Below are 144,179 nucleotides of genomic sequence, written 5' to 3'. Positions count from 1 at the left end.
TGGTGAGAGTGGGCATCCCTGTCATGTTCCTGACCTTAGGGGAAAAGCTCTCAGTTTTTCCCCCATTGAGAATGATATTCGCTGTGGGCTTTTCATAAATGGCTTTTATGATGTTGAGGGTCCCTCTATCCGTACACTGTGGAGAATTTTAATCAAGAAAGGATGCTGTATTTTGTCAAATGCTTTTCTGCATCAGTTGAGAGGATCACATGATTCTTGTCCTTTCTTTTGTTAATGTCCTTTCTTTTGATTGATTTGCAGATGTTGAACCACCCTTGCAGCCCAGGAATAAATCCCACTTGGTCATGGTGAATATCCTTTTAATGTACTGTTGGATCCTATTGGCTAGTATCTTGGTAAGAATTTTGGCATCCATGTTCATCAGGGATATTGGTCTGTAATTCTCCTTTTTGGTGGGGTCTTTATCTGGTTTTTGGATCAAGGTAATGCTGGCCTCATAGAATGAGTTTGGAAGTTTTCCTTCCATTTCTATTTTTTGAAACAGCTTCAGAAGAATAGGTATTAGTTCTTCTTTAAATATTTGTAGAATTCCCTTGGGAAGCTACCTGGCCCTAGACTCTTGTTTGTTGGGAGATTTTTGATTACTGCTTCAATTTCTTTGCTGGTTATGGGTCTATTCAGGTTTTCTATTTCTTCCTGTTTCAGTTTGGTGTTTATAAGTTTCTAGGAATGCATATTGCTTAATTTGTTGGCATATAGTTGCTCATAATATGTTCTTAAAATTGCTTGTATTTCCTTGGTATTGATCATAATCTCTCCTTTTTCATTCATGATTTTATTAATTTGGGTCCATTCTCTTTTCTTTTTGATAAGTCTGGCTAGGGGGTTATCAATCTTAATTCTTTCAAAGAACCAGCTTCTAGTTTCATTGATCTGATCTACTGTTCTTTTGGTTTCTATTTCATTGATTTCTGCTCTAATCTTTATTATTTCTCATCTCCTGCTTGCTTTAGGCTCTATTTGCTGTTCTTTCTCCAGCTCCTTTAGGCGTAAGTTTAGCTTGTATATTTGAGATTTTTCTAGTTTCTTGAGAAAGTCTTGTATTCCTATGTACCTCCCTCTTAGGACGGCCTTTGCTTCATCCTAAAGGTTCTGAACAGTTACGTTTTCATTTTCATTTGTTTCCTTGAATTTTTTAAATTCTTCTTTAATTTCCTCGTTGACCCATTCATTCTTTAGTAGGATGCTCTTTAGCCTCCAAATATTTGAGTTCCTTCCAAATTTCCTCTTGTGATTGAGTTCCAGTTTCAAAGCACTGTGGTCTGAAAATATGCAGGGAATAATCCGTCTTTTGGTACCAGTTGAGATCTGATTTGTGACCCAGTATGTTTTCTATTCTGGAGAATGTTCCATGTGTACTTGAGAAGAATGTGTATTCCGTTGCTTTAGGATGGAATGTTCTGAATATATCTGTGAAGTCCATCTGGTCCAGTGTGTCATTCAAAGCCTTTATTTCCTTGTTGATCTTCTGCTTAGATGATCTGTCCTTTGCAGTGAGGGGAATGTTAAAGTCCCCTACTATTATTGTGTTATTATCAATCTGTTCCTTTAATTTTGTTATTAATTGTTTATAGAATTGGCTGCTCCCAAGTTAGGAACATAAATATGTACAATTGTTAGATATTCTTGGTGTATAGACCCTTTAAGTATGACATAGTGTCCCTCTTCATCTCTTATTACAGTCTTTGGTTTAAAATCTAATTTGTCTGATATAAGGATTGCTACCCCAGCTTTCTTTTGATGTCCATTAGCATGATACATTGTTCTCCATCCCCTCACTTTCAATTTGGAGGTGTCTTTGGGTCTAAAATGAGTCTCTTGTAGACAGCATATGGATGGGTCTTGCTTTTTTTTTTTAAAGATTTTATTTATTTATTTGAGAGAGTGAGAATGAGAGAGAGAGAGAGCACATGAGAGGGGGTGGGTCAGAGGGAGAAGCAGACTCCCTGCTTAGCAGGGAGCCCGATGTGGGACTCAATCCCGGGACTCCAGGATCATGACCTGAGCCGAAGGCAGTCGCTTAACCAACTGAGCCACCCAGGCGCCCTTGCTTTTTTTTTTTTTTATCCAATCTGATACTCTGTGTCTTTTGATTGGGGCATTTAGCCCATTTACATTCAGAATAACTATTGAAAGATATGAATTTAATGCCATTGTATTACCTGCAAAGTCACTGTTTCTGTATATTGTCCCTGTTTGTTTCTGGTCTATGTTACTGTGGGGCTCTCTCTTTGCTTACAGGATCCCCTTTAATATTTCTTGCAGGCCTGGTTTAGTGATCACAAATTCCTTAAGTTTCTGTTTGTCCTGAAAACTCTATCTCTCCTTCCATTTTGAATGACAGCCTTGCAGGGTAAAGGATTCTTGGCTGCATGTTTTTCTCATTTAGTACCCTGAATATATATATCATGCCAGTCCTTTCTGGCCTGCCAGGTCTCTGTGGATAGGTCTGCTGCCAGTCTAATGTTTTTACCCTTGTAGTTAAGGCCTTGTCTCAAGCTGTGTTCAGGATTTTCTCTTTATCTCCAAAATTTGCAAGCTTCACTATTATGTTGGGGTGTTGATCTATTTTTATTGATTTTGAGGGGGGTTCTCTATTCCTCCTGGACTTGAATGCCTGTTTCCTTCCACAGATTAGGGAAGTTCTCAGCTATGATTTGTTCAAATATACTGTCTATCCCTCTCTCTCTTTCCTCTTCCTCTGGGACCCCAATCAATTTAATATTGTTTTGCTTTATGGTATTGCTGATTTCTCAAAGCCTCCTCTCATGATCCCTTAGTTGTTTTTCTCTCTTTTCCTCAGCTTCCTTACATTCCAACATTCTGTATTCTGTGTCACTGACTTTCTGTTCTGCCTCATTTACCCTAGCCACTAGAGCATCCAGTTTAGACTGCATCTCAGTTAAAGCATTTTTAATTTCGGCCTGACTAGATTTTAGTTCTTTTATTTCTTCACTAAGGGATTCTATAGTGTCTTTTATGGTTTTTTCAAGCCCAGCTAGTAGTATCTTTATAATCATTATTCTGAATTCCATGTCCAACATTTTACTTATATCCATATATCCATATAAATCTATGGCAGAGGGTATTACTTCTGGTTCTTCCTTTTGTGGTGAATTCCTCCATCTAGTCATTCTTCTAGCTAGTCCAGAGAAGAACAGATAAACGAGAGAACAAAAGAGAAATGAAAAGTTAAAAATTTAAAAAAAGTAGCAACCACAACCCCAGCAAAATATACACTAGACAAATTAGAAGAGATCAGAAACCAAAAAAGTGGGGGAAAAGAATATAATCAAACAGGTTGACAGAACAGGGTGATACACTTGGTCCTGGGTGTATTTTGGTCTGTTTGTTAGAAGACACTTGATCCCACATTGTAAAGATAGAAAGACTTATATATATATACACAAAAATAAAATTGAATACAGTGAAAGGAAGCCAAAAATGAGACTATATCTATAAAATGTGAATGTAAAAATTAAAGTTAAAAAAAAACCTTAAAAACAAATAGTTGAAAAATAAGAAACTAGTTGAAAAGGAAAAAAAGCAAAGGAAAACTTAAAACTGAAAGATAAAAGAATCATGACAAAAATCTTGAATTCTATATATTATTTTCCCGTAGCACTGGAGTTTGGCAGTTCTTTGTGCTCCGTAAACTTGGTATTGGCCTGGTGTTCCAGCTGGTCTTCTGGGGGAGAGGCCTGTTGCACTGATTCTCAGGTATCTTTAGCTGTGTGGGATTGCATCACCCCTTGCTCGGGGGGCCGGGCTCAGTATAAGCTACTTGGGGTTGTTCTATGTGGCTTTTGTTTCCTGAAGTCTTTCTGCGCAGCTTTAGAGGATGAAAATAAAAATCGCCCAGCCCTGATCTTCAGCCCCAGAGCTGAGAGATCCCGGCCCCCTCTCTTCAGTAAACCCTCAGGGAAAAGCAGTCTTCACTTTTGTGTGAGTCAAACTCTTCAGACTCCTGCGGTGTGTGCCAGTGCCAATCCTCCCAGGGAAGGGAGGGGGTCACCTTGGGGCTGCCGCATGCAGGGCCCCTGCCTGGAGAGGGGTCACCTGATCCATGGGTCACCGGACCCATGCCGCCCCTCCCAGGGGAAGGAAGGAGGGTTAACGCAGTTTCTGCCCTTTGCAGGGTCCCTGTACAGAGTGGTCGCCCTATCATGCCGCAGTTTGCGGTTTATGGCAATCAGAGCTGAGAGCCCACTCCTGGGCTGGCTATTTGTAGCTGGTTTCCCGCTCCAGTGCTTGGGAACTCTGCTGGCTCAGGCACCCCTATTCTTTCTGTGACCCCAGGGATCTGAGACCACACTGTCCAACCTAGGATTCTGCCCTGCTGTGCCACCTGAGCACCTTTCAGGCAGGGATGTCTCTCACTGGAGCAGACTTCTAAAAGTTCGGATTTTGTGCTCTAGGGCTATATCACGTTCCGATGGCCAGTTTACAGAGGCTTCCTCCCCCCACCATTTATCTTCAGATATATCCCCTCAGATTCACTTCTCTGCACCTCCTACCTTGCAAAAAGTGGTCGGTTTTCTATTTGTAGGATTCCAGCAATTCTTTTCTTACATCTCAGGTTGAATTCACTGGTGTTCAGAATGATGATAATTATCTAGCTAAATTCAAGGGACCAGGATGAAACGAGGCTCCTATTCTTCTACCATCTTGCCTCCTTCCTAGCATTCCAGATTTTAATGTTTATGAAGCAGTTTTAAAATTTCCATTGACTTATACTTTCAAAGATTTTATGCTTACTTTTTTAAAAGATTTTATTTTAGGGACGCCTGGGTGGCTCAGTAGTTGGGCATCTGCCTTCGAATCAGGTCATGATCCCAGGGTCCTGGGTTCGAGCCCTGCATCAGGCTCCCTGCTCGGCGGGAAGCCTGCTTCTCCCCCTCCCACTCCCCCTGCTTGTGTTCCCTCTCTCACGGTCTCTCTCTCTGTAAATAAATAAATGAAATCTTCAAAAAAATAAATAAGAGATTTATTTTAGAGAGGGAGAGTGTGAGTAGGGGGAAGGGCAGAGGGAAAGCATCTCAAACTGAGAGCGGAGCCCCCACATGGGTGGGGCTCAATCCCAGGACCCGAAGATCATGACCTAAGCCAAAATCAGGAGTCGGTCACTCAACCAACTGAGCCCCCCAGGTGCCCCTAATGCTTACTTTTAAACACCCTCAGGTTTGTTCATATTATAACAAAAAGATTTTAAAAATAATTGGAAGCATTTCAAACACCATCAATCAACCTCCCAAGAGAAGCTGTAACCTTTGTGTGTAATTACATTTTTGTAACTAAATTTATTTTTCTTTTTAGTTACATTGCAAGATATATATGGTACCAATTAATTATCAGCTTCAGACTGTACCTAAATTTTGTCACAAGTTGTTAATGAGCGTGATATTCTGTAAAAACCAACGCTTAAACAAATAATTATTGTACTGGTAGGTCTTTCATCCTGAAATAATCACTAACTTGCTATCACATCTTTTTCTTTTTTTTTTTTTCTTATTTCACAGCTATAGTATTAATTGGCAGATACCAGCTGCATGGTTAAATCTGCATCTCACTGTCCTTTAATTCCTTCTCCAACCCACATACCATTCTCAGCACTCACTGCCTTACCTCCATGTCCCTTTGTTCCATTCTGTTATATCCACCCTCATATTTCCAAACTGGATTAACTGCTGTTGATTTTAGAATTGTCGGCATATTGTGATGGTGAGAATAAAAATGTGTTCTGGGATATCTGAACATGTAGGTTAAGTAGAAACCAAAGGATATTTTCCCACCCCAACTGCATCTTATAATCTCAGTAATTTCTCACTCACCCCTCATACCTTGACTAGCCCGTGGGACAGCGCTTGGTCAAAAAGAATCAGATGATATGAGTACAATGGTGTGCAGTTCCAATCAGCTGTAAGTGTTTAGTGAGCCCTACCCTCTGTGCAGCTTGTCTCAGCATTATGGGCAATGAGATGCCAGGTTCTCTTTTAAGATCAAGCATAGACTCAACCCCTCTCTTTGGTTAAGACTCGAAAGAATTTTAGGAGAGTCTCCAGCTGAGAAGGAATTGATATACAAGTAACACTTACCTTTGCAACAACATGAATGAATCTAGAGGACATTAGGCTAAGTGAAATTAGCCAGACAAAGACAAATGCTACATGACTTCACTTAAATGTGGAATCTTAAAGAAAGGTTGAACTCATAGAAACAGAACAGGGAAAGAATGGGGGAGATGGGGAGGTGCTGGTCAAAGGTACAAGCATTCATTTAGAAGATGAATAAGTTCTAGTGGTCTAATGTACAGCATGGTGATTATAGTTTATAGTACTGTGTTGCGTGCTTGAACTTTGCTAGGAAAATAGACCCTAAGCATTCTCACACGTACAGAAAGTAGCTTGATATAAGTTGATAGATGTGTTAACCTAATTGGGGTAATCATCTCATGAAGTATACATTTGTCAGATATTCAGATGATATTGTACACTTTACAGATTTGTCAATTTGTCAATTATGCCAAATAAGGCTGAAAAAACCAGTGATGCAGACTTTTCTGGTCGGGGTGAGATTTTCATAGATCCACAGAGCTAAAGATGGCATAAATATTAACATGCGTATCATCCTTCTAGAGTTTACAAAATATCTTTATTTTTTCTCCATTTGAGAGGCTTACAGAAGTTAAATAATTGACTCTGGTTACTCAGTGTGATAGGCTGAATAAAGGTGCCCTAAAAATATCCACACCCTAATCCCTGACACCTGTGAATGTTACCTTACATGGTAATAGAGACTTCATAGAGATAAAGGTAAAGGTAAATATCTTGAGATGGGGAGATGATCCTGGATCATCTGGGTGGGTCCAAAGGAATCACTAGGGTCCTTATGAGAGAGAGCAGTAGAAGATTCCATGAGGGAAGGAAAAGATTGGAGTGATGGGAGGAAATGGTTATGAGCCAAGGAATGTGGGAGCCTCCAGAAGCTGGAAGGGGCAAGGAATGAACTGTCTCCTGGAGGGTCCAGAAGGGGGACCGTCACTGTAGCCCTGTAAGGCTCATTTTGGGCTTTTGAACTGCAGAACTGTGAGAGAACAAATGTGTGTTTTAAGACACTAAATTTGTGGTAATGTGTTACAGCAGCAACAAGATTACTAATGAAGCCAGGAAACACTGGTGTTTGCAGTACCAGGTAGAACTGATATGCTCGTTATTCAGCACTCATAGTGCTTGTGCTGTCTATATCTCTCTGAAATTTTTCAAAATTCCACATCATCAGGTAAGTGTTGTATCAAGTCCAAGTCTTTTCCAAAGAGGAAGCAAGACGTCTTTGTAAATTGTATGGTTTAGAAATTTTCTTTACAAATTATAGCTGTGAAGGGAAATTTCTACCTTTTTCAGTTGCCCACATAGGCAGTCTCTTTGGGCTTGGACAAATTTTTAATTACTCCTTGAGTAATTAGCATTCTTATATTAAGGATGACTAGAATTTCATAAAAATTTTTTTTAAAAGTTCTCTAATGGGAAGGACTCGGTAGATCTTAAAATTATCCTGCTACTCTAAAATCTTATTTACACATTGTTTTGTTTTACACAGTTTCACTGAAAGCTTAAATACCAAAATATAGTCTATATTGTAGTTTCTAAATAATGGTCCCATTTTTGCCTCCGATAAATCCTAATGTGATAATGATAGATTTGCCTTTTTGCAAAAATCCCTTCAGCCAATTTGGTGAGACTAAAAGAAAATTGAATTTTTCTCAGCAAGAAAGATTGTAAAGCTAATTTCTCTAATGCTTTATGATTCACATAAGCCAAGGTTAAAAGATTATATATATTCACATTTCAGAATTCTAGTGATTACTTGGGTTTCCCAAAAGAGTTTCAGAAAGAGAAAAAAGAGCAGTCAATCTTATTTCAGGGCAGACAAGTGGTATTATAGTTTAAAGAAGGTGATTTTTTTCCCCCAACAAGACTTCACCCATGGGCATTGTTTTGGATGGATGTGGGAAATTGTGTCAGGAGTCAGGGAAACCATCTAAGAAAGAGAAGGAGGACCGTTTGGGCTGAGAATAGGAGGAGGGTTCCCATTGTGTCTGGCCTTGTTGGCCGGCCTCAACTTCCAGAACATTCAAGTTTTAGGAGTGCCTGGGACCAAGAATATTTTATATGTAAACTCCAAGAATAGAAGGTAAAGAAAGAGAACCTTGGACTCACCCTCATGCCACTATAATCATAGTTCCTAGGACAGTGCTTGACACACGGCAGACACTCAACAGGATTTGTGGAATCCATGCGTAAGTACATGAATGAATAAATATAAAAGCAGTTGCTTCCCTGAATATTTTTTTAGTAACGAATGACATGTCTAAATGGCACTAAGCTTATTTACTCCTAGTGGAACCACCACCACTCTCAACAAGTATTTGAGATGGCAGGGTGTATCAAGTCAAACATACTTTCATTATCAAAAGATTTTCCTCTGAAAGCAGTGCCTTCTCCAACTGAGCATATAACAATCTATTGTTCTCAAGTAATGAAGAATCCTATTATGGTTTGATATGTTTCATAACAACTAGTTGTTTGGGAGGCTACTTTGCAGACTCGGTGGTCTAAGAGGGGAGAGAGCAGGACACTTGGATCCAGGAAGTTCTATCCCTGAAACAGAGAGATGTCACCAGGAGGAGAATGTAGTTATTTCCAACCAATATGTATCATGTAATGTTCTTCATCATAAGTGAGCTGAGATTTTTGATTAGCATTTGATATAGATGAATGTGGTCAATACATAACTTCCTCACAAATCATAAGTATCAATTTTTCCACAAAAGTCTGAATCTATGAAAAAGAAGAGAATGCGGGGCGCCTGGGTGGCTCAGTCGGTTAAGTGTCTGCCTTCTACTCAGGTCATGATCCAGGGGTCCTGGAATCGAGCCCCGGGGGGCCGGACTCCCTGCTCAGCGGGGAGCCTGCTTTTCCCTCCCTCTGCCCCTGCCTGTGCTCTCTCTTGCTCTCACGTTTGCTCTCGCTCTCGAGTAAATAAATCTTAAAAAAAGAAGAAGAAGAGAATGCTGTTTCAAGCAGTGCCTCCAGCCTGCCTTCACAGACGTAACACATGTGTACTGGGATCTGGGGACAGTAATAAGGCAGAGGAAGTATGTGGCACATACATCTGTTCTGTCAGCCCTCAGACAAGCAGAGCAGCAAAGTTGAGCCCCTCCAGGAAAGAATCTAAGCTAGAGGGAGAGAGTAAAGCATGATATACAATCTCCCAGTCACAGGCGGAGGGACAGTTAAGGGCATAAATGGAATGTGCAAATCTCAGGCAAGGTGACATTCCAGGGAGCTGGGTAAAGCCAGTTGAAGAGGTCAGGCAGCAATGGGCTCAAGTGTGATTCTGGCACAAGCAGGGTCCGGGTGGCTGTGTAGAGTTCAAGACAGAGGCAAGGGCATTGGTTAGGAACAAATATCAGGAAGGGCATTTTAGGTTTTAAGTGGCAAGCCGATCTATAGGAAGACACAAAGTTGATCTTAGTTTTGTGGGGTTTTTTTCCTTTTATTGTGATAAAACAGGCAAACCATAAAGTTTACCATCTTAATTATTTTTAAGTGTATACTTCAGGGGCATTCAGAGCATTCACAATTATTTGACACCAAAAGCAAAGGCAACAAAAGCAAAAATAAACATGTGGGACTACATCAAACTAAAAAGCTTCTGTACAGCAAAGGAAACCATCGATAAGATGAAAAAGCAACCTATCAAATGGGAGAAAATATCTTTAAATCATATATGAGGAGTTAATATCCAAAATATATAAAGAACTCCTGCAACTCAATAGCAAAATATATATATATATATATATATATATATATATATATATATATATATGATTAAAAATCAGCAGAAGGGGGGTGCCTGGGTGGCTCAGTCAATTAAGTGTCTGCCTTCGGCTCAGGTCATGATCCCAGGGTCCTGGGATCGAGCCCCTCATCGGACTCCCTGCTCAGCAGAGAGCCTGCTTCTCCCTCTGCTGCTCACCCTGCTTGTACTCGCTCGCTCTCTCTGTCAAATAAATAAATAAAATCTTTTAAAAAAATCAGAAGATCTGAATAGATATTTTTACTAAGAAGACATACAAATGGCCAACAGGTATGTGAAAAGGTGCTCAACATCCCGTCATCAGGAAAATGCTAATCAAAACCACAGTGAGAGATGACCTCACACCTGTTAGAATGGCTCTCATCAAAAAGACAAGAAATAAGTGTTGGCGAGGATGTGGAGAAAAGGGATCTCGTGCACTGTTGGTGGGAATAGAAATTGGTGCAGCCACTGTGGAAAACAGTATGGAGGTTCCTCAAAAGATTAAAAATAGAACTATCATGTGATGCAGCAATTCCACTTCTGAGTATTAGTCTGAAGAAAACAAAAACACCAATTCAAAAAGATATATGCACCCTTATGTTCCTTGCAGCATTTTTTTTTTACAATAGTCAAGATATGGAAGCAGCCTAAGCTCTACGGCTGGATGAATCACATGTCAGCAACCACAAGCTCTTGCCCAGACACAGAATGCCTTACCTTCTGGGAACTCAAGAGTCTGAGCATTTGGAGCAAAGTGAGGCCTCCTATGTTGAACCATAAAAGAAAACAACTCAATTTAAAATAAACCTGCCAAAGAGAATGGTAGAATTGTTGAATCCTGACCTTTCACGCCATTTGTCTAGTAAGAGAGAATCCACACGCACCTCTAGAATAAAGAGGTACTTCTTTAGAGAGCATGCCTGAATTGACCTGTGAGCACAGCAGGACTATTTTATATGCTCTGGTCAGTCTCTTTTTCAAACTCCGCTCTTCCATGAAAGTGATAATCACCAGAATGATTATTTAAAAGAAAAAAAATAGATTATTTCCCTGTGAGGATCCAGGCCCTCAGAAAGGCAGCCTTCCCACCAGCAGAAAGGCAACTTTGAGCTGCCGAGAGAGCCTGGCTTCAAATCTATCTTCCTTTGGAGAATTGGAACTGCCAAATTCCCCTCCGCGTAGGGTCTACAATTCCCTTAGGAGCAAGGCTTCGAGAGTTGACGCACAAAATCTCCCCAAGTCACACTTCATATGCAGCAGCTCTTTGATCCTTGGACGACTAGCCAAGTGGTCTGGGGGAGCAGGGAAAGGGAGAATAGAGAACATTCAGTGCTGGGTATTAGAGGAACAGTCCTGACTGTAGGCTGAGCAGTTAAGCTAAACTGCCCTGTTGACCACTTGGCCTGGGCGGGTGGCTGCCGGTCTTCCATTTAGACAGGCCCACAGTGCCCCCTGCAGGGAGGAGAGCAGAGGTTTGGCTGGCTTTGTTCTAGGTTATTTCACTATTTGGGTAGAAACAGGATAGGTAAGAAGCTGAAAAAATATGAAATGTCTCGATCTACCAGATATGGGAGATTAGCTTTCCCAGCTTGACTCTGAGCTCGTTAAGTCTGTAGTCAACAGAATCAGGACATCAGGAATGACAATCTTCCAAAGGACGAGAAGAAGTCATTTGAAGTTTAATCTTAGAGAAACACATGACCGCTTTCCCTTCACCTTAATAGACATATCTTGCAATCTTCATGACTTTTATGATTTTTAATTCTGTATGCTTAATTTTAAATGATTATGATCATTTATGTATACCAAACTTTTTATCAATCTATTGTATAATGTTTCAGTAGCCACACAAGTCTATTAATATTAAGTTGCTGGATAATAATTTACCTAATCATATTTTTGTGCCTTCACACTTTGGCCCATATCTAATCTAAATGTTGTGTACAAATGACTTGTTTCCCTTGAATTAATTATTTAGGATAACAGCATAGTGACAGATGTGGCAGATGTGTAGATGCTGGAGGAATAAAGATTTGAATTCAGAACTGGACTTTTCCACTTTTAGACAACATGCCCGTGGGAATATTAATAATCCTCTCTGAAGCTCAAATGGCTCTCTCTCTCTCAAATAAATAAAAAATCTTAAAAAAAAAAAAAAGAGCAAGAAAGAAGAAGAAGAGTTCAGTGTAAAACAGACGGAGCCTGGAGGGACAGTGTTAGAGCATTGATACAGGCAGGAGAGAGGCCAGAGCATACAGGAAAATCGGAGAGTGGAGGAAGGGGCTTTTAAAAGGTGTTGCCCCAGATTATGAATCATATCTCTTTAATGTTCTTCAGTGAATAAAAACAAAGAATGTAAACACTTTATAATAAATTTGTGGCTGCTGATTCTGTCTCTGGAACGTAACTTTGCTCTGCAAACAATGTGGATCCCTAGATGCATAGGAATTAGCCATCATCATCATCTTTATTAATATTATCACATACTTATTCATAGACTTGAGATGACAGTATGAGGGGTGAAGTCATTTTCATGACTAATAGCATTTTTCTATTCAGAAAGTATGTTCTGGTTTATACTGATCTGACTGCCTTTCAAAAGGGCGTACCAAGCTCTTCCCCTGGTTGCCTGCTGTGCCAGGGTCTCCCGCTGGTTGAATTAGGTCAGTCACCGAGTAGCCTCTCTCTAGAAACCTGAGCATGTCTGCGCTTACTGGTGGTGGGACTCACTTAATCTTGGGGGGAAGGAGTGCTTCTGGAGAATGCTGTTGTCTTCATGAGAAGCAAAGTCAAGGCAAGGACTTGACAGATTTTCTCTCCCCAGGCACTTCCCCGGGCCCCTCTGGCAGGCATATCATGGGGGGGTCTCTCCCCAGGCCACTTCCCTGGGCCCCCATGGGGGGGGGCAGCAATCATTAACCTTTATTGTCTCAGCAACTCCACAGTAAGTATATACAACTATATCACAAATCACAAAAAGTCTAATCTAGATTTACCAAGCTGATGAGAACAGCAATTTCAGCCTTGAAAGGATCCAATCCTTAAAGGCTTCTCAAGGACTTCTGCTTTCAGAGTTCAAGCCGGAGATCTGTTATCTTCCTGATCTGAATACCTAGTGAAAAGCTAAAAACAAAAATATCTGTATTAGCTTAAGGTTACAATGAAATGGAAAGCAAAATTTAGAACAAGAGCAAAACCATGGATGTAGACCAGTTCACAAGAGTCGTAAAACATTACCAGCTCTATAAGTAAATAATGCCCCTGGCCAGAGTAAATAATTAGCAAGTATCCATCTTTGCATCATGAATAGCAGTAGAACTGACAATATTCACTTACAAAACCAATGGCCACTCCAGTACCTCAGTCTAATTAAAGACGAAAAAAATATAAGTCATCTAGAAAAAGGAAGTGTTTAAGTCACCGCCAATGTATACTGATAAAAATCATGGAGTAATACAATACCTTCTGCCCACAGTAATAATTCATGACACAGCCACGGGAGTCAAGGCATTGTGTTGATAAGTTTTGTGTGACATTGGGATCTCTTTAGTAAAATATGATAGGTGTTTCTGGAAATAGGAAGTAGTCAAAGATGTCATTGAGTGAGTAGCTTTCAAAAAAAATTATTTCATATATTGAAGCCATTTTAAAGGGAAGCTTGAAGTTCTATTGAATAGATTAAATTTAGCAGAACGTTCTAATTCAGAAGCATTAGATGAAAAGAAGTTTGGAATTCTTGAGATGGAGGGCAATGGCTAGAATAGTGAAGCCTGAAGCATAGTAAGCCTTATTCTCACCCTTACACACACACACACACACACACATACAGCACATACTAAAAACATACATGTAATTTTTAAAATTAGTCATAATGGCCATGAATGGAAAAGAGATGCCTTAGTACCTGGGAGGGCCATTGGTTGGCTGAACTGGGAAAGGCTGGGATGAGTGGCTGGCTTCAGCAAGCTTGTCTACAAGAGCAACTTGGATCTTTTTAGTACTGGGGCGAAATCTCTCCCTCCATGCAATCACCACCAGCAGCAGCCCCTCTGCTTCATCTGTTCCCACTGGCCTCCCCCTGACTCATTCCTCTTCCTGCCAAGTGCCAAGACTCTCTGTCTGAGCAGGAAGGGAAGTGGGAAGGAGGGACAGGTAACAGAAGAGTGGAACTTGCTTTATCAGCTTGAAAGAGGGCCACTAGTGGAGCGCCTGGCTGGCTCAGCTAATAAGACAGGTGACCCTGGGGCACCTGGGTGGCTCAGTTTGTAAGCAACTGCCTTCAGCTCAGGTCATGGTCCCAGGGTCCTGGGATCGAGCCCCACATCGGACTCCCTGCTCTGAGGGAAGCCTGCTTCTCCCTCTCCCACTCCCCCTGCTTGTGTTCCCTCTCTCACTGTCTCTCACTCTGTCAGATAAAATCTTTAAAAAAAATACAGGTCTCATCTTTAAAAAAAAAAAAAAGGCATGTGACCCTTGATCTCAGGGTTATGAGTTTGAGCCCCACGTTGAGGGTAGAGTTTACTTTAAAAAAAAAAGAGGGCTGCTAAATAAGCCTCTATGATTGTTTTGTTTTGTTGAAATGCTGGATATCAGGCTCTAACAAGAGATGAGGCTTGATTCCTCCTATTGGCAGATAAAAAGAGAACAGGGTATGTAACTATACCTCTAGCATAAGGTATCAGCCTTTTAAGAAATTAAGTCATATAAGTACCTTAAGAAATTATGGTTTTTATTTCATACAAATAAACACCCCTTCTTCCTCTTTATTGCTATACCATAGACTTCCAGCATCATTTATTCTCGAGACCCTTCTTTGGAGATAGGGACCTGAGAACACACTGATTATAAAGAAGGATTAATTGAAAAGTATTTCCTGTGATTAGGGGTATAAAGCTGTTTCTCTGTTACTAAAGACTATCTACTAAATACCACAAAATAAAAATTTTAAACGGAAGAATCCTTCCTTCCACAATCTTAGGATCACATCCTGCAAAGATGAGAACTTGGTACAACAGACTCCATACTGCCCCTCTATGCATGTTAGCTGAACGCACTGCCAACTTTCGGCCTCAATACCCTGACTTGACTGGCCTCGCATTCTTCCATTTATTTTGTGTTCTGGGCAAAATGGAACTTTTGGCAGAGTTTTGGACCACAGTGGCCGAGGGATTAAAAGGGGATATGCTCGAGAGATACTTCTTAATCTGCTGCCAAAATAAAACCAAACAAAAGGAAAAGGTCATGCTAGGTATTAAAATGCAAGCTTTACCGGGGCTTGAAATCCCGTCAAGGGAACAGAGAAATCGGTGGGCAATCGGTTAGGAATAGGTGGGAAGTGCTTTGACATGAAGAAAAACGCCATTATCATCAGGACTTGCTGACAGTCGACAAACAGCAGAGGGGAGAAGCCATTGCCTGAGGCCCATTCTGACTTGAAGGGATTTGAAGAGAATCAAAGCTGGGGATATTGCTGGAGTGGTGGGGGGTGGGAGGGATGGGGTGGTTGGGTGATAGACATTGGGTAGGGTATGTGCTATGGTGAGAGCTGTGAATTGTGCAAGACTGTTGAATCACAGATCTGTACTTCTGAAACAAATAATGCAACATATGTTAAGACAAAAGGAAAAGAAGAAGATAGCAGGAGGGGAAGAATGAAGGGGAGTAAGTCGGAGGGGGAGACGAACCATGAGAGACGATGGACTCTGAAAAACAAACTGAGGGTTCTAGAGGGGAGGCGGGTGGGGGGATGGGTTAGCCTGGTGATGGGTATTAAAGAGGGCACGTTCTGCGTGGAGCACTGGGTGTTATGCACAAACAATGAATCATGGAACACTACATCAAGAACTAATGATGTAATGTATGGTGATTAACATAACAATAAAAAATTAAAAAAAAAAAGCTGGGGATAGGTCTCCAAGGGAATTCTGCTAAAAAGCAGTGGTTTTTTTCAAAGTGTGGTCCTGGACCAACAGCGTCAGTCTTACTTAGAACTTCTTAAAACCATTAACTCTTGGGCTCGTTTTCCCTACCATATTAGCAAGGCGATTCTAATGCCGGCTGGTTTGGGAACCACGGAGTTGCGTTTCAGCTGGGCTCTCATTTCCATGCTGCATCCCGGGCATGTGCGCACGTCTATGTTTAGAATTTTGGATTGTAATAGAAACCTTTACATTTTTGCTTGTTTTAAGCCAGAGATGTTAGTGGAGGAATAGTAAACACAAAGTGGAGTCGCTAAGTTACAATAAGTAATCTAAAATGATAGAAAAAGGCGAAAATAGGCAAATACTTTTTTGTTTTTATATTCTTTTCCTTAACAGTCAAGTGCGAGTCACCTGAAATTCTCTTGACTTAAACATCATATTTGTTTTGATTTGGGAGGAACCTTAGGAACATCTGTTACCACCTTCTGGTTTTACAGATGAGGAAGCCAATGGGGTAAGGACACAACAACGTGCCCACGTTAATCAGAAATTCACCATCCTAATTCTAAGGCAGAGGGATTACAGGTAAAAGTTTAAATTCAGTGGCTATTCTTGATTGGGAGGGAAAAATAAAACGTTTACACACGTTTTGTAAAATTAAATGGGTCGTTTAACTGTCCTCCCCATCTCTGGGCTGCTACCCGCGGCTGGTGGCTAAGACTTGGATCCCGAGAGGAACACATCTATCTCTCAGGAGGCCGAGGCTTAGTGGAGCAGACCGTGGCCCCAGCTGCAAGGCTGCCTTTGCCAGAGGAATGAAAGAGTCTTTTCACTCCCTGCTTCTTCCTGCCCTCATGCCAGGCCCAGCACCAGCAGTGGCCCCACCTTCTTTCTGCGAATGCATGCTTCAATTCTAGAAGGAAATTGTAGGCGACTTGCCCAGGGAGGATTACTTGTGAGTAAAGGCATAAACTTTATGATAATTATTAATCACTATTATTTTACTTATGCACTATATCCCTCCTTTGAAAAAGCATTTAAGGGACCACTTTGTTGTTTAAGGGCTGGATGTCTGTCCCATCCTCTTACCAGGCCTTCAACATCCTCAGAAGGCAAGGGGATGGAGTCAGCCCTGGCTCCATGTCTCAGTGCTTCCTGCAGTGCTGGGTTGTCTGCCTTGCACACACTAAGGGCTCCGTGGATATCTGGTGAATTACTGAGTGAGTGTGAGAGAGGAATATGGGAAACCGGTAATAGAAAGGAGAGGGAAAATTTCCCGTTTGCCAGACGAGAGGGACAATTCCTGAGAACTGAATCCTCTGATTTTTGCTTTACTTTTAGGAGTAAAGATAGTAAGAGGACACAAAGTCGTGTTAGGGTCACCCTGAAGTCGAGCATGGCAACCCAGATCCTTATGTATTTCCAAGTCTGGGAAAAGAGTATTTTCTAAGAGGGTAATGCCTGGGATGGGAAACATTCCAAACCAGAGTCCAGGCAGTCTTCACAGCTGGGATAAGTTATGGTTCTAAATGCAAATGAAAACCCAGAGTTAACCCAAAAAAAGCAATGGTGAAATCATACCGAGATTTGGAGACAAATTGGTATTTGTCATTTAACTCAGGTGTCTGCTAATACTGTGATACCAGTTATCCTGAGGAGTATCAAACTAGAATGTCAGATAAACTCTCCATTGCAATACTCCTAATAATTCTGTTTTTTTCCTACTACAGTTTCTGCACTAGATTTTAAGTGACTAAATGAATTAATATTTTTTTTAATTCTGTCTGAGCCTTTTGCTATTTAAAGTCTTAATAAACAGTGACATGAACAAGATGTTGACACTTGGAAGAAAAAAGGATGGGACGATGACCTTGGTGGCAAATCAATAGCTGATTTAGTTTAGAGAAAAATGGAAGTATTTGGAGAAAAAACCCTGCAATTTATTTTTTTGAAACATTATATTTATGCTCAAGAAACTTATGGTTTGATACATTAGGATTTTAAATTTTCACTTTAGTAAAAATCTATTGGAAAACATAAAACACACATCTAAATATATAGATAGCTTGACTTCTCTAAATATTGAATTTGACACACACAGTAACCAACTGATTAAGTTGACAAGATGTTTTAGGTTCTAACACCTTAGCTTGCAACTCTATTAGGAAAGGCATAGAAATGACATATTAGAAATAACTTCCTTATTGGCAATTTTTTTAAAGTTAGGAGGAATAAAAATGTCTTGGCTGGGAATCATGGAGATTGTGGGGAAGTCATATTCTATTTCAGTGATTGATAAACATGACCTGAATGCTGAAATTCTCTCTGTTTTGTTTTGGATGACCCTTCTTCCTCAAAAGCTTTCTGGATTGGTTTTTGTTTATTTGGAAGCTCATGTGAGCCCAGTGGGGGAGAGCACATGCCTGTGTGGTTAATTCCTGCATCCCCAGCAGCTAATGAAGTTCCTGACTTATGTGGGTAAAATGGAAGGGAGATAGGAAGCAACCAAAGAAACACGATTTTTTTGTTGACATGTTTAAAATATCTTAAACTGATCATTTCCTTGAAAGAAAAACAATGAGCTTTAAAATTTTGTAGCCATGATCATTTTAGAGTTTATGAATAGTCATATACATGCCTTGAATCCTTTTCTTGTTTGTAATATTTAGACTTCAAGCATGTTGCAGCAAGAACAGGGAATACACAAAGAAGTTATGGACTGTAAATTTGCTGAGGTAAATGCTTATTCATACTTATTCAGAGAATGTATTATTTTTTTCAAGCTTAATAAAAGTAATTTTAATGAATGTGTCTATTGTTATGTTTGAACCAAAAATTCTTTAGGTTGAGCCTATACCATCACACTGGTGAGTGAGAAGGTGTCACCAGGCAAGCAGAAATTCTGTCTCTCCTTTGCCTGTGTAACTAACAAGGCTGACAAAACACAGACATCTACCTCCGCATTTGTTCTCAGACGCCCTGCTCTAAGAGGAGCTCAAATTACACTATTTTAAAACCACAAAAAAAGTGCACATAGGCTTCCAGCCTTTTACAATTAATATATTTTCAGAACTCAGCTGTGCTTGGGGCGCCTGGGTGGCTCAGTCGGTTAAGCAACTGCCTTCGGCTCAGGTCATGATCCTGGAGTCCCGGGATCGAGTCCCGCATCGGGCTCCCTGCTCAGGGGGGGAGTCTGCTTCTCCCTCTGACCCTCCCCCCTCTCATGTGCTCTCTCTCTGTCTCTCATTGTTGCTCTCTCAAATAAATAAATAAATAAAATCTTAAAAAAAAAAAGAACTCAGCTGTGCTCAAAATTTCAGCTGGAAACTGAGAATCAGAAATGGTGTCAGTGCTTCGTACATAATAGGTACTCAGATATTTGACTGTTTCTTTGAAATTGCTGAACCAGAATTCCTATCCTGGCAGGAAGATGGAATGGGGAGAGAAATATAAGATTCGCTTCAAAATAATGAGGAAGTCCAGAGACTTCAAGGGAGGTGCCCAAGGCAAGGGTGGTCGTGGTGGCCCCGGTGGGGCTGATGGTGGGGAGAGGAGTGCAATCATTTTGGTGGAGGGAGAGGACAAGTTTCCTCTTGAGGGCAGTTACGGCATTTGAGATAGATCTAGAAAGCAGAGAGTGTAGAAAGCATAGTTTGTTCTGGAACTTGACCCTGGTCAAGTTAAGTATGCAAACTTTCTGTGCCTCAGTTGTCTCATAGTAAGACAGAAGTAAGAATAGTACCTGCCTTGAGGGCGGATGTGTCCTGAGACTAATGAAGGTCAATTTTCAGGACCCATCACTTGTGCCCATCCAAGTATTTATTTTTGTAAGTACTAATTTTGATATTTGTAATTTTATTTTATTTTATTTTATTTTACTTAATTTTCTTGTGATAAGAACACTTAACATGAGATCTATCCTCAAAAAAATGTAAGTTTGCAATACAGTGTTCTTAACTATTGCACTATGTTGCAAAGCAGATCTCTAGAACTTACTCATCTTGTGTAATTCAAACTTTTTATCCATTGATTAGCAACTCCCCATCTCCCTCTGCTGCCAGCCCCTGGTAACCACCACTCTAGCCTCTCAGTCTAGGAGTTTAACTATTTCAAGTATCTCAAAAATGTGGAATCATGCAGTATTTGTCCTTTTGTGACTGGCTTCGTTCACTTAGCACAATGTCTTTCTTCAAGGTTCATCCATGTTGTAACATACTGCAAGATTTCCTGACATTTGTATTTTTTCTGTTCTTCTTCGTCAAAAGGGATCCTAAAACTGTTTAAGTTTTAGGCTTCCGGGAACTTGGAGCCATTTCAGACAATGCTTAGGATTGCTCTCAGGATGAAATGAGCTAATTTACACTGAGTGTGTGGTGCACGGTACCTGCCAGAGGAGTGTCAGCTGTTTTTATTCTGTGGAGGTGAGATATGGCTGATGGATACATCTAGGATGATCCCTGGGCATTCTGGCTGGGGCTACGGGGTGCCACACCCCCATAGACAGACTTGTTTAAAAATGAAGGAATACTGGTGCAATTCTGAATATGCTGAAGTGAGAAGTGCAGATAAAATATTCAGTGGGTATCCAGAAATGGGGAGTGAAATGGTTAGGAACAGAGCTCAAGAGAGAGATTAGAGTTATCAGTTTGGGAATTATCCAAATACAAAAGATAGTTAATGTCACAATTATGGATGAGAAGGTTTGGGGCCAGTGTGAAGAATGAGAACTGAATAAGGCTCAGGGCTGAATCCTGAGGGACACCAGACTTTAACAATCAGATTGTGGTGGTGGTTACATGAATCTATATAATTTCATGGTCCTGTATACTCCCCTGCCCTCCAAAAAAGAGCACATGTAAAAACTGGTGAAATCCGAGTAAGTCTTGTAGTTAACTGTATTGTGCTGGTATAGATTTCCTGTTTTTAATACTGTATGATGGTTTTGTAAGATGTTATCCTTGGGGAAAGCTGGCTGATGGGTACGTGAGACCACTATTCTTACATCTTTTTCTGAGTTAAAGTTAAAAATAAGTTAAAAGTTAAAAATAAAAACAAGGCTGTAGCATTTGGATTGGGCTGACCCAAAGCAGCCAAATAATTTAGAGTAAGATATTGTGTGCTGATATTATTTTTATGGCTCTCTTGAGCAGTGATCTAATTTCAGGCTAATTTCAAAAGAATGCAACCAACTGCACAAGCTAAAACAACTGTGACATTCCTGCTATAATCTGTCTCCGGTCCATAAGAACCCTAAATCTTTAGAGGGGAAAAAATCAGGCAGAGGCAGAGAAGACTAGACAGGAAAATTCTGAGAAGGGGGTGAACCAACAGGGAGCAGCTCAGCATTTCTCTGTGGCACCAGGGATCGAAGAGAGGGAGAAATGCCTACTCAACCCAACACCTGACTTATTCCCAAGACACTAGGAAAACAGATTCTGTTTCATTCACATACTTCCACAGAAAAATTAATAAAGGAAAAATAAAATCAGCTAGATTTTTTTGGTTGTTGCTTTGAGGAAAAATAATAATCTTTAGATTTTCCTCTTCTCACAGATCCTGGGGGATGGAAGGACTGTTTGAAGTGATTTGGTTCCATGCTACTCCAAATTTGGTCTGCAGATGCCGGCAACATTGGCATCCTATGGAGGCTTGCCAGAAATAGGGAATCTCAGGCCCCACCCCAGACCTACTGAAGATGAATCTGTATTTTTCAAAGTATTCAGAGGATGTGTGTGCACATTAAAGAACGCAAAGCCCTGGTCTTGCCAATCCTGCGTTTCCACCACATTCATTATCACCAACAGAAATTTAATAAAGAGGACAGTTACTGCCAGAAGTTGGAAAAATAACTTCATATCATCAAAAAGATCCATGGAGTAAGATACTAATTTTTAAATTCTCTATGAACAAAATCTCATTTTTTAAAAAAAATTATTTATTTATTTGTCAGAGAGAGAGTGCCCAAGCAGGAGTGAGGGGCAGAGGGAGAAGTAGACTCCCCGCTGAGCAGGGAGCCCAACTCGGGACTCGATCCCAGGACTGTGGGATCACGACCTAAGCCAGAGGCAGCCATTTAACCAACTGAGCCACCCAGAAGTCCCACAAAGATCTCATTTAAAAAAAAAATCTTCCTATTGCACGTGATGCTCTGCTTTCTTCTACTGGTTTTGGGTTAGCAGCTGAGAGGCAGCAGGCTGGGGGGTCCTTCGCAGGTGCCAAGCAACCCCTGTGATGGGTGAGCTTGGTAGAGGGAAGGGCCCACACTCGTGGCCCCTACGGCTTCCACCTGGCCAAGGCTGGGAGCTTTCTCTTCCCTGTAGTGTGGAGGCTGCCTGAGAGGGGCTGGAGCTCAGAACGAGCCAGAGAGGAGAGAGGCAGTAGGGATTCTACATCCTGAGGTATGTCCCTATCCAACAGCAGTGCTTCGTTCTGAGTGTGATATTGGAATGCCTGTTTTGTTCCATGATGGACTCACTACTGGACAGGTTGTTTAACAGAGATACAATGAATACATTGCACTCGGTTATGACCCAGGAGATCTGAGGTTAGCCAAGCCCCTCCAGGACAGGTCACCTCACTGAACCTCTGTTTCTTCTTCCATAATACATGAGTCATATTTGCCCACGTTTGGTGTGAAGGTTGGAGTGATAATAAATGCCCACCTAAAATGAAGGGTCATAGGGATTGCACAACATAGTATCTGCCCAAGCCTGCTGACAACTGTGTAGCATCACACAAGCATAAAATATTTTTATCATTGATATTCATGATGACAAGAGTTGATCTTAAAACCAAAGAGCAAAAATATCAACTGTAAATATATCTGCTGTAATTAGTATAGCTTGATTATAGGAATGTTGTAATATGAAAAGTAAGTAATAACCATAAATAGTAAAGTTTAGTAAGTTTTGTTTTGGCTTTCCATTAGAATAAAGAGAGGGCTTTTAAAGAATGCAGGAATTTTAAAAATAACTATGGTAGTTAATGTTCCTTGAGATTTATGAACTATGCTCTTGATAATCTATTAGGTGGAACCACATGAAAGTGCTTGTATCCACATTTTAATATTGTTCCCTCCAATATTTGCATTATGGTAAATTTGAAAAACATGGGAAATTTGCTTTGGTGGTGGTTTTGGTTGAAAACTTCATGGATTCTATGATTCAGAACTTTTTTGTTGTTAGAGAGTTCAGAAATACCACCCTTAAAAAGACAAATTCTTTTAACCATTTGAGGTTCTGCTTAATGCATTTTGTTCCCCAAGTTTGAGGTAATACAGATGGCATGCATTATTCAGAAGATTGGAATAGAAACGTATATACTTTGATTTGCTTCCAGTTGGAACCAATTACCTTATATCAGTGGTGAAATCGATAGAGACAACATTACTAGGTTAATGGGCAATATTGTTATACTGAATTTTAGCTCTATGATAGTATGTCTGTGCCTAATGTAAGTATTGGAGAAAGACAACAACTCCCATGACATTTCTGGGCAGAGTAATCTATCTATTACAGATTTCCAAGTTATAACTGAACTTTCAGAGCCTCCCTGGCATCTCAAAAGATTCTTTGTCCATGGAGGTATTAAAGGACTACAGGGAATAGGAAAGTGTCACTTTGGGTTGAAAGTGGTGGCTGTGTTAACACACCAATATGAACATTCAGAACTTAAGGGTAGGGGAGGGAGAGGTGCCTGGGTGGCTCAGTCGTTAAGCGTCTGCCTTCGGCTCAGGTCATGATCCCAGGGTCCTGGGATCGAGCCCCACATCGGGCTCCCTGCTCAGCGGGAAACCTGCTTCTCCCTCTCCCACTTCCCCTGCTTGTGTTCCGTATCTCGCTGTGTCTCTGTCAAATAAATAAATAAAATCTTTTAAAAAAAAGAAAAAAGGGTAGGGGAGGGAGCAGGAACTAAAACAAATTCTTACCACCTTATGCAAAAAACTTTTATTTGACAAGTTGAACTCGCTTGCCTCTCTGGAGTAACACACATCTTCAGAGATTTTCACAGATCTGTGAAACAGAGAGAGTAATACCCATAGGGTGTTTCTGAGAGTAAAATGAGGTAATATGGACACAAAGTGCCCCAGTATAATGCTCGTACCTGGGAGATACTAAACAATTGTTAGTTCTCTTTCTCCCTGCTTTTCCCATATGTACAATCACCTCCAGTGTCTCCATCTCAGTAAATAGCATCTAGAGGCATGTCCAGTTGCTTAACCCCAAATCTGAAAGACACCCTAACATCCTCCTCTCGCTCCACCTCCCCTCCCCGCTCCCAAACTTCAGGGAACCTATTAGGATAGCTCTAGGACTAACCATTCTGGGCTGCAGATTCAGTTTTACATGTTATTTTAATGGCAATGGAGGAATTTTCTCCAAAGATAAAAAATTTAAACACCAGTAGAAATATATATAAATATATCATTTTAAAATCACCCAAGTGATTGCAAAGTAAAATAGCTACCATTTATTCAGCATCTGCTATGTTCAAAGTGTATTTTTGAAATTTAACAACCTCTTAAGTAGTACTTACAATGTGCCAGGCACATTTGATTTAATGGAAACAATTTTTATCCTAAGCATTTTACACAGACTGACTCATGAAGTAGTTATTATCATTACCTTGTTTTACCGTGAGGAAACGGTGGCGCAGATAGGTAAAGCAAATTTGCCCAAGATCACAGAGGCGATCAGTGGCAGATTGAGAATATGAACACAGGCAGCTGGTTTTAAGGTCTGTGCTCTTGACTACTCCAATCGGCTGCCTTTTGTGAGGTACAGAGCACTGCATACATTATCTTATTTGATCCCCAGTGTCATCTTATGAAGTAGCTCTTGTTACCTGAATTATACAAAAGAGAGAACTGAAGCACTGAGAGGAAATTGCCCAAATTTATGTAGGCAGTAGGTAAGACTGCTAGGATTCAAACACAAATTCATTTGATAGTCCATGATTCTAGTATATATTTATTTTTAGAGCCAAATCAAAGAAACCAGCAAATTTGTAGTCTTGGCAAAATTTTCTCTGTCCTAGGATGTTTCAGATTCTTCCAAAGTATGTTACCTTTTGGGAACTGGATAACCAACCTTAAGATACTGTGTTCCAGTAGAAAAACGCTAAGGTTTTAAAGCCAAAAACTCCATTTTAAATTATAGTTCTACCACTTACCAGTTATGAGATTTTGATCATGTTACTTAGTGTTAACAAACTTCATTCTGTATGGTTTGGAGAGAAGGGGAATTCAAAGATTATATATGGAAACTATTCATACTGAGCATACAGTAATAGTTATTCAACAAAACATTAATTTTGACAAAATAGTAATTCTGAAAACGATCTTTGGGAATCTTGGCTTTGTTAGGTGTTTGCTGTGTTGTTTGGAATATATTAAACTTCCTGAGCTTCCATTTCTTCATCTGACGATAGCCTCCTTATTGGTTTATTGGGGGGTGAAATAAAATGAGGGAGGTAAAATGATCAGCCAAGGACCTTCCACACAGTTGGGCTTCAAAAAATTGATACTACTATGACCCCAAATTTGACTTTTTGGAAAATTTAATGGAAACTGTTTTCATCTGAAAGAGTTAAATTCCAAAGTCCTTAGTTAATATATCCTGATGGAGTAATTTATAGACTCGAGAGTAGGCTTAATACATATGTAGTTTCTGTGGGCTGCTGAAAACTGGGTATTGTTAGCATTTTAATTTCTTTCACTTCGGTAGTGCATAGGGAGCACCCCACTGTTACAAGCAAGGCTTGCAACTAAATACAGTTCAGTGATGCTTAGCTATGCTGTGATCTGACACCATAGGAACTTGTCTATATGTAAATTAAAGAATTTTTTTGGATGACAGAACTGATTCTTTTAAAAAGAAACAAGTATTTTCAAGTTCCACTTCTGTCCTGAATGTGATTTTTTAAAGCCAATAACTTCTTTGTTGGTAATAACAATACCAGTTGTTCCAAACAGACTGATCCTATAGAAAAAATAAATTCAAATTTATTTGATTTCTCATCTTCATATGGCACCAAGTCTTTACAGCTATATTAGGTGGACGAGTGTTTTTTAAAGTTTGTGTTGCTATAGGAAAAGAGACTTTATTTTTAAAGAAACAGCTTCAATTAGAAATCCAAACTGACAAAAAAAAAGACTAAGAAACAAACTGTTCAGAAAATAAATATGATTGAATGATGATGAAGAAAGAATTTCTGGAAAGAATTGCTTGAAAAGTTTTAACTATAAAAATGTAACCGTTGGTATATTTTTATAAAGTGTTACAAAATTAGCAGGCTTCTGTTTTTCTTTCTTTTTTAATTTCATGAACAACATCTTTGTTTATGAACTCTATATGAACTTATGCATTCAAATCTGTGTTTTGTTGAGTATTGTGTTCCTGGTTATTTGCTATAACATCAGTTTATTTGGGCAGTCAGGCTGGGATGGGCCAACTCCAAGAACTGAGAGTGCTGAAGAAGGGATTTCTAGACCTAGATCTTTCCACTGAAATTGCCTGGATATTGCCAGAAAGTGTTAGCTGTTCTGCAGTGGGAATCCCTCCAACACAATCAGGATATCCAATAATGAATTCCTAGTGTTCGGTGGATTTTACCAGCAAGTCATCACACATTTTTCTTCTTAGCTTCCCTAATAAGTGACATACTCAAGAGGGGAAGGGGCTAGTGTCTAACTAGTATCACAGCCAACCAGCCCTAAAGATACCTTCTTAAGAGTCTTTATTCTTATAACCCCCAATTACATGGAACTTGAAAAACCTTTATAAGTCTACATGGGATACTTAAATATAACCACCATTTTAATAATGTTGAAAATATAACCACTTTGGTGTTTTATCAAGGGGTTCTTTCACATTCCACTTACAGGTTTCTTCTATAAAAAGACAAGCAGAGTTCAAACAGAAGTTCAAACTTCGGGTGTATTCTTGGTGATCTCTGACTGAAGGGCATTTATATTTTCTTTGAGCTCCATCTTTACCTCTTAGAGAAAATCTGATGCTGTCTTCGAGATGTCCAAAAATTCCCAAGGGTTTTACAGTCTCAAGGACACCTCTCAGTCTAGGCTTTTACTTTCCCTAATTCAGTTCATGGATTCTCTCAGCATTATTCATATATTTGTCTTGTTCTGGACCATGTACACAAGATGGGTATGGAGCCTCTTTTCTAAATTTCTCACCAAAACAAAACAAAAACAGAACACAAAGAATTTTTTGAAAACTACACTGAAGGATTCAGGGAACTTAGGCTTCTTACATCACAATAGCAAAAACAACTTCAAATGCAGAATCAGGCAGCTTTTTTCTTCTGAGTCCTCTGTCAATCTACCATGTTGTTTTTCCTACCTTCTCAGTTTTCACTGCCCCACATCCCCCACTCCACCTGCTGCCAGTCTGCTCATTTCTAATGTACTATTACAAAATGCTGTAAGTGTTCATTTATTTTCTCTTATTTGCCTGTGTCCTTGGGGACTCACCCTGACTCTAAGTGGCTTACCAAGATTTCCTTAAAGCAATGCAGTTGCTATAAGAAGAATTTTGGTGTTTGGTTTTAAACTCTACCCCACCCCCTTATTATGCATTTTAATTGTATAGAAGATGAGGTATTTTACTAAACCAGCCATTAGCCTCTGTATAACATAATATAAAAAATATCAACTTGGCTAGAACAAAGCCAAATCAGGCTAGTAAGAAATATTAAAGGAATTGTTTTCCATACTTTAATAGATTGGTTTTTTTTAAGGGTATATATATATATATATATATATATATATATATATATATATATATATGCTAAGGAAGAGACTCAATATTTCATATGGAAATATAAACTTACAAAGCCTACATAAGTATCTCCAACTCTATGAGTAAGAAATTACTTTTATCTATTTATTACTCAGTTTCTAAAATGCTGCATTTGTCCAGGATCCACTATTTGCTCTGTGAGGGGAAAATTATACCATACTAAGAACATCACAGTTATTGATCTTTGGTCAAATTCATGCTTTCCATATGCAAAAAGTTTAAGGAAGAAAAGTGTAATGATATCATACATTGAAGACCTAGCCTCATGTGGAACTCTTAGAATATTATCATCACATTAGTCTTCAACATATTGTACTTACCAGGAGTTTTATTTTACACCGAGTCATTCTATTGAGCTTAACATGAGCTGGGAGCAAAGGTAATATCACGATTGATAACCTAAATCAGTTCATTTTATGTGGACAGAATTTCTCTGCCTTTACATTTATAAATATTAAAATTAGAATAGAATTGAAGCTGAATTCTGTCCCATTCTAGAAATAAATGATAATCATCTAGAAATATATGAATTGGAAAAAGTCCCTGTCACCTCTTCAAGATATATTTCCAATAAATATGTACTTCTTGTTCAATAAATATTTATCCAAACATAAAATACATATAAATATAAATAATTATAATAATCACTCTACCCAGGAGGTATTTTTCAAACTGCTTTAAATATAATACATATACCATGAAGTTCACTCATTTTAAATGTACAATTCAATGAATTTTATGTTTACAGAATTATAAAACCATCATCACAATCTAATATTAGAACATTTCTATCACCCTAAAAAAAACAAACCCATGCCCATTTACAGTCAATTCCAATTACCAACCACAGCCACAGGCAACTACCACTCCACTTTCTATTTGCCATTAAAAAAATTTACAAAAATAGAATCATATATGTTCATGTCTGGATTCTTTCACTGAGGTTTATCCATGTTGCAGTATTTTGGGGACAAAATAATACCAACTATATGGATTTATCACATTTTCAGAAATCCATTCATCAGTTGATTGATCCTTGTTGTTTGGGTTATTTTTACTTCTTGGCCTTTTAAAATGCTATGAACATTTCTGTCAAGTATACCTGGACACTTTGTATATGTGTACCAGTATTTGTACTGTTTGTATTATATGTATTATAGGTGTTCTATTTCCAGAATAAGGCAGGATTCAGCACCAATTCTATCTCAATTTTAACATTTATCGATGAGAAAGCTGAGAAACTCTATTCACCTAAACTAAATAAAGAGAAGTGGAAGGAATTTTCTAACAGCAGCATCACTTGATTTTTTTGAACCAAGAGATGAAAACATGTACACAACTTCACCTCTGATGGGAATGGCAGGTCATAAAGTAAGTCTACATATAACTTTTTAAGGAACAAATTGATTACCAAAATATGGCTGCATCATTTTACATTGTACCAGTAATACATGAGGGTTTGAATTTCTCCACATCCTTGTCAACACTTGTTAGTATCTATCTTTTTTTATTACAGATACTCTAGTGGACAAATTATGACATATTGTGTTTATTTCCATTTTTCTAAAGACTAATTACATTGAACATATTTTCATATGCTTTCTGGCCATTTGTACATCTTTGGAGAAATGTCTATTCAAATCCTTTGCCCATTTTTAAATTATATTACATACCTTTTTAGTTACTAAGTTATAATAGTTCTTTATATATTCTAAATACAAGTCAGATATAATAATTTGCAAATTATTTCTCATAGTCTGTGGGTTTTATTTTCAATTTCTTTTTTTAAAAGATTTTATTTATTTATTTGACAGAGAGAGAGAGAGAATGAGAGCAGGAATACAAGCAGGGGGAGTGGGAGAGGGAGAAGCAGGCTTCCTGCGGAGCATGGAGCCCGATGTGGGGCTCAATCCCAGGACCCTGGGATCATGACCTGAGCCGAAGGCAGATGCTTAATGACTGAGCCACCCAGGTGCCCTTTATTTTCAATTTCTTGATGGTGTCTTTTGAAGAGCAAAAGGTTTTAATTTTGATGATGTACAACTTACCAATTTTTCTTTTATTGCCTATATTTTGGGGGTGGTAACTAAGAAATCATTGCTTCACCCAAGTTTATGAAGATTTACTCATGTTTTCTTCTAAGGGTTTTATAGTTTTAGTTCTTACAGTTAAGTCTTTGATCCATTTTGTGTTCATTTTTTAGTATGGTATGAGATAAGGGTCCAAATTCACTTTTTGAATGAATTTCCAATTGTTCCATTTGTTGAAAAGAATATTTCTTTCCCATCAGATTTTCTTGGCACTTTTGTTGAAAACTAGTTCACTATAAATGGGCTTATTTATGGGTTCTTAATTCTGTTCCATTGTTCAATTCTATCCTACACATGTTTGTCCTTATGCTAGTACCAAACTGAACTGATTACTGAAGCTCTGTAGTAAATTTTGATATCATAAAGTGTGGGGGGAGCTAAGATGGTGGTGGGAAGACCCTAGGCTTACCTCGTCCCTCAAACACAGCTAGATAACTATCAAATCATTCTGAATACCCAAGAAATTGACCTGCAGATTGACAAACTGCACAATTAGAGGGAAAGAAGAGGCCACATTGAGGAAGGTAGGAAGTGTGGAGATGGGCTTTAGGGGAGAAAAGGATCATGGGTGCTGCAGAAGGGAGGGAGCCCTGGTTGCGGAAACAGGCAAGACAGAGTGGAGCACACAGGGATATACACAAGGGGAACACTTCCTCAAAGCCATTGGCTGGGTAAACAAGAGGGATTGATTTTCGTGAGTTTTTGCAACCAGTGGGGCTCAAAAACTGGAGTTTTAGAGGTCCACAGGCTTGGCTGGGATAGAGTCCTGATGGGACTCCCCTACTCCAGGAGAGAAGGCATGCAAGCAATCCTGGGGTGGATGGCACAACCTGAGCATCACCAAAGGCTCATGGGGAGAGACTGTTCACTCTTCTTAGAGTGCACCTGTGAGAAGAGACATTTGCAGAGTTGCCCCTCAGGTGACAAAAGATCCAGTGGACACCATTTCCCTCCCCCACCCCTCAGCATAGGCACAGAGATACCTGCTGAGGGTGGCTAACCCAAATACTGGAGCTTTAGCCTGCTTTGCTCCAAATTCCACACCCCTGTGTTCTAGTGTGATTGCCCTTCTCAGTCAGACTTGCATCAGTCCCAGCATGGTGAGATCTTCCCCTGGAAGACCAGTGCAGGTTCCCACCTCACCAGGTCCTTAAAGTTTGGAGTTTTTAAAAGTCAGCAGATTTGGCTGGGATAGAGCCCAAAGTGCAATGCACTGCTCCAGGCAGGCAAGCACCCTGGAGACAGCATGAAAACAACGATCTGAAAAATGCCTGGGATGCACTAGGAGAAATTATTCGCTCTTCTGGGAGTGCTCTCTAAGAGCAGCAAGCATTGAGTCCTCTCTCTGGGGACAAAGAAACTGGCTGGTGTCATTTCCCTTCCCCACCCCTCAGCAGAAACCAACTTCACTAAACAGCACAGTGCCAACGCTGGCTGCCTAACCTGCTTACACCAAGTTCCACCTCCTTGCTCTCCGCTGGTGCTGCTTTTCTTGGGCAGGTATGCCTAAGGACCAGCACAGCAGGCCCTTTTCCCAGAAGACCAGCACAAGATCCTGAATGCACCATGTCTACCAACCACAAAGTTCTACAGGCTTCAGTTCTAGAAGTAGCATCAGGTTTCATTTAACAAGCAGACCAGAGCACACCTGGTTAAAACTCACCTCACTCTGGCCAAGGTCCACAGACTGCCCACTGCAGGCAAGGAGAACCTTTGCAGATGACTGACCTGAGGGAAAGAGAGACCAAAACATAGCAGCAGAGTATAAACAGCACATACCAGAGACACTCCTTGGAGCACCAGGCCCTGGACACTATATGGCCTCCCCTTTTTAAGGCCATTACTCTCAGGAACAGGAGACATAACAGGCTTTTCTAATGCACAGAGGAAGACAGAGACCTAGACAAAATGCCAAGACAGAGGAATTCATTCCAAAAGAAAGAACAAGGTCACAGCCAGAGATCTAATGGAAACAGATATAAGTAATATGCCTAATGGAGAATTTAAAGCAACAATCATAAGGATATTCACTGGACCTGAGAAAAGCTGGAAAGACCCTTAGCACAAAGATAAAGTAGCTAAAAAACAATGGACAGAAATTAAAAATGCAATAACTGAAATTTGAAACCAACTGGCTAAAATGACCTAAAGGATGGAAGCAGCAGAGGAACAAATAAGTGATATAGAAGATAGAGTTATGGAAAATAATGAAGCTGAACAAAAGAGAGAAAGAAAAACTATGGATCACAAAAGCAGACTTAGAGAACTCAGTGACCATATCAAATGTAGTAACATTTGTATCACAGAAGTCCCAGAAGAATAGGAGAGACAAAAGTGAGCTGAAGGTTTATTTGAGGAAGTAATAGCTGAAAACTTACCTAATCAGGGGAAAGAAATAGAGATCCAAATTCACAAGGCACAGAGAACTCCCATCAATATCAACAAAAGCAGGCCAACATTAAGACACTGTAGTTAAATTTGCAAAATATAGTGATAAAGAAAAAAAATCCTAAAAGCAGCAAGACATTTCCCTAACTTGCAAGGGAAAACCCATAATCTATTGGCAGATCTCTCAACAGAAACCTGGCAAGCCAGAAGAGAGTGACATGATATATTTAACCTGCTGAATGGGAAAAATCTGCAGCCAAGAATACCCTATCCAGCAAGGCTATCATTCAGAACAGAAGAAGAAATAAAGAGTTTCCCAGACAAACCAAAACTAAAGCAGTTTGTGACCACTAAACCAACCCTGCAAAAAAATATTAAAAGGGACACTTTGAGTGGGAAGGAAAGACCAAAAGTGACAAAGATAGAAAGGAACAGAGAAAATCTCCAGAAACAATGACAAAACAAGTAATAAAATGGCACTAAATATTTATCAATCAATAATTACTCTAAATGTAAATGGCTAAATGCTCCAATCAAAAGACATAGGGTGTCAGAATGGATAAAAAACAAGACCCACCTATATGCTGCCTGTAAGACTCATTTTAGACCTAAAGACATATGCAGATTGAAAGTGAGGGGATGGAGAAACATTTATCATAAAAACGGACATCAAAAGAGAGCCAGAGTAGTAATACTTATATCAGACAAACTAGATTTTAAACCAAAGACTATAACAAGAGATGAAGAAGGGCACTTGTGTCATAATAAAGGGGACTATCCAACATAGTCCCCTTTACATATCCAACATAGATATGTAAATATCTATGGGGAGCACCCAAATATATATATGAAACAATTAATAACAAACATAAAGGAATTCATTGATAAAAACACAATAATAGTAGGGGACTTTAACGCCCCATTTCCAACAAGGGACAGATCATCTAAGCAGAAAATCAACAAGGAAATAATGGCTTTGAATGACAAACTGGACCATATGGACTTAACGTATATATTCAGAACATTCCATCCTAAAGCAGCAGAATACACATTCTTTTCAAGTGCACATGGGACATTCTCCAGAATAGATCACATACTAGGTCACAAATCAGTGCTCAACAAGTACAAAAAGATTGAAATCATACCATGCATATTTTCTGACCAAAATGCTATAAAACTTGAAGTCAACCACAAGAAAAAATTTGGAAAGATGACAAATACCTGGAGGTTAAACAACATGCTACTAAAGAATGAATGGGTCAATCAGGAAACTAAAGAAGAAATTAAAAAAATACATGGAAACAAATGAAAATGAAAACACAATGGTTCAAAACCTTTGGGATGCATCAAAAGCAGTCATAAGAGGAAGTATATTGTAATATAGGCCTACCTCAAGAAGCAAGAAAAATCTCAAATAACCTAACCTTAAACCTAAAGGAGCTAGAAAAAGAATAACAAACAAAGCCTAAAGCCAGCAGAAGAAGGGAAATAATACAGATTAGAGCAGAAATAAATTATATTCAAGCTTAAAAAAAAAAAACAGAACAGATTAATGAAACTAGGAGCTGGTTCTTTGGAAAAAATTAATAAAATTGATAAACCCCTAGCCAGACTTACCAAAAAGAAAAGAGAAAGGACCCAAATAAATAAAATCACAAGTGAGAGGGGAGAAATAACAACACCACAGAAGTACAAAGAGAATATTATGAAAAATTATATGCCAACAAATTGGACAATCTGAAAGAAATGGATAAATTCCTAGAAATACATAAATTACCAAAACTGAAACAAGAATAGAAAAATTGAACAGACCAATAGCCAGCAAAGAAATGGAATCAGTAATCAAAAATCTCCCAACAAATAAAAGTCCAGTCCAGGTGATTTCACAGGGGAATTCTACCAAACAGTTAAAGAAGAGTTAATACCTATTCCTCTCAAACTGTTCCAAAAAAAACAGAAATGGAAAGAAAACTTCTAAACTCATTCTGCGAGGCCAGCATTACCCTGATGCCAAAACCAGACAAAAACTCCATTAAAAAAAGAGAACTACAGGTCAATATCCCTGATGAACATAGATGCAAACATAGATGCAAAAATTCTCAACAAAATACTAGCACATCAAATCCAACAGTACATTAAAAGAATCATTCACCACCATCAAGTGGGATTTATTCCTGGGCTGCAAGTGTGGTTTAATATTTGCAAATCAATCAACGTAATATACCACATTAATAAAAGAACAGATAAGAGCCATATGATCCTCTCAATAGATGCAGAAAAAGCATTTGACAAAGTACAACATTCATTCATGATAAAAACCCTCAACAAAGTAGGGATAAAGGGAACATACCTCAACATCCTGAAGGCCATATATGAAAAACCCACAGCTAATATCATCTTCAATGGGGAAACACTGAGAGCTTTTCCTCTACAGTCAGGAACAAGACATGGATGTCCACTCTCACCACTGTTATTTAACATAGTACTGAAGTCCTAGCCTCAGCAATCAGACAACAACAACAACAAAAATAAAAGGCATCCAAACTGGCAAGGAAAAAGTCAAACTTTCACTATTTGCAGGTGACATGATACTTTATCTAGAAAACCTAAAGACTCCACCAAACAATTGCTAGAACTGATACATGAATTCAGTAAGGTCACAGGATACAAAATCAATGTACAGAAATCCATGGCATTTCTATACAACAATAATGAAGTAGCAAAAAGAGAAATTAAGGAATCAATCCCATTTACAATTGCACCAAAAACCATAAGATACTTAGGAATAAACCTAACCAAAAAGGTAAAAGATGTATACTCTGAAAACTATAGGATGCTGATGAAAGAAACTGAAGATGACACAAAGAAATGGAAAAACATTCCATGCTCATGGATTGGAAAAACAATATTGTAAAAATGTCTACACTGCCCAAGACAATCTACACCTTTAATGTAATCCCTATCAAAATACTACCAGCATTTTTCACAGAGCTAGACCAAACAATCCTAAAATTTGTACGGAACCACAAAAGACCCTGAACAGCCAAAACCGATCTTGAAAAAGAAAAGCAAAGCTGGAAGCATCACAATTCTGGAGTTCAAGTTTATATAACAAAGGTGTAGTGATTAAAACAGTATGGTACTGGCACAAAAAGAGACACATAGATCAATGAAACAGAATACAAAACCCAGAAATGGACCCACAATTATAATGTCAAGTAATCTTCAACAAAGCAGGAAAGAATATCCAATGGGAAAGAGTGTCTTCCAAACCATAAGAGACTCTTAATCTCAGGAAACAAACTGAGGGTTGCTGGAGTGGAGGGGGGTGGGAGGGATGGGGTGGCTGGGTGATGGACATTGGGGAGGGTATGTGCTATGGTGAGTGCTGTGAATTGTGTAAGACTGATGAATCACAGACCTGTACCCCTGAAACAAGTAATACATTATATGTTAATTAAAAAAAAGTTTTCAACAAATGGTGTTGGGAAAAATGGACAGCAACATTCAAAAGAATGAAACTGGACCACTTTCTTACACACCATACACAAAAATAAATTCAAAATGGATGAAAGACCTAAATGTGAGATAGGAAACCATCAAAATCCTAGAGGAGAACACAGGGAATAACCTAACCTGGCCATAGAAAATTCTTACAAGATATGTCTCCCGAGGCAAAGGAAACAAAAGCAAAAATAAACTATTGGAATTTCATCAAAATAAAAAGTTTCTGCACAGCAAAGGAAGCAATCAACAAAACTAAAAGGTAATCTATGGAATGGGAGAAGATATTTGCAAGTGACATATCTGATAAAGGGTTAGTATCCAAAATATATAAAGAACTTATAAAACTGAGCACCCAAAAAACAAATAATCCAGTTAAAAAATGGGCAGATGACATAGACATTTTTCCAAAGACGACATATAGATAGCTAACAGACACATGAAAAAATGCTCAACATCACTCATCATCAGGGAAATACAAATCAAAACCACAATGAGATACTACCTCACACCAGTCAGAATGGCTAAAATTAACAACTCAGGAAACAATGGACATTGGCCAGGATGCAGAAAAAGGGGAACCCTCTTGGACTGTTGGTGGGAATGCAAACGGGTGCAGCCGCTCTGGAAAACAGTATGGAGGTTTCCCAAAAAGTTAAAAATGGAACTACCCTACAATCCAGCAATTGCACTACTAGGTATTTACCCAAAAGATTTTTAAAAAATACTGATTCAAAGGGATAGATGCACCCTGATATTTATAGCAGCATTATCAACAATAGCCAAATTACAGAAAGAGCCCAGATGTACATCAACTGATGGATAAAGAATAGATAGATGATAGATAGATAGATAGATAGATAGATAGATAGATAGATAGATAGATTGATTTATATAATGGAATATTACACAGCCACCAGAAAGAATGAAATTTTGCCATTTGCAATGCTGTGGATAGAGCCAGAGAGCATTATGCTAAGCAAAATAGGTCAGGCAGAGAAAGACAAATACTGTATGACTTCATATGTGGAATTTAAGAAACAAAACAGATGAACCTATAGGAAAAAAAAGAGAGAGAGCGGCAAACCAGGAAACAGACTCAACTATAAGGAACAAACCGAGGGTTCCTGGAGCAGAAGTGGGCAGGGGGATGGGTAAAATGGGTGATGGTTATGGAGGGCACTTGTAGTGATGAGCCCTGGGTGTTGTATGAAAGTGATGAATCACTGTATGTTAACCAATGGAAATTCAAATAAAAACTCAAAAAATAAAAGAAATAAAACAAAACAAAAAAATGTCCTTCACCTTTGTTCTTTTTCAAGATTGTTTTGGCTATTCTGGCTCCTTTGCATTTCCATGTGAGTTTAGGATTAGCTTGCCAATTCCTGCAAAATAGTTGTCTGGGATTTTCTTAGGGATTATGTTCCATCTGTAGATCAATTTGGGGAATATTGCCATTATAACAATATTAAATCTGTCTGCAAATATGGAATGTCTTTCCATTCATTTAGGTCTTCTATAAACACTCAGCAATGTTTTGTAGTTTTTGGTGTACAAGTCTTGCACTTATTTGGTTAAATTTATTCCCAAGTATTTTGTCCTTGATAGTATTCTCATGACATTCTTAATTTCATTTTTGGAGCGTTCATTGCTAGTGTTTAGCAATACTATTGACTTTTGTACATTGATCCTTTATCCTGCAACTTTGATGCACTTAGTAGCTTTGTAGTAAATTTTACGGTTTTCTATATATAATGACCTTGTATTTAGAAATTTCAAGTTTTTAAACACTTTTTTATGGCTATTGCAAAATTTTAAAATTAGATTTAAATTTATGTACCTATGATGCAAAGAAGTTTGATAGGTGATCAAGAAAAGACTTTCCAGAATAAAGAAATATTATATTGGGATAAATTTTCATGAAGAACTATGGAAATACAGGTTCAGGAAGAAGAGGAATGATGCAAAATTTTGTATTAAAGAAAAGCTTGTTCATGTAGTTATAAAAATTGATGAAGAATATCAAATTGCCTGGTATTAAGGTTCCACTGGCTACATTTAGAAGGGTTATGTAGCAGTTTTATTTTAAAAATGTCAATTTACTATAGAACAATTTGCATCTTTTGCAACTATTTAAATCAGATCAAAATTTTTATGTATGGTCTATCTAAAAATGAGGGAAAAGGTACAGTCACATTTTTCCAGAATTCTTCTAGGGAGTATAAGAGCAAAATCATTTAAACCCTTGTATTAACGCATACCTTCCTAACAGGTTTTTCTCTTTGGGATGACTGCTACCTTTCTTCGATTTGGGGAAATTCCCAAATGGCCCCTAACTTAAAAGCCTCATCCAGGCATCACACAACAGTCCTCATCATTAATTAATTTTGATTGAGGTAAATAATTCATCTAGAATTAAGTCACTGCCATCCCTCAACAAGTCACTTAGCTAGGCGTAAATGCTCAGGGCACTACATGTATAATTTTTTAAAGGCAAGTCTATTGAAGAATATAAAATGTCATCTATAGCATTTTAGTAATTTTAAAGAAGTTTTGGAGAAAGGTAAGGTATGTTCACTTTGATTTTCCCTTTTTAGCCTCACAATCATAAATGGTAATTAGCACAGTTGCTCTTCATCCTGAGGAGTCAGGAATTTAACATTGACCATACTGCTATACACACACACACACACGCACCTCGAGACTTTTACCATTGCAGGTAACCGTCTTAGAATACATTAGTAACAAAGATTAGGTTCCAGAAGAGTTGGGAGAATCAGCCTTTGTTCTCCCACGTGCACTGTGTCCAGGGCTGCTCCCTCTAGCCGCGACCGCTCTCACTGCCCACCACTCTTTCCTAGCCCCTCCACCAGCCTTGGTTCGCCTGGGGAGAAAGATATCGCGCAAGCGCGGGGGCTGACGACGTGCCGGCGAAGACCAGGGTTGGGGGTCCGGGTTGAGCGCCTGGTTCACGTGATTCTCTGGGAGCCTTCCGCCCTCGTCCTTTTCTCCTCACAGAGTTTCACCTTGACTCCACGATTCGAAGCTGGCTGACGTCTCCTCACACAGCATTTAGAAGGTCAGCGTGGGAAGGACTTAGGCTGGGCCGGCGGAGGGTAAGCCACCCGAGTGGGCGTCACGCGAAAGCCGATCTGCGGGTTCCTGCCGCGAGAGCGAGGGTTGACGGGCGGGGCGGCGCGGCCGCGCGACGTGGCGCGCTCTGGAGCGCGCGACTTGGAATGCTTTGTGAGTCCCAGCGTCAGGTCGCGCGTGCGTGCGAGGCGCTAAGAACCTCGGGACCGGTCTCGGCCCAGCGCTTCGTAGCGGTGCGGCGTCTGAGGGAGCGGGTCGCTGGGCTGCGGCAGCCGGCAGCCAGGCGGGGAACTCTTCAAGTGGCGCCGAAGCGCCCGAGGTCTGGAAGGCACAGGTGGGGCGGTGGCCGGCGGGGAAGGATTTGTCCTTGGCGCGGGCTGCCCACCCGCCCCCAGCCCGAGGCGGGCGGGTCGCGTGAGCGCCTGGCGGGGCGGGGGGAGGGGCAGGGCAGAGAAGGCCCGGAGCCCTCATCCAAGTATCAGACATGAAACTTTCTCGTTGATGGAAGCAATTTCGAGAGAATAGTTTGACAAGTTGTTCTTTTAGCCCCCATTTTATATTTATGGAACCTAACCTTCGAGCTCCGCGCTCCCTACGCCCTTCACTCCCATTTACTGGCTGACGCTGCCTCGCACTCCCACCCCTTTGATCGTGCAGTTGGAACATTCCTGTCGACCATTCTTGCTGCCTCATACGCGCTGTTTACTTGGTTTCGAAAAATGCCTGTGGTTTTGCGCCCTTACAGCTTCGTGAAAGTTCCGTAGTCTTTACAAAATGTCGGCAACCAATAGCAATTGTATTGGGAATGGATAGCGCACGGATTTTGCTCTTTCGAATACATTTGTTCATGTTCATTAGGGATCGAGCATCGCAGAGGCTCTCTCCGACCTAATTTCTATGTCTGAAAAAAGTTTCTCTTGGAATGTGCACTGTTTCGTGACACGGCATTATTGCGTTACGGTAGGGTTGGCCCATTTTCCCACTAATGAATTGTTTTACTCTTTCACTTAAGGATCCTCGAAATTTACTTTATTGCATTGTAATTTAATGGATTTGCGTTCAAGATTGTTGCTGCTTCTGAAATACTGGTTTAAATAAGAATTCAACAAGTTTTCTTTGAAATTTCCAAAGGCAAAACCAAGAAAAAAGGAACGTAAGACTGTCCCCAGTTACGAACGGAGCTATTTTTTTATTGCTTTTCTGTGCTATAACAGACCCCATTTGGTGACTTTCTAGGAAACCGGTTTGAAACAGGAAGGTTTTATGTTGGTTCTTTCTCACCCGTGGGCTTTCTGAAACGTCGTTTGTGTAGTTCCCTTGACAAGAATGGGTGGGATGCTATTGCAGGGAGTTGCATACAGGTATTTGAAAAAGCTCCGTCTTCTTTTTTTGTAAAGGGCCAGGTAGGCAGGCATTAGAGCACCTTTTGTATTAGAGACTACTTGTGATGTTGACCTTAGCTTGATGTTACTGCTTTTAGTGTTTATGGGATTGAACTAAATTGTCAGGTGTTTGATTCAGAATTTTACCTTTTCTCCTGAGATTTTTTTTTAAAGCTTACACGTTGCACATCCGCTCATAGTTATGTCTGAAACAAACACGTTTTACTTCTTTTATTAGAACGTGTCAAAAAATAAATACGCTATTTGTGTCTGGAACCAGGATTTGGGTTGGGATTTAAGAGGATTATACTGGTGTGGGTACTGTTTTATTTAATACTATAGATTGACATTCCAAAACTTGCTGTTCTCAACTTTAAAAATGAAAGTATGTGAGGGGCGCCTGAGTGGCACAGTTGGTTAAGCTGCCGACTCTTGGTTTCTGCTCAGGTGGTGAGATAGATCCCGGCCTCCCGCTCCATGCCCAGCTGGAGTCTGCTTAAGACTCTGTCTCCATCTCCCTGTGCCCCTCCCCACTTTAAATAAATAAAATCAGTCTTTATTTTTTTCTTTTTTAAAGACTTGGAGAGAAAGAGAGAGAGAGGGCAGAAGTTGGGAGAGAGGGGAGAGGGAGAAGCAAGCTCCCCGCTGAGCAGAGAGCCTGATGCTGCTCCATCCCAGGACCCCAGGATCATGACCTGAGCTGAAGGCAGACGCTTAACTGAGCGACTCAGGTGCCTCTTGATCTTTAAAAGAAATTTTAAAAATAAAAATTAAAGTATGTGGAATCAAGTAATAATGGTTTTTGTCTTTTCAAGCCACTTGATAAGGTCTTAACTGTGATTAGGGATATGACAGGTATTATTTATATTTTTGTTTTGTTTTTTAAAGTACTATTTTGCAGTTCTTACCCCTGTGAAATGCATTTTCTCAGTGACTGCTGAGAATATATCAAATCCTGGAATAAATCCCAAATTAAAAATACAGTATTTTAGTACAGACTTTTACTTTCTGTGCAGAAATTCCCAACTACATTTCACCTGATTTCCAGGTTTTTTCTCCTGCTAAACTTTTTCTTTCTCCCAAGATGGAGATGCCAGCAAGAAATGCTATTCAGCAGCTGACCCATGGAATTACACCACCATCACCACTTCCCCCCACCGCCCCACACACACTTTTCTTTTCAGTAGGCAGCCCATTTCCTCCAGTGACACATTATTTCAGGAAATCTTTCAGCACACATGTAACATAAGCTTTGAAATGTAGGTATAGACAAGATCAGATGTTGAACACCTTTTCACGTGCCATTTAAAGATCATCTTTTGTGAAGTACCTGTTCATGTTTTTTTCTCATTAACAGGAATAAGAGGTTATGCCTTTTTAATCTTGCTAGAGTTATTTTAATGGAGTTTTGGGAGGGAACAGGGCTAACTGTATGTGAGTAACCTGCCACCTTTAAGTGGAATTGGGTAACTTTAAAGCTTCATCCAGATAATTTTTTCTCATTTCTGTCCTCTCCAATGATTCAACCTCTTTTTTTTTTTTTTTTAAAGATTTGTTTATTTATTTGAGAGAAAGTTGTGGGCATGAGCAGGAGGGCCAGAGGGAGAGGAAGAGAGAATCCAAAGCAGATTCCTTGCTCAGCACAGAGCCTGACTCAGGGCTCAATCTCACGACCCTGAGATCATGACCTGAGCTGAAATCAAGAGTCGGATGGTTAAGTGAGAGAGCCACCCAGGCACCCTTCAACCTCATTTATAATTAGCTGGATATAATCTGGATTTATATTATAATGAATTTTAGAATGAGGCTCTTTGGTTCCAACATTAGCTACATGGTGGGAAACATTTATTTATTATAAGAAACTGTAACAAGAAAATTATTCAATAGATATATTCTGACTTGTTCTCTTCTGTTTTTAATTAAAATGGTATTTAGGAACAAGAGCATTATTTATCTATTCAGCAAATACAAATTGAGTGCATTCTCTATGTCAGATCTAATAATAGGGTTAGAAAATACAATAGTGAACAGGACAGACCAGCAAGGCTCCTGTCTTGTTGAAATATATTTAGGTAGGGGAAATTGATAATAATTCAGTAAACAAATAGTTAAATTAGATAATTAAAGATAATATTTTCTGTTTGGCAGAAATGGAGCAAGAACCACAAGATGGAGAGCCTGCTGAAATTAAGATCATCAAGGAAGCATACAAGAAGGCCTTTTTATTTGTTAATAAGGGACTGAATACAGATGAATTAGGTCAGAAGGAAGAAGCAAAGAACTACTATAAGCAAGGAATAGGACACTTGCTCAGAGGAATCAGCATATCATCGACAGAGCCTGAACACATAGGTGCTGGGTGGGAATCTGCTAGGCAGATGCAACAGAAAATGAAAGAAACACTACAGAATGTACGTACCAGGTTGGAAATTCTGGAGAAGGGTCTTGCCACTTCTCTACGGAATGATCTTCAGGAAGTACCCAAGTTATATCCAGAATTTCCACCTAAAGACATGCCTGAAAAGTCACCAGAGCCTCAGTCCTTTAGTTCACCTCCTCAGCACACTGAAGTAAATGGAAACACTTCAACGACAAGTACAGGGTTGGTTCCTGCACCTAGTTCTTTATCCTTACCATCTCAGAGTCATCCAGCAGAAGCACCTCCTGCTTATACTCCTCAGGCTGCTGAGGGTCATTACACTGTATCCTATGGAACAGAATCTGGGGAATTTTCATCAGTTGGAGAAGACTTTTATAGGAATCATTCTCAGCCACCTCCTCTTGAGACCTTAGGGCTAGATGCAGATGAGTTGATTTTGATACCAAACGGAGTACAGATTTTTTTTGTAAATCCTGCAGGGGAGGTTAGTGCACCTTCATATCCAGGGTACCTTCGAATTGTGAGGTTCTTGGATAATTCTCTTGATACTGTTCTAAACCGTCCTCCTGGGTTTCTTCAGGTAAGCCAAAGAAAAATGTAAACATAATTTGAAATATATATTGAATACATCATTTTTGTTTGTCAGTATTTATTATGTGTCTAGGACAATAAGTGCAAAAAGATTATTCTAGTTCCTTATTAATCTGTGAAATTTATGAGCCTTAAATATGTGTTTAATAGATTCTTTTTTTAAAGATACAAAATATTTTTATTTTTTTCAAAATTGTGTTTTAGTATTAAAATTGTGATGACAAGATCTGAGGGGCATCGGAGAATTCATCCTTAAAATTTTAATTCTTTATTGAAGAAGAAACCTAATAACTTCAATTTCAAAAGGGATTTATGTAACTCATGTGGATGTGTTAACTGTAGATTTCCACAAATGTTGTCAAGCCCCATCTGAGGGGTTGATCTGGGCTAGACCCAGCCCAGTATATCGAACAGTGGTTCTCAACCAGGGATGATTCCCGCCCCCAACTCTTCAACCCAAGGACATTTTGACAATGTCTGGAGACATTTTGGTTGTCACAACCGGGGGGTGGGTTGTGCTACTGCTACTGGCATATAGTAGGTAGAGGCCAGGTGGGACTGCTAAACTTCTAAACAGGATCAGTTCATCAATCAATATTATCTAACCCAAAATGTTAATCATGCAGAGGTTAAGAAACTTTGGTATAGAAGTAGAAATTGTGATGATAATTTAAGATGCATTTCTAACATTCCAAGCAGATAAATTTATCGGAAATGCCCTTGGTCCAAGAGTAAAGACTGGTGCTAAATAACAACTGGTTTTGTTAGGGAACTGCTGTGGAATTAATGAAATATTCTAAAGGCAATATTTTGAAGGTGATGTTGTAATAATCTGTTTTTAAATGATTGGACGTCAGTATAAGGAGTTGGGTTCTAGAAATGAGAACTCCATTTACACTGGGTATAACAGAAGTTTGCATGCATGTCAGGAAGATGACTATTTGAACAAAGCAGGTCTTTTTGTCCAGAGTCCAGATGATGCTGTTGGTTTAGTTATAGCACTAGTTACCTAGATTGATTTTGTTTTTTGGTATATTCCACTTTTAATTCTTATGCAGCTTTTACATGGAATCAACTTGAAAGATGTTTAAAGGTAGTTGGAGACTTACTAAGTGTGTATGAAGGAGATATTTGGGGGCATTGCTAAAAAAAAAAAAAGACTTCATTATTGGATAGGAAGAATATTTTGTATCCCGTAGGTTATTTTAGGAAAGAATCCTTGAGGTAGAAAGAGTAGGCATGTTGATTGGGATTGTGAAGAGGCTGATAAAAGCTGTAATATTTTCTGCCGAACTGGTAATAGAGCTGTGTTGTAACAGTGGAATTTAAAACCTTTGGGGAAAGGGCAGTGCCTGGATGGCTCAGTTAAGTGTCAGACTCTTGATTTCAGCGCAGGTCACCATCTCAGGGTTGTGATATCAAGCAAGGCTCCATGTTGGGCATGGAGCCTGCTTAAGATTCTCTCTCTCCTTCCCCCTCTGTCCCCCCCTAAAAAAAACTATAAATAAATAAATACATACATACAGTAAAATACAATAAAAAATAAACCTTTGGGGCCCAGGCTACTTGAGATATGGGAAATGAATATCAGAAACACTCTACTTGGTTACAGAGCTCAACCAATAAAGTGACTTGTTCTGTAGTAAAAATTTATCCTGTTTGAGTGCTTTAAATAAAGTGTTTTTAATCTTTCTAGTATCTCCTATTTTTGGTTGTAAATAATAAGTAAAATTTCACCCAAAGTTTAATTTGAGTCTCTTGAAGGGGCTCTCATTTGCATGTATTCAGATATTTGTAACAGTGACCTAAAAGGCAGTTAACTTGTGTTTACTGAATGTCTCTGTTCTGAAAAACAAACACTAAATCAGCTGAGTATTAGAAGTTAAATACACTTTTTTAAAAATATAACTTTTTATATTGCAAACATCTATTCATGAAATTAGAAATTTATTTGGTCTTAAGTAGGCAGGCATAGAATTCTAGGGTTTCTAAAAACTATTTTTCTCTAGGTTTTAGTTTAATAACCTTTTTAAACCTATTAAATTTGTAGTCAGTTCATTAGAACTTAGACATAAGGTTTCTCTCTGAAAGTGAATCTGGGAGAAATCAGCCTGTGGTGGATAAGCCTTCCAATCTGTAATGATCTACCCTGAGAAAGGTCTATAAAGTTTCATTTCAGAAGATTTGGAGATACTCCAGTTCAATCAGGGTGTCCAGAATGTAGTTAGTCTTAGAGAAATCATGACAATAAAAGAAAACTTTCCCAAATTTTATTTAAGTACAACCTTTGCAACTTTTTTTTTGTCAGTTTCATACTTCTGCTATTATTACTTTCTTAATATTTCAATTTAAATGTCTCATTTGTTGGGTTCCTGGATGGCTCAGTTGGCTAAGTGTCCAATTTTGATTTCAGCCCAGGTCATGATCTCAGGGTCAAGATTCTCCCTCTCCCTCTGGCTTCTCTTAAATAAATAGGTAGGTAGATAGGTAGGTAGATAAATAAATGTCTCATTTGTTAATTTTATCATCCCAACCAGTAACAACTGCGAAATTGAGGAACAGATGTATTTTTTCCTAATACATTGAGATACATTACTACTCAAATTTAAATAATCTGGTATATTACTTAAGGTCATTTCATATACCACTCATGGTAATATATCATACTTTGGAAGACACAATCAGTTTTATTATGACTTCTCTAAAGTTTGACTTATAAAAGATGGAGAGTGGCATTTGAGATGACTCAAAAAGAGAATCTATAAAAGAAGAATTTGAAAAGGTTTATAAGGATTTTCCAAGAAAGAATCAGACTTAGATACTCTGATCCTTTAGGTTTATATTCTGTTGGTCAGAGATGATGGCAGTGTACCAGACTTTTCCATTTTTTATATGAAATTCTTTCATGCTCTTTGACTCATTTGCACAATATTTTGATAATAGATTGTTCTCCCAAGTTTCTTAATAATTAGGAAAACAGTGTGTCCTGGATGAGCAGCACAATTAGAATATTCTTCTTGGGCGCCTGGGTGGCTCATTCGTTACGCGTCTGCCTTCGGCTCAGGTCATGATCCCAGGGTCCTGGGATCGAGCCCCGCATCGGGGCTCCCTGCTTTGCGGGAAGCCTGCTTCTCCCTCTCCCACTCCCCTTGCTTGTGTTCCCTCTCTTGCTGTGTCTTTCTCTGTCAAATAAATAAATCTTTAAAAAAAAAGTATTCTTCTTGCTCAAAGAATGTAATCTCAATGGAAATGAATATATTTGGATATTATGATTTAAACTTAGTCTCTTCTGAATTTATATCTCCAGAAAGTGAGCTTAAGTCTTAGTGTATGGACAATCTGATGATATTGCAGGGCAGCTTTGTGTTGTTTTGATTGAAGTTAATAGTAGATGGTAAATCTATAAACATAATGATCTATTCTAGCTATGTCATGTCAGGTTTTCAGACTTAGTAAAAAAAAATGAAGCAGCATTGTGAATGCTGGGTTTATTATTTTTTTTATAAGATTTTATTATTAAGAGAGCATACTGTGGGGAGAGGGGCAGAGGGAGAGGAGAGAGAGAACCTCAAAGCGGACTCCGTTTTATCTCACAACCCTGAGATCATAACCTGAGCCAAAATCAAGTCAGATGTTTAGCCAACTCAGCCACCCAAATGCCCCTGTGAATGCTGCGTTTCTAGTTAAAGGAATTGTTTGGCTTCTCTGGTGCCAGATTGCTTGTGTCTAAATCCTAGCTCCCCTTTTTTCACAGACTCTGAGCAACTTAACCTCTCTGTGCCTCTTTCTTGTATGTAAAATGACAATATCTAACTTCATGGAATTGTGAGGATTAAATCAGTAAATACATGTACTTGAAAACGGTTTATTTCCACAAAAGCATGTCTAATTTGAATTATAAAGAAAGTCTTAATTTACTTTGTTATTTATTTAAAACTAACTCGTTATTGGTTATTTGTGGGCTATTTAAGGCCACTAATTTGAAGACTGTATAGTTAGTGGAGCAATAACATTTTCAGGACAGTTCTTGTGGGTGATATATATACAAAGATCAGACTAACAAATGGCTTATTTTAAGTGGGGATTTGTTGATGCCAATGATTTTGTAAAGCCACGTAAAATGCGTTTAGAATTTTGAAATGTTTATTTTCGGGTATAACAATTCTAAAACCAGTGAAAACCTAGTTCTATTCATTGATTTTTTTTTTTTCCTAACTAATCCTTTCAGGTTTGTGACTGGTTGTATCCTCTAGTTCCTGATAGATCTCCAGTTCTTAAATGTACTGTGGGAGCCTACATGTTTCCTGATACCATGTTACAAGCATCAGGATGCTTTGTGGGGGTTGTCTTGTCTTCTGAATTACCAGAAGATGATAGAGAACTCTTTGAGGATTTATTAAGACAGATGTCTGACCTTCGGCTTCAGGTAACTTGTGTGATCATCTTTAGGATGAAATCTACTTTAATGTAAGCACTTAACACTTTTAAAGAAATTGTAGTAGGGTCTAATATGATCAAAGTTAGAAAACAGAATATATAATTTGCTTGTGTGTTCACAAATACTAGCTGGAAATTGGCCGTAAATAGTCATTAGGATTGTGGGCTCTGGGATCAAATTACTTGGATTTGAATTTGAACTCTTGCACTTAATAGCTGTTTTGCTCAAGTTATTGATCTTTTTAGTTTCTTTATCATAAAATGGGAATAATATCTACTTCATTGGGCTGTGGTGAAATTAAAGGTTAATACATTAACTATCTTATATCAGTGCTGGCAAGTAGTAATGTTCTTTGAATTGTTATCACCACAGCCTTCCTGCTCAGTTGGAAAATAGCCCAGTGGGACTAAATGGTGAAGTGAAGGCAATTTTGGCATTAGTGAATGGGTTATGTAGGACAATTTAGGGGCATGATTGTTAGCATTTTGAGGAAGAAACATGTTTTAGTTGAGGGAATTGTCTTTTTTTCTCATGATAAATAAAGCTAAATAAAGAAAAAATAAAGTGCAATTTAAAATATGGTCTGTCATCCTGTGAACTTGCCTTACTAATAAGCCTGTTTTTTTTCTGCCCACGTGTTGATCTGTCATAAGGAATTAAAATATAGAGTATTAAAGAGTGGTGTTCTTCAGGTGTTCTTGCCCATCCTGATGTAGGACAAGGGGGGAAATATTTTTGATTGTGAATATTGACAGTTTTCTGAAGTTGAAGGAGATTGACAGCATGATAGTTTACTCTCTTATTCTCTACTTCAGTGTATATTTAGAATCCATTATTTAACTAAGTGTGTTAAATGATGTGTGGGAAGACAGAACAAGAGACTAACCATAAAGATACTATTTAACAGCTCCTATTCTCAGGCACAGGATGATGATAAGTGATGAAATAAAAGTATACACACAGTTCAGGAAGGTTATCAGGGAATATTTTACAAAATAGTTTCCTTTTAGTTCAGTCTTAAAAGCTCTGTTCCTGTTTTCTCAGGAAGTAGAATACCGTTTCATTCCATACCTATATCGAAAAGATCACAGGTGACAGGAGCAGACTAGCTAAGCAAAAGGTCAGAGTCCTCTATAGCATTAGGTTGTATGAACCATATATGAGAATGACCTGGTGATCAACATATACTTTAGCATGGCCAATGCTAAACGTTTAAGCTATGGTAACAAAACGTGGTACCCTTACAGAAGCGTGTGTAGCCTCAGTGTGCTCATGGAGAGTAGTTGACAAAGGCAGAAACATGGTCAAATGGATAAGAGTTCAAGTCTTTACTGTTAACTAGCTGAATGAAGTGACATTCTTAATTATTTCAGACCTATCATGGAGCAGTTTCTCCCTTCACTCCTACATTCATTGGACCTATATTACTGGGCTTTAGGAAAGAAAGTAAACCAACTTTTATATGTTTACTTTTTGGTTGTGCATCGTTTTTAGTTTGCTCTGTTGTCCCAGAACTCCCAACTGTAAACAAAAGTTAGTTACTAGCTATAATTTTGACTTGTCTTTACTCTTAAGTATTCATTCAGCAAAGTATATGTGAGCAGAATACCTTCAGTATTAAGTGCAAAAACAAAACAAAATCAGTCTTCCAGCAACGCAGAGTGGTTAAGCTGGACATGAGTTTTGTTCATTGCCTTTAAACTCATTTAGTTTTACACATGTTTCCTAAAACTTACCATTTGTTATTTAATTAAATTGAAATGTAGCTACATCTGACTTAATGATAACTTACACTAACAACTTCTGTAAGTTTATCTTTTATGCTTTGTCTTTAGAAATTTGGTTTAGTATGCTGTGAACTAAAGAACTCAAGAGGTTGAGGTTTGGTGATGAGATAAAAGTATAGAGGAAAGACAAGCAAAAGTGGTTGTATTTATAGACTCTCAAACACATCAGTGTTTGAACAAGCACATTAGTAGAGCATAGCTTAGAGAAAATTCAAATTTGATCTAAGGTTTGGTCTACCCCCTAGGCCAACTGGAACCGGGCAGAAGGAGAAAATGAATTCCAAATCCCTGGAAGAGCTAGATGCTCCTCTGACCAACTGAAGGAAGCCAGTGGCACTGATGTGAGACAGTTGGGTCCTTCATTGGACCAAGACAATAAGGACGTGCGTCATAAAGGAAAAAGGGGGAAAAAAGTAAGTAAAATAAGTAAAAAAGCAATAAGGTATATGTATGTGTCCTATTCTAATGGTACTTTTAACCAGTTTCAATTATTTATAAGATCTTATCCCTGTTTACTAAAGCAGAGCAACTTTCAGAGTCACAAATTGATCACTGGCAAAAATAATTAGAATCAGCTTTAATATTTTCCTTTCCAGTGTTTGTTACTTAAACTGTTTTAAAACATACTCTATGTTTTGGGGGATAGCTTTTTTTGAAGTATTGGAAAGATTTTTGTACTTGCATTAATGCGTATCTTTTTGTTTTGTGTTGTGTTGTTCTCTACCTTCCTTTATACACCAGAATCTTAGGGCTAGGTATGCTTTTCTTTACACTACCATTTTTATTCAGTCTCTTGTTTCTTTATGGATGGTCATCAGGAAAGAGAGTTTTTTAAAAATATGTTTAGTAGTGGGGTGCCTTGGTGGCACAGTCAGTTGAACATCTGACTTTTGGTTTCAGCTCAGGTCTAGATCTTGGGGTGCTAGGATTGAGCTCCACGTCCAGCTTCGCGCTCAGCATAGAGTCTGCTTGGGACTCTCTCTCCCTCTCCAACAACCCTTCCTCCCTGCACTTGAGCACTCACTCTCTAATAAATAAATCTTTAAAAAAATAGATGTTTAGGGCGCCTGGGTGGCTCAGATGGTTAAGCGTCTGCCTTCAGCTCAGGTCATGATCCCAGAGTCCTGGGATCGAGTCCTGCATCGGGCTCCCTGCTCCTTGGGAGCCTGCTTCTCCCTCTGCTTCTCTCTCTCCCCCCCCCCCCACCGTCTCTCATGAATAAATAAAAAAAATAAATGGATGTTTAGTAGTTTTTTATTTTTTAGATCCTGAGTATATGATATGCTCCAAGTGATAGTAAGTTCAGTAAGTATTTAGTGCAAGAATGCTGAGCATAGTGGAAAAGTTAAATTTCTTATCTCAAGAAACTTATTGTCTAGTGGGGAGGACAGATTAGCAAAGAGCATTTCTAGCCAGTGTGATCATTAGATAAAGGTACATAGGTTATATAGTAAGCTAGATTGCACCATCTAATGTACAACCTAGCCTCATCAGTATGGGCCTATGGTGGTGTGGGAAGCAGTAAGGAAGGCTTCTGAGAGGGCATTATGGCTAAAATGAGTCCTGAAGGTGAAACAAAAGTTGGCCATACATATAGCAGATTGAAGGGGATTCTAGGCAGAAGTAGTAATATAAGCAAATATATGAAGAAAGAAAATAGCATTGTGTTAGTATTGAATTACAGTATTGTTTGTTGTTGTATACTATATTGTAAGTGCTCAATAATTATCTTAGAATAGATTCATACACTTGAATATTCTACATTTAAAATTTTTTTTAAAGATTCTATTCATTTGAGAGAGCACACAAGCAGGGTGGGGGCAGAGGGAGGAGGAGAAGCAGATTCCTGCCAAGCAGGGAGCCCGACATGCGGCTAGACCCCAGGACCCTGGGATCATGACCTGAGCTGAAGGCAGACACTTAACCAGCTAAGCCACCCAAGTACCCCTTGAATATTCCACATTTATTTGTGGATTATGTTGAACATCTTAGACCAGCTTTATGGAGGACATTAGGAGTCCAAGATGGTTCCAAGAAATATATTTATTAAAAAATTTTTAAGTTAATATACAAAAAGCAAATCTAAAACAAAAGATACTTAGTGAGAAGTAGGTCTACCTCCCATTCCTATCCCTCAGCCACCTAGCTCCCTGCTCCAGATAGATTATTGCTAGCTTCTTATCCTTGCAGATATATTTAAACATATACATACACATTTATTTTGTGTGTGAATATACACATATATGCACACATTCACATAATAATACAAATGGAACCATGGGAGACATACTGTTTTGCTCCTTTCTTTTTTACTTAATATATTTGGAAATTTTTCACATCATTTAAAACTTCCATTTTTAAAAAATTTAATTTGTTAACTGTAAAAATCAAATTATATAAGCAGGTAGATACATTGATAAACTTTATTCCCACCTTTGTCCATACCATTTTCCCTGCCACAGTAGGTAATCACTTTTTATCAAGATCTTACGTTTCTTCCCTAGGTTCCTTGAGGCAGGTAAAAGCAAATAAAAACAGATTTCTCTCCCTTTCTTATACAAAAGTTAACATCATAGAGTGTCCTGTATTTTTTTTATTTGATAATAAATTCTAGGGATCTTTCAATGTTAATAAATGGAGAACCCTCTCAATTCTTTTTATAGCTACCTCGTATTTCATTGTATTCTAAGCTTTTGCTATTAGAAACCAGTGCTTCGGTGAGTAGCTTTGTAGCTCCATTTGGATGGATTTGTAGATCCATTGATTCATACATTTGCAGGTAATTCATCAGATAAACTCTTAGAAGTGGGGTTACTGAATCAGTAAATAAATGCTTTTTTGTAATTTTGATAGATTTTGTTAAGTTGCCCTCCCTAAGGACTATACTGTTTAACATTCCCACCAGCAGTGTAGACCTATTTTTTCATAGCTTAGTCTACAAAGTGGGTGAACAGCCTTTCTGTATTTTGGCAGTCTGATAGATGAGAAATGATGTATTGGAATATCTTAATTTGCATTGATTTTATTATGAGTGCTGTTGTGTATCTGCTTTTAAGGGTTCCTTGAATTTTGTTTCCTGTGTGATGTCTATTCTTGTCCTTTGTCCATTTTTTATTACCGGGTCGCTAGTCTTTTTCTTCTAAATTTCCAGGGGCTCCTTATATATTAGGACATTGGCTCATTATTAAAGATAGAAGTTCCTAATATTATGTTCAGTTTGTCTTTGGGTTTTATTTATAATGGCTTCCCCTCCCCCCATAGAAGTTTTTACGTTTTTAATGTTGTTTTTTATTTTAAGTGAAGTTCTCTTCGTGTTTCTATTGGGAAGTTTGATTTTCAAGTAACTTTATAGTATTATGAGTTCTGAGTTAGCCTGCTAAGTTCTTAGAATGAATAAATTTAGCTTTGACATTTTAAGTGTTGGCCCTAGTTCTTATAACAGCTGTTTAATTAGCGAAATACAGGTATATCTGTGTCCTCATTTCCATTTGGATGGAATAGCAGATTCTTCCGTGCTCATATATTTTTACTTGCTTTTACTTGATTTCTATCAAAGGCAGTTTATTTGGATACATCCCTCCTTAATGATTGAGTCATTTAACAAATCTTTTAAATCTTACTGAGTATCCTGCACATACTATCATCAAGGGGTTGATAGGTTTATGAAAGAACTCATAGTCTCATCAGTTTAAATATGATTTGATAAATGCTGTATTGGAGGTATGTTGGTATTTAAACCTTACTTACCAGGGGGACCTTATATAAGACCAGTACAGTTGTAAACTTTATGGCAGTTGTAGTATTTTGCTTTATATTATAAAATGTACTGGTAACTATGTTGGCTGCAGATATTTTTATTAATTATATCTAGTATTTGTTGACTTAATATTTTATTACATAATGCTTATAATTTTTCCCCATCTAAGTTTTTTATTGTTTTACATTTTGAAACATTTTTACTAGGTTAAAGACACTTCAAGTGAAGAAGTTAATCTGAGTCACATTGTACCCTATGAGCCAGTTTCAGAAGAAAAAGCAAAGGAATTACCTGAATGGAGTGAGAAAGTGGCTCAAAATATTTTGTCAGGTATTACAGTAATGTTAATCTTTTCCCTATAATGTGAAACCTTTGGAATCCATAAGAGAATACGTAGTATTTTGTATTTTGGTTTTAAGCGACCATTTTATAAATACTTAAAAACAGAAGGAACTAGTCTTTTAGAACATTACATATTATCGTATAGGTATAAGTTCTTCATGCCTATTTTCTGTTTCACTCTGAAAAGCTTTGGGAATCCCAAAACTTTCAGGATAGTTCTCTGAACATAAAATTATTTTCCTTTCCCCTTTGTAATTCCCCTTTAACCCTTTTTTCTCCCCTTCTCCCCCTTCTTCTTCCTCTAAAAAAATGGTAAGATACTCATCCCATCTTTGGAAGCAAAGTAGCACTCCCTAACCACACTGCAATGGAGGTATGAAGAGACCTGAGGATTATAGCTAAGCTGTTTGGGATGTAGGGCATACTATTTAATTCTGTTTAGAAAGGGCATCAGATCAGTTATTTTAAAACCAGAATGATCATTACTGACACATGTCTTTCCACTTTTCATTGGTTAACATTTTAGCTTTTCAACTGTTACAGTTCTCAGATTTAGACCTTCTATTTTGTTTTTAGAAAACATTGCCAGTCACTCTTTACTAAGCCAATTCATGACCCTGTAAAGGGATCTTGACCAGTCAGTTAAAAGACTGTCAGTACAGATTTCCATCACTGTACTAAAAACCCATTAAAATAATAAAGATGTCTAAAGCAGAGGAAACCTTCAACATGAAAAACCAGCAAGCTAAAATAAGTGGAAATTAATTAACTAGGAACTAACATATTTTGCCCATGTCAGAAAGTTGCTAGAGATAAGAAAAGACAAAGCCAAATTTTTCAGTTACAATTTTAACAGTTAAAATTGAGCCTTGAAAAAGATTTTCAAAGATGTTCTAAAGAAAAATCTTCACTCTTACTACCCTGCCCCATAACTTCACAAATTGCTAGGCCATTACATCAGCACTCAGAAAACTTGCCTATATTCACAAATATGTAGATAACTAATTTCAAAGGTTATTTTCTTAAGTTTTTTTTAATTCATACTGCTCAAGATTGTTCTATTTACTATTGCTGTGTAACAAACCATCCCAAACTTACTGGTATAAAACAACACATTTGTTTATACTTAGGAGTACCATGGGCCAGGTATTCCAGAAGGTTACAACAGGGATGGCTTGTATCTGCTTCATGATGGCAGGACCTCAGCTAGGAAGACTCAAAGGCTGACTAGTGTGACTCAGTAGCTGGGGGCTGGAATCATCTGAAGTCTCCTTCATTCACAAATCTGGCGTCTGGGTTGGAAGAGCTCAAAATCCAGGACTGCCAAATAGAGTGCCTAGACATGGTCTCCATGTGTTTGACAGCTTAGCAACCTTAAGCTAGTCGGTCTTCTACATGGTGACTCAGGGTTCCAAGCATGAATAATAGAGCAAACAGGCAGAAGCTCCATACCCTTTCTAACATATTCTTGGAAATTTCTAGTATCACTCATTACAAGAAAGTAACAAACCTCAGACTTAAGGGGATGTGACAGACCTACCCACATCTCAGTGGGAGGAATGTCAAGGTCATATTGAAAGAACATGTGGAACAGGTGATACTGTTTGGCTGCCTTTGGAAAGTATTGTATGCCACTAAATCTTAGGCCTCCTAGGTACCACACAGATTCCACATACTGGTTCTATTCAGAGAGGTAGAGCATCCTTAGAATCAGCTAATCCTGGGGACAGATCTCTTTAGAGGTTTCAGAAAAACTCTCAGCAATGCATTATTTGAAAATGAGCAAAAACTACACTATGATAACACTTAGGGTCCTGCTTTACTACTTGACTTTAGTAACTCTTTTCTTCTCATCTTATCTCCTCAGTTCTAGCAATAGCCCTAATAGTTGGTTATGTTAAAATTATTTAACTGCCAATCAGAGTACATATCTCTTTACATGCTTTTTATTTTTTTTTTACTTTTTTAAAAGATTTTATTTATTTGACAGAGAAAGACACAGCGAGAGAGGGAATGTAGGCAGCGAGAGTGGGAGAGGGAGAAGCAGGCCTCCCGCTGAGCAGGGAGTCTGACGTGGGGCTCGATCCCAGGACCCTGGGATCATGACCTGAGCCGAAGGCAGACACTCAACGACTGAGCCACCCAGGCGCCCCCTTTACGTGCTTTTTAATAGGTAGAATGAAAACCAACTAGCTCACCAAATACTTAAGGTACAAGTAACAAAGAAAGTGGCAGAAAATATCCAAGATTTACTCCAGGGAAAATGATCTGATCTGTCAAGAGACTGTTTGTACCTGACTCATGCAGGCTCTATACAAAGATAAGTAATCAGGGATCTAAATTGAGCTTATTCACTTTAACCTGTGATTGGTTCCTGTCCAGTGTCTGAAGATCAGTAAAGATCAGTAAAAGCTACAGTATTGTGCTTCATGGATATAAAAGGTGAAAAAACGTGAAGTAACTGCTTAAAATTTGCCAGGGATGAATATTGGCTTGGCATATTGGCTTGGAAGGCTAGAATTACACTTTTAAGAAGGCAGCTGCCAAATATTTTAGATGGAGAGTTTAGTAAGCTAATTTGGGAAGAGAGAGAGGATCTGTGACAATAGACTGATTAGAGCGCCCCCCATTGGGTTAGATTTGAGTGAGATCATTTTAAGTCATCTGGCAACTTCTCATTTATTCAGGAAACATTCATTGTCTGCTCTATTTCAGCATTAAATGGATGCATATAATACGAATATGGATAGAATAAATCTATATCTGGCACTAAACATGCCATTTAAAAGATCTTAATAGCTACCAATAAAATATTACATTTCCTGATCTTCTTTTGTAATATCTTAGGTTTTAATGTGTTATCTCTATTATACAGTCTTTCATGGTGATAGCTTCTTTATAATTTGCATCTAGTATTTCTCTTTATCAGTCCTATGACTTTTCATTTATCTAATTTCCATTTATTCTAAGTCATCAGTGGACTCTCTCCCTCTTGTTTGTTTCATTGCAGGAGTATAGTCTGTTTAAGCTTTCCTTTGTTTCATTGTCTTTTATGATTTCTCAGTCTTCCTTCAAGTTCAGCCTGTTTACTTCTTAGATCTTTTCAACCTGTAAGTTAACTCTAAACCCCATATGTATATTTTTAATAGAGGTCTTCAATCCCTTTATTGTTATGGGAACTTCTGGCTGGAAGATATTTGTCTGGGTTTGATACCTGGTGCTCCCCCAGGGGTCAGACAGTGGGGGTAGTGTTTGAGCTAGAGGTGGACATGTTGACTAAAACAGGAAGAGAAACACAACAGTTTTTCTTTTTTTTTTTTCCACAACAGTTTTTCTAATCAGTTACCACTTGGCACTTTGTTTTTCATTGTTAGCGTTTTTATTTATTTATTTATTTTTAAAGATCTTATTTATGGGGCGCCTGGGTGGCTCAGTGGGTTAGGCGACTGCCTTCGGCTCAGGTCATGATCCTGGAGTCCCAGGATCGAGTCCCTCATCGGGCTCCCCGCTCAGCAGGGAGTCTGCTTCTCCCTCTGACCCTCTTCCCTCTCGTGCTGTCTCTTTCTCTCTCTCTCAAATAAATAAATAAAATCTTTAAAAAAAAAAAAAGATTTTGTTTATTTATTTGACAAAGAGAGGCAGCAGGAGAGGGAACACAAGCAGGGAGAATAGGAGAGGGAGAAGCAGGCTTCTCGCTGAGCAGGGAGCCCGATTTGGGGCTCAATCCCAGGACCCTGGATCATGACCTGAGCCGAAGGCAGACTCCTAACAACTGAGCCACCCAGGCACCCCAATTGTTAGCATTTTTAAATAAACAGGATTTTCACATGATCATTGGATGCCTAGTCACTCATAGACCAAGGTAATTACATAAAAACCGTGCCACAGACCTTTGGAGAATATACTAAGGTATTTTATATGTCTAGCTTTAAAAGCTTGTTTTTTCAGGGTGTAGCCAAAAAGGAAATATTTATTTATTTATTTATTTAAAGATTTTATTTATTTATTTGACAGAGACATAGCGAGAGCAGGAACACAAGCAGGGGGAGTGGGAGAGGGAGAAGCAGGCTTCCCACGGAGCAGGGAGCCCGATGCGGGACTCGATCCCAGGACCCTGGGATCATGACCTGAGCCGAAGGCAGACACGTAACGACTGAGCCACCCAGGTGCCGCAAAAAGGAAATACTTAAAATTATAAGCTTTCCAAAGCAGGGTAACACTTTCTTCTTCCTCTTAAGGGAAACTATTCTCCTTGGTATTTTTTCTTTTCCCATCTCCTTCCCACTTCTCCTTTCGTCACGTGGGCACAGGGCCTTTTCACTAGAGAAGTCTATGCTATCCTGCTTCCTCTCTTGACAGTTTCATTTTTCATGCATGCTGTAAGAAGCATTGAGCAAAGCAAAGGGCTGGGAACTACTCTCATGAGAAATGGCTAAACCATCTAGGCTTCCCAGTTTTCTTCTTAGATCTTTTCTTCTCATGTATTTTTTGAGTATTCTTCTGTCTTTGTCATTCAGGTTTATGTTACAAACTAAAAGATGCTGAGATCATGGGATTTGGGTTTGGGATTGAGGGAGGAACAGGACCCCCTGCCTTACACCTTTTGTTTAAAGCAAGCAAGCAAGAGTTCTGCCTTGGTGTTTGAGATCTAGACTTACTGGATTCCAATTCGCATTATTTGTGTCTAAACCTCTCAGTACTTTATAGAGTAAAAGTGGTACCTGGACTAAGGTGAGAACAAGGATACCTGAGTCCTTAAGCCAAATACTGTGTTATTGGAACCAAAACCCAAAATTAGTCCCTAACAATAGTGATATGTGGTAAGTAACATGTAGAAGATACCTACAAGTTGTAGTAGCAGCATAGGGTAATACAGAACTATGTTACTGAGTGATCTGTGACCTAAGTACTGAAAGATGAATTTACTTAGAAAAAGTGTATTCTAGGCAGAATATTGTAATTGTAAAGTTGGCTTGAAAGTTTATGGTATGTTTGGGATCTGAACATTAAATTCCTTGTTTTTTTCCTTTTGATTTATTAAAAGGTTTATAGGTATAATCAGCTCTAATATTGTGCACTTTTAAATTTTCCTCTAAAAAGGTGCTTCCTGGGTGAGCTGGGGTTTGGTCAAAGGTGCTGAATTTACCGGCAAAGCAATCCAGAAAGGTGCTTCTAAACTCCGTGAACGGATTCAACCAGAAGAAAAACCAGTGGAAGTTAGTCCAGCTGTGACCAGGGGACTTTATATAGCGAAGCAGGCTACAGGAGGAGCAGCGAAAGTCAGTCAATTCCTGGGTAAAGTAACTTTGGAGGACTTTACTTCTTTCAGTTAAATTAAAAATGATCTCTCAATTCAGGTTAATCTAAATGTTCATTTAGATGGTTTAACCTTAAGAGTAAAGGATTAGGACAAAGCAGGGTCACCTTGCTACTCATAGTGGGATCTGTAGCAACATCAGCCTATCTGAGAGCCTTAGAAATATATCAGGTACTTGGTACACATTACTGATTCAGAAACAAGATCCCTAGGTGATTGTTATTTGCATATTAGTTTGAGAAACATTGGTTAAAAGGTTATTTTGATGTGTCAGGGGAGTGTCTGTGCCTTTGAAAAGGAATGGCTCTGAATGTATTTGCTATCCTTGAATATGACACATTCTTCTAAGGACAGCTCACTGCTTAGTAGTTGGGATCAAGTGGGAGGGATGTATTGTTTGAATTAAGCTGATTCAGTGATTCTGGTGTCAGCCTTCCCAAGTAATATGCTTCTAATTCCTTCTCCTTTGAGAATCATAGATCTAAAGTTTGGTATTTTAAGATGGCCAGATCACTCCTTAATGAATTATCATTAGATTTAGTAAGATTATCTTTTGGTATTCATTATTCTTTGAATCAGATTTTGGTTTGTTTACTTTTATATAGACTTAAATACTTTATTACTCTGTCAGTGAAATATTTGTCAGTATGGAGAAAACGTAGAAATACACATAGCTGGAAAACATGAAAGATGGACCTACAAGTCTTGCATTGCAGCAGTCTTGGTTTTCTTTTAAGCAAATTGCCAAAAAGAACATTATATTTAAGAGGCAAGATTTTAATCATTAGGTTCTGCAAACATACCTTTAAACCAAATAGTAGCCTTTGTTTAAAAACTAGCCAGCCGTCGTTCTCATCCTTATGTAGAAATGCTAAATTATGCAATAAAACAACTTTAGATGCTCATGTAAGAATTTTGCTAAGTGTAAGAGTAGTACAATCAAGGGAAGAATACATTTTTTCTAAGTGTTTCCCTTTTTTATGGTTATATTAGTTGACGGAGTTTGCACTGTAGCAAATTGTGTTGGAAAGGAACTAGCTCCACATGTCAAAAAGCATGGAAGCAAACTTGTTCCAGAATCTCTTAAAAAAGACAGAAATGGGAAGTCTCCCTTGGATGGTGCTATGGTCGTAGCAGCAAGTAGTGTTCAAGGTAACAGACCCATAAATTTAACTAGGAAGGTCCATTTGTTTAGCTGTAGTTTTACTTACTTTTAAATATATTTGCAGGATTTTCAACTGTCTGGCAGGGATTGGAATGTGCAGCCAAATGTATTGTTAACAATGTTTCAGCAGAAACTGTACAAACTGTCAGATACAAGTAAGTTGAGTTTTATCATTTTAATGACTAAATCTCTTACAGCATTTGCAAAAATTCAGGACAGTTAAAATGATTGTGTCATTATTGAGTATCTGATGAAACAATTTTTTTTTACTCTGTTTTTCTTAATAATATTTTAAGCAAATTAATAGAATTACTGTGACTTTGCCTTATATTACTAATGGTTATATTTGTTCATCATTAATACAAAGAATAAGTTTAATGAAAAAAAAGCCTGTAGTTTCTGAATACCTTATTAACTGCATGTTCTTGATGGGTGATGTTTGCTGGTAGTTTTGATGGGAAAAACTTGTATTATAATTATTTTACTTTGTTAACATTAGCCCTTTCTGTATACAAAGAATGTTAAATATTGTCACATCTTATTTGACTCTGCCATTGTTCATTCTTATGGAATGGACAGATGGTATGTCATCTATTTCATATATTAAGAAGTGGGGAAACATAGAAATGAGTGATCTGCCCAAGCTAATCTGATGACTATTAAAGGTGAGACTTAGGATCATCTGATTTTAGCTCTTTATTCTTTATAAGTCCTAGAGGAATCTAGATCTAAAAATTAAATCTAGTATGAAGGACCCGAGTTTGAATTAGTTTAAAGCCTAATATTAAATTTTTATTTAGAAACCAAAAAGTAATATTAATGGTATTCTCAACTCTCAGTTATTTGTATTAATTATCTACTCACAACATTTGAGTTCATACTTATGTATCAGACATTGTGTTCAGTGCTTTTCAATATATGTATTTAATCTTTAACACTATTTCTTTTTTTGAAGTGGGGGGGAGAGAGAGAGAGAGAGAATCTTCAGCAGGCTTCATGCCCAGCACAGAGCCCAGTGTGGGGCTCCATCTTACAACCCTGAGATCATGACCCCAGCCAAAATCAAGAGTCAGATGCTTAACTGACTGAGCCACCCACTTTGGTGGATCAGTCGTAATTAGAAAAATAGTTTTTTCTTTTGTTGCAGGAGCCCAAGAAAGTCAGAAGTGCCTGTTAGGCCAAAAGTGAATTATTTTTAGATTATCAGTATCATTTGTTAGCAGAAATCTTTAACACTATTATCTCCATTTTACAAATGAAGCCCAAACATAGAGCTGTTAAATACCTTGTTAAAGATTATAGCCCTGTTAAGTGGTGGAGCTGGGATGTAAGCCAGGTCTTTTTGTGTCATGCAGTGTGAAAGCACAGTTACTGAACCAACCCTGTCCTTGATGAGACATCTGTGCAAGTTTAGTATCTAGAGTTAGAAACCACTATCTATCATGCATTTACATTCCCTGCCACTATAGTAAATTGCCTGTGGCTTGGGAAAAACTAACTTAATTTCCAGTCTGAGTTGATTTGATCTCCATCTGGGGCATGCATACCTTTTGAGTCAAAGCAACATAACATCTTGGAGTGTCAGTTTGACCAAAAGATTTGGCAAAGAAGATACAGAATAGATCTGAAATTCTTTTGGTGGAAATATAAAAACCAAGTCTTCCAGCTTACTACCTCTTGGTACCTAAAGCCTTGATCTGTAATACTCTTTGTGTTGTGGCTGTGAGGTTACTTTGGTGGATTAGGCGTAATTAGAAAAATAGTTTTTTCTTTTGTTGCAGGAGCCCAAAAAAGTCAGAAGTGCCTTTTAGGCCAAAAGTGAATTATTTTTAGATTATCAGTATCATTTGTTAGCAGAAATAAGTAGGCAGTCATGTTAGAAAGTAGTAAATGCTTCCAGTGGCTTTGTCCATTTCCTACTTTGGTGAAAAAACATGCGTATCTAAGTACAATTAAGTAGAGCTTTATTAAAGATTTGGGATTCACATAACTAGCAAGGTTTTGGTGTAGATTTTATATTTTTGGTCCTTAGTGAGGAGATCTTAATATGGTAAAAAGGACATTTTAACAGTGGTTCTGAGCTAATTTATTTTAATTATGGTATGTATTGCTGTTCTCTTTATCCTTTACTCCAAAGATTCATGGAGTGAAAAAACGGGTGAGAATTTAGTTAAGTAGGTTTGTATTTCTAACTATAAAGCTACTTTGGTCTTAGCAGTAATTTAATTAGAACCTTGGAAAGATGTGAGGGCAGTGGGGATGTTAAAGGGTTTTGTAATATTGTTTCCTCACTTATGAATAATCTGGCCCAGAAGTAGAAATTGTCTTTTAAAAGAAGAAACTGTAAGTATTAAAACCAGTAATAACTTAATGATATTGTCACTGAAGAAATGGAAGAGCTAGTTATTTCATTTTAGTTCTTATTTACATAAATTTACAATTATGAATGTAAATGTAATAAATTTATATTTTTATATTTATGAATTTACATTTGTTTACACTTTGAAAAAGTATTTGATAGCGTAAGCATTTGTGTTTTTCTCCTCAAATCCAACTGATGATAGTATAATAAAATTTGTATTCTTATTGCCTATGATATTTTCCCAAGTTGTTTTGAATCTGCCTAATTTTATGCATTATGCCTAGGAGAAAAACAAATGTATTATATATACTTCCTTATCTGATTTCTGGTGTTACAAGCCAATGCAGAAGATTATCTTTTCACGTAGGCATATTTAAATGCAGATTGTGTTAGAGAAGTATATTGTTTATACCTTTCATGGTTTTGATTATGATTCCAGATATGTTCCTTGATTATTAATGGTTTATCTAAGGATCTATATAATTCTTAAAATATTTAGGTAAATGTGTAGGAACTATTCATTAAGACTGTTTTTGTCAGTTACATTAATGCTTTTGTCTTATTCTAAGTTTAGGAACATGAGACCTACAGGAACAATAAAAATCAATAATAACTTCTAATCTGCTATATGGTATCTACTAAATAATTCATCATTATCTACATAGCTTCAATTTCACCTTTAAGCTCCTCTTTTTTTTCCCATTTGAAATTGTTTAGAGGATGGGATGCCTGGCTGGCTCAGTCAGAAGAGGGTATGACCCTTGATCTTGTGGTCCTATATTTGAGTCCCACACTGGGTATAGAGATTACTAAAAAAAATAAATAAATTGCTTAGAGGAAAATCATATAAATTTAGTAAGTTAGATCCTTTTTTGTTGTCCCCTCATTAAAATTTTATCTTGTTCTAAGATACAATGTGTTCTACATTTTTCTGAAGAATAAACTTAGTACAATTGTTTTTCTATAAGGAATTTACCTTTTTAAGGTACAGTATTTTATTGGTTTGTTTAGTGAATTTTAATTAAAATTCGCCCTTAAATTTGCACCAGGTGAAGGGGCAAATTCAAATTCACTGAAGGTCATTCTTTTGGCAGATGTCATATTACCCAAAACCAGTTCTATATAGCATCTATTCAGGAGCTATATAAGATCAGTTTTCTCTTTTCCATATGGTAACGATACAAGTATTTAAACATTATCCTCATGTCCTTCACTTACTTTTTCTTACCTTCTAAATACTCCCAGTTCCTTTAACAATTCCATCTATAGTGTGGCTTCCAGATCCTTCACACAGACCTGGAAAAGAAAAGCCCTAAGAGAAACCTGCTCAACCAAGACTTATGCTCACTCTTCCAGTGCTGAAACTGCTACCACCTCTTTCTTCTCATTTAACCTTAGCCATTGCCACCTGATGATAGTATTTGTGGGGGCTTGATTGACAGAAGCTTCCATGTCTTCTGCAAAATCAGCAAATGCTATGGAATGCTGAGGGGTTGCAAAGCAACAGGGACTGGCAGACAGCAGTTAAGGAAGATTTGATGTTTGGTAACTGGTGAGAAAGCCCCAATCAAGAGTGGTATAGGGGTGCCTGGGTGGCTCAGTTGGTTAAGCGTCTGACCCTTGATTTTGGCTCAGGTCATGATCTTAGGGTCCTGGAATTGAGCCCTGTGTCTGGCTCTGCACTCAGTGAGGAGTCTGCTTCAGGATTCTCTCTCTCCCTTTCTGTCTGCCCCTTCCCCAAATCACACATGCTTTCTCTCTCTCAAATAAATAATCTTTTTTTAAAGAGTGGTATAGATGTACGGTTTGACAAATTGTAGGTTCTGTCATCCTCTGGTTCTAATTATTAACATTAGGCACAGAACAGAATGGAATCCTCATTCAGGAACGTAAGATTCACACTTCTAGCACTGAGATTGGAAAAACAAAAAACAAGCATGAATAAGCTAGTTAGGATCACAGTCCACTGTTCCTGGCCAGACTAATGGTGATAGAGGACTTGTGAATTCAAAGAACAGATCCAGTATTAGTATAAAATGTCCAGATACAGGTCACAAAGCACCTAGGAAATTTCAGTGTGGCCTGGAGAAATTGTAAAATGTTGCCTTTTTGTTGTTTGTTGTTTAAGTTTATGCTTGCTAAGCAAGAAAAAACCTGGTGCTTTTAAAAGGGTGGTAAAGAGAAAAAGCAGTGAAATAATTTTTAGTATCTTTGTATAGGCCTTTAACTTGTATTTTCTTATAGAAATGGTATTAAACACAGATATTGGTAATTGTCAATAACTACTTTTGTATAGCGCTTTTATAATTTCCCACTTTGCTACACGTTTGATGCTATAGAAACTGGTGGATTAGGGCAGGAATTAATCATTTTATTCATTGAACAAATATGAAATGTTAGGCAGTGTTCTCAGTGCATAGGATACATTAATGAACATGGCAGAGTCCTTTTTCTAATAGGGTTTATATTCTAGCAAGACAATAAGCAAAGCAAAAACAATGGGAGTTAATAAGTTCTATAGTATGTAGCAGGTGATAAGTTATAGAATAAGAGCAGCAAGGCAGTTGAAATAGGTGAAATAGTAAGAAGATAATAATTAGCTGATTTGAAGAAGGTGAGGCAGTGAGACATGTGAATACCTGGGGTGAGAATAGTTTAGGTGGATACCATCCAGTACAAATGTCTTAAGGTGGCACATGTGTGTTTGATGGGTTCAAAGAACATAAGAAGGCCAGTGAGTCTGTGGCAGAGTGGAGTGAGGGAGAAAGTGTTGTAGAATCTTTCTTAAAGACAACCCCAGATTCTGATACTTTAAAAGGCCTAGCCTAGGTGGCTTAGTTGGCTAAGCATCTGACTCTTGATTTCGGGTCAGATCATGATCTCAGGGTCGTGAGATCAAGCCCCCTGTTGGGCTCTGCCCTGGGCATGGAGCCTGCTTAAGATTCTCTCTCTCCCTCTCCTTCTGCTCCTCGCCTCTTTTATCCCACCCCTGTTCCCTCTTTAAAAAATAAAGACCTAACCAAAGTCTAGTTAAGGTAGAACTCAAAACCATTTATAGTTACTATAGATTCTTTGTGTCCTATGGTTGCTTCATTGAAAATTCTCTATTTCCAGAAGGGGCGGGTTAAAAAAAGGAAATAATGACTGATGAACAATCTTTATTATAATTTACATTTTATTCTTCAACATAAACAGTCTTTATTACATTAATCTCAGCTAGCCTGAGTTTATTTTCACAGTTTTTGCTAAAGGAGAGATACAGCCTTGGCACAGTTTGATTTTATTCTTTACTGTGTTTTATTAATTAAATTGAAACATAACCTTTTATTTTGCTTTCAGGAATAACATACTAAACATGGGACTTATTTAATACTACATCAGAAGATCTTAATTTGTATTTATAATTTCATTACACTTTTTTCTAATCTTTTAAAGGTATGGGCATACTGCAGGAGAAGCTACACATGATGCAGTAGATTCTGCCATCAATGTTGGTGTAACTGCCTATAATATCGACAACATTGGTATCAAAGCAATGGTGAAGAAAACTGCAAAAGAAACGGGACAAACACTCCTTGAAGACTATAAAATAATTGATAATTCTAAGGGGAGAAATAAAGAAGGAAGAGCAAATGTAAACATGAAAAGGGAGAAGGGTGAGCAGACAAAGGAACTAGAGAAGAGTGAGGCAAAGAAGAAAGAGAAATGATGGAAGTGCTGTGAATCACCTATACCAAAGCCTTACAAGGTGGATGTATTTTTGTTAAATAGGCAAATGTGGAATTCCCCACAGATTAACCAGTGTTTTAAAAATGTATTCATTCCTATGAAGTGACTGTTTCATAAGCTTTATGGCATGTATTCTACTTACAAGGAAAAGAATCAGTATTCTTGCATCTGGCCTTTCGAAATATAGGGTTATATTCTCATTAAGTTTATTTTTTCTAAATGTGGCTAAAATATTTTTGCAGTTAAAATAAGACTAATAATACATGTGCTATAAACCTCATTAAACCTAATGTTAAACTATTTTTGTATTTGCTGTCTTTCAAAAAGCAAGGTAGGAAATTAAAATTTGGCATTTAGTAACCTTAGCCCTGGTACTTGGAAGAATGACTTAAAATATTGTCTGCTGGCTTTGCACTAATTGTGGATTTTTTTTTTCTAGGTGCTTGTCAATTTCAGTGTGTAAGCTAAAAACAACTGTACTCCTAAACTAAAAGAATTCTCAGATAACATTTAAAAGACTTTCAATACAGGAAATAAGCTAATCATGAAAAATAAGATGAGGTTCTATAAAATTACTTGGTAGCTTATCTCTTTGTTAGGAAGGGGGATGGTCTTTCTGATTTAGAATGAATACAAAGAGATTTTTAAGTCTTCTGGATTTAGACTGGTATTGATCTACTAGGAGCCTAGGAAATTTTGGTGTATGATTGATATTGTGTTAAAATTTGAAGTGATTATCATCACCTTAATTGACAGAAAAGTACTTTAAGAAATCATTTTACCATATCTACTTCTTTAAGTTATTCCGGGAGGCTAAATTTTTGTAAAAAAAAAGAAACAGAATTTTTTGGATGGTAAATATATTTTTATTTTGGGATTTAGTCATTGGAATTGTATATGTTAAAGCCAATGAATTATTAGAAAGAAAAGCTTCTATTTATAATCATGGTAAAGAATGTGAAGGCTTTAGGCTTAATCCATGGTGGGTGAGGTATAATAGTTTCCACTCTGGCAGAAGATAGGACATTCACAGACCTATAAGGTACAAATACATAAGTAAATAATGGCATTTTATTTTTGTTTACTGATTATAAATGATATTCTGAACCTTTAATAGCTAGTTTATTAGACTTTATTTGAAACTGTCTTAAAAATACCCTTTATGAATAAACTATTTCTGAATTACTTGGCCTCAAATGTATACACAGGATTGTATTTTGGGAACACCTAGAATTAATGGCTCCTTTCCCTAAGGCTAAGGATAATGTGAAGATAAAATTGAATTGGTAAATAGCTTCCAGTTAATCTCTGCCTTAAGTTTGAGAAGTGGAATCACAAGTAGTGGACCCTAAAGTTTACAAAGTTAAGTTAGAGCAGAGTCCACAAAATTGGATTTGTCAAAATTGGATTTGTATTTAGTTGTCCATTTCACTTCCTTCTGCTCTGCTCACTTGGTTATGGGTTGCTTTTTTAGATTAATAGACACAATCTTTATAAGTATAACTTCTATATTAGAGTGTTCCAGAGAAACAGAACCATTAGGGGAGATAAATATACATGTGTGCACGTATGTGTGTATAAAGAGATTTAGTACAAGGAATTGACTCACGAAATTATGGAGGCTGAGAATTCCCAAGATAACCATTCAGTGAGCTGGAGACCCAGGAGAGCTGATGTGTTATTGTTCTAGTCCAGTCTGAAGGTCCGAGAACCAGGTGAGCAGATGGTGTTAAGTTCCAGTCTGAAAACCTGCAAGCTCCAGACCCAAGAAGAGCCCATTTCAGTCTGAGTATAAAGGCTAGAAAAGACCAATATACCAACTAAAACAGATAGGAGGAGTTCCATCTTACAGTTTTTGTGTACACAGATCTTCAGTTGATTGGATGAAGTCCACTGCCTTTGGGAGGGCAATCAGCTTTACTAGGTGTACTGATTAAAATGTTAATATCATCTGGAAACACCTCACGGACACGTCCAAAATAATAGTTGGCCAAGGGTGTTTATACCTTGTAGCCCAGTCAAACTAAAAAAATTAACCGTCACAGCTGCTTGGTCCAGTTTTCATTGTATAGAGGCCTTTTACCAAGCTCTGCTTGGCTCTTTGATACTCAATAGATACAGTGTATAAAACAGTTCTCAATATTTACTGCTACCAGGGTTTTGCCTCATTTTGCCTCTACAGACTGTTCCTCCCTCATGCTGTATGGGATAGTTTCCTGGGAGTACTTCCAGGCACCAGCTGTCTAGAAATAATGATAGCTAATGTTTATGTAGTGCTCTCTGTGAAGCATTAGTGTTCTGAGTGCTCTTATGTAGATTAATTCATTTTAACCTCGTAACATTCTATGAGTTACATACTATTATAACCTTCATTTTACAGAATAGGAAACAGTTACAGAGACGTTAAAGAGAGGTTATTGTTCCCTTGGATCTTTCCTAACATCAAAGAGGACAGTGTGAAAGAAGTCATATACTAGCCTCAAAAAAGGAGGGACCTACACAGTAGAGTGATTGTTAGGCCAGACATTTTTCTTAAACAGAGGTAAAGAAGGACAAATGGCGTTTATAGATATCCTCTGCTTCCAGCTGCTTAACGCTAGTTTTGTTTTATTACCATTCCACTGGCTTGATAGTTGGTAGAAAATTGCCCAAGATGTGGCAAATAGGTCATCAGTCCTAGATTTTGGTGATAGTGTGAGCTTTTGTCTTTTTCTCCAATAACTGTGAAAGGTATTTGAGCACAAGCAAAGAAAAGCGAAGCTTAGGGCTTGTTAGCCAGAAATCATTTTATGTTTCACTTTTTAGGTAAGCCTCAATAAAGCTCTGCTCAAACAGAAACTAGTTCTCTGATCTATTCTGGCCAAACTCAAGTTTAAGCAAACTTCCTAAAGGATTTTGCCATTTTGTATTTAGTTTAGCAACAGAAGTACTTAAAACATTGTGTTGTTTCTGAATAGCTTTTCTTCAGATTTTTTCTATTCATCCTTAAAGATATAGAAGATGAATTTAAAAAAAAATTTTAAGAACATAGATTAGGTGGGGGGAAAAAAGGCCCCAAATAATATCTTCAGATGTATTGTATGCAAAAAGTTGTCACATGTGAAGAAATAGTTTGATCACCCTGGAAGCTATTCACTGGAGGAAACCATGACTAATGCCAAGTGTCCTCTACACAGGTATACACACACACACACACACACACCCAATCCATTTTGTCCAAATTTGGAAGCCAGCTGAGGAGCAAATTGCTAGAGTGTTCTATCAAGGAAGCAAGATCTCTGTGATACGGGATAGGGTCCAAGGGGAGGAGGAGCAAGATGGAGGAGGAGTATGAGACCTAAATTTCATCTGGTCCCAGGAATTCAGCTAGATAGTTAAACCATTCTGAACACCTACAAACTTAACAGGAGGTCGAAGAAAATACCAATTCTATGAACAGAAAAGCAACCACTTTCTGGAAGATAGGACGTGCAGAGAAATGAATCCGAGGTGATATTTGGAACGATAGACGACGGAGGGAGGGAACCTCTGTCAGCTGGCTACTAGAAAGGTGATAGAGCAGCAGAGCACAAAATTGGAACCTTTAGAAATCTCCGCTGAGGGATGTCACTCCAGTGGCTAAGCAGGAAGTAGAACACTTGCTGGGACAGTGTGGTGTCAGGATCCTCGGGGTCACAGAAAGACTGGGAGTGCCTGAGTGTAGCAGAGCTCCCAGGTATTGGAGCGGGGAAGCCGGCTGCAAAGACAGAGCCAAGGAGTGGGTTCTCAGCTCGGGGTTGCCATAAATGGTGATCCGCGGCACAGTCAGCCCACTACTCTTTGAGCAGGGACCCAACAAGTGGCAAATCCGGGGAGACTGCCTTTTCTCCCCCAGGAGGAGTGGCACGGGAGCACACCACAGGAATCTGCTGGGTTTGGAGACCAAACGGAATCATGTGCCAGAGAGAGAAACGCTCGCTCAGAGGCCGCGTGAGCACGGAGTGCGGCTGGAGACCGGAGCGATAGGAGTAATTGCTTTTCTCTGAAGGTTCACCAAGGAGTGGGGCTGCGAGCTCTTGGCTCCTCTGGGGTGGAGATTGGGAGGCCACCATTTTCACTCTAGTCCTCCCAAGCTGTACGGAAAGCTTTCAGGGAACAAAAGCTACCCAGAGCAAACCTGAGCCTATTACCTAGCCTGGCCCCTGGCAAGGGCAGGGCAATTCTGCCTCAGGCAAAGACATTTGAGAACCACTGAAACAGGCCCCTCCCCCAGAAGACCAGCAAGAACAGCCAAGACCAAGTTTACCAATCAATGCGAACTGCAGAACTCCAGCACTAGGGGACTACAACAATAGAATTCATGGCTTTTCCCCCATGATTCGTTAGTCTTTCAAAGCTAATTTTATAAATTTTATTTTTTTCTTTTTCTATTTTTTAGTTGACTTTCTCTTTCCTTTTTCAACCAACATCTTAATTCCTTTTTTAAAATCTTTTTAAATTTTTCATTTTTATAATATTCTATCTCTTCAATGTATTTATCTTTATTTTAATAAGTTTATCTTTAAAATTTTGGGATATAATTTCTTCTAACAGGCCAAAATATACCCTAAATCTAGTGTATGATGTCCTAGTCTTCCACCTGATCACACTCTTTTTTTAAATATTTTTACATTTTTTTAACCAACTTATCAATTCCTTTTTTAAAATCTTTTTTAATTTTCATCTTTACAGTTATATTCCATCCCTTCATTGTATTTGCCCTTGTATATGTTTTTCTTTTTTTTTTTTTTAAAGATTTTATTTATTTATTTGAGAGAGAGCATGAGAGGGAAGAGGGTCAGAGGGAGAAGCAGACTCCCCGCTGAGCAGGGAGCCCGATGCGGGACTCGATCCCGGGACTCCAGGATCATGATCTGAGCCGAAGGCAGTTGCTTAACCAACTGAGCCACCCAGGCGCCCTGTATATGTTTTTCTATCTTTAAAATTTTGGGAGGCAATTTCTTCTAACCAAAATACACCCAAAATATGGTGTGTGTCTCTGTTAGTTTCACCAGCCTCATCATTTTATTTTCCCCCTGGTTTCAGCTCTCTTCTGATTTGTTTATATTTTTCTGGGATCAATGTTACCCTTTTAGCATTTTTTTTAGCATTTTGTCCTCTCATTCATCTATTCTCTGGACAAAATGACAAGACAGAAAAACTCACTTCCAAAAAAAAGAGCAAGAGGCAGTAGAGGGACCTAATCAATACAGACATTAGTAAGATGTTGGAACTAGAGTTCAGAATGACAATTATAAAGATAATAGCTGGGCTTGAAAAAAGCATAGAAGATACTAGAGAATCCGTTTCTGGAGAAATAAAAATCTAACCAAGTCAAAAAAGGCTATTAATGAGGTACAATAAAATATGGAGGCTCTAACTGCTAGGATAATTGAGGCAGATGAGAGAATTAGTGATACAGAAGACCAAATGATGGAGAATAAAGAGAGGGGGCAGAAGGTATATCGGAGCAAATTATAGCAGAGAACGTCCCTAAATTGGAAATTAAGGGAACAGGCATTAAAATCCAGGAGACACAGAGAACCCCCTTAAAAATAATAAAAATAGGTCAACACCCTGACAGCTAATAGTAAAACTCAACAAGTCTCAAGAGACAAAGAGAAAATCCAGAAAGCAGCTCGGGACAAGAGGTCTGTAACCTACAATTGTAGAAACAGTAGATTGGCAACAGACCTATCCACAGAGACCTGGCAGGCCAGAAAGGACTAGCATAACATATTCAGAGCACTAAATGAGAAATATACAGCCAAGAATACCATATGCATCTAGACAGTCATTGAAAATAGAGATAAAAAGCTTCCAGGACAAACAAAAACTAAAAGAACTTGCAAACACCAAACTAGCCCTACAAGAAATATTGAAAGGGGTCCTCTAGGCAAAGAAAGGGCTTAATAGTAACATAGACCAGAAAGGAACAGAAACAATATACAGTAACCTTATAGGCAATAAAATGGTACTAAATTCATATCTTCCAATAGTTACCCTGAATGTAAATGGGCTAGTGTCCCAATTAAAAGACACAGGGTATCAGATTGGATAAAAAAAAAACAAGACCCATCGATATGCTGTCTGCAAGAGACTCATTTTATACCCAAAGACACTCCCAGGCTTAAAGTGAGGGGGTACAAAACCATTTACCATGCTAATGGACATCAAAAGAAAGCTGCGGTGGCAATCCTTATATCAGACAAATTAGATTTTATACCAAAGACTATAATAAAGAGGAAGGACACTACATCATACTTAAAGGGTCTATCCAACAAAAAGATGTAGCAATTTTAAATATCTATGCCCATAACATGGGAGCAGCCACTTACATAATCCAATCAAAAACAAAATCAAAGAAACGCATTGACAATAATAGTAGGGGACTTTAGCACCCCCCTCATTGAAATGAACAGATCATCTAAGCAAAAGATCAACGGAAATAAAGGCTTTAAATGACACATTGGAACAAATGGACTTCACAGATATATTCAGAATATTCCATCCCAAAGCAACGGAATACACATTCTTCTCTAGTGCCCATGGAACATTCTCCAGAATAGATCACATCCTAGGTCACAAATCAGGTCTCAACCGGTACCAAAAGATTGGGATTATTCCTTACATATTTTTGGACAACAATGTTTTGAAACTAGAACTCAATCACAAGAGGAAAGTTGGAAAGAACTCAAATACATGGAAGCTAAAGAGCATCCTACTAAAGAATGAATGGGTCAACCAGGAAATTAAAGAATTTAAAAAATTTGTGGACACAAAGGGAAATGAAAATGCAACTGTTCAAAATCTTTGGGATGCACCAAAGGTGATCCTAAGAGGAAAGTATATAGCAATACAAGCCTTTTTGAAGAAACAAAAAAGACCTCAAATACACAACCTAACCCTACACCTAAAGGAGCTGGAGAAAGAAGAGCAAAAAAAAAGCCTAAACCCAGCAGGAGAAGAGAAATAAAAGATCAGAGCAGAAATCAATGAAATAGAAACCAAAAGAACAGTAGAACAGATCAACGAAAATAGCTGGTTCTTTGAAAGAAAAAGATTGATAAACCGCTGGCCAGACTTACAAATAGAAAAGAGAAAGAAACCAAATAAATAAAATTATGAATGAAAGAGGAGAGATCACAGCCAACACCAAAGACATACAAACAATTATGAGAACAGCTAATGAGCAACTATATGCCAGCAAATTAGATAATCTGGAAGAAATGGATGCATTCCTAGAGACATATCAACTACCAAAACTGAACCAGGAAGAAATAGAAAACCTGAACAGACCCATAACCAGTAAGGATATTAAAGCAGTAACTAAAAATCTCCCAACAAACAAGAGCCCAGGGCCAGATGGCTTCCCAGCAGAATTCTACTAAACATTTAAAGAAGAATTAATACCTATTCTTCTGAAGCTGTTTCAAAGAATAAAAATGGAAGGAAAATTTCCAAACTCATTTTACGAGGCCAGCATTACCCTGATCCCAAAACCAAAGACCCCATCAAAAAGGAGAACTACAGACCAATATCCCTGATGAACATGGATGCAAAAATTCTCACCAAAGTACTAGCCAATAGGATCCAACAGTACATTAAAAGTATTATTCACCATGACCAAGTGGGATTTATTCCTACTCTGCAAGGTTGGTTCAACATCCACAAAACACGTGGGATTTATTCCTAAGCTGCAAGGTTGGTTCAACATCCACAAATCAATGTGATACAATACATTAAAAAAGAAAGAACAAGAACCATATGATCCTTTCGATAGATGCAGATAAAGCATTTGACAAAATACAGCACCCTTTCTTGATTAAACTCTTCAAAGTGTAGGGATAGAGGCCACATACCTCAATATCATAAAAGCAATCTATGAAAAACCCACAGCGAATATCATTCTCAATGGGGAAAAACTGAAAGCGTTTCCCCCAAGGTCAGGAACATGGCAGGGATGTCCACTATCACCTCTGCTGTTCAACATAGTACTAGAAGTCCTAGCCTCACCAATCAGACAACAAAAAGGAAATAAAAGGCATCCAAATCGGCAAAGAGGAAGTCAAACTCTCACTTTTTGCAGTATGTGGAAAACCCAAAAAACTCCACCCCAAAACTGCTAGAACTCATACAGGAATTCAGTAAAGTGTCAGGATATAAAGTCAATGCACAGAAATCAGTTTCATTCCCATACACCAAAAACAAAACAGAAGAAAGAGAAATTAAGGAGTTGATCACATTTACAATTGCACCCAAAACCATAGGATACCTAGGTATAAATCTAAACAAAGAGGCAAAAGATCTGTACTCAGAAGACTATAGAATACTCATGAAAGAAATTGAGGAAGACACAAAGAAATGGAAAAACGTTCCAGGCTCATGGATTGGATGAACAAATATTGTGAAAATGCCTATGCTACCTAGAGCAATCTACACATTTAATTCAATCCCTATCAAAATACCATCCACTTTTTTCAAAGAAATGAAACAAATAATCCTAAAATTTCTATGGAACCAGAAAAGACCCTGAATAGCTAGAGGAATGTTGAAAAGCAAAGCTGGTAGCATCACAATTCCGGACTTCCAGCTCTATTACAAAGCTGTCATCATCAAGACAGTATGGTATTGGCATGAAAAGAGACACATAGATCAATGGAACAGAATAGAGAGCCCAGAAATGGACCCTCAACTCTATGGTCAACTAATCTTTGACAAAGCAGGAAAGAATGTCTAATGGAAAAAAAAAACACTCTCTTCAACAAATGGTGTTGGGAAAATTGGGCTGCCACATGCTGAAGAATGAAACTGGACCATTTCTTTACACCACACACAAAAATAGACTCAAAATGGATGAAAGACTTAAATGTGAGACAGGAATCCATCAAAATCCTTGAGAACACAGGTAGCAACCTCTTCGACCTCAGCCGCAGCAACTTCTTCCTAGAAACATTGCCGAAGGCAAGGGAAGCAAGGGCAAAAATGAACTACTGGGACTTCATCAAGATAAAAAGCTTTTGCACAGCAAAGGAAACAGTCAACAAAACCAAAAGACAGCTGATAGAATGAGAGAAGATAATTGCAAATGACATATCAGATAAAGGGCTAGTATCCAAAATCTATAAAGAACTTATCAAACTCAACACCCAAAGAACAAATAATCCAATCAAGAAATGGGCAGAAGACATGAACAGACATTTTTCCAAAGAAGACATCCAAATGGCCAATAGCCACATGAACAAGTGCTCAACATCACTCGGCATCAGGGAAATCCATCAAAACCGCAATGAGATACCACCCCACACCAGTCAGAATGGCTAAAATTAAAAAGTCAGGAAATGACAGATGTTGGTGAGGATGTGGAGAAAGGGGAACCCTCCTACACTGTTGGTGGGAATGCAAGCTGGTACAGCCACTCTGGAAAATAGTATGGAGGTTCCTCAAAAAGTTGAAAATAGAGCTACCCTACGATCCAGCAATTGCACTACTGGGTATTTATCCCAAAGATACAAATGTAGTGATCTGAAGGGGCACATGCATCCCGATGTTTATAGCAGCAATGTCCACAATAGCCGAACTATGGAAAGAGCTAAGATGTCCATCAACAGATGAATGGATAAAGAAGATGTGGTATATATATATATATATATATACACAATGGAATATTATGCAGCCATCAAAAAATGAAATCTTGCCATTTGCAATGATGTGGTCGGAACTGGAGGGTATTATGCTAAGTGAAATGAGTCAGTCAGAGAAAGACAAGTATCATATGATCTCACTGATAGGAGGAATTTGAGAAACAAGACAGGATCATAGGGGAAGGGACGGGAAAATGAAACAAGATCAAACCAGAGAGGGAGACACATCATAAGAGACGCTTAATCTTAGGAAACAAACTGAGGGTTGCTGGAATGAAGGGTGGGGGAGGGATGGGGTGGTTGGGTGATGGACACTGGGGAGGGTATGTGCTCTGGTGAGCACCATGAATTGTGTAAGACTGTTGAATCACAGAGCTGTACCCCTGAAACAATACATTATATGTTAATTTAAAAATATAAAGACCTATTTCCAAATTAAAAACAAAAAAGGGGGGGATAGGTTACGAGCATTTGCAGGTGCAGGTTTAAGAAGCTCCACAGAAAACATTGCTTAATAGTTAATAAAACATTGCTATTTAGGGAGTAACTGAATTGGGAGCTGAAAGAATGATGTTTTGGTATAGGGCAGTTTTTGAACTGAAGTTTTCTGAGCTAAAGCCACTCTGGTGACAGGACTCAGGGTATTTATAGCTGTGGAAGTGGAAAGGAGATTAAAGCGATGAGAGTTGCAAGTTGAAGGGCATGGTTATGGGCACGACTTTCAGTGGAAAGAGCACTTTTAATGTCAAAGTCCATAGACAAGGAATGACTGAGCTCTCTAGGTAGAAACAAGGAGAGTTGTTACATCAGGAATGCATGCCATTTATAATTGCACCAAAAATAAAATACCTAGGAATATACTTCACAAAGGAGGTGAAAGATCTGTACTCTGAAAACTGTAACATTGAAAGAAACTGAAGATGACACAAACAAATGGAAAGATATTCCATGCTCATGGATTGGAAGAACAAATAAATGTCCATACTACCCATAGAAATCTACAGATCTGATGCAATCCCTATCAAAATACCAACAGCATTTTTCACAGAACTAGAACAAATAATCGTAAAATTTGTATGGAACCACAAAATACCCTGAATAGCCAAGCAACCTTGAAAAAGAAGAAAACTGGTATCACAGTCTCAGATTTCAAGATATACTACAAAGCTATAATAATCAAAATAGTGTGGTACTGGCACAAAAACAGACACATAACTCAATGGGATAGAATTGAGAGCCCAGAAATAAACTCATGATTACATGGGCAATTAATATTTGACAAACGAAGCAAGAATATGCAATGGGGAAAAGAACAATCTCTTCAACAAATGGTGCTGGGAAAATTGGACAGCTACAATACAAAAGAACGTAACTGAACCACTTAAACACAAAAAATAAACTTGAAATTGTTCAATCTAAAATGGATCTAACCTAACTGTGAGAACTGAAACCGTAAAATCTCTGTTACGTCAAAATAAAAAGCTTCTGCACTGCAAAGGAAACAACAAAACTAAAAGACAACTGACTGAATGGGAGAAGATATTTGTAAATGATATCCAATAAAGGATTAGTATCCAAAATATATAAAGAACTTCTATAACAACACCAAAGAGCCAAATGATCCAATTAAAAATGGGCAGAAGACATGAACAGTTTTTCAAAGAAGACAGATGGCCAAGATGAGATACCACCTCACACCTGTCAGATTGACTAAGCTCAAAAACACAAGAAACAACAAGCGTTGGCACGGATGTGGAGAAAAGGGAACACTTGGGCCCTGCTGGTGGGAATACAAACTGGTATGGCCACTGTGGAAAAAAGCATGGAGGTTCGTAAAAAAAAAATAGAACTACCATATGATCCAGTAATTCTACTGCTGGGTATTTACCCAAAAAATACAAAAACACTAACTCAAAAAGATATATGTACCCCCATGTTTACTGCAGCATTATTTACAATAGCCAAATTATGGAAGCAGCCCAAGTGTCCATCGATAGATGAGTGGATAAAGAAAACATTATATAATATACATATATTATATAATATATATAATGGAAAGTTACTCAAAAAGGAATGAAACCTTGCCATTTGCAACTGCATGGATGGATGTAGAGGATATGATGCTAAGGGAAGTGAGTCAGAGAAAGAACAAATACCAAATGATTTCACTCCTATGTGGAATTTAAGAAACAAAACAAATGAACAAAAAAGACAAAATAAAACAAACCCACCAGCTTTTTTTTAATTTAATTTTTATTTTTTATTGTTATGTTAAGCACCATACATTACATCATTAGTTCTTGATGTAGTATTCCATGATTCATTGTTTGTGCATAACACCCAGTGCTCCACGCAGAACGTGCCCTCTTTAATACCCATCACCAGGCTAACCCATTCCCCCACCCCCATCCCCTCTAGAACCCTCAGTTTGTTTTTCAGAGTCCATCGTCTCTCATGGTTCGTCTCCCCCTCTGACTTACTCCCCTTCATTCTTCCCCTCCTGCTATCTTCTTCTTCTTCTTTTTTTCTTAACATATACTGCGTTATTTGTTTCAGAGGTACAGATCTGTGATTCAACAGTCTTGTTCAATTCACGGCGCTCACCATAGCACATACCCTCCCCAATGTCTATCGCCCAGCCACCCCAACCCTCCCACCCCCCCCACCACTCCAGCAACCCTCAGTTTGTTTCCTGAGATTAAGAATTCCTCATCTCAGTGAGGTCATATGATACATGTCTTTCTCTGATTGACTTATCCCACTCAGTATAACACCCTCCAGTTCCATCCACGTCATTGCAAATGGCAAGGTCTCATTCCTTTTGATGCCTGCATAATATTCCATTGTGTATATATAACACATCTTCTTTATCCATTCATCTGTCAATGGACATGTTGGCTCTTTCCACAGTTTGGCTATTGTGGACATTGCTGCTATAAACATTGGGGTGCACATCCCCCTTCGGATCCGTACATTTGTATCTTTGTGGTAATACCCAGTAGTGCAATTGCTAGATCATGTGGCAGCTCTATTTTCAACTGTTTGAGGAACCTCAATACTGTTTTACAGAGTGGTTGCACGAGGTTGCATTCCCACCAACAGTGTGGGAGGGTTCCCCTTTCTCCGCATCCCCGCCAACATCTGTCGTTTCCTGACTTGTTAATTTTAGCCATTCTGACGGGTGTGAGGTGGTATCTCATGGAGGTTTTGATTTGGATTTCCCTGATGCCGAGCGATGTTGAGCACTTTTTCATGTGTCTGTTGGCTATTTGGATGTCTTCTTTGGAAAAATGTCTGTTCATGTCTTCTGCCCATTTCTTGATTGGATTATTTGTTCTTTGGGTGTTGAGTTTGATAAGTTCTTTATAGATTTTGGATACTAGCCCTTTATCTGATATGTCATTTGCAAATATTTTTATAGGAATATTCTGACAACCCATTCTGTCGGTTGTCTTTTGGTTTTGTGGACTGTTTCTTTTGCTGTGCAAAAGCTTTTTATCTTGATGAAATCCCAATAGTTCATTTTTGCCCTTGCTTCCCTTGCCTTTGGCAATGTTTCCAGGAAGAAGTTGCTGCGGCTGAGGTTGAAGAGGTTGCTGCCTGTGTTCTCCTTTTAGGATTTTGATGGACTCCTGTCTCACGTTTAGGGCTTTCAACCATTTGGAGTCTATTTTTGTGTGTGGTGTAAGGAAATGGTCCAGTTCCATTCTTCTGCCTATGGCTGTCCAATTTTCCCAACACCATTTGTTGAAGAAACTGTCTTTTTTCCATTAGACATTCTTTCCTGCTTTGTCAAAGATGAGTTGACCATAGAGTTGAGGGTCCATTTCTGGGCTCTCCATTCTGTTCCATTGATCTATCTGTCTGTTTTTGTGCCAGTACCATACTGTCTTGATAATGACAGCTTTGTAATAGAGCTGGAAGTCCGGAATTGTGATGCCGCCAGCTTTGCTTTTCTTTTTCAACATTCCTCTGGCTATTCAGGGTCTCTTCTGGTTCCATAGAAATTTTAGGATTATTTGCTCTATTTCTTTGAAAAAAGTGGATGGTATTTTGATGGAGATTGCACTGAATGTGTAGATTGCTCTAGGTAGCATTGACATCTTCACAATGTTTGTTCTTTCAATCCATGAGCATGGAACATTTTTCCATTTCTTTGTGTCTTCTTCAGTTTCTTTCATGAGTATTTTATAGTTTTCTGAGTACAGACCCTTTGCCTCTTTGGTTAAATTTATTCCTAGGTATCTTATGGTTTTGGGTGCAATTGTAAATGTGATCAACTCCTTAATTTCTCTCTCTTCTGTCTTGTTGTTGGTGTATAGGAATGCCACTGATTTCTGTGCACTGATTTTATATCTTGCCACTTAACTGAATTCCTGTATGAGTTCTAGCAGTTTTGGGGTGGAGTCTTTTGGGTTTTCCACATAAAGTATCATATCATCTGCAGAGAGTGAGAGTTTGACTTCCTCTTTGCCGATTTGGATGCCTTTGATTTCTTTTTGTTGTCTGATTGCTGTGGCTAGGACTTCTAATACTATGTTGAATAGCAGTGGTGATAGTGGACGTCCCTGCCGCGTTCCTGACCTTAGGGGTAAAGCTCTCAGCTTTTCCCCATTGAGAATGATATTCGCTATAGGTTTTTCATAGATGTCTTTTATGATATTGAGGTATGTACCCTCTATCCCTACACTCTGAAGAGTTTTGATTAAGAAAGGATGTTGTACTTTGTCAAATGCTTTTTCTGCATCTATTGAGAGGATCATATGATTCTTGTTCTTTCTTTTGTTACTGTATTGTATCACGTTAATTGATTTGCGGATGTTGAACCAACCTTGCAGCCCAGGGATAAATTCCACTTGGTCGTGGTGAATAATCCTTTTACTGTACTGTTGGATCCTATTGGCTAGTATTTTGGTGAGAATTTTTGCATCCATGTTCATCAAGGATATTGGTCTGTAGTTCTCCTTTTTGATGGGGTCTTTGGTTTTGGGATCAAGGTAAATGGCCCAATAAAATGAGTTTGGAAGTTTTCCTTCCATTTCTATTTTTTGGAACAGTTTCAGGAGAATAGGTATTAATTCTTCTTTAAATGTTTGGTAGAATTCCTCTGGGAAGCCATCTGGCCCTGGGCTTTTGTTTGTTGGGAGATTTTTGATGACTGCTTCAATTTCTTAGTGGATATAGGTCTGTTCAGGTTTTCTATTTCTCCCTGGTTCAGTTTTGGTAGTTGATACATCTCTAGGAATGCATCCATTTCTTCCAGGTTATCTAATTTGCTGGCATATAGTTGCTCATAATATGTTCTTATACTTGTTTGTATTTCTTTGGTGTTGGTTGTGATCTCTCTCTTTCATTCATGATTTTGTTGATTTGGGTCATTTCTCTTTTCTTTTGATAAGTCTGGCCAGGGGTTTATCAATCTTGTTAATTCTTTCAAAGAACCAGCTCCTAGTTTCGTTGATCTGTTCTACTGTTTTTTTGGTTTCTAGTTCATTGATTTCTGCTCTGATCTTTATTATTTGTCTTCTCCTTCTGGGTTTAGGCTTTATTTGCTGTTTTTTCTCTAGCTCCTTTAGGTGTAGTGTAGGGTTAGGTTGTGTATTTGAGGCCTTTCTTGTTTCTTGAGAAAGGCTTGTATTGCTATATACTTTCCTCTTAGGACTGCCTTTGCTGTATCCCAAAGATTTTGAACAGTTGTCTTTTCGTTTTCATTGGTTTCCATGAATTTTTTTAATTCTTTAATTTCCTGGTTGACCCATTCATTCTTTAGTAGGATGCTCTTTAGCCTCCATGTATTTGAGTTCTTTTCGACTTTCCTCTTGTGATTGAGTTCTAGTTTCAAAGCATTGTGATCTGAAAATATGCAGGTAATAATCCCAATCTTTTGGTAACGGTTGAGACCTGATTTGTGACCTAGGATGTGATCTATTCTGGAGAATGTTCCATGGACACTAGAGAGGAATGTGTATTCTGGTGCTTGGGGATGGAATGTTCTGAATATGTCTGTGAAGTCCTTTTGGTCCAGTGTGTCATTTAAAGTCTTTATTTCCATTGATCTTTTGCTTAGATGATCTGTCCATTTCAGTCAGGGGGGTGTTAATGTCCCCCACTATTATTGTATTGTTGTCAACGTGTTTCTTTGCTTTTGTTATCAATTGCCTTATATAATTGGCTGCTCCCATGTTAGGGGCATGGATATTTACAATTGTTAGATCTTCTTGTTGGATAGACCCTTTAAGTAGGATATAGTGTCCTTCTTCATCTCTTATTACAGTCTTTGCTTTAAAATCTAATTTGTCTGATATAAGGATTGCCACCCCAGCTTTCTTTTGATGTCCATTAGCATGGTAAATGGTTTCCCACCCCCTCACTTTCAATCTGGGGGTGTCTTTGGGTCTAAAATGCATCTCTTGCAGACAGCATATTGATGGGTCTTGTTTTTTAATCCAATCTGATAGCCTGTGTCTTTTGGTTGGGGCATTTAGGCCATTTACATTCAGGTTAACTATTGAAAGATAGGAATTTAGTGCCATTGTATTGCCTGTAAGGTGACTGTTACTGTATATTGTTTGTGTTCCTTTCTGGTCTATGCTGCTCTTAGGCTCTCTCTTTGGTTAGAGGACCCCTTTCAATATTTCTTGTAGGGCTGGTTTCGTGTTTGCAAATTCCTTTAGTTTTTGTTTGTCCTGGAAGCTTTTTATCTCTCCTTCTATTTTCAATGACAGCGTAGCTGGATATAGTATTCTTGGCTGCATATTTTTCTCATTTAGTGCTCTGAAGATATCATGCCAGTCCTTTCTGGCCTTCCAGGTCTCTGTGGATAGGTCTGTTGCCAATCTAATGTTTCTAGCATTATACATTACATATCTCTTCTCCCAAGCTGCTTTCAAGATTTTCTTTGTCTCTGAGACTCGTAAGTTTTAGTATTAGATAGGTCTTTTGCCAATCTAATGTTTCTAGCATTATACATTACATATCTCTTCTCCCAAGCTGCTTTCAAGATTTTCTTTGTCTCTGAGACTCGTAAGTTTTAGTGTTAGATGTCGGGGTTTTGACCTATTTTTATTGCTTTTTAGAGGGGTTCTCTGTGCCTCCTGGATTTTGATGCCTGTTTCCTTCCCCACATTAGGGAAGTTCTCTGCTATAATTTGCTCCAATATACCTTCTGCCTCTCTCTCTCTTTCTTCTTCTTCTGGGATCCCAATTTTTCTGATGTTGTTTCGTCTTATGTATTGCTTATCTCTGAAATTCTGCCTTCGTGATCCAGTAGTTGTTTATCTCTCTTTTTCTCAACTTCTTTATTTTCCATCATTTGGTCTTCTATATTACTAATTCTCTCTTCTGCCTCATTTATCCTAGCAGTTAGTGCCCCCATTTTTTATTGCACCTCATTAATAGCCTTTTTGATTTCAATTTGGTTAGATTTTAGTTCTTTTATTTCTCCAGGAAGGGTGTCTCTAATAACTTCCATGCTTTTTTCAAGCCCAGCTAGTATCTTTAAAGTCATGAGTCTGAACTCTAGGTCCGACATTGTAGTAATGTCCGTATGGAGTAGGTCCCTGGCAGATGGTACTACCTCTTGTTCTTTTTACTGAGGTGATTTTTTTCGTCTTGTCATTTTGTCCAGAGGATAATAGATGAATGAGAGAACAAAATGCTAACAGGTTAACATCGTCCCCAGCAAATATACTCTAAACAAATCAGAAAAGACCTGAAACCAGGGGAAAAGAAAGGGAAAGAAAGAAAAAAGAAGAGAAAAAGAAAAAAGAAAAAGATAAAGATAAAAACAAATAAAAACAGAACAAAACAAAACAAAAAACAATATGATCAAATATGATCAGGCTAGCACATAGATCAGTGCCACACACTAGATTTTGGGTGTATTTTGATCTGTTAGAAGAAAGTGCCTCCTAAAATTTTAAAGAAAGACTTATATATGTACAAAATAAGGGTTGATACAATGAAGGGATGGAAGATGACTGTAAAGATGAAAATTATAAAAGATTTTATAAAAGGAATTGATAAGATAAGAAGTTGTTTGAAAAAAAGATTTAAAAAAAAAAGAAAAAAGGGAGAGAATGTGATCAGGCAGGAGACTAGAACAAAGTCATACACTAGTGACTTAGGGTATATTTTGATCTGTGAGAAGAAACTGTATCTCAAAATTTTAAAGAGAGAACAACTTATATATATATGCCAAAAATAAGGGTAACTACTATGAAGGGATAGAATATGACTCTAAAAATGAAAAATAAAAATGTTTTTTTTTTAAAAAAGGGATTGATAAGATGTTGGTTGAAAAAGGGAAAAAGAAAAATTAAAAAAGTTAAAAAAATTAACTTTGAAAAACTAATGAATCATGGTAAAAAAAAGCCATGAATTCTATGTGCAGTATTCCCCTAGAGCTGGAGTTCTCCCGTTCTCCTTGATTGGTAAACTTGGTCTTGGCTGGCTGTTCGTGCTGATGTTCTGGGGGATGGGCCTGTTGCCATGGTTCCTAAATGTCTTTGCCGGAGGCAGAATTGCCCCACCCTTGTGGGTCTGGGCTAAGCAATCTGCTCGGGTTTGCTCTCGGGAGCTTTTGTTCCCTGCAAGCTCTCGGTACAGCTTTGGAGGACGAGAGTGAAAATGGTGGCCTCCCAATCTCCGCCCGGAGGAGCTGAGAACTCGGGGCCCCGCTCCTCAGTGCACCCCCAGAGAAAAGCAGTCAGTCACTCCCGTCTCCCCAGTCTCCAGCCGCACTCCGTGCTCACCTGGCCTGTGACCGAGTGTTTCTATCTCTGGCACCCGACCCCATGTGGAGTCTCCAAACCCAGCAGATCCCTGCGTTGCGCTCCCACGCCGCTCCTCCCGGGGGAGGAAGGGGAGTCTCCCTGGCTCTGTCACTTGTTGGGTCCCTGCTGGAGGAGCAGTGGCCCGACTGGGCCACAGATCACAGTTTATGGCAACCCTGAGTTGAGAGCCCGCGCCTCGGCTCTGTCTCTGCAGCCGGCTTCCCCACTCTGATACCTGGGAGCTCTGCCGCACTCAGGCACCCCCGGTCTTTCTGTGACCCTGAGGGTCCTGAGACCACAGTGTCCCGCGAGGCTTCCACCCCCCACTTAGCCACTGGAGCGACGTCCCCCAGCGGAGCCGACTTCTAAAAGTTCCAATTTTGTGCTCCGTGGCTCTATCACTTGCCAGAAGAGGCCGACGGAGGCCCCCTCCCCCACCGTCTATCCTCCCAAATATCGCCTCGGATTCACTTCTCCGCAAGTCCTACCTTTCAGAAAGTGGTCGCTTTTCTGTTCAGAGAGTTGTTGCTATTCTTTTCTTTGATCTCCTGTTGAGTTCGTAGGTGTTCAGAATGGTTTGATCCCTATTCAGCTGAATTCCTGAGACCAGCGAAATCCAGGTCTCCTACTCCTCCGCCATTTTGCTCCGCCCCCCAAACCCACCAGCTTCTTAAATATAAAGAACAAACTGATGGTTGCAAGAGGGAAGGCGGGTGGGGGGGATGGGTGAAATAGGTGAAGGGGATTAAGAGTACACTTATCCTGATGAGCAATGAGTAATGTATAGAATTGTTGAATCACTATATCCCTGAAACTAATATAACACTATGTTAATTATTCTGGAATTAAAAAATTTTTTTTAATTAAAAAGGTATGCATATCAGAGGAGTGGGTTTTTACATGAGGATGGAAGGGTAGTGATCTGGAAGTAGCATTAGAGGTGGAGAGAATTCTTGACCCTCCTGACCCAAAGAAGCAGGGGGTTCTACAAAGAAATCAGAGAACAAAAACATCAATTCTTGGCTTTTGATATTTCAAAAGCTATTGTTTAGGTGTAAATCATAAAGATTTGAAAGAATACATAACCATCCTTTACCATCCCCAGCTCGCGCCTACCCCCACCTGTTCAGTCTATGTGAGACAAAAACTAAGAATTCTGTCTGGGGAAGAATGAGGGAAGCCACCAAGGCAGGGAATAGACGCTGGTGAGCGTTTGAGAGGAGACCTGCAACTTGCTCCCCACAACCTGTCTCAGGCTGAGCACAAAAGTGGGAGTAAAGGATTTGCCATACCGCATGACTTAAATGATGAAATTCTTTCATATTAAACTTTTTAAATTAACCATAGGTTTTTTAAAAAGCACTGAACATATTTAGCATCTCTTACAAATCACTTTGTACATACTAAACCCTAAATTGCTATTAATTGAACTAATTCCTCAAAACGCTTCAAATTCTCTTTTTGCCTACAAATCTGCATTGTTCTTTTGGACACTAAACAGGTATCAATCAAATGTGCTACTTACTACACTTATGTTCAATTCAAACAATTAAATTCCAAACTGTCCCCATGTTTAAACATCTCCTAACACAGAGAGACTCCAAATTTCCAGAATCTCCCTTCTCTCTCTCTCTCTCTTTTTAAATTTATTTGACAGAGAGAGACAGTGAGAGAGGGAACACAAGAAGGGGGAGTGGGAGAGGGAGAAGCAGGCTTCCCACTGAGCAGGGAGCCCAAAGCAAGGCTTGATCCCAGGACCCTGGGATCATGACCTGAGCCTAAGGCAGACGCTTAATGACTGAGCCACCCAAGCGCCCTCCCTTCTCTCCTTTAAAACCCACTTTCTAATTGAAGACTTGCCTTAGTTCCATCATATATCCAGTGAACTATGCTACCATTTTGTTAAAACTTAAGTGTAGCAACCATAGGTCCAAAATTTTTTCTATTTTTCCCATAAATTATCAACTTTCCAAAAATAATGTTGGTAAGCAGCAACCGAATGAAACAAGCCTTTACCAAGTATGCTTTTTATTCTTAAAAAAAAAAAAATCTTTGAAAGAGTATCCTATGGGCATAATATGTATTTACTGACCACTACCAAGGGTCACTCTTCTCAACACTAAAGATGAAGCAATAAGCAGAATAAAATTCTTTACCAGAGTACTTGTGCTGATTTGTGTCAGAAAGCATGGTCCCATGCTCACACTTCTCAAACTGATTCAGGATATGGAAAATGTACCAGAGAAGTCAGAGGTAAAGGCAGCCCATCTTTCTATTCAAAGATGGATGGGAGCCTGGGATAATACTAAAGCACAAACATACCAGGAGCAGAATGCAAAATTTGTGATTACAAATATAAGCGTGAAACTTCAAGCTGTTGACAGCAGCTTTGAGCTATGTCCATGGACAGTCCCCAGATTTGGCAAAACAGAATAATGTGTACTGGAACTCAGAGTCAGAGTTCAGGCCCTGCCTTCTCAAGGTCTGCTCCTCAGACGCTCCTAACTAGAGCCTGTAGTATCCAGTAAACTGAAGCAAAGAAAGGCACAGCCATTCTTGGATTCAGCATTTTCCAAACAAGGGCTAGGGGTAAAGTGAACATCAGGCCTGGGTCAGCGTTTAAAAAAAGCAGCAGGGCCAACAGTTCTCTACTCCCCTACAGTCAGCCGCGTAGCTAGCTGGTACACATCCCTCTTCCACCACTTTGGTAAAAGGAATGGGGCCTCAGCTTTTGGGCCTTGAGAGGCGCTTTTCTGACAACGTGTTTCCCGGACAGTGAAGACGTCTAACGTAGCTACTACACTCGGCGGCGGCGCAGCCTGTGTTCTGCTCCCGCACTGACTTGGTAAGCCATCCTCCGCCCCTCGGGCGAAGCCCTGTGACGTCACCGCGAGGCGCCGGGCAGCGGGCGACTGTGAGCCTGTACACCATGACGACAGCTCCTGACAGTGCTCGCCTTCCCAGCTTCTGGGTGTCCCTTCAGGTGTTGTGGTCTTAGCTGTGAGAGGGGAAAGGCGTGAGGGGTTTCTGATCCGACCGTATGGAGGAAGGAAGAGGTGACAGCTTCGACGGTGTGAGCACCGACCGCCTGAAAATGGAGTTACTGGAGGAAATCCATTTGAAGTGAGTTGGAGGGCGTCGCGCGGAGTGCCGCGCGGGTGGCGGGTTCAGGTACAAGCCGCCTGAGGAGATGCACCTGTGTGTGCCCTGCTGTTGAAAGCTGAAGCCACTGAGGTCGATGTGACGCCAGCAGTCTGATTAATACCCCGGGCAGATCTGGCGACATCTAGAAACTTTTATAGGAAAGATTCATTTGCCTCTTTGATTAAGCGTTTGGTATTAAAAATAGGCATATTTTGAGGTAGGATTTTTCTGTCTTTAGGATCAAATCAAATGGGGTGTATTGTGTGCGTGTGCCGTAATGCTAAAATATGTGTTTGATTTTCATGTTCCACTAAATTAAGCTTTTCTGTTTCGGAGAAAGGTTTTCTTTAGTTATGCTTGTCTTTCATCCCTTTAGAAGAAATTAAGAAATGGCGACATTTTGTAAAAATAATGCCCCTCTTATATACTTTTACAAATAATATCATACTTCGTATTAAATCTTTAAGACATTTTAAGTATTCTTTTTAATACCCCCAGTCCCACCAGCAGGTCCCATGAGATTTAGACTCACCTCTGTGTCCCTAAAGCTTTCTGTGCTTTCCTCTGTAGTAGCTCTAACAACACTTTTTTAATTGCTTGGCTATTTCTTGGTCTGATATTAAAGTGTAAACATTCTGAGAACCGGTTGTGTTCCCTGAGTCAGAGTATAAAAGCAAGAACTTTAGAGGAATCCTACATAAATTCAAATCACAGCTCTTATCACTCAGTAACTGCATGATCTTGGGCAAGTTAATGAACCACTAAGCCTGAGTTTTCTCAGCTCTAATATTGGTGTACAAACCATTATACCTCGTGTGGATGTCGCCAGGATTGAGTGAAAAGTATGTAAAGCACTTAACATTGGCTTATAGTAAGCACTCGATGGAAGTTGGCCGCTGCTATTGTCATTGTTCAGTTCATTTATTCACTGTAGTATTTTCAGTATTTAGCACGATGCCTTACATAATAGGCAATCAAAAATATATTGCATAAATGATTCTGACATATTTTGATAATTAATATGCTAATTTACTGATGTCCTAAATAGATAATCCCTGGAATGCTCTTTGTGTGTATGTGTGTGTGTGTGTGTGTGTGTGTGTGTGTATTTTTTTAATTAGTGTTTCTTTTTTCCTCTTTGTTTCAGGTTTTCAGTTACTTGTTGCCCTAGCTATTCCTTTCTCTCATCCCAGTTAGTTTGCTGGGCTTTGAGAAACCAGATAACAACTTCTTGGGATCATATTTAAGTAAGAGTAAAGGGTTTCTAATGGTCACTGGGAGCTTTAATGCATATAATGGACCTTGGTAATCAGAAGCCTCCATTTGCCTGATTTCTGATTCTAAACCATGCCTTCAGTTAAGTGATGTTTCATAATAAATTGTTCCTAAAGTAGTGGTGTGTTATTATGTATTATTATTTTCATATTATAATTGGATCATAATTAACAAGATATTTTTAATAATAGGGATATAGTGCAACTATCAATGCTTGAAATAAGATACAAGATAGAGGAACTAGAAGCCAAACTCAATTCTGATGATGAAGGTATATAATTAAATATTTTTATATGTAACTCTTATATAATTATTGTTTATTTTGCCAAGATACCTATAGTGCATTAAATTATACATTGGAAATAATAGTACCAAGGTCTCAGTACTGCTTTTTGGCAGCATTAATAATAATTTATTATAGAGGCTGTTAAAACTAATATTTCAGTGTCAAATATGTTACTGCCTAAATATCTGCTTACAAGTTCAAAATGTTCATCAATTAGCAAAACCTTTATTACATGACATCAATACATTATTGTTTTTGGTAAATAATAAAGTGCCACAATTTTCTATTTAACTCAAGTAATACCCCTTATATCTTAACTTCTGGATTTGGCTATAACTTTAAAATCTTTATCTAGGTTTTGGCTATTTGTGTTGGAAGAATGGTGGGGCGGGGTGGGGGGGACGGTACGCGGTGAGTGTTGTGCGCATACACACACACACACACACACACACCTGTAGGCCCACATACCCATATATCCTTAAAATTTGTAATGTATAGAAGATATTAATTCATTCCACAAATATTGAGACCCTGTCATATGTCAACACTTTGAATGGAAGACCTTTCCCTGCTCTGAAGAGGTTCACTGACTATTGGGAGAAAATATCAAACAAAAATGTGAATATTAGAAGAGATGTAAGGAGAAATGGAAACTCTGTTAAGGGAACCTAATATAACTTGGATGAAGACATAAAGATGGCCTTTCCAGAGGAGGCAGTGCTTGAACTGAATGCTGAAGAACAATAGGAGTTTCTTAGGGTTAAGGGGGTAGACCTTGGTTCTTTTTTTTTTTTTAAAGATTTTATTTATTTGAGAGAGAAAGAGATAGCAAAGAGAGCATGAATGGGGAGGAGAGGGAGAAGCAGCCTCCCCACTGAGCAGGGAGTCGGATGTGAGGCTCCATCCCAGGGCCCCGGGATCATGACCTGAACTAAAGGCAGAGGCTTAACTGACTGAGCCACCCAGGTACCCCTGGACTTTGGTTCTTAAACCCATTTATAATTTTCTCTTCTATTGTGGAAGCCATGAACAAACAGAATTAGTAACCATATGATAAATAAAATGCTACTTTTCTAAAGTACCCAAGGCTCTTTTAAAGCTTGATTGGAGAATACTACTTTGTCCTAAGGCTGAAGTAGCTTCCTATGTCTCCACATCTATATCTGGGATATATATAACTGGCTTTGTGGGGGGAGACTTGTGATTGCACTTACCAAGTAGTTGAACTGGCAAGGCTAGCTGGAATTTTCTCATCTATCCAGTTACAGACAAAACAGATCACATGCACAGATATGTAGGTCACACTCACAGATACGCATGCAATTCAATAACCATACCCATTAGTAAAATGTAAGCCCAACAAATCGTATTATCACTAAATCTCATGGGGAGGCACTGGTATGTGCGTACAAAAAGAAAAGGTAAAATGATGGACAAGAAAGTTGTTTCCTCCATGGGCCAAAGCTAAACCCTAAGGTGAAGGGGTCAGAAACATATACCCCTTCTTTAACTAAAGCCAGGAACTATATCAGGTGAGGTGCTTATAATTATCCCCATTTATGGAAAAATGGAATTTAGGAATCTAAATAACTTGCTAACATTATATAGCATATCATTTCTTCCTAGATCATCTATCCACCGGTACCACTATTGCTATGACAACTGCTATGTACCACATCAGCACTGAACAATTCTGGTTATTTATTGCTGCATAGCAAACCACCTAACAACTTAGGGGCTTGAATTAGCAAGTTATCTCACAATTTTGTGGATCGACTGGGTTCACCTGGGAAGTTAGTAATTGGGGTCTCATGTGATTACAGTCAGATGTGTGGAGCTCAGTTATCTGAAGGTTCGTCTGGGCTGGACATTCCCAGATGACTCACTCACATGGCCAGCGTCTGATACTGGCTGTTGGCTGGGAGCCCAGCGGGGTACTGCCTCTCAGAAATACCTGCTCACAGCTCTTGTAGCTTTTGCTTCTCACAGCATGGTGCCTGGGTTCCAAGAAGATGTATCCCAACAGCAAGCATTCCAAAAGGCACCAGTGACAGAAACTGCCAGGCCAGTTAAGGGCTACTCCCAGAACTGGTACAATGTCAATTCCACTACATTCTATTGGTCAAAACAGTCCAGTTTCAAGGGGATGTAGAAGGAAACTCTACTTATCAAGTTCACAGTACAGAAGAATGTAGGGGATGGGATATATATTTCCGTCATCTTTGGAAAATACAGTCTGTCACAGGGAGCATTAAACATAATGCCATTTGAGAACTCTTTTGTAATTGATAAAGATGGAATATAGATTGTCCTGAGAATATGACAGGAGATGAGATTAAGGTTTATGAAGAAGACAAATGAAGAATAGTCTTTGATATGATGCTAATTAGTTTGTATTGATCCTGAAGTCAATAGGGCAATATTAAAGGTGTTCTAAAATAAATTTATTACTTTTTTAAAGATTTTATTTATTTATTTGAGAGAGAGAGCACAAGCAGGGGGAGCAGCAGGCAGAGGGAGAGGGAGAAGCAGACTTCCCGCGGAGCAGGGAGCCTGATGTGGGACTTCACCCCAGGGCCCTGGGATCACGACCTGAGCTAAAGGCAGACGCTTAACCGACTAAGCCACCCCGGCACCCAATTTATTACTTTTTCATATTATAAAAGACACATGTGCACAAGTGGCAACTCTGGGTACATTTGTTTAGATGATTCTTTCATACTTACCACTGTCCCCAGATCTCCATCACCCTTCTCCCCATCTCATTAACAGCTAATGAGCTTACTTTCAAAGAGAAGCAATCAGAAGATTTCCACATGTTTCTACCAAGAAAGCTACCCACCTGCCTGCATCTTTGCACATCCTCTCCCTTCCCTCCTGTTCTTCTGCATATTCTTATTTAAGGTGACTCCTCCACTTATATAATAGGTCCTAACTACTCTGTCTACCAAGGATATCACTCCAGCATTTGTCCTCTCTTTTGCACTGTTTCCCTTGTCCACTGGATCATTCGCAACAGCATACAAATGGGCTGAATTTATTTTGTTGAAAAAACAAATGACAAAGCCCCTTTGGCCCCACATTTCCTCTTCTACTGTCATCTTTCACTGCTCTATGTACAGCAGAACTCTTCAAGAGTGGTTTCTATTTCTACTCTTTTTTTTTTAAAGATTTTATTTATTTATTTGTCAGAGAGTGACAGAGAGAGACTTGTTAATCTATCTGGCTTGTAACTCTTAATTTTTAGGCTAAATGGCAAATACAACTTCAGAGGACTTCACATTCCCCCAGTGGCCTCTTGAAGCTCTTTAGGGTTCATAGGAAACTATATGCAGAAAAAGTGGTTTATATTTTAGTGTATGTGCTGCTGAAGTGAACACAAAAGTGGTTTATGTTTTGATTAAATTTGAAGTTCATCTTAAAGCTCAGTGACAAGACAAAGAATAGGAAAGGATGTTCAGGTCACTTTTTTAAAAAATGAGAAGAATCAGTATTTGTGTAGAGCTTTAAGTGTATTTTAAAAACTGAAACTACCCTTTGAAAAAGATATTATTACCCCATTTTATAGATGAAACGCTGAGACTTAAATATCTCTCTCAAGGCTACAGAAGGTGGTGAGTGACCTGCATTTGAATCTAGGCATCCTGGCATCAAAGCTCACACTCTTAGCCTCTACTTGTTCTACCTCTTATGCTTGTTTGCTTCTCAATATTTTTTTATCTAGAGAAGAGAAACTTGATTTACTGAGGCTCTGGGACATTTGCTCATCTAGGGTTAGAAATGGGCTGGATTTGCCCAGCACAGGCATGAGTTCTCTCTTGAACTCATGCACCCACTACTTAGGAGATCTCCTCTGATCATAGGCTACTAAATCCCAGCTGTATACAGACAACACAAAAATTTACATCTCCATCCGGGACCTCTCCTTTGCGCTCTTTTGAGTCTTCATTTATAGGCTGGTTGCTATCCACAAGCCCCTTGGCTATTGACTAATATATTAACAGATCAAATAGTTTTCTAACTCATCTCAGTAAATGCTAAAAAATGTTTTGATAAAATTCAATTTATGTTCCCTTTTTTAAAAATTTTTTAAAAAGATTTTATCTATTTATTCATGAGAGACAGAGAGAGAGAGAGAGAAGCAGAGGGAGAAGCAGGCTCCCAAGGAGCAGGGAGCCCGATGCGGGACTCGATCTCAGGGCCCTGGGATCATGACCTGAGCCGAAGGCAGACGCTTAACCGTCTGAGCCACTCAGGCGCCCTCCCTTTTTTTTTTTTTTTTAAACAGAAGAACACTTCTATTTATTTTAAACTGGCCTAATACTTAGTGATGAAACATTAGAGGCATTCCTATTCCTGGGGGGAGAAAAACAAAGAACAACAACAACAACAACAAAACCAGAGATTACAGCTGCCACCATTAAAATTTAATATTTTTGAAAGTTTCAGTCAAGCAATAAAATTTGAAACAGACATAAGAGTTGTAGGTTTTAGATAGGAAGAGATAAAATTATTATAATTTTTAGCTTTTATAATTTGATATGCAGAATTTTCCAGAGATCAACTGAAAAATTATATTAATGAAGAATTAGGAAATGGTTGGATGTAGTAATGGAATAAATGCCTATTTAAGGAAAAAAAACAAAACAAAACACCAGCAAAAACCAGTTCAAAAATAGGGTTTTTAAATGACTATGCTCCCAGTTTCAGCCCAGACTATAAAACATCTGACAATATCCTTGATAAGAAATATTCAGAACCTATATGAAGGATAGCAGAAAACTATGACTATAAGGCAGTAACAGTTTAACCAGAATTCTCACCTTTTTAAACATAAGAGATTTTACACTAGAAAGAAACCCTGGAATAAAATGAAATTGGGAAAGTTTGCAGCCTTAGCACATGCCTTGCTGAGTCCAAGATCAAGATGTTGGCAAGGTTAGTTTCTTCTGAGTCCTCTCTCCTTGGTTTGTAGATGGCCATCCTCCTGTGTCTTCACATGGTCTTCCCTCTGTACCTGTTTGTATCCTAATCTCTTCTTATAAGACCAGTCGTATTGGATTATGGCTACCCATATGATCTCATTTTACCTTAATTACCTCTTTTATTTATTTTTTATTATTAGTATTTTTTTTTCCTTAATTACCTCTTTTAAAAGTCCTGTCTCTAAATAGAGTCACATCTGAGTCCTGGGGGTTAGGACTTCAGCATATGAATTTGGGAGGAGGAAGGGAGGGGACACAACTCAGCCCATAGCAGATAGAATAGAAACAGATTCTGGTTTATTAAAACCATATAATAATGCTGTGAAATTCAGGGTCAGGTTATTGTTAATTTTTAAAAACTCCATCTTTTCAGTTATCTTCCAATTACCTATGAAAAACAGGAGGAAACTATTTTCATTTATGAGACTTGTGGGAAATAGATTATTACAAACAAAACCTGAACCATACATTGAAATAGGAAAGTATCAAATGATCCTTGTTTTAGTCTGCTCTGGCTGCTGTAACAATATACCATAAACTGGGTGGCTTAAACAATAGAAATTTATTTTCTCAAAGTTCTAGAGGCTGGGAAATCTAAGATCAAGGCCCTGGCCAATTTGGATACTAGTGAGGGCCCACTTCCTACCTTGCTGTTGGCCACCTTCTCATTGTTTTCTTACAGGGCAGAGACAGCAAACTCTGGTATCTCTTCCTCTTATAAGGGTGCCAGCCCTATCAGGTTAGGGCCCCACCCATTGTAACCTCCTCTAACATTTAGCACTTCCTCACAGGCCCTGTGTCCAAATAAAGTCACATGGGGGTTAGGGCTTCAGGACAGGAATTTTAGGGGGACACAAACATTCAGTCCACCAACAACTTTCTAATTACTATCTGGACCTTTTCCCACCACCAAGAAATAAGAACTTTGGCCTGCCTGTCCAAGTTTGAGAAGAGGCTTCTGGGCAGAGAATTGGAACCAAAGAGCCAATTACCAATAATGTTTTATTGGAATTTGTGTCATCACATAGACCTTTAAAGGAGCTGAAAGAAAAGGGATGAATTATTCAGTAAGTTCTGTTTGGAAAATTGGTATAACATTTAGAAAAAAATCCCTTTAGATCTTTATACTTAATTCTAAAACCTTCAGATGCATTATAGGGTTTAACCTTTTTTTTAATTATAAGAAAACATTGATGAATATGTATCTTTTAAGGGTAAAAAAGGCCTTTTTTTGTTTAAGAATAATAAATCACTGAGGAAAAATATGTTTAGGTTTGACAAATACCTTCCCTTTAACTAAAAAAAAAAAAAAACCACTATGAGAAGTCAAACAGCAATATGGGAAATGTATTAGTAGCCAACATGATGGACAAAAGGTCCATATTTTCACTACATCTATATCCTCTGCAATTCAATTAGAAAAAACAAAGTTCCCATTAGATACATATGAGTAGAACAGAGACAGTTTATGAGGATGGAAAATATCCAGTTTGTTCTTTCTTCAAAGAAACTTGAATTGAAACACATACAATTTGTTGCTATTGAAGAAATAAAGATTTTTTTAAGTGAAATTGTAACTTTATACATTACTTCTAACAATATAGAGCTACCCTTTTAGAGAACAATTTTGCAGTAATTTTATAGCATTTTGTGTATGCCCTGCAATTTTACATATTTTAATGAATCCTCCCAATATCCTATAATATAGGAACTTCAATTTTCCTTATTTTAGAGATGAGAAATTGAGGCACAGGAAAGGTAACTTCCTCCAGATCACATAAATAAGCTAGTAAGTGGTAGAGACATGACTCAAACTCATTAGTCCTACTTTGGGGATATTTTTCCTCATGAAATCTGAAAATTTGGTTGGGGGCACCTTTACCACAGGAGATACTCTTTGCACCATTGTAGCCTCCCCTTTGTTGACATGTTGGTATTTGTGTTCATGCTGTTTTTGCTGCTTCAATATCCTTTCTCACCTCCTCTGGCTTGGAACAAATGTCATTTCCCCCAAGAGCATTTCCTGAGCCTCTTCAATCTTGACCTCCCTATCTCTCAGTGTCTTCTGCCACCTTCCAGATTGGATGTCCTTTTGTGTGTTCCATAGCATCTACTTAACCAAGTTTTCTTAAATGTTCTGGCCATATGTCTCCCCCCACCACTACATGTCCTACTGCTGGTTGACTGCAGGGACTGTGTCTATCTTATTTTTGTATCCCTAGTGCCCACCCAGTACAGTGCCACATATTAGGCTTTTTCCTTTCCTTGTTAACATTTTCTTATTTTACAAAGTCTATGCAAATTAATGTAACTTCATCACTTTTATCTTTATAAATACAGTGACCAGCACAATTAAACATGACTGAATTATTAAAGTCTGTGTAGAGTCAAGTTTCAACCAATTCAACTGTGTTCATTTTAACACTTAAAAATGTATTATTTGGCATTGTTGCTTAGTGGGGCTTTGTTTGTTTTTGTTAACACTGCTATCTCTCTTAGACCAAAAAAAAGAAAGAAAGAAAGAAAGAAAAAATCCATATCTAAAAGATAGGTCTCTACCTAATTTATTTTTTTTTTAATTTTTTTTTTTTTAAGATTTTATTTATCTGACAGAGAGAGAGAGCACAAGCAGGGGGAGCAGTAGAAGGAGAGGAAGAAGCAGGCTCCCTGCCGAGCAGGGAGCCCGATGCGGGACTCGATCCCAGGATCCTGGGATCATGACCTGAGCCGAAGGCAGACGCTTAACCATCTGAGCCACCCAGGCGCCCCAGGTCTCTACCTAATTTAATTTTTTTAAAGATTTTATTTAATTATTAGAGAGCAAGCACACGAGTGGGGGGAGGGGCAGCGGGAAAGGGGAGAAGCAGACTCCTGTGTTGAGCGGGGAGCCCGACAATGCGGGGCTTCATCCCAGGACCCTGGGATCATGACCTGAGCTGAAGGCAGATCCTTAACCGACTGAGCCACCCATGCACCCCATAATTTAATTTTCTGTTATTTTATGAACTTCCTCTTCCATGGTCAATTCATAAAATTGGCCATGAATCAAATTTCTACATTGTTTCAAATTTTGGTTTGATTTTGCTTTTTGTTGCACTGATCCCAGCCAAGATCCCTCTTTGATAATGCAAAGCAATTTGATTTTTTCTTTAAAAATTGGTGCTTGTTTCAGGTGTATGGGTGGCTCAGTCAGTTAAACTTCATACTCTTGATTTTGGCTCAGGTCATTACCTCACGGTTGAGAGATCCAGCTGACATGGGGCTCCGTGCTCAGTGGGGAGTCTGCTCTGAGATTCTCTCTCTCTCCCCCTGCCCCTCCCCTCACCCAACCTCCAAGTGTGCATGCACTCTCTCTCTCTCTCAAAATAAATACATCTTTTAAAAAAATTGGTGCTTGGTTCTTGTTTGTTTTTAGAATTACTGAAGGAGCAATGGTTCATGGAAGTATTGCTCAGGGTATTTTTTCCACCAAGAGACACAAATGTTTCTGTTAGATTTTTATCCTCATAATCTGTATTTTAAATAATGGTTTATTGTAAGTTTATTGTTGGCCTTTATAGGTTGGCTGCTACTGTGCTAAAGGTCAGGGATCATCCTTTTTGGTGTCAAGTATATTGTGGCTGTCTCAAAGATAGCACCACATCTTATTTGGGTGTTTCAGATGTTTCTTACCTTCCCTTAGTAACAAGCCTATTAAAAAAACTTCCTACTTTTAACTGCTATTCTTATTCCCAATTGAAAATATAATTTAAACATTATTGTATTTTAAAGATGGATAAAGAATTATGCAAAAATGATAAACCTTAATATTTTGGGTATTTTGGGTTATCACAGAACAAGATGTGGTAGAGAAAGAAATAATCGATGTGGTCCTTTCTTAGAAAAAGGAAATACTTGATAAGTAGGAAGTTGATGTGATTTGTGTGATGCTTTTAGAGGCCAATGAGATATTTTATTTTAAAATCAGAAGAAAAAATGAATATTATCCAGTCTGGACTATACTTGTCTTTATACCAACCTAGTAGTAAAGTAGAATTTTTAATATTTTTTACAGAGGAAGAGGCCCATAAAGGCAGAAGTGCCACAAGGGCCCATGAAAGTCACAATGTGACCCCACAGCAGAAGTCTATTTTTTCCTATTTTTTATAGACACTGCTATTTTAAAATTTTCTCCTATAATTCAGCAGTCCATATGCTTTCTCTTTGTCTTTTGTCCCCTATAATGTGGAGCCATCTCTGTATACATACTGAAGGAGTTACACATTTAAGTGTGTACATTTGAGATCAGTTCATCACATTGGGGAATGTGAATATTGACATCACCACCAGGGACTTGCACTTATTAACATTAATAAATGATAGTATAATACTAGGCTTACTTTATTTGAGGATCTCTAGATCAATAATATTTTAAAGTGGAGGCAAACATTTCTAGACTATAGTCGGATGTACTAAAAATAAATTACATTCTTAATTTTTTGGTAACTTCTCATTTTGCTCTGAAGCCTCCATTCCCATGGTGGGGAAAGGGGTCTAGTTACAAAGAGACTAGCTAGCCAGTTATACAGATAATTCCATCTATTTGGACTCAGTAGTATCTTTTGGATAAATGTTCAGTCTCTCAGGCTTCTCTTTCCTTCTTGTTCCTAAAGCGTTTGGATTAATGACTTTCAACTTCAGTTTGAGAGGGTGTTCCTGCTCCTGTTTTTGGAACACTGTATTTACTAGAGATGAGGAGCCTAAGGGAAACATGTGGCTGGGTTGAGGAGGTTGAGGCCAGTGATATGTGCTAATACTCTTCCTACTTAGATTCCTCCATCAACTATGATGGAGCAGAAATTGTCTCATATATGTAAGGAGCATTTAAAGTTTAGAAGCAAGCCATCTTTTATCTCTCTATAAAGTGTGACTTTCAAGATTTAAAAAAATTAGCTTTGGGCCTTGAAGCTGACCAAAGATGTTTTAATTCTAGGCTGTATTCTCCTCTCCTCCTATAGCAATAAGACAGATGTTTTGGCCTTAATAACCAAAGGGGCTTGGTGAAAGGAACCTGCTTAAGGATAAGAGAAGATGCCTGAATAGGCAGCTGCGTGTATTAACATAACGGTTAAGAGGATACACTTTGAAGTCAGATAAAACCGGGTTCAAACCCCAGTTGCTCCATTTATTGGCTTTTTCATTTTGAGAATGTTATTTGACATATCTGAGCCATGGTTTCCTCATCTGTAAAATAGGTGACAAAGTTTTTAAAATGAGGATTAATTAGTTAATATATGTGAAACATTTTGTACTTTATACATAGCAAAGATGTAAGTGGTAATTGTTAAACGTACTTAAGAATTTGTTTGCAAAGAAAAAAAATGGACATGACGCTGGATGGAAGCTAGAACTATGTAGGCTGTTAGGTATGGACAAGTTCCAAGGAAAGAAACATGTTCCGATAGTCCCGCTAATAGAATTCCTTATAAGGGTATGTGAGGAACTAAAGGACAAAGGAGACAAGGAGACCAGGAATCACAATAATGCTAGTGAGGTCTGGCTGTGTGGTAACCTGACTGTGAATCTACTGTCTGCAATCTGAAAGATCCTATCTAACAGAGAAATGCATACTTAAAAATTACTTCACTCTTGTTCATCTACATTGCTAACAAAGTCAAGTACAGTAAGATTGAGCTGATTAATGTTGTTTTAAAGGAGATTTAAAAGAGCTGATTAATGTAAATAAATGAGAGGTGACAAGATGATCTTGATTTTCCCCACTTTTCCAATCAGGTGGTGAATGGAAAGTTCATTATGAGACACAACTTGAACTGAATGATCAACTAGAAAAACAAATTGTTTCTCTAGAAGAGAAAATGGAAAAAATCTGTGGAAATCCTTCAGGTACAAAAGCAACTATATATATATATATGTTTTATAAGTTGAGTTAAAAATGATAAAATATTAATTGTTAATATTTTCATATTTGTTTTGTTGTAGATTGTCTTCTATCTGTGTCTATGAACAAATGCCAGTGGTGAGTAAAAGCTGGTTAAACAAAAAGAATAATTGAAGGAAAGAAATTATGTACTTCTTTTTTAGACAGGTTCCAAAAAAAGTTTGAAGATTGGGGTAAATTCCAAAATATTTCATTCAGTGGAACTGTTTCTAGGAAGTAAGGAATTCTATAGCAGATCCTTCAACTTAATCTCTACCTTATAAAGCTGGGCAGGGTTGCAGGTACAAACAAAATGGAAGAAAAGAATCTCAGTAGTCAGTCCAGGTAGAACCTGAGTGTATCTACTTCCTGTGACCTAAAAGAGCCTATTAAACACAAATATATTTCATACCTATCTAAAAACATTTCCTTTCTAGTTCCTCTGGAATATACATATACACATATAGATATATATATACATACATTCACATTCACACACACAATGTATAAAATCTAACAGAGAACCCATAAAATTACCCTATAACATGAAAGAAACCTTATTACACTGATTGACCTACTTTTTCTTTGGGCTGCCCTAGTGACAGCCTTTCCTCCTGATAAATTACTTGAATTTATATGTTTTATACTTTACAAAGCACATTTGTTTCTCATTTGTTTAAATGTTTATTTTTTAAAATGTAGAGAAGACCTAAAGCGTGACTTATGCTGGGTCTCGAGCATACGTGGAAATAGCCTTTTCTTTAGAATTCATGCTGAATTTTTATTTCAAGAATATTCAGAAAAACATGGAAATCTTATAAAAAATCAAGGGTACTTTATATGAAAATGAAAATACAATACACTACTAAATTGGCAGGACCACACAACCCAATGAGATAAAATTTAATATTATTTCCTTTAATACATGTGACACTAAGCTTAAAACAATTAAGTGATTTGCTCAGAATCATACAGTCTGGAAATGTGGAGGTCGATTCTCTTTCTCTAAAAAAATCTATGCCCGTTTGACTAGACTGTGCTATGCCAACAGCCATTCTATACTGCTTATCAGAAATAACATGTTTCTTAATAGCTTTATGTAGAGCACTTAACTGACTGCTATATTCACAGAGGTCCTGAGGACCAGAGCATTATAGAGATTGCTCTTCGAATAACTGCAGATCTTTAGTGAAAAATGCAGAAAAATATCATGTTTTTTAAAATAATAAATCAGGGGAGAAATAAACTAATGTTTACACCTCTGTTATTTTCAGCCCAGAAATACCTTTATTTTTGTGTCTTAGAAAGCCTAGAAAATCATGGAGTCATATCCCCATCTTGTGGTATTTAGAAATTGCCGCAAGGGCTATTTTAAGCCTTGTCTTTATTAATTGTGGATAGGATTTTAATTCTACCTATAGAATATAAAATATAGAATGCTAGCTACAGAACATAAAATATTCTGACTCCCAGTTTCCTGATAACTCATCCTCAGTGCTAGCTCAAGAAATTGGGTATCACCAGCCTTATGGAGAATAGCAGCAAGTGCTGGTGGGACCTGCTATGATGATTTACAGCATATGTAAGAAGCAGTTGATTGGTTTTCTACTTGCTACCTCAGACTCTGTATGTTGACAAAAAATTTTTTTCCTTTGATGAGTTTGTGTTATTCTTGAAAAAAAAATGTGGTTCTCTAAGAGGTTTAGATCTGGAGGCGGAGAATTATATTTCTCTTCAGTAAAGGACTAAAGAAATGTTAGAAAAACCAAGAGTGGGGCCATGTACGAAGCAGAAAAGAAAGATAATGAAAGTTCAGGTGTTTAAGGAACTGGTTCTCTCTATTCTGTGGGCAGAGGCATGCATGAGTATTTGGGTTTTCTTATACAGTGGAATCCAGGAGGAGTTTGTATGAACAGCAGGTGTTAGGAAACTAGCCAAGTAGCTGGTGGTGGAAGTAGCCAATTACTGAGCAAAAAGCACTGGGATTCAAGAATCCTATATCTAATGATGAAGTCTTTTATTCAAGGAAAAAGATAGTATACTAAGTCTTATTCTTTATCTAAAAACAATATTTATGAAATTCAGACACGTACTCTTAATGAAATGCAGACATTTTCTATTAGGTTGATATTTAGAGAAAAGGGTTTAAATTGTTTTAGGGGGATAGAATATGAATTCAAACACTATTTGTAAATTTACTTATTTTTTATCCTTGTTGTAGATTTTGGTCTTTAAGAGTAACCTATACAGACATATTTAAGAAATTGATGTCAGTTTGAATACTAATTTTGAGTAACTTCAAATTTCAAGTTTGCTTATGGGCAAAAACAGGGATGAATACCAATTTTTGACCAATATATATGTAATTTAAAAAAAATGTTACCATTTGAAAAAGAAATAAATATTTAAAAAGTAATTTACAAACTGGGTCATTAAAGTGGACTTGATTTTAATATTTTAGAACAAGGATTCACTTAAGTGAATAAATTTCTGATAGAGACTGGCTTCAAGCCTTCAACCTTTTTGAAGATTATTTTTCTCATCCTCAGGTACTATAGATGAGATAATCTTTAAAGTGCCTTTCAGCAGTATAATTTATTAATATTTAATTTTAGCAAGATGTTTCAGTAAAGGGTTACATTTGGCTGCATGTAAGAAAAAGGCTTAAATGAGTAAGGTGTTTCGTTTTGTTTTCTCACATAACAGGAAATGTTAGAGGGATGCAGTCCGGATTGGCGAAGTAGCTCCTCCAGGCTCCCGACTTGCCTTCCACTCTGCCATCCTTTAATGAATGACTTTTGTTCGCCATGCTCACAAAATGGCTGCTTCACTTTCTCACCTGCTTCATCTTCTCTTCCAATAGAAAGAAGTAGGTGAAGGGAAAAGGGCAAAGTGGAGGCCAGTCAAGTTTGTTTTCTTTCAAAACATTTTCCAGCTTGCTGCACACAGTCTCCCCTTACATCTCATTGGTTAAAACTGCATCATATGGCCTCCTGTATCACAAGAAAGGCTGGGAAATTTAGTGTTTTACTGAGTACAGTAGTAGGAAGAAGGGTAGAAAATGAGTATCTGTTATGCAATTAGCTCTATTTGCCACACAAGGTCACTTTCAATGAGTACCATTTCATTTTTTTTTTTAAAGATTTTATTTATTTGAGAGAGCTCACACAAGGTGGGGGATTGGGGGTGAGAGAGGCAGAGGGAGAGGGAGAAACAGACTCCCCACTGAGCAGGTAGCCTGACTGTCAACTGGGGGCTCCATCGCAGGACCCTGAGATCATGACCTGAGCCAAAGTCAGATGCTTAGATGACTGAGCCACCCAGGCACCCTAAGTACCATTTCATTTTAAAGTAATATGTATTCATTTAATACTATATGGAAAATAAAAGACAAAGATAAATATTAAGTCAAATATATCTACTATTGACCTCTTTTTTTAAAGTTCTACATGCATGTATATTGATTAAAAATTACAACCCAATAAATAAATGAACCCCAAAAAGGAACAAATAAGGATAACACTTTTAAAATATATATATAATATTAACCTATTCCATGGACAATTTTGTGTCCTGTACTAATCATGGACAATTAAACCAATAATTTCTTATGTTACATTTTCTTCATGTATATTTTTAAGAGCTACATTATATTTCATTGCATTGGATTATTAATGTTCAATTCCTTTTCCCTATAGTTGAATATTTTAGGTTATTTGTGGTTTTAATTTTGAATAAAATAAACCCCACAGAGGATAATATGGCAAACAGTATATTCTAGTATTAGCAAATCTTTAATTTTTGTCACTTTTTGATTTCAAATGTTTTAATGAAAACAATCTATAGAGTTGAGGACACTTTTATTCCCCTTGTGTCTCTTTCCCTTTATAGGCAAGTATGATCATGGATTTGGTATATACCATTCTAATTTATTTTTAAATACCTTTTTCCAGATATTGTGTCTAAAAATGCATGTAAAAATATATTGTACACATCATCCATTTTTATTCTGTCCATGTTAATGCATAAAGATCTGGTAAATTTTATTTGCTACATAGTATTCTACTATACATATATAGTATAATAATACATATCTTAATTTATTTATTCCCCTATTTATGTACATTGAGGATTTTTCAAAATCTCACTGTGACAAACATTGCCTCAGGGAACATACTTATACATGTCTCCTGATATAAAGTGTTCCTCCAGAATTGGCTAATTTTTCTGTAGAGGGCTAAATAGTTAATACTTTGCAGGGCATTTGATCTCTGCTACAACTATTTGATGCTGCCATTGTAGTGTGAAAGAAGCCATAGACAATACCTAAATGAATAGGTACGGTTTTATTCTAACAAATCTTGGCTTACAAAAACAGCCTGTGGCTGGATTTGGTCTATAGGCTATAGTTTGCTGGCCCTAGCTTTAACGCAGTGGTCCTTAAACTTTGGTAGGTAACAGAAACACGTAGGGAACTTCATAAAAATACAAAAGCCAGCCCTGTCCTTCAACCAGCTTGCCACTTCTGAGTTCTTTATTAACTTTCCAGATAATTCAGATATACACCAGAGTTTGAGAACCACTGCTGTAGTGCACAGAGTGAAATATTTATATCATGGGATTTGCACATTTTCAAATAATGATAAAATCCCTCTGGATCAATCAAAAGACACCTCAGGTCTCCAGTTAGTTCTGCAGGTCTGTAATAAATAAAAGAGGTGATGGGAGATAAGACTGGAAATATAAGCAGAGCCTCAATAACAAAGGATTTTGTATGCGCGTGAACCTTTTTATATGTGGCGGGAAGCTTTTGAAATATTTAATATACAGTTTAAAAGCCTTCCCTCCCCTCCATGGAGAAAAGCTTCCCCAGGGTGGGTGAGATTTGAGGCAGGGAAACCAGATAGGACACGTTTGTAACAGTCCAGGTAAGGGAAGGTGAGTTGTTCAGCTTGGGCAGTAGTATATGGGGATGGACGCACTATGACTGATTGAAGAGATATTTAGGAATGTGGATTTTATGAGTACATGGATGCTCAGGTGAGACTGGGAGAGGATTGGAGGAAGATTAAGGACTCTCCCTTGAACAATGATTACAGTGAATAGCACTGTAGGAATCAGAAGCAGGCGGAGTGTTAGGAAATGAGTTTAGTTTTGTGTGTATTATACAGATGATAGTGATCAGCAAGCACCTGGACATGGTTTTAGACTATGGAAAGTTGTCTCTCTGAATAGAGAGATCATGGAGTCATCCTTGTCACCTGCCTTCATGAAAGTATGAGATTACTCAGAAAGAAATACAAAGTCTGAAAAGAAGGATTAAGGATGGAACCCTAGGGAATACGAACACTTAGCTGAGGAGGCGATTCAGTGAAGATAACTGGGAACAAAATTATTGAGAAAGGGAGAGGGAAGAACTGGAAAAGAGTGATATCACAGAAGCCAAGGGAGGAGAAGTGTTTAATGAAGGTTCAGCAGAAGAATGTTCTTCAAGAAATTTCAGGTGCATGGTAGGATAAAGCACATGGTCGGAAGTTCCAGCACGTTATTGATTCAAAGGGGAAGAAGGTAAGCAGATTAGAAGCAAATTAGAAGGTAGGCTATTGAAAGAAAATGTGGTGTAGTGGAAAAAGAAGGAGTGAGACAATGGGGTGGGTGTAACCCACTTTACCCAGAAACTTGGCTTTTTAGAATTAGACTGTCCTGGTTCAAATTCAAACTATGGGGCACTAAGGAAATTATTTCATCTCTCTGAGGCTTAATTTCCTCATATGTAAAATGAAATTAATTAAGCTCTCTTGCAAGTTTGTCATGAAGATTATTGGAGATATGTAAAGCAAATAGCATAGTGCCTAACACAGTAAGTACTTCCCTTGATAAAGTGTTAGTTCCCTTCTTCCCTTTCCTTGATAATGGGAACTTTAGAGGGAGCTCTAACTTTCATTAGAACAAGCCTGTTGTGAAATTAACCTTAGCCCATTTCAAGGAAATAAGGACAAGGGGAGGTTGTGCAATATGTTTTCAGTTATTCAGCTGTGCTGTTATATAAGTTGTGAATCTTCTGGTACCTCTTAAAAGTATAGTAGAATTCTGTGGCTTTTTAGTACCTTTCCAGAAAGCAGGGGCTTCTTCAGGGATATAATAAAAAGCACTGAACTTTTACTTTTCTTGGGATTGCTGGGTGGACATTTTCGAACCCCTTCTATTTACGTCCACCAGAAGAACCTAGTGCCTACCTCCAAGAATTTCCTGTGTATTGAGCAAAGATCTATAGCCATTCACTGGAAGACTAGAATCTGTTTTAAGCATTCCAGATGACTAAAAGTTAAGGATAATGAGGTTGTGTTGTCTCTGATGAGCAGTAGCTATTTTTCAGGTTCTGACATGGGACTCTAGGCTTCTTCTTTAATCTCCAGTTAGAATACGAAGCTGAGGATTCAGCTAAACTCTTTATCAGAACTTTATGGCTCCTGGTACACAGCCCCATAGGTGGTTCCCAGCAATGTTTTGAGTAATCTTTTGTGCTTTACTGGCGCTATTAGCATACTGGTAGTTGATGTCTTCTCTCTTTGATTAATTTATTTAGGCCCACTCAAGCTTAGTACCTATGACACTGTGCTGCAAACAGGCACAATGATTGGCCTCTCTACTTCCCTATTTTCCTTTACTGTCCAGCACTGCCATGTCCCTAGTTGCTGGTCAATATGTAGAATTGTGGTCCTTTAATTTTCAAACTGTGTAAGAATCATGTGAATAATTTATTAAAAATGCACATTCTTGGGCTTACCCCCAGAGATCCTTATTTGGTAGGTCTGGGATAAGGCCTGGGCATTTGTATTTTTTAGCGACATCTCAATAGGTTCTATTGCAAAGCACTATTATATATAAAATAGCAACAGCAATAACAGATTTAGGGGATTTAGATCCCTCAGAGAAAGATAGCCTCTCTTGTGAAAAGTTACTATAAAACCTTTATCAAAAAGTTCTACCATATCCCTGTGGTCAACTCTATTTCATGGTGGAAGTCCTGTTCCTTGATTCATTAGGAGTCATAAAACTGATGACCCCTTACCTTAAAGTCTGTTTTGGCTGCTATAAAAAAATACCACAGACTAGGTGGCTTACAAACAACAGAAATATACTTCTCACAGTTATGGAGTCTGGAAGTCCAGGATCACGGTACCAGCAGATATGGTGTTTGGTAACACAGCTTGATTTTTGGTTCAGAGATGGCTCCTTCTTGTTGTGTCCTCACATGGTGGGAGGGGCTAAGGACCTCTGTAGAGTCTTTTTTACAAGAGCATTAATCCTATTCATGAGGCCTCTACCCTCATGACCTGAGCATCTCCCAAATACCATCACTTGAGGCATCAGGATTTCAACGTATGAATTTGGGGAGGACACAGACATTCAGACCATAGCACTTCTATTTCTCTCTGCTTCTTTTTCCAATCAGTGCATTCCCTTGTTTCTCATTACACCCAGACATCTTGGTCCCTTCAGGGAAACCTCTCCAGAACACACAGTCTATCAGTCAGATGGAGATAGCACAGAAGATCCTGCTCCCAAAGCCAATAAGGCTATCTGGTGATGGAAGACATGAAGGAGAAAGTATGGAAACAGAGAAACATTATTTAGGAAAATGTTGAGTTTCACATTAAATGTTTTCTGGAAAACTCTTGATCAATTTGTAGAAAATCAAGTTACAGGAAATTAATTTGCTGAAGTCTAAATCTTTGAATACATTCTTATGTTTATAACCCTAGCATTTAAAGAATGTTCAATTTGTTAAAAACTAAAATTTATGAAAATGGCTTAGCATTTAGTATCATCATTGAAAAATATATTCAGAAAAAGAATATGTTTCACTTATAAGTTCACATGCATGGAAGACTCTCCTAAAAGCAAGTTTTTGATAAATTGGTAAATTTAGAATCCTAGGTGAATTGTCCTCTTTGCAAGTTAATCCTTTGGTCAATTTACTTCTTGAAATATTAACTTTTGGATATTTACCTAGTTTCCCTTCTGAAGTATGTTTCAACTTTCCTTAGGACAGACCATAAAATCTCTCTCCTTGCCCTGCTTAGCAGGAAAAGCATGAAGGAAGAGATGGTTTTAAGTCTTACAGATTCTTTCAAACAGCCAGACTAGTGTCTTCATCATGTACTTGAGCCTTTAAAGAAACAAGACTCTCCCCTCATACCATTCTCTATTTTGGTCCATTTATGTTCTACATGCTGACTTCTGATGTCCTTAATCATTGCCCTACTCTTTTGTTCATCCTGATGCCCCATACCATTTTCCCAAATGTGATTCCCTATATTGTGAGTCAGATTCTTCTTTTAGTTATGCTGCTTCATGGGGTCCTGGACAAACATCTAGCCCAGTTTGGACCTTCCAGGGAACTATTACTTCACTGCAGCATTCAGTCATGCTCCCACTGCGTTCATTCTGGTTATTTCCACCTTCAGAACATTCTTAGAAATTTTGTTTTAAAAGTCATAAATATATATTTTAGAATGTAATAACCAGGCGTTAATAGTAGTGAGCCTAAAGCACTATTGACATCCCTAAATATATTTGTGTTTAAAGTGATATATCAGCCACATAGTGAAAGGGCTACTGAAGGGATCTTGGATTCTCAAGAATGTGGTATAAACAAAGCAAGAAGAGGAATTCCCACTAGCCATCTGGCTAGTGGTAGATATGTAGAATCCATCTGAGACTGCTTCCTGATGTCTGTCCCAGATATCACCAGATTTGTGTTCTCCCCGAAGATCATGTGTCAGTTTGGAGACAGGTGTGTAGCCTCAAATCACAAAACAAATAACAGATTTTATATATAAATCTAATAACAATGTTGTCCACAAGGGGGCACTTGGTATTTAAGCATGCAGAAGGCTGTATTCATTCATTGCAATTGCGTTCATTGAAAAGTATGGCATATCTTGGAGCTGTGATTAATTGTATTCTCGTATTTTTCTCTTATAAGCATTCAGTAGAGTGATTTTTTTTTTACTTGTAGTTTTTATATGTTCTTTAGTATAGTATAGCAATTACCATTGCTTAAAAAGTTGGCTAATAGAGCTTTGTTTTTACTTAGGATAGAAGAAAGGGCCTTAAGAAAAGAAAAAAAAACCAACTAAGTATATTTGCTTTCAGGTATGTAACAGTGTCCTGAAATTTCTTATTCTTACCCTGTTGTTTCAATGTACCGTTGGAAGTGACCCTTTCCAAGCAAATTAAGGCATGAGCATAGGTGAAATATTAAGTACTGATTAGTATCAGAAACAAAACAAAACAGCTCCTCTATGATAAGAGAGGAATTAATTTTTCTGTATGTAATTTCTTTTTGGTTAATTTCCAGTGGAATCTTCAATTTAGCCATGGCTTTAGCATATCTTTTCAGGCTATAGTTTTCTAGTATTTGACCATTAATTATATAATCAGCTAAAACAAGCTCCTTGGAAAGATGAAGAACATTAAGTTTGGGTCTTCTATTGAATTATAAGTAATGCGATGAGAGAATATGTGCCTTTGATAAAACCATTTTGTTAAGAACCTAAAACTGCTTTTAAAAAAGATATTAATTAATTAATTAATTTAAAAAATTGTCCTGGGGAGAAAACGAGAATACATTCTGGATTTTGTAAAAACTGTATTAGTCATTAAATATCCTGGATCATTAAAAGCAAGGTATTTGTAGTTATCCATTAAAAAATTATTATAAACATCAGAAATCCTTTAAAATTATAAAATTATACTACAGTAACTTCAGTGCTTCTTAATACCTTTTTTTTAGAGCAGTTTTAGATTCTTAACAAAATTGGAAGGAAGGTGCAGAGATTTCTCACATACTGCCTACCCCTACACATGCATAGCCTCTCCATTATCAACATTACTGGAATGAACCTACATTGACTCATCATAATCACCCAAAATCCATAGTTTACCTTAGGGTTTACTCTTGGTGTTATACATTCTCTGGGTTTGGAAAATGTATAATGACATATATCCATCCTTGTAGTATAATATGGAGTATTTTCACTGCCTAAAAATCCTCTGTGCTCCACCTGTTCCTTCCCACTATCCACCCCCAACCTCTGGCAACCATGATCTTTTTATTGTCTGCATAGTTTTGCCTTTTCCAGAATGTCATATAGATGCAGTCATACAGTATATAACCTTTTCAGATTGACTTCTTTCACTTAGTAATATGCATTTAAGATTCCTCCATGTTTTTTTCATGCCTTTATAGTTCATTTGTTTTTAGTGCTGAATATTTCATTGTCTGGATGTAATCATAGTTCATTTATCCATCCACCTACTGAAGGACATCTTGGTTACCTCCAAGTTTTAGCAGCTATGAATAAATATGCAGGTTTTTGTAGAGATCTAAGTTTCAACTCCTTTGAGCAAATACCAAGGAATGCAATCACTAGATCGTATGGTAAGAGTATGTTTAGTTTTGTAAGAAACTGCCAGACTTCTTTTTTTTTTTTGGAAGATTTTATTCATTTATTTGAGAGAGAGAACACTAGCAGGGGGAGAAACAGAGGGAGAAGGACAAGCAGACTCCGTGCTGAGCACAGAGCCTGACGTGGCTCGATCCCATAACCCTGAGATCATGACCTGAGCAGAAATCAAGAGTCCTACACTTAACTGACTGAGCCACCCAGGAACTCCTGCCAGACTGTCTTCTAAAGAAGCTGTACCATTTTGCATTCCCACCTGCATTATATGAGAGTTTCTATTGCTCCACATCATCATTGGCATTTGGTATTTTCAGTGTTGTGGATTTTGGCCATTCTCATAGATGAGTAGTGGTATCTCCTTGTGTTTTAATTTGCATTTCCCTGATGACATACGGTGTGGAGCATTTTCTCATGTGCTTATTTTTCATCCGTATATTTTCTTTGATGAGGTATTTGTTAAGATCTTTGGTCCATTTTTAAAGCAGGTTGTTGTTGACTTTTAAGAGTTCTTTGTGTATTTTAGGTAACAGTCCATTATCAGATGTGTGTTTTGCAAATATTTTCTCCCAGTGTGTGGCTTGTCTTCTAATTCTCTTGTCATTGTCTTTCATAGAGCAGAAGTTTTTTTAATTTTAATGAAGACCAGCTTATTTATTATTTCTTTCATGGATAGTACCTTTGGTGTTGTATCTAAAAAAGTATCACCATACCCAAGGTCATCTAAGTTTTCTCTTATGTCATCTTCCAGGAGTTATATATTTTTGCATTTTATTTTAATTTTTTAAAGATTTTATTTATTTATTTATTTGAGAGGGCAAGAGAGCGTGAGCAGGGGCAGGGGCAGAGGGAGTGGGAGAAGCAGGCTCCCCACTGAGCAGCGAACCTAATGCTGGGCTCGATCCTAGGACCCTGGGATCATGACCTGAGCCGAAGGCCAATGCTTAACTGACAGAGCCACATCAATCAATAACACAAAACATCCTTTTGTCATAGAAGTTGCCACTTAATTAGTATTCCTAACCCCCTGCTCTCATCATGCCACTTGTTTAATAATTTCTGATAGCTCCCAGCATTTAGCTTCCTGACCCTGGCAGTCTAAGTCTTCTATAACCAGGTCCTTCCTTATTTATCTTACCTTATCTCTTATTTATTGCTCAGATATCTTGCTTTAGCTCTATCATTACCACTAAATAATCATTTGACTCAAGTCTTTGATCAATATATAGCTCCCCTTCTCCCTCTTTTTTTGCCCATTCAAATCCTTCCCCTTTGGGGGATCCTGAATGGTCTAGCCCATGTTGATCAGCCTCTTTCAAAAACTTGTGAGGCATTTATTGTCTGTGTTTCACATTTTGGCATTTAGTCATGTATTGCCTTGAATTTTACCTATTTCATATGTACGTTTCTTGTGTGAATTTCTAGTTTTGGGTCATATCTCATTCAGGTCATCTTTAATATAAAAATAATTTGTATTACAGTAGTTTATTGATAAGCTAATTTCTTTTAGAACTTAGAGTGCATTTTCCCATTGAAACAATATTAAAAAGAGTTAGATTCTCTTTTACATTTATAAAAATGTATTTAACAAGTGATGTAACTAAACCATGTTACTATGGTAGACTAAGCTTGGAATTCTCCTAACAAGGGTCTATACAGCAAAATTTTGAACTACTTCCATCACTCCTTGATTATTTCTTCAAAAACTCTTTATCTTGAGCAGTGGTTTATTTCATAAGGGTTTAATTTTCTATAAGATAACTCAGTTTAACCTCTTAAATTTGTGGGGCTTTCATGGACTTCTTCTGGAGCAAGTTTGTATTTGGGGGAGGGGGACTGCCGGTCATATATGACACCAGTGCATGGTTTTCCAAGACAAATAAGGCCTGCCTGAGAAATATCACCCAGTTATGTTTTAATGGTAACCAAATATGCATAGTGGAGAATTGTCATAACCAAGAGATTTGTATTATCACTTGTGTTATTTTTAGAGACAAGAACTTGCCTTGTTTCAGCTGACCTAATTATTCTATTGATACAGTTTTTTATATTCTAATAAGTATTAACAAGTATCTAGGAGAGAAAATAAGTTTGTAGAGAATTAACTGTTTTTCAGGAGGAGGGTATGAGCTCTAAAATATCTTGCAGTTTTGCTTTGTGAAGATTTAAATCAGCTGCTTCTCTTTTTCTTTAAATGTTTCTTTTAATAACTTAAGTGACCTAAATCATGACCAACAAGGGTTATGAAGAATTCATTTTGGAGATTTTTTTAATGTTAATGTGGTAATGTGTAAGAATATGAGAAATAATTGGAGTTACTGCAAATAATTAGCTATTGGTTTAAGGATTAAATTTAAAAAAAATTTATTGTTATGTTAATCACCATACATTACATCATTAGTTTTTGAGGTAGTGTTCCATGATTCATTGTTTGTGCATAACACCCAGTGCTCCACACAGAACGTGCCCTCTTTAATACCCATCACCAGGCTAACCCATCCCCCCAACCCCTTCCCCTCTAGAACCCTCAGTTTGTTTTTCTTAAGGATTAAATTTTTAAACCAAATTGCTGTAATGCAGTACTGCTCTGGCATTTGGCTAAACCTCCACTCAGCTCCAGCTATTTGTGATGAATGGTATTTGGCTTGAGGTCTTAGTTTCCAGAACTGTCCTACTCTGCAATATTTTCTCAGTTCTCCTGGTCATCAACTTTATTGTCTGTTCTTCTACTGTACTGTTGTTACACTGGAATCAGTCATATGAAAAATATATAATAATATTGTTTAGCATGTGTGACCTTTGGAGTCAGATTACCTGGGTTTTTTTTTTTTTTTTTTTAGATTTTATTTTTAAGTAATCTCTACATCCAACATGGAGCTCGAGATCAAGTGTCTCATGCTCCACTGACTGAGCCAGCCAGGCACCCCAAACTACCTGGCTTCTAATTCCAGCTCTACCCTTTATTATCTGTGTGTCTTTGGGCCAGTTACTTAACATCTATCAGATGCAATTTTCTCAACAGTAAAATGGAAATAAATATATTAGCCATCTTCCTGGCTTTTATAAGGATTAAATGAAATAATTTGTGGAAAGCACTTAGCACAAGTACAGACTTGGAATATTGTTAGGGTTAAATAAATATTGTAATTATTATTATTGCTATTACTTAAAAGGTACATATTATAGAATTTGAAGTCACAGAATGTTATGAGGCAGAGGCATTTTCCAGTGAAGAAATTTCTTACTGTTATTTACAACATGAGTACATGTAAAAATTTACTATTTATACTTTCAGAAATACTTAAACACATTACTTAAATGGCTAGAAAAAGAGAAACGAAGCCTTGAAAATCAAGTGAAAGACTGTGCACTGAGACTGGAACAAGAATCAAAGGTTTGTTTTTATTCTGTACTAGACATTTCTTTGTAACTGCCATTATTTTTAGTATGTTATCTACAAACCTACTATATTATTATCACAAAATACTTAAAAAACTATTTCCTACACTATTTTAAAAAACAGCATAGAGACATAAACTTGACTTAGTAATAGTCTTGCTAATAATGCAAATCCTCTCTGATGTTGGATTCTTTAATTATGTATTTTTCCTCTAGGCTTACCACAAGACCAACAATGAGTGCCGTAGATACCTAGCTGAAATGTCTCGGGTAACTTTTGTTGTCTTCCAAATTTTAAGAGTTTCCTCTTACTGTAAGTTACATTTTTCACTTTTTCTAGGCTTTTGATTGGTTTGGTTTGATAAACAAACATATGTTGGAATTATGGGAGAAAATATACCAAGTTTCTAAATATGGAAGGTGAAAAGGAAAATTTATAGGTTTTATAAAAAGGTAAAAAGGAGATAAAAGTTTCCCAGATTAAGGGAATATTTTGCGTATTTGCTTCCTTAGTTATCCTTTTAGTTTGATTTATAATTTCTAGAATTCAAGCAAATAAGCAGTTATCCCTCAGTTATCATGAAATTCATGGCATATTATGTCATAATTATTCACAGTGAGGCCTAAGATACTGCACTATTACTAGAAAGGGTGTACTTACAATACAAGATAGGAAAGTGTGTACATACAAATGACAGGACAGGAAAGTGATCAGTAAATTATGAATGATGTTGCACATATTTTCCATAGTTTTTCATTTGCCTTTCAGTTTTATTTATGATGATGTTAGTATTACTGAGTTTTTGTTTTGATGGTGTCAGAGCCAATTTTTATTTATGGCTTCTGATGTCATAGTTTAAAAGTCTTCATCTCAATGTTTCATAACATTTATCACATTTTTTTTAGTACTTGGCTAAATGTTTTACATTTAAATATTTAATCCTTGTTAACTTTATTTTGATATATATTTTAAAATCAGGATATGAGTTTAGTTTTCAATGCACATTATCTAAATGGAAGTGTCCAAAGAGCAGTTGGATATATGAATCTCAGGGTAGAAAAGATAAAAATTGGAGATATAGACATGGAAATTATTAGCATATAGATAGTAAAGGAAGCCATATGAATGAATGAAATGCATCAGGGAGAGTATACAGGGTGAAAAGAAAAGATAGTTTAGAATATAGCTCTGAAGAGTATCAAAGGGATGGTCAGGGGAGGAAGAGCCAAGAAGAAGGTTGGAGTCTTCAGGACATTAACTAGGTGAGGCAAGGAAGTAGAGGACCTTGAGGGCTAAGTTTGCCATAGTCTGCTAATCACTGATCTGGTATTTCCAGAGGATCAGTGAAAGGATGGAGAGGAAGGGAGTTAGGATTGGGGCTTAGAGCTGATAAGGGAATGTATAGAACAATTTGGGAATGAAAGTCAGGGCAGTGGTGGATAAAGGGAGGCTTGGACTTCTTTTTTTTTTTCTCTAGTAGTGACTAAGATTAAGTTAGGAAATTGAGACAAAATAGAATCACTCCTGGGGCACCTGGGTAGCTCAGTCATTAAGCATCTGCCCTTGGCTCAGGTCATGATCCCAGGGTCCTGGGATCAAGCCCTGCATTGGGCTCCCTGCTCGGCGGGAAGCCTGCTTCTCCCTCTCCCACTCTCCCTGCTTGTGTTCCCTCTCTCTCTGTGTGTCTCTCTGTCAAATAAATAAGTAAAATCTTAAAAAAAAAAATAGAGTCACTCCTGTAGTCTCTTACCCATAAAACAGTCAGTTCACACTTGATGGTCCTGGATACTCAGTTGGCATCACTGCCAACTGAGGCAGACACCCTCATGCCTTTCCTCAGACCATGACTCCACCTGGAATATGCTGCTTTTCATATGTGCCAATTCTGCTTCCTTCAAGTTCTAGCATAAATGCTAACTGCTTTATAAGACCATGATTTGAGGAAAGACCACAGGTTTTGGAGTCATTTAAATTTGGATTTAAATCCCAGCTTGGTACCTAATTGTAGTGTGAACTTTTGGGGCCTAATTTCTTTCCTTCTTGGTAGAACAGGAAATCCTAGTACTGTCTTGCAGGGGATTTGTAAGTGTTTAGAGATGAAAGGTATATAAAGTGCTGAGTAAAATGCCTGGCCCATAATATGTTCTAAATTCTAGTAAGTGGTGAACATTATTTTCCTATTTTCTTTTCTGATCTCCCTAGCCTCTCTCTCTGTGACGGGGGCATTAGAATTTCTACTTGCCTCAGCCTTCCTCCTTTAGCTTTATTTGTTTATCTGAAAAATTCACTAAGGTGGAATAGGTTCTACTCTGATTATACAGGATCACCGAACATACAATCAAAGCCTATTTTAACAGCTTCCCAGGAAGATGTTAATCCTGTTCCCCAGTATAAATGTTAATAAGGATTTTCACTCTAGAATGAATTGTTAGTCTTTATAGTCAAAATGGTTCTGACCATGTGGATATTAGGGTGATGGGAAAGGTCAACGGATGATCTGCAGTTCCTTCCGTGGTGAATACATAAATAATTGATTCTTAGGTAGATAACTAGAGCTATTTGCTGAGGCTGCTGTTTATACTTCTGCTGTCTTCAGTGTTTTGAATGAAACTGTGAGTTTCCATATCTCAGGATTTTTCTAATTTATGCAATATGTGTACAGTATGGACATTGAGTTGTAAGCATATATAGGTTTGTTGCATTACTTAAAAGTCAGGCAGAGGAGAAAGCCGCTTTTGGGTTGAGCTGCCAGTCGTCCACGAGGTTCTCTGAGTTTGCTCCCAAGCGCATCTGCAATTTAAAATGTCTCACCCATCCCCCCAAACTAAGCTCTCCAACCCCAGTAACCCCAGAGTCTTTGATGTGGACATCGGAGGGGATTGAGTTTGTCGAATTGTCTTAGAATTGTTTGCAGATAGTGTACCCAAAACTGCAGAAAATTTTCATGCAGAGTGTTTACAGGAGAAAAAGGCATTGGACCCACAACTGGGAAACCTCTCCATTTCAAAAGATGCCCTTTCCATCAAATTATTAAGGAATTTATGATTCTGGGTGGAGACTTCTCAAATCAAAATGGGACAGGTGGAGAAAGTATTTATGGTGAAAAATTTGACAATGAAAATTGCTATTATAAGCATGATCAGGAACGTTTATTGAGCATGGCAAATGCAGGCTGCAATACAAATGGTTCTCAATTCTTTATCACAACAGTCCCGACTCCTCACTTGGATGGGAAACATGTGGTATTTGGCCAAGTAATTAAAGGAATGGGTATGGCAAGGATACTGGAAAATGTACAAGTGAAAGGTGAAAAACCTGCCAAATTGTGTGTTATTGCAGAATGCAGAGAATTGAAGGAAGGGGATAATTGGGGCATATTCCCAAAAGATGGCTCTGGTGACAGTCATCCAGACTTCCCTGAGGATGCAGATATAGATTTAAAAGATGTAAATAAAATTTTACTAATAACAGAAGATGTAAAAAATATTGGAAATATTTTTTTCAAATCTCAGAACTGGGAGATGGCCATTAAAAAATATACAAAAGTTTTAAGATATGTGGAAGGTTCAAAGGCCATTATTGAGCAAGCAGATAGATCGAAGCTGCAACCTACAGTTTTAAGCTGCGTGCTGAATAGTGGTGCTTGTAAACTGAAGATGTCAAATTGGCAGGGAGCAATCGACAGTTGTTTGGAGGCTCTTGGAATAGACCCATCCAATACCAAAGCATTGTACCGTAGAGCTCAAGGACGGCAAGGATTAAAAGAATACGATCAAGCATTGGCTGATCTTAAGAAAGCTCAGGAGATAGCACCTGAAGATAAAGCTATCCAGGCAGAATTGCTGAAAGTCACACAAAAGATAAAAGCACAAAAAGATAAAGAGAAGGCAGCGTATGCAAAAATATTTGCCTAGTAAGAAGTTCACTTTTACTTAAATATGCATTGATTGTTATATAAAGGGAATAAGAAAATTTAAAGGTTTTTGTCCGTTATATATAATCCCTGATGTGTTTCCTTTGATACTTCAGTTTCCCATTGTTTACAGTTTAGGAATACTGAAAAGAGTTCACTCTTAATAAAACAGTGTTACAAAAAAAAAAAGGCAGAAAGGCTGACTGGAACTTGTAACACATAATAAACTTCTGTTTCCATAAATGTGGAATTTTAGCAGTAGATCTGAGACACTATTGAATATAATGCTTTGGTTTACAGATAATGAACCTGAGGCTGTTCTGTTTCATTGTCAGGCAATTCTAATTATTAGAATTGTTAAAGCATCATGTAATTCTCCTTATTCTCCTTCCTTAAAACGTATTGGTTTTAGTTTCTTCCACTGAAGAACACAGGACAATTCTATATGTCTCCTCTGTGGCAGGTTCTCAAAGATATGAAAACAACCCTTAAGTGTTTCCATAGTTTTTTTTCCCTAAGCTAAAATATTAAATTACCACAAAAGTTACACTAGCAATTCCTTATGTCATAGGTTCCAGACTATCCAGCTCTTTCTGTTGTCTTTTTGGACAACTCTATTTTATTATTATTCATTTGAAAATAGAGCTCCCCAGATTTATTTTTATTTTCTTTTTAAAAGATTTTATTTATTTATTTGAGAGAGAGTGACAGAGAGAGAGAGAGAGAGAGAGAGAGAGAACATGAGCAGGGGGAGGGGCAGAAGGAGAAGCAGACTCCCTAACAAGCCTGGCTTCGGATGGGGGCGCTCAGGTCTGGGATTCTAGTATCATGATCTGAGCCTAAGGCAGACGCTTAACTGACTGAGCCACCCAGGAACCCTAGAGCTCCCTAGATTTAAATCTAGACTTGAAATATAATCTCAACAGCATAGCTATTAAAATATTGCTGCCACCATACTCAATTTTTTCTCCTCTGCTGCCTGAGCAATCATTCTGAAATACAGATATGGTGTTGTTCCCTACTTTTTTTAAAAAGATTTGTTTAGGGGCACTTGGGTGGCTCAGTCAGTTAAGCGTCTGCCTTTGGCTCAGGTCATGATCCCAGGGTCCTGGGATTGAGTCCCGCATCAGGCTCCTTGCTCAGTGGGGAGTCTGCTTCTCCCTCTCCCTCTGCTGCTCCCCCTGCTTGTGCTTGCTCTCTCTCTCTCTCTGACAAATAAATAAATTAAATTAAATTAAAAAAAAAAAGATGTATTTATTTGGCAGGGGAGGGGCAGAGAGAGAGGGAGCAAATCCCAAGCAAACTCCCCACCGAGCATGGAGCCAGACTTGGGCCTGGATCCTAGGACCCTGAGATCAATACCTGAGCTGAAATCAAAAGTTGGACGCTTAACTGACTGAGCCACCCGGGCGCTCTGGTGATGTTCCCTATTTAAAGCCTTCAGTGATTTTTATTGTCCAAAGGGTTTCAGCAAAGCTCAGTGTAGTCTACAAGATCCTTTCCAACACCTGCCTTTCCAGCTGTGTCCCTACTCACACCATGTACTGCAGCCAGACCAACGATATATGTGGTCCCTGCATATGTCATGCTGTCTTATACTTGTAGGCCCTTCCTGCTTCTTCTGCCTGGAATGTCCTTTCCTTAGCTCTTAATTGGCTACTCTTCCAGGCCCCCTATGGCTTGAACTAGCATCTGCCTTATGCTTACAAAGCACCTGTGCAAACCTCTGCCAAGGCAGTGAATTGTATAATCTATGTATTATGCTCCAGTAGATTGTAAGAACTGTGACTTATCTTTGTGCCCCAGTGCTAAACTGGAGGTGGCACATAGTGGATGCTCAATAGCATTTGCTGAGTGAATAAATGAGTGAATTCCATCTGGTCCAATGTGCCCAAAATTGTCCCACTTAGCAAAGATGATCTAACATCTTCACAAAGATGCTCATCTCTTCCACCAAAATAAAACAGAAACCAACTTTTATTTTACCCCATCTTTTTTTTTTTTTTTAAAGATTTTATTTATTTATTTGACAGAGAGATAGAGAGCACAAGCAGGCAGAGTGGCAGGCAGAGGGGGAGGGAGAAGGAGGCTCTCTGCTGAGCAGGGAGCCGGACGTGGGCCTCGATCCCAGGACCCCAGGATCATGACCTGAGCCGAAGGCAGCCGCTTAACCGACTGAGCCACCCAGGTGCCCCTATTTTACCCCGTCTTAATAAAACTACTACCTTAGCTTTTCTTTTCTCAAACTTCGTGCAAGGGTGGATATACTCACTGCTTTGCTTTTAGTCTTCGACCTCTTTCAATTCCTTTCTGACCCCCAGCACTGGGTTCTGGCACAGTTTACTTTTTAATAGCCAAACTTAATGACTCCTTTTCAAACCTCCTGGTAGTGTAGACATCTCTGAGGCATTTCATATTGCTAACTATGCTCACTTTTTGAATATCACCCACCTCTTGACTTCCATGCCAGTATTTTTTCAGGGATGGCCTTTAGTAATTCTCCTACCCCTTAAAAGTTGCTTTCTCAAGTTTTTATCATCAACTCTCTTACTTCTCTCTGTGTTCTTACTGAATGATCTCATTTACTCATGTCTTCAATGCCATCTCTAAGGTCACCAGCCTCAACTGTTCCTGTAATGGAAATTTTACTTATACCACCTACAGAAAGTCTCCACTTTTGTATCACAGAAGTGTCTCAAAACAAACAAAAATGAAAATATGATCTTGTTTTTCCATTTCCACTCTATTGTCATATCTTTCTTAATGGCAGAGTATATAATTTATTTTGAGTGTCTGTTATGAAAACTTTTAATGATCTTTTTACCACAAAGATGATATGATTTTCACAATTTCCTCTATATTTATTTTAAAAATCACATGGAATGTAGGATTGAGATAAAGGAGTTTCCATAATCTTTAGAAGCCTTTTAATACTGGAGAAGGCCAGAATTTCCCATTATGCTCTAGCTTCCTTTATGCATACCACTTAAGGGCCTGGTTATAAAAGAGTTAATTGAGAATGGACTGTTCCTCTTATCTCCAAAATCAGTCATGAAATAAGAGGACAAATGCTCAAATGTTTGTATTTCAGGTCTCTGACTCATACCAAGTTTCTAAAAGGCAACAGATGGATCAACTGCCTAGAATGAAAGAGAATCTAGTGAAAATGTAAGTCTAACTATATCTTTCCTTTCTAATTAATTATATTTGTATGTGAATGATACTGACAAAACAGGTGTGCATTATATTTTGGAAGTTGAACTTCTAGATTTTTTAGCAACGATATAAGATAACAAACAGATGGTAAAAGAACTTAAAGAAATTTATGCTCTCTATTCACTATTTATATACATTTTTGTAGATCCCAAGAATATGTTTTGTCTTCCAACAAGATAAGTTCTTACTTTCTAAGCTAAAACAATATGCTACCCAAGAGGAGCCTAAATCTACACCATTAACAATATAAATACAATTAAATTACCAGCCTTAACTTTTTTACAGATGAAATATAGACACTGAAATTAGTGTAGAAGACAATGCAGCATCAGTGGAAAACTGTGTTTTCCAATGCAAACAAAAATAATTTAGGATGAATAAAGAACAGAGGAATGTTTTATGAGTTTAGGAGGTTATATCTACACATAATTTTTCCTGTTCTGTGCTATGTACAGAATAATTAACCAGGCAATCCTTGTCTTATATAACCTTTTCTATGTAGGTGAATATATTCATATATAACTTAACAATATCAAAAGAGTAAACCAGGATATAAATTAGCTGTAAGTCAGAATTCTTTTCAAATACAGGCATAAAAGGTATATGGAATATAGCAAGTGTTTTTGGTGGAGATTCATGGGATAGCAACATTTTGTCCAATATATGGCTAGATGGATAAAAGTGTGTTCTTCCTTGAGTAGTCATAAATATTTTAAATTATAACTTATCCTGTACATTTAATATCAATAGAAATACAGTGAAAACATTAAATTCTGGAAAATGACTTCCCTCTGAAAACTATTATACCTGGGGGGCCCCAAGACCAGTCCCATGTTCAGTGATTTGCTAGAACAACACACAAGACTCAGCATATATTTGTGCATACAGCTGGGATGTATTACAGCCAAAGGATACAAAGAAAACTCAACAAAGGAAAAAGGTGTATGGGGTGAAGTTTGGAGGAAACTAGGCACAAGCTTTTAAAAGTCCTCTAGTGTGGTCACATAGGACACACTTTGCTCCTCCAGCAGTAGGTCGTGGAACAATGTGTGACAACACATGAAATTTGATCTTCCAGGGAAATTCAACAGATACTTAGTGCCCATGTTTTTTACTGGGGGCCAGTTGTGTAGGTACCCTCTGCTTAGCACATACCAAATTCCAGACTTCCAGAAGGAAAACATGTTCACAGAAACCATATTATTTGTGCAGGTTAAGTACAGTAAGCCATTCTTTTTCATTTAAGGAAAATTTTATATCAGTGTAGGGAACTTTTTACCACTAAGTTCCCAGACACCAGCCAGGGGCCAGCCTTGAAAGAAGGCCTTTCTAGTTTCAGGCCTGCTATAGTAACTCTTTCTGCACAATCACCTTACATATTTCTTTTTTACTTTTACCATTTATCTGCCAATTAATATTTCTTTTTTATTTTTATATTTATCTTCCAATTATATTTTAGAAAGATATTACCTCTTTTATTCAAATATTCTTAAATAATGGAGAAATATTTTGAAAATACCAATAAAACTCATTCTACTCATGTATTAACACACATACACATCTATATCACTATACTATAGGTCTATTAGGGCAGTTTAGTTTTCCACTGATGCTGTTGTAGGCTGGATCTCTCAGGGAGCAGACTCTGAAATGGAAATCAGCATGTAGGAAGTTTACTCTTAAGCATTCTTAGAATGAGTACGTCGAGGAGAAGGGAAGGAAATAGATTTGGGCAGAGGGAATAGGGCTACAGTGCAGCTGCAGTCTCATGTATCAAGCTGATTCATCAGTGAATGAAGTATGGACTTTCTCTTCCTCTGATGGGGTGACCTACCCTGAGAATCAGAACCCAGTTTGTCATATCCTTTCTTTTTTCTTTTTTTTTTAAGATTTTATTTATTTATTTGACAGAGAGAGAGCACAAGTAGGCAAAGCAGCAGGCAGAGGGAGAGGGAGAAGCAAACTCCCCGCTGAGCAGGGAGCCCGATGCGGGGCTCAATCCCAGGACCCTGGGACCATGACCTGAGCTGAAGGCAGCCGCTTAACCAGCTGAGCCACCCAGGCGCCCCTGTCATATCCTTTCTAGGCCATGTATAAATGGTTCTCATCCACATAACTGTCAAATTGGTCAAGGTGGTACTAAAAGACACTCAAGTAGATGACCTGGATGCCAAACCCATTCCTCTTTGCCCCCTGCTATATCATTCTGATGATCAGTTTCTCTTTGGGGCCCTCCATGCCGTAGGTCTGAACTGAGCTGGAGGTGCTGGTGCATCACAAGATTACTGAGCAGGTATCCCAGACCACATCATCCACCTGCTCAGTAGGCTTGTCTGTGCCCTCTGGCACTGCACATGCTTGATCTTGGATATGTCACTTCCATCTTTGGTAGAGCCTAATGTTGAATACAGTTCCTGTCACTTCCATCTTTGGTAGAGCCTAACGTTGAATACAGTGCCTGGCATAAATAGGTGTTTACTAATTTTTTAATGAATGCATGAGTGAATAAAGGGTCATACAAATGGGAAAAAACCTCTCCACTTTCTGGAAATATTAATAGACCAAATAACTCAAATAATAGAAACATTTCTATATACATATAACCTTCCAAATTAGGTATATATAATTGGTACTCCTTTAAAGTATTCTTGTTCTGAGTTATTGCCTCAACTCTGGAACTTGGTACACTTTTTGATTCAAGTTTTAGTCTTTAAACCAAGTTTTAGTGTTAAGTACCTCACAGAGGAGGATATCCAAATGGCCAATGGACTCAACACCATTACTTATTCAGTGGAATGCAAGTTAAAATTATGAGAGGCCACCACAAATTTTAAAATTGATGATTCCAAGTGTTGTCAAAGATATGAAGTGTAAATTTATGCAACCACTTTGGAATAGTGTTTAGTATTACTTTCTACATTTAGCTGATCATACACCTACTCTATAACCCAACAGTTACACTCTTAGTTATGTACCTAACAGAATGGTGCATATATTTATACCAAAAAAAACCTGTGCAAGAATGTTCATAACAGCTTTATTCATAACAACCATAAACTGAATTCAAATATCTATCAGTAGTAGATCAGATAAAATTTTTTGAGAGATATATATTCATACATATATGTTATTCTTATATAAAAACAAATATTCATATATTTATTAATAGTAACATGAATATATTAAATATATATGAATAATACAACAATAAAAACAAACTACAGTTCACACAGCATCATGGATAATTATAACGGTTTTGTGGAAAAGAGGCCAGAAATAAAAGAATACATATAATATGATTCTATTTATATGATGTTCAAAGACAGGCACAACTAAACTGTGTTGTCAGAAGACAGGATAGTGGTTACCAAGGGGAAGGAGAAGGGGAATGATAATTGGGAGGAGCACAAGGTCTTCCAATGTGATGGCAATGTTCTGTTTGTTGACCTGGGTGTGGTTACATGAGTATTTGCTTTATTATAAAGCAAATCTTACATCTCTATTTTGTGTACTTTTCTATATATGTTATACTTAAGGCAGTGTTTTAGAAATTAAGTTTTAGTGGCATTTAATGTTTGCTTTAGTTGATATTCTTACATATGCTAATGTTAAATATTGACTTATGGAGTTTTCCTATGTTCAGAATAAATGAGAGCATTAGAAAATACCCACATGGGGTACCTGGGTGGCTCAGTTGGTTGAGTGTCCGACTCTTGATTTCAGCTCAGGTCATGATCTCACCGTCATGAGATCAAGCCCTGCATCGGGCTATGCACTGGGCATGGAGCCTGCTTAAAATTCTCTCTCTCTGCTCCCTCTGCCCCTCCCCACACCCAGCTCACATGCACACTCTTTCTCCTTCTCTTAGAAAGAAAAGAAAGAAAGAAAGAAAAAAGAAAGAAAATACCCATTTGATTGTGATATGCTATTAAAAAAATCTTTCAAAGAGGGATATTGAATATTAGCTATTGCATATATTCCTACTTTGTGAAACCATAGTCATAAAATGAACAAGATATCTATACTGCTATTAAAAGATGTATTCTAGAGATCCTTACATATACTTATTTGAAAAAAGGATATGGGGCACCTGGCTGGATCAGTCAGTGGGGCTTGCGACTCTTGATCTCAGGGTTGTAAGTTCAAACCCCACATTGGGTGTACAGATGACTTAAAAATAAAATCTTAAAAGGATAAATAAGAGATAATCATCTTTAAGATAAATAGGAGAAATCATCTCCTTAGGATGAGGTTTGGAAGTTGCTAAGTTAATAGGTAACCTTATGACTATGATTATGGCATGTATTAACTATAAAAATCATATTCCTGCAAGCAAAGACTTCAAAAGCTGATACCACAAGCAGTGGTTCATAAACGTAGAAAACCATAATTTTTTTTCCTTTAGTGTGAACATCCTCATTTTTTTTCTCCTTAGAAGTGTTTCAGAGTGATTAAAAGCTCTAAAGAAGAAAATAAGGCAATCCTTAGTGCCCTAGAATCACAGGACCTGAGGGAAATTGATTCTGGGACTCATTAAGAGACAGATTGTTTAGGGAACCCCCTTTTGAAAAGAGAAGCAGCTAGAGTAGAGAAAATACAACCAAAATATCCAACATTAAGGGAATAATTCAATTAACTATGATGATATATATAAAGTTACAAAAAAATCACATTCTAGGAAAATATATAATTGACACAGGAAAATTTTTACCTATAGTAGCAATTAAAAATTATAATTCAAAATAGTATAGTGGGATAATAAGTTATGGATAACTTGTATTTATATTTTCTGGTATTTTCTGTAAGAATATGTGTACTTTTAACACAACTTATAAAGCACCCAGCTCATAAAGGGCATTCAAGATATGGCACTGTTTTTATAAGGTTCCATTGGTTCTACTAAGGGAAGAACAACGAAGATTTTAAATAAACATAGAAAAAACCTAAACCTTGATAACTTCATTTGGGACTAGATGTATATAGGAAGTCAAGGTAATTATTTATGGGATACTTGTGTCTAATTGCTTTAGTGTTTCCATTTGTTTTCCCATCTCACATTTAGGTCTTTTGTCCATTTTGAATTTATTTTTGTGTATGGTGTAAGAAAGTGGTCCAGTTTCATTCTTCTGCATGTTGTTATCCAAAATTTACCCTTTTAAAGCGAAACTCATTGCTTTTTGGTATATTCACAAAGTTGCACAACCATCACTGCTATGTGCTTAAAGAACATTTTCATCTCCCTCCAAAACCCCTTTATCCATTAGCATTCACTCTCCATTCCTCCCTCCCCCTTGCCCCTGGCAATTGCTAATCTACTTTCTGTCTCTACATATTTATTTATTCTTATTATTTCATATAAATGGAAACAAATAATATGTGGCCTTATGTGCCTGACTTTGTCACTTAGCATAATTTTTCAAGGTTCTTCATGCAGGAGCATATATCAGTACCTTATTACTTTCTGTGGCTGAATAATATTCCAGTTCTTGGATCTGTCACATTTTGTTTGTCCATTAATCAGTTGGTGGACATTTAGGTTGTTTACACCTTTTGACCATTATGAATAATGCTGCTATGAACATTCTTACACAAGTTTTTGTGCATATATGTTTTTAATTCTGTTGGATATATGCCTTGGAATAGAATTGCTGAGTCAATTGATAACTGTTTTATCTTTTTAAGGAACTGCCAAACTATTTTCCAGAGCGACTGCACCATTTTATTTTCCCTTTAGCAATGTATGAGGGTTCCAGTTTCTCCAAATCTTTATCAACATTTGTTATTGTCCTTTTTAAAAAAATTTTTATTGTTATGTTAACCACCATACATTACATCATTAGTTTTGGATGTAGTGTTCCATGATTCATTGTTTGTGCATAACACCCAGTGCTCCACGCAGAACGTGCCCTCTTTAATACCCATCACCAGGCTAACCCATCCCCCACCCCCAGAACCCTCAGTTTGTTTTTCAGAGTCCATCATCTCTCATGGTTCGTCTCCCCCTCCTGCTATCTTCTTCTTCTTTTTTTTTTCCTTAACATATATTGCATTATTTGTTTCAGAGGTACAGATCTGTGATTCAACAGTCTTGCACAATTCACAGCGCTCGCCATAGCACATACCCTCCCCAGTGTCTATCACCCAGCCACCCCATCCCTCCCACCCCCCCACCACTCCAGCAACCCTCAGTTTGTTTCCTGAGATTAAGAATTCCTCATATCAGTGAGGTCATGATACATGTCTTTCTCTGATTGACTTACTTCGCTCAGCATAACACCCTCCAGTTCCATCCATGTTGTTGCAAATGGCAAGATCTCATTCCTTTTGATGGCTGCATAATATTCCATTGTGTACAAATACCACATCTTCTTTATCCATTCATCTGTCGATGGACATCTTGGCTCTTTCCACAGTTTGGCTATTGTGGACATTGCTGCTATGTCCTTTTTTTTTTTTTTTTAGCCATCCCAGTACTTGTGAAGTGGTATCTCATTGTAGTTTTGATTTGTACTTCCCCAAAGACTAATGATGTTAAGCATCTTTTTGTGTACTTGCTTGCCATTTGTATATCTTCTTTGGAGAAATGTCTGTTCAAGTCTTTTGCCCATTTTTTAAAGATTTTATTTATGTATTTGAGAAAGAGAAAGAGAGAGAGCAAGCACAAGCAGGGGGAGCAGCAGAGGGAGAGGGAGAAGCAGGCTCCCCACTGAGCAGGGAGCCCAAAGCAGGGCTCCATCCCAGGACCCTAGGATCATGACCTGAGCTGAAGAGAGACGCTTAACCTACTGAGCCACCTATGCGCCCCCTTTTGCCCATTTTTAAATTGGATTGTTGTCTTGTTGTTGTGTTATAAGGGTACTTATATATTCTGGTTACTAGACCTTACCAGATACATGTTTTGCAAATATTTTCCTAAATTCTTTGTTGTTATTTTTTCTTTCTTGATGATGTCCTTTGAAGCATAAAAGTTTTGATTTGGATGAAGGCCAGTTGACCTTGGCTTCCTAGGATTTTTTGCCTAATCCAAGAGCACAAAGATTTATACATATGTTTTCTTCTAAGAGTTTTATAGTTTTAGGTCCTTTTTGATTCATTTTTTTATGATTGCTTTTATTTATTTTTTTAAATTTTATTTTATTATGTTATATTAGTCACCATTGATTCATTTTTGAGTCAATTTTTGTATAGTGTGAGACTGGGATCCAGTTTCAGTCTTTTGCACGTGTCTATCCCATTGTCCTAGCACCATTTGTTCTAGAGACTATTCTTCCCCATTTGATTGTCCTTGCACCCTTTTAAAAAATCATCCATAAACATACGAGTTTATTTCTAGACTCTCAGTTCTACTCCATTGATTTATAAGTCTGTCCTTATGCCAGTGCCATGCTGTCTTGATGACTAGGTTTTCACTAAGTTTTGAAATAACTTAAGTGTGATTACTCTAACTTAATTATTCCTTTTCTTCTTCTTCTTCTTCTTTTTTTTTTTTAAAGATTTTATTTATTTGAGATAGAGAATAAGAGCATGAGCTAGGAGACAGAGGGAGAGGGAGAAGCAGGTTCCCCACTGAGCAGGGAACCCTATGCTGGGCTCAATCCCAGGACCCTGGAATCATGACCTGAGCTGAAGGCAGCCGCTCAACTGAGTGAATTAGGTGCCCCTAATTCTTCTTTTTCAAGATTGTGTCAGTTATTCAGAGTCCCTTTAATTCCCATATGAATTTTAGGGTCAGTTTTTCAACTTCCTCATAGGAATACCACAAAGCTGGGGAAAGAGGGCTAGGGCAAGTTAAAATGCTACAAAGGTCAGTGTTTTTGCTGAGTTTCAGCTCTGTGTGTGTTGGGGTGTGGGTGTGGTGTGTAATGTGTTTAATAAATTCTCCAGGATTGCTCCAAGTCCTTGGTTAATTTCCAGAGCTCTGAAAAAGTTGCTTCTGACCATTTTTGCCAATTTTTCCATTGCTTTTATAGAGGAAAGAATTTTCTAAAAATCATTCTGTCATTTTTCCTGACATCATTCCCTGAGTAAAATATTTTTGAAAAGCCCCTTGCAGGGAATTGAAGCTGACTCTACTCTTAAGTAAGAGTGTGGGGAAGTTGGCTTTATAAAGATATATAAATCAATAAAGGAAAGATGGTCCCATGGAAATCCAAGAACAGGAATTCCAATATAACTAAGCCCACAGATATTAAAACTAGAGTTCAAAGAAGCTTTAAAGTCTGAGCAGAACTTCATAGTTCTTCACTTTAGTGGTCTGCCATACAGAAAAGTAGTTAAAGGCATAGACTTTGAACTCAGCCTTTCTGGATTCAAATTCTAGATCCACTTACTAACTGTATAACCTTGTTTTTCCTCATCTATTTAACAGGGCTAATAATAGTACATACATCATAGGGATTTTGTGAGGTTGATATGAATCAGTTAATAAATAGGATTTAGAACAGTTCCTGATATAAATTATGTGCTTTAAAAATGTTGCTGTTTTTACTTCAACTAGTTCAGTCTCTACTTCACTTTTCTTCTCATTACCAACTGCCATCATCACTCTTTATATCTTTTTAATATCACAGACCTTGGTATGTCTTAGTTTCAATTTTATTATAATTTTAGGTAACATACTTTGGCTTACTCATGGATCCTTATTTCTTTATTCTTTCTGCCCTACTTTGTGGCTTCTCTCTCTTTTCTTAGCTTTAATTCACATTTCCAGAGGCAGTATCAGAATGGTCTATCTCATCCCTCTTTGGTCAGAGATTTTTACATTAGGCCACTTCATGGACTCCTTCCTGGCCTTTGGATTATTTGCCCTTGAGTTGGTTTCCTCTCTATCTGTAATGAGATAATATGGTATAATATATGGCTGTTTAGGATGGTACAATAAGCATATGATGTTTTTGTTGTACACAATGATGACTGAAAAATAATGATTAAAACTTCTTTTATTTCAGGGGAAGATATAATCCAGTTAATCAGAAGACAATGAATGCCAAGAGAGGACCAGTAAAAAAGATTACGAGATCAACCCATCTTCCAAAACTCAATCTATAATTCTAGAACTGGGTGGATTTCTATTTCTTCCCTCTTTTCATCTATAATATTCAACTTGTGAAGTTAATGTGGAACACATTTTCAGGGAATGAAGTAGACAAGAAAGAGCTATTGAACTTCTCTTTAGCTCCTCTTCCAGAAGTTTGTCCCTTTGTCTGTATGAAAGTAATTTTTTTAAGTGATCCTACAATATCTAATAGCATTGCTTATGATTTTAAAAATATCCTAGAAAGTCTGAAGGTTGGCATTATTACACTTACTTTTAATAATATATCCATAATCTGTGCTGAGAGTAATAGTGCTATTATATTTGGTTTCTGTCAGCTGTTGACTGTCAGCTAAAAATGTGAATTCGTCAAAACATTTTGCTCTTATAGGCCATATTATGTTCAGGTCTTTTAAACTTATGGTTTAAACAAAGCTACAAATCAGATGGATTTTGATTTGAACTATCATGGTGTTATGGAAATAGCCTTCAATCAGTAATCAGCTTGGTTATAATTTCCACCCTGCCCTGAACTTAGGAGGTCTTGGGCAGGTTCCTTCATCTCATCTTTATTTCCCACATCTGTAAAATGGTGGAGGCAAATGATATAACTTCTAAGGTTTGTACTTTGCTAGAAAACCAATATTTATTCAACTACAAGGTCCTACTACTTAGTATATAGTGATTTAAATCATTTTATGATGTTTCTTAATTCATAGTGATGGCCTAATTCTTTAGACCAAACATTGCAGTGTTCACAATACTTAAGTCTCAATGTGGAGATAGAGTGAGGAGAGGAGAAGGGTTTGATATAATTTACTGAATTTTTCTATTTATGTTTAGGTTGTTTTGTAACTATTATCTAGGTTTGGAACATACCTATGATTTATTTGCCCAACTTAATAAGTAAAATTATTGGACTTTATATTTCCAGAAATAACTCATAGCTAACTTAGTTTCCAGCTAATGGTGTTCTCACCTTATATCTGGAACTAAAACTTAACTTCTATTCAGTATCAACAGTAATGAATACTAAATGCATTTCTATAATAACTTTTATAGATATTCACTTTCTTTTTCTAAGGAAGAATTCATAAATTTCATATAGACAAATAATTCTTGTATGTGGCTTTATAAAGTATACAGAAAAACATAAAATAACTTTCTACAAATTATTCCAAATGGGAACTATTTGGAAATATCTCCCCTGTTCTTTTTTTTTTTTTTAAGGTTTTATTTAATTTATTTGAGAGAGAGAGTGAGAGAGGGGTAAGGGACAGAGGGAGAAGCAGATCCCTTGCTGAGCAGGGAACCCAATGCGGGGCTTGATCCTGGGACTCTAGGATCATGACTTGAGCCAAAGGTAGACACTTAACCAACTGAGCCACACAGGTGCCCCATCTCCCCTGTTCTTAAGCTAACTACGGAGATCAGACACCGTGACCCATATTATTAAACAAATATTAGATTTTTAAATCTTATACAATCTTTCTTAGCATTAGCAGCAAACTGATGACTTAAATTTTCATAATATTTATAATCACAGAGTCATCACTGAAAAATAAATTTATTTCTATCATACAGAGCAAGCCATTGTAAGGATTGGATTTGGAATATTTAAATTTATCTCCATCACTAGGATGGGATATTAGTTGAATATCTTACTATGGGGACTCTGTCATGTTTAAGTAACAGCTCTGCAGGAGCTACTCTGGGATACTTTACAATGATAGAAAAGGCCTGTCTTAAACAGAGGGAGAGGGTAGCATAAAGAACTGATATGGGGGACTCTCTAAGTTCTACTACCAGTGTTGCCACTTCTAAGCTTCTGACATTGAGTAAGTCACTTTTCATTGCCTCACTTTCATCATTTATAGAATTGGGAATAAATTTCTGTGCAGATCAAGGATACTATGTATTTATTTGTTTACTTTTTTAAGCCCTATTTCTAAAAAAGATTGTGTTAGCTTTTACTAAATGTAGAGGTATAAAAACAATGGTCATAAGATAACAGATAAAAGTTAATGTTTTGTAAGAATTCCCAACTAAGAAAAGCTCTAGCTTTTAAGCTTTCTAGCAATCATCACAAAGAAGGAATGAATTATACAGCTCTCATTTGTTTTGTAGAAGGAAGATACAAGTAGAGAAAAAGTTTTACCTAATTCTGAGCTTTAAAGATAATGTATCATGTGAAGTTTTATAAGAAAATGTAATTATTTATTGAAATAACTAGTGCAAAAATGATAGCTTGGGGTTTTAACTTTAACACTGAAATATGTATAAATATCAGTGTTTTTTGAAAAGAGTTTAGAATTCATAAAGCAAAATATCAGTAAACAATAATATATTTCAAAAAAATTTTTTTTTCTTAAAGATTTTATTTATTTATTTGAGAAAGAGAGAATGAGAGACAGAGAGCACGAGAGGGAAGAGGGTCAGAGGGAGAAGCAGACTCCCTGCTCAGCAGGGAGCCTGATGCAGGACTCGATCCCGGGACTCCAGGATCATGACCTGAGCCGAAGGCAGTCGCTTAACCAACTGAGCCACCCAGGCGCCCCTATATTTCAAAATTTTAATGTTCTAAATATATTACAAAATATCAGTATCATTTATAAAAACAAATGTTGCTATAAAAAAAGGCAGATGATGGTGAGTAAAAACAAGGATGTGGAGAAATTGGAGCCCTCATATACTGCTGGTGGGAATGTAAAATGGCATAGCCACTTTGAAACAAAGTTACCATATGACCCAGCAATTCCACTTCCTAGGTATATATCCTAGATGAAACCTATGTCTACATAATAGGTCTATGTAATGAAAACCTATGTCTACATAAAAATGTATATACAGGGGGCGCCTGGGTGGCTCAGTTGGTTAAGTGTCTGCCTTTGGCTCAGATGCTTAATATGGGATCGAGCCCCATGTCAGGCTCCCTGCTCAACAGGGAGTCTGCTTCTCCCTCTCCCTCTGGTTGTGCTCTGTCTCTCTCTTTTTCAAATAAATAAATAAAATCTTAAAAACACACACACACAAAAATGTGTATACAGATGTTTATAGCACCATTATTTATAATAGCTAAAAAATTGAAACAACCCAAATGTCCATCAACTGATGAATGGACAAACAGAATGTGGTATATCCAAACAATGGGATATTACTCAGCAATTAGAAAGAATGAAGTACTGACATATGCTACAACTTGGATGGACCTTGAAAATATTCTAAATGAAAGCAGCCAGTCACAAGAGATCATATATTATATAATTCCATTTATATGAAAAGTCCAGAATAGGCAAATCCGTACAGACAAAAAGTAGGTTAGTAGTACTTGCCAGAGGCTGGTGGGGCTGGGGGAAGGGTGCGTGATGGGAAATGACTTAATGTGTACAAGGTTTCTTTTTGGGGTGTAATGAAAATGTTCTAAAATTAATTGTGGTGATGGTTGCACAACTCTGTGGTGAGCACTTTAAATGAGTTAGTGCATGTTATATGATTTGTACCTCAATAAAGTTGTTACTAAAAAAAAAATGTTAAACATGCTAATATTTTATTAGCAGATAAATTTTAATGAAATGTTATTCAGAAGATGTGATCTTAAAAATTAAGATGCATAATCATTTGGTGCTATTGTTGGGTGAAGAGCATAATTTTGAGCATAATTTTCCAACTAAAAAACTTTCAGATACTACACTAGTCAGAAAAATAATGAGGATTAAGGTCTGCTTCCCAATATTTCCTTGACTTCTTTTGAATAATTTCATCTCTTGCTTGATAACCTTGTGGAGATATTTATAAAACACCTTTTGATTTTTGATTAAGATTAGATTTTTTAAATTTATAAAGTGCTATGTAAATTTTGTTTCAAAGCAATTATTTCTGGTTTCATCATCTTCATTAGTTTTATCATGTGTGGCTAGACATTCCAAAGCAGAGTTATCTATTTCAATTTTAGTACCATGATACTTGTATTCTACTGGACAAGAAATTCTTTATTTTGGACTAAAAACTATCCATGTAACAGAATCTTATCAATAACACTGTGGTTTCTTTTTTGTTATGTGCACAATAAGTAAGGACTTATAGACCTTTTTTTCATAAATTAAGTAGATGAATTATAGATATTTATTTCAAGATATAAATACTTTAGATTTTTAAAAAATACCAGAATAACGGAATTTTGACAATGATCCTAGGGTTTTGGTTTAAAAAGCACATAATGGGGCACCTGGGTGGCTCAGTCAGTTGAGCAGCGGACTCTTGATTGCAGCTCAGATCATGATCTCAGGGTCCTGAGATCTAGCCCTGTCTTGGGCTCCGCCCTCAGCACAAAGCCTGCTTGTCCCTCTCCCTCCCTGTCTGCCCCTCCATGCTCTCTCTCTCTAATAAATAAACAAATAAAATATTTTTTAAATAAATGAATAACAAAAAGTGCAGAGTATACCAGAATACTAAAACTCTTGTTAAAATCACTAAACATGACTGAAGTATGAAAAAGTATCTTTAAAATAATAAAGTACTACTTAAATGGAAGATCATGTCATGACAGTCGGGCACTATTTTAAAAAAAACAAGTAGTAGATTAATCTGATCTATGAATTAGAAAAATTTTGAATTTACAGAACATCCTTTTAATTTTATCAAAGCAATTTCTTAGATATTATCTCAGTTACAGGGAAAGTCTTATTATCTGAAGAACCACCCAACAGCGAGTTTATCATTATTGGGAGTGTTCAAGGCTAGGAGAGCCTTTGTCAGGGGTACCATAGAAAGGATTCCTACAGTAGGTGGAAGTTGGATTCATTTGACTGCCAATATCCCATCTGTGATTCCCTGCTCACTTATCAGATAAGGAAACGAGACAAAAAAATCACTTCCTAAAATATGATTGTTTCATATAGGCTATAAATTTGGACTTTCAAAAACATTGCTTTCCCAGTAGCCACAACTAACAAAATCAGCTATAATATTATTAATGGCCATTTGTTAAAAGTAATCCAAAAACAGTTACAATTTTTCATCTATAATAAGCAGTGGTTTTCAACAAGATAATTTTCAATGCTAATACATCTGAAGTTAAAAAGTTCTAGTATATTGCTGGTGAGGTTATAAATCAATATAATTCTTTTGGAAGACAATTTGATTATATTCTCTAATAGCCTTAATGTTCATACATTGACTCAATAATTGTATTTCTAATAATCTGTTCTAATGAAAAATCGTACATATAGAAAACACAGGAGGACAATCGTTTTACCAGCATTTATAATCCCAAAAAATGGAACTTCCTCAATGTACGATTATATGCATAAGTGGATTGTGATTCATCCACATGGTTGATTATTATGCAGCAATCAGCACTTTCTATCTTATATTGAAATTATTTCACCTCATATATTACCTGCATTTGAAGCACTTCAGTGTCATTTATCTCCAGCACTTAAATGAACAATCTTATTCATCATTTGTCACCAGCTAGCTTAGTGCCTAGTATATGACAGGTACTTAATACATTTTGTTTAACTTAAATGAGTGTTTGCAAAACAGCGTTTATAATATCAGGGGACGACTTAATATTGGGACGTTAACACAATGTCACTAAGTCATACAAAATCATTGATTTTAACTATTTACATGTATCTGTAGGAGAGGGTTACAAAAAGAGGACTTTAGTCTACTGATGCCAAAATATGTGTTTCTATTCTACAAATTTACTGTCCAACTCTACAGAGGAATGTGAGTTAGGCTCCAAATGGTGATCTAGCAAAAGAGGGGAGGGAGAGGGGGAAACCCGCGGAGTAGAAAGGGAACATACTTAACACACTAACTTCGGAAAGCTTGCTTAACTTCCTGTCACGGTTTTACTTTATAGAATGAAGATAGAAAAAATTGATTTCAAAGTGGCATGGAAGGGGGATATAAGCCTTTTTATTGCAATAATTCTGATATGTTAATGTAATAAAAACAAGCAATAGAAATTACAGAACATCATAAGTTACCTCGAAAATGTATATTGACTTGCCAGTGTGTAAATAGTTAAGAAAGTCTTTGAAAGTAGCTGACAGCACTAGAGTAATTTGTCTATATAGTGTTAAAGGAACTGAGGCAAAGAATAAGTAAATAGTGGGAAGAAGTCAATGAAATAACCACTCTAGGATTTAGAAGGTTTCAAAGAGAATATTTTCCTTTATCTCTATCCTTTCCTTTTCCTTCTCATTGCTACAACTTAGTTAAGCTTTATTATAGCCAGTTAGCTTGACGAAGGAGAAAAAGGTGGTAAAAATTTCATACGAGAGTGTGGAGAGTCAGTTAATAACACTGCTGACAGACATGGAGAATCCTTTAATCTTCCTAACTAGAATTGACCTCTTTAGTAACTGAACTCCTATGATTAACTCCCTTGCTTATGCCACTTTTGTGGCTCTAACCACCTTCTATCCTAAATAATAGGTTTATTTTGTTGTATGCTTTGCACGTCTTTTCTGTTACAAGAGAGTTAGCTTCTAGCGCAAGTTTTGAGTCGGGGAAGGGCAGGGTGTGGGTCTTACTCATCTTTGTATCTCCATCAGAACTTAGCCCAGGGACATGCATATTTTTGACACTCAGTAAATATTTGGAATGAAAAGGTGGATCTAAACATAAGGTAAATGTTCTATAAGTACTCTTAAGCACATAAGGAATTAAAAAGACTTGTAGTTTATGAAATATAAGAATGATATGGCAAAATATAAACTAACAACCCAAGGATCAAGTCCTTGAGAATAGAAACCCTAGTTTGAGAGTAACACTTACAATGATAACCTGCCAAGAGCTAGAGTTAAATGAGAAATATGGGGGCATTGCACTAAAAGGATTTTAAAAAAAGATGTTATTTATTTGACATAGCACAAGCAGGGGCAGCAGGAGAGGGAGAATCAGGCTCCCTGCTAAGCTGGGAGCCCACCACAGGGATTCGATCCCAGGACCCTGGGATCATGACCTGTGCCAAAGGCAGATGCTTAGCTGACTGAGCCACCCAGGCGCCCTAGTCTATAACATTTTTTTATGTCACCTAAATAAATTTTTCTCTCCTTAATCACTAAAACTTACACCGGATAAAATGACTAGCCAGGGCTTTGTCTTGTCTTTCTTGATGGGGAGGTAAGTGTGTTCTGGGAAGAAGGGAACAAAAGGGTATTTGGTGATCAAATTGGTAGACTGTGGTGAAGATTGCTTTGTGCTTACCAGACTTACCTTTTTTTCTAATGGGACAGAACGAGGCCACATCTTCCATGTGTGAAACACACTGTCTACCAGTGCCTGGTGCATACACTACTTTTTTTAGTGATCTATTTGTGAAAACACACTGTCTACCAGTGCCTGGTGCATACACTACTTTTTTTAGTGATCTATTTGTGAAAAACACTATTTAGTAGTGAGTAATATGTACGCTGCCGTGTTTAGAAATAGTTGGGAAGCATTGTGTACAGCTAGATGTGACCTTATGACTGACTTTAGGCCAATATAATCTAGGCATACACAATACATGTTGTTTCTGTGACTGGCCCATAAAAACCTACCAGGTGATCATTCTTCGTTGTGCTCTTTGAAAATTTTTTTTCATGAGTGGACATCTAAGGTCGAGAAGCAAATGCCAAGGCTCCAGGGGATGGTAGAGCCACAGATGGAAGAAACTTGTGAATTATTGCATGTAGCAGATCCACTCATCTCACCTTGCTGACCCTCATTTGATTGTGGTGTATGTGGAAAGTAAATTGTTTTGTGAATGTGTGCATGTGTGTGTGCATGTCTTGTCACTGAGATTTGGGTTTTATTTGTTGAAACAGTTAGCTGATGCTCACTAATATAGTACCAAACAATATTTTTTGTAAGGCTTACAGGTATTTGGATTTTTTTCTTTTCAGTAGATAATGATACCGTTCTTTGAAACTACATAGAGAGAAATTCAGCCATTCATTGATAGTGATGGACCCTGGCCTGCCTGCATCATTGAGTCAAATTCTAGAATATCAATTGGTATTTTTTTTGAAGAGGGGGAGGGGAGGAAGAAGAGGGAGAGAGAGAATCTCAAGCAGATTCCATGCTGAGTATGGAGCCCTACATGGGGCTGGATCTCACAACCTTGAGATCATGACCTGAGCCAAAATCAAGAGTTGGATGCTTAACCGACTGAGCCACCCAGGTGCCCCCCAATTTATATATATATTTTTAAAGATTTTATTTATTTGAGAGAGAGAGAATGAGAGATAGAGAGCACGAGAGGGAAGAGGGTCAGAGGGAGAAGCAGACTCCCTGCTCAGCAGGGAGCCCGATGTGGGACTCGATCCCGGGACTCCAGGATCATGACCTGAGCCGAAGGCAGTCGCTTAACCAACTGAGCCACTTGATATTTCAAAATTGGTTCTAACTCAGTGTATTTCCAGCTTGTTGAACATAATTAGAATTTGATTTTTTTTTTTTTTTTTTTTTTTTTACTAAACAGAATCTCTTGCTTTTCCATCAGTGACTCTCTAGGAGATTGTTCTTTTAAGCCTAGTACAAATACTGTACAGACTGATAGCCAAATACAGACTGCCCAAACATTAATGGAATGCACCAACCAATGCCTGAGAGGGGAAGGCTACCCATACTTACTTTTACTCAGAAAAGAAAGAATGCACAGCATCACTGGTCCATAGCATTTATGAAATCCTGTTGGGCAGATATGGTGAAAGCCCTCTTCCCTAGGAATGGAGGTAGGTTCCTTGATCAGACTCTGGTTTCTTTTTATTTCTCCTTGCAAACTGGCTAGTCATATCCTAAGCTCATCTTTTCTTTTGCCCTGTCAAAGGCAGTCAGTAACATGCATCACAAATCGTTAATAGTAGGTTTTTGTGAACATCTTCCCTTGACCTACAGGTTTGGCAAGCACTTGGTCTGCTTTGTGTAACAGGGATGTCCAAGCCTCCTCTTTCACACGTTGTCTGGCCTCCCACTGCAGATCTGCTAAGTTAATGCCATTCCACTTGCTTTATTTTAGTATTTTGTTAATGCAGCACCTAAATCCAAGTTATTCTGTATTATGACTATAAGAAACAATTCCAGACTTTAGAGACTTAACACAAAGGTTTATTTCTCTCTCAGAGCATAATCCATTTAGGTTTTAGTAGCTAAAAAAAAAAAAAGTCAGTGAGTAAGTAATCTTTATATCTTGGGAGAGAGAAAAAAGAAGGGGGATGGAAGAAGCACATAAAAGATTTCAAAATTATTGGTAGTATGTTAGGTGGGGTCACATATATATACATATCATATATACAGATTTATATACTTTATATACACATTTATATACATTATATTGTACATCTGTAATATATGTACTCTTGGATATGTACAAAATTTTCCATAATAAAAAATAGACTCCTGACTTTTAAATCATTAGTATACACCTAAGTATTCACAAGGAAAATGTGAACTACATTTTTTTCTCCTTCACCTTATCCCCCACCTTCACATACAAGAAACTTCTCTCCTTTAAGACTGCCTGACCTGTTTGTATTATAGAAATTCCTCATGACTTAAAGTTGGTGGTCATTGTGACCAAAGAAAAACTAGTTATTTTGTAACTACGTGATCTGCCCTAATCAATAATCCCAGTGGGGACTGCTTCTAATGGCTCTGCTGTGTTGGTACCCCAGGAGATGTCCTCCCACTTAATGTGGCCAGCCTCTCTCTGAACCTTGTGTGACAGAGCCCCCATCCAGAGGTACAGTGTCACTATGGTATAGCTCCACATTTCCTAGCAAAGACTTGCAGTTAAAAGGAGGCCTTTGCCTCATTTTAATTCAATAACACCAACTCCTGTTTTTGAAAACAAATTGGTGTATTGGATGACGTGAAAACTGTCACCTCTTATTGCAGTCAATTGCAGGACATCACTGCAAGTTGCCATTTTCTGACCTTCATCACTGCCTGCTGACAATGGTTCCTAACTCGTCGGGGAAAACATGTATTTGTTGATCATCCTCTATATACTAGATACTAGGATATGAAGTCTAGTGAAACAACCTCTGCCTTTACATTCTACTGAAACACAGTTCTAATTGTTGAGCAGACATGTAAGATGGAATTAGGAATTCTCTGAGAATTTTCTTTCTTTTTTTTTTTTAAGATTTTATTTATTTATTTGACAGACACAACGAGAGAGGGAACACAAGCAGGGGGAGTGGGAGAGGGAGAAGCAGGCTTCCCACTGAGCAGGGAGCCCAATGTAGGGCTCGATCCCAGGACCCTGGGACTGTGACCTGAGCTGAAGGCAGATGCTTAATGACTGAGCCACCCAGGTGCCCCGATAATTTTCTTGTTGTCTTCCCAGATTACCCACAAAAGGAGAAAAAGAGAGGGTAGTGTGGGAGAGACCCCCGAACCAAGGCAAAGGAGAATGCTCAGGGTAGGCGATTGTCAGAACTGAACCTGCAGGTTGGGAGAACTGAGCCAGAGGCAGGAAGGAGGCAGGCAAACAGGAGAGGCCCGAGCCTCTTGGACACAGGGATCACAAGACAGGTAAGGTTTTTTTTTTTTTTTTTTTTTTATTTATCTGAGAGAGAGAGAGAGTGAGAGATAGAGAGCGCAAGAGGGAAGAGGGTCAGAGGGAGAAGCAGACTCCCTGCTGAGCAGGGAGCCCGATGCGGGACTCGATCCTGGGACTCCAGGACCATGACCTGAGCCGAAGGCTGTCGCCCAACCAACTGAGCCACCCAGGCGCCCAGGACAGGTAAAGTTTTTAGACTGAGGTTGGAATCAAAGAAGACCAGGGCAAAGATGAATTAGCAGTTGGGAAGGATCGGAGGAAATATCCAGGGGAGTTCCCAAATCAATGATCTGTGCTCACAGAGGTTTTCTGGCAAATATCGTCCTTAAGAAGTAGCTCAGGATGTCTTGAGGCTTCAAATGATTCATCCCATTGGCCCTACAGTTCCAAAGAATGAGATTACTTCTCTGATTGTGGAGCTCCTACACTGGACACTGTTGGGGGGAATCCCAGGACATTGTCAGGGAATAGAAACAAATCTAGTCAACTTGATTAAAAGTGGAATCTAGAAAACCAAATTGGGCAAGATAACGTGGGCCCTAATGCCACAGTGAGGAATGAGAATTTAATGTGATAAACATAGGAATCCTTGCACATTTTTTAATATGGAAAGGACAGGATTAAAACTGATCTTTCATCTTTCCTGTGCCACAACCAACACAATTTAAACTTTGAGATACCAAGCTTGTCGTTTTGGTGCAAACAATATTTTTTTCCTTTCCTCCAAACCTTGTCTTTTTCTTTCGACTACAAATTGAGTGGCATTATGAAATAGAGGACAGGTCATAGACAGCCAGAAAGACCCGGACCCAAGTCCACATATACCAGTCAGCTACTGAAGGAACTTTAACTCATGCATTCACATAAGTGCCTGCTAGGAGCCAGGCTAAGGTGATGGCAGTGGATAGTACAGACAGATTCTCTGTGAGAAGGGAGAAAGGTAAGTAAAAACAAATACATATGTTATATAACATAGAAAAGTGATATAAAGAAAAATAGAGTAAGGGGTTAGATTCTGATCAGGAGTGCTTGAGGAGGTGACTTCATAACAAAAACTTAAATGAAATGGAGCAATCGGGGGGGGAAACAGGTAAGAACATTCTTTTTTTTTTAAGATTTTATTTGTTTGAGAGAGCGAGAAAGAGAGAGAGCACATGAGAGGGGGGAGGGTCAGAGGGAGAAGCAGGCTCCCTGCTGAGCAGGAAGCCCGATGTGGGACTCGATCCCAGGACTCCAGGATCATGACCTGAGCCGAAGGCAGTCGCTTAACCGACTGAGCCACCCAGGCGCCGCACGTAAGAACATTCTAAGCAGAAGGAATAACAAGGACAAAGCGTTGCTTTGCACTTACCTGGTAGTCTCAGAAGCAGGCAGTGTGACTAGAGGTCTTGAATGAGATCATAAGAATGACAAGAGATAAGGCAGGAGAGGTAGAGTCAGATGATATGTCTTGTTGGACATGGAAAAGAATTGGGATTTTTTTCCTGAGGGGATGATTTTGAGAAAGGGAGCTAGTATTTCAATTTATATTTTAAAAGACCATTCTGGTTATTCTATAATGGATTGCTTGAAAGGAGGAGGGGGGCGTTGGCAAAAGTGGAAGCAAAAATCCCCTTCCTCAGTTAACATTATGAAAATATCGGGGCGCCTGGATGGCTCAGTCGGTTAAGCGTCTGCCTTCGGCTCAGGTCATGATCCCAGGGTCCTGGGATCAAGTCCTGTGCCAGGCTTCCTGATCAGCGGGAAGCCTGCTTCTCCCTCTCCCACTTCCCCTGCTTGTGTTCCCTCTCTCGCTGTCTCTCTCTCTCTCACTCTGTCAAATAAATAAAAAGAAAAAAGAAAAAGAAAATATTCTTGTTTATAATTCTATAATAGAACTTAATGGTTAGTCAAGTTAGGGTGGACTCCTGGATTTAATATTCCAAAGATAGTGTAAGCATGGTGTTTATAGGTGTATTTATTTTCTCCCAGGTTTTGACACCAAAAAAAAAAAAAAATGAGTTCAGTGCATTATTAAATGTAAAAAATTATTAGTAAAATGATTGCAATTAGTTACTTCTCTAGCTTATAACCACTCTGTGGCTATAGTCCTACTTACAAGAACATTGTTTGAGCCTCAGCATCTTTGAAAGGGAAGGGCAATTAGGTAATCTCTAGGGTCCCATGGAGTTCTAAATTTCTGTGTTTCTGAGAGCAAGCCAGGTAAGCAATAATACTGGACATAGCTTTATATATATTAGTTCCTGTAAAATAGCTGGATGGAAAAATTCCAATCATTTAAGCATAGGTTCTTTACAAGAGCTCATCTGAACAGACCATTATACTGTAGTACTTACAAACCTATTCAGGGTTGTATGCATATTGTGAAAAATACACAATTGGAAGGGAAATAATGTAAAGCATATACTAGGAATGCTAATGATCTTAAATGACAAGAAAACTATATTTTTTAAAGATTTTATTTACTTATTTGAGAGAGAGAGAGAGAGCACAAGTAGGGTGAGGGGCAGAGGGAGAAGCAGACTCCCCACTGAGCAGGGAGCCAGATGCGGGGCTCAATCCTGGGACTCCAGGATCATTACCTGAGCTGAAGGCACACACTTAACCCAATGAGCTACCCAGGCGCCCCAGAAAACTATATTTTAAGAAACAACTTAATTTCGAGTGCAAGTTTTATTTTTATTTAGAGAGAGTGCAAGCGGTGGGGAGGAGCAGAGGGAGAGGAAGAGAAGCTCAAGCAGACTCCACACTGAGGACGGAGCCCAACAAAGGTGAATCCACGACCCTGAGATCATGACCTGAGCTGAAACCAAGAGTCGGACACTCAACCAGTTGAGGCACCTAGGTGCCCCTTGAGTGCAAGTTTTAAAATATATTTCTCTGTGTACAATTATTCTTGTCCTATTTTATAATTCATCATATTCAGTTTTCCATCAAGAGTATAAGTAGCATATTGTTATTTTTGGGAACCACGGAGAGCATCCATCTGCCCATTTTTCTGCCCAGTAATATATGTATGATTTAAGAATGTTAAAGGTGACAAAAAAATTAAATGGTTTGCATTCTATAACTTAGAAGGTTCATAGTAGAGTTTCTCAATCTCAGCACTCAGGACATTTTGGGTCAGATAATTCTCTGTTATAGGAGGCTGTCCTATGTATTGGGGGATGTTTAGTAGCGTCCCTGACCTCCATCCATTAGATGCCAGTTGTGACAACCAAAAAATGTCTCCAGACATTGGCAAATGTCCCTTGGGGGGCAAATTCACCCCCAGTTGTTTTATAGTAGATGTCTGCTGCTTATTTATAAAGTAAGCTTGCTTTGTCTTTCTTTTAGGAAACTAGAAAGTATTAAAATATCTAAGTTAATTCTTATGAAGCTTGTAATCTTATATTTTGGATACTGGAGAGATTTCTTTTTTCTTGCTTCTTCCAACAAAGGAATGATTACTTCCTCTCACATAGACTTGGGGGCATTGTCCCCTCAAATTTAAAAACAATGGGTCTGTGTCAATTCCAGCAATGTCTTTGTCAATATTAGCATCAGATTTGCTCATCTAGACCCCAAAGCAATGCCCTGATTACCATACA

At 37.9% G+C, this 144,179-nt stretch overlaps 2 protein-coding genes, 1 long non-coding RNA gene and 1 pseudogene across 11 annotated transcripts; 3 read left to right on the top strand and 1 right to left on the bottom strand.

Moving 5' to 3' along the window:
• Positions 1 to 23,735: 23,735 nt before the first annotated feature.
• Positions 23,736 to 39,098, bottom strand: LOC114211663 (uncharacterized). Of its 2 annotated transcripts, none has more exons than XR_003609806.2 (3): positions 38,302 to 39,098; positions 24,428 to 24,647; positions 23,736 to 23,815 (listed from the first exon to the last, which is right to left on the bottom strand). It is a non-coding gene; the product is annotated as an uncharacterized LOC114211663 (long non-coding RNA). The 2 variants fall into 2 exon arrangements; XR_015767891.1 differs by lacking the exons at positions 23,736 to 23,815; positions 24,428 to 24,647 and adding exons at positions 29,388 to 30,597; positions 31,376 to 31,440.
• SPART (spartin) lies at positions 38,598 to 67,132 on the top strand. 8 transcript variants are annotated; one of them, XM_088021807.1, is made up of 10 exons: positions 38,862 to 39,016; positions 40,657 to 40,810; positions 42,228 to 43,039; positions 47,279 to 47,476; positions 49,521 to 49,688; positions 53,239 to 53,362; positions 58,475 to 58,669; positions 59,685 to 59,843; positions 59,921 to 60,011; positions 65,654 to 67,132. In XM_088021807.1, exons 3-10 carry the CDS (start codon positions 42,230 to 42,232, stop codon positions 65,925 to 65,927), a joined length of 2,019 nt encoding a protein of 672 aa, XP_087877933.1. In that variant the 5' UTR covers positions 38,862 to 39,016; positions 40,657 to 40,810; positions 42,228 to 42,229; the 3' UTR covers positions 65,928 to 67,132. The 8 variants fall into 8 exon arrangements, with proteins under 8 accessions (XP_027962069.1, XP_027962060.1, XP_087877933.1 ...); XM_028106250.2 differs by lacking the exon at positions 40,657 to 40,810 and adding an exon at positions 39,556 to 39,657; XM_088021806.1 differs by having other exon boundaries at positions 38,862 to 39,031.
• Positions 67,133 to 87,301: 20,169 nt separating this feature from the next.
• CCDC169 (coiled-coil domain containing 169) lies at positions 87,302 to 130,987 on the top strand. The gene is made up of 8 exons (XM_028103293.2): positions 87,302 to 87,506; positions 88,994 to 89,073; positions 99,846 to 99,956; positions 100,049 to 100,089; positions 113,758 to 113,856; positions 114,078 to 114,131; positions 120,867 to 120,943; positions 129,940 to 130,987. Exons 1-8 carry the CDS (start codon positions 87,424 to 87,426, stop codon positions 130,037 to 130,039), a joined length of 645 nt encoding a protein of 214 aa, XP_027959094.1. The 5' UTR covers positions 87,302 to 87,423; the 3' UTR covers positions 130,040 to 130,987.
• On the top strand, positions 116,657 to 117,816 carry LOC114209243 (peptidyl-prolyl cis-trans isomerase D pseudogene; annotated as a pseudogene).
• Positions 130,988 to 144,179: the final 13,192 nt, after the last annotated feature.

This window comes from Eumetopias jubatus, unplaced genomic scaffold (genome assembly GCF_037043125.1).
Source record: "Eumetopias jubatus isolate StellerSeaLion01/CBP00866 unplaced genomic scaffold, mEumJub1_p1.0 scaffold_3, whole genome shotgun sequence".
NCBI classification, from domain to species: domain Eukaryota; kingdom Metazoa; phylum Chordata; class Mammalia; order Carnivora; family Otariidae; genus Eumetopias; species Eumetopias jubatus.
This window is presented reverse-complemented; position numbering and strand designations above follow the sequence as displayed.

Bases quoted from the DNA above. Each gene is read 5' to 3' on its own strand.
- CCDC169 (XM_028103293.2), top strand. From the start codon at position 87,424: ATGGAGGAAGGAAGAGGTGACAGCTTCGACGGTGTGAGCACCGACCGC. The intron at 113,857-114,077 runs GTTTGTTTTTAT...TTTTTCCTCTAG, and splicing joins GACTGGAACAAGAATCAAAG to GCTTACCACAAGACCAACAA. The intron at 114,132-120,866 runs GTAACTTTTGTT...TTTGTATTTCAG, and splicing joins ACCTAGCTGAAATGTCTCGG to GTCTCTGACTCATACCAAGT.
- SPART (XM_028106268.2), top strand. From the start codon at position 42,230: ATGGAGCAAGAACCACAAGATGGAGAGCCTGCTGAAATTAAGATCATC. The intron at 58,670-59,684 runs GTAAAGTAACTT...TGGTTATATTAG, and splicing joins GAAAGTCAGTCAATTCCTGG to TTGACGGAGTTTGCACTGTA. The intron at 60,012-65,653 runs GTAAGTTGAGTT...AATCTTTTAAAG, and splicing joins GTACAAACTGTCAGATACAA to GTATGGGCATACTGCAGGAG.